This window comes from Ricinus communis, chromosome 2 (assembly GCF_019578655.1).
Source record: "Ricinus communis isolate WT05 ecotype wild-type chromosome 2, ASM1957865v1, whole genome shotgun sequence".
NCBI lineage: Eukaryota > Viridiplantae > Streptophyta > Magnoliopsida > Malpighiales > Euphorbiaceae > Ricinus > Ricinus communis.
In genome coordinates, this window is record NC_063257.1 from 7,532,097 (window position 1) to 7,674,947 (window position 142,851).

At 31.6% G+C, this 142,851-nt stretch overlaps 15 protein-coding genes and 1 long non-coding RNA gene across 20 annotated transcripts; 9 read left to right on the forward strand and 7 right to left on the reverse strand.

Moving 5' to 3' along the window:
• The first annotated feature begins 7,573 nt into the window (after positions 1–7,573).
• On the forward strand, positions 7,574–11,789 carry LOC8270975 (protein kinase STUNTED). The gene is made up of 10 exons (XM_002520259.4): positions 7,574–7,986; positions 8,131–8,228; positions 8,463–8,712; positions 8,795–9,523; positions 9,626–9,874; positions 9,950–10,113; positions 10,208–10,287; positions 10,447–10,594; positions 10,696–10,845; positions 11,134–11,789. Exons 1-10 carry the CDS (start codon positions 7,821–7,823, stop codon positions 11,374–11,376), a joined length of 2,277 nt encoding a protein of 758 aa, XP_002520305.1. The 5' UTR covers positions 7,574–7,820; the 3' UTR covers positions 11,377–11,789.
• A 2,881-nt stretch (positions 11,790–14,670) lies between these two features.
• Positions 14,671–24,621, forward strand: LOC8270973 (uncharacterized protein At1g21580). 2 transcript variants are annotated; one of them, XM_015719892.3, is made up of 10 exons: positions 14,677–19,596; positions 20,175–20,376; positions 20,480–20,630; positions 20,760–20,892; positions 21,065–21,139; positions 21,984–22,074; positions 22,226–22,496; positions 22,596–22,638; positions 22,706–22,809; positions 23,784–24,621. In XM_015719892.3, the coding sequence occupies exons 1-10, from the start codon at positions 14,946–14,948 to the stop codon at positions 24,186–24,188; spliced, it is 6,126 nt and encodes a 2,041-aa protein (XP_015575378.1). In that variant the 5' UTR covers positions 14,677–14,945; the 3' UTR covers positions 24,189–24,621. The 2 variants fall into 2 exon arrangements, with proteins under 2 accessions (XP_048226791.1, XP_015575378.1); XM_048370834.1 differs by lacking the exons at positions 21,984–22,074; positions 22,226–22,496; positions 22,596–22,638; positions 22,706–22,809; positions 23,784–24,621 and having other exon boundaries at positions 14,671–19,596; positions 20,480–20,558; positions 20,760–21,124.
• A 170-nt stretch (positions 24,622–24,791) lies between these two features.
• On the forward strand, positions 24,792–26,580 carry LOC8270972 (NAD(P)H-quinone oxidoreductase subunit M, chloroplastic). Its single transcript, XM_002520256.4, has 2 exons — positions 24,792–25,747; positions 26,155–26,580. Exons 1-2 carry the CDS (start codon positions 25,298–25,300, stop codon positions 26,332–26,334), a joined length of 630 nt encoding a protein of 209 aa, XP_002520302.1. The 5' UTR covers positions 24,792–25,297; the 3' UTR covers positions 26,335–26,580.
• On the reverse strand, positions 26,266–30,307 carry LOC8270971. The gene is made up of 5 exons (XM_015719930.3): positions 29,957–30,307; positions 27,706–29,593; positions 27,356–27,587; positions 27,041–27,123; positions 26,266–26,669 (listed from the first exon to the last, which is right to left on the reverse strand). The coding sequence occupies exons 2-5, from the start codon at positions 29,581–29,583 to the stop codon at positions 26,568–26,570; spliced, it is 2,295 nt and encodes a 764-aa protein (XP_015575416.1). The 5' UTR covers positions 29,584–29,593; positions 29,957–30,307; the 3' UTR covers positions 26,266–26,567.
• A 1,224-nt stretch (positions 30,308–31,531) lies between these two features.
• On the reverse strand, positions 31,532–33,230 carry LOC8270970 (40S ribosomal protein S26-2). Its single transcript, XM_002520254.4, has 5 exons — positions 33,098–33,230; positions 32,891–32,983; positions 32,712–32,796; positions 32,491–32,624; positions 31,532–31,771 (listed from the first exon to the last, which is right to left on the reverse strand). Exons 1-5 carry the CDS (start codon positions 33,098–33,100, stop codon positions 31,688–31,690), a joined length of 399 nt encoding a protein of 132 aa, XP_002520300.1. The 5' UTR covers positions 33,101–33,230; the 3' UTR covers positions 31,532–31,687.
• Positions 33,231–36,090: 2,860 nt separating this feature from the next.
• Positions 36,091–44,184, forward strand: LOC8270969 (UDP-sugar pyrophosphorylase). The gene is made up of 17 exons (XM_002520253.3): positions 36,091–36,383; positions 36,494–36,598; positions 37,295–37,411; positions 37,824–37,964; positions 38,894–38,993; positions 39,428–39,555; positions 39,647–39,718; positions 39,802–39,866; positions 40,288–40,348; positions 40,468–40,585; positions 41,124–41,248; positions 41,782–41,858; positions 42,014–42,119; positions 42,289–42,348; positions 42,785–42,865; positions 42,975–43,214; positions 43,632–44,184. The coding sequence occupies exons 1-17, from the start codon at positions 36,279–36,281 to the stop codon at positions 43,797–43,799; spliced, it is 1,869 nt and encodes a 622-aa protein (XP_002520299.1). The 5' UTR covers positions 36,091–36,278; the 3' UTR covers positions 43,800–44,184.
• Positions 44,185–47,585: 3,401 nt separating this feature from the next.
• On the forward strand, positions 47,586–48,501 carry LOC8270968 (probable calcium-binding protein CML44). The gene has a single exon (XM_002520252.4). It carries the CDS (start codon positions 47,666–47,668, stop codon positions 48,161–48,163), a length of 498 nt encoding a protein of 165 aa, XP_002520298.1. The 5' UTR covers positions 47,586–47,665; the 3' UTR covers positions 48,164–48,501.
• Positions 48,502–56,987: 8,486 nt separating this feature from the next.
• Positions 56,988–60,623, forward strand: LOC8270967 (probable methyltransferase PMT10). The gene is made up of 9 exons (XM_002520251.4): positions 56,988–57,812; positions 58,028–58,177; positions 58,268–58,538; positions 58,718–58,828; positions 59,061–59,220; positions 59,382–59,639; positions 59,769–59,891; positions 60,067–60,144; positions 60,239–60,623. Exons 1-9 carry the CDS (start codon positions 57,204–57,206, stop codon positions 60,444–60,446), a joined length of 1,968 nt encoding a protein of 655 aa, XP_002520297.2. The 5' UTR covers positions 56,988–57,203; the 3' UTR covers positions 60,447–60,623.
• A 734-nt stretch (positions 60,624–61,357) lies between these two features.
• LOC8270966 (BTB/POZ domain-containing protein At4g08455) lies at positions 61,358–63,094 on the reverse strand. Of its 2 annotated transcripts, XM_015719876.3 has the most exons (3): positions 62,545–63,094; positions 61,614–62,084; positions 61,358–61,494 (listed from the first exon to the last, which is right to left on the reverse strand). In XM_015719876.3, exons 1-2 carry the CDS (start codon positions 62,887–62,889, stop codon positions 61,626–61,628), a joined length of 804 nt encoding a protein of 267 aa, XP_015575362.1. In that variant the 5' UTR covers positions 62,890–63,094; the 3' UTR covers positions 61,358–61,494; positions 61,614–61,625. The 2 variants fall into 2 exon arrangements, with proteins under 2 accessions (XP_015575362.1, XP_002520296.1); XM_002520250.4 differs by having other exon boundaries at positions 61,358–62,084; positions 62,545–63,092.
• A 2,350-nt stretch (positions 63,095–65,444) lies between these two features.
• On the forward strand, positions 65,445–73,373 carry LOC8270963 (PHD finger protein EHD3). 3 transcript variants are annotated; one of them, XM_015719922.3, is made up of 7 exons: positions 65,445–65,631; positions 66,052–66,164; positions 66,255–66,373; positions 70,673–70,849; positions 70,949–71,278; positions 71,993–72,082; positions 72,257–73,373. In XM_015719922.3, exons 2-7 carry the CDS (start codon positions 66,125–66,127, stop codon positions 73,139–73,141), a joined length of 1,641 nt encoding a protein of 546 aa, XP_015575408.1. In that variant the 5' UTR covers positions 65,445–65,631; positions 66,052–66,124; the 3' UTR covers positions 73,142–73,373. The 3 variants fall into 3 exon arrangements, with proteins under 3 accessions (XP_015575408.1, XP_015575406.1, XP_015575407.1); XM_015719920.3 differs by having other exon boundaries at positions 65,446–65,631; positions 66,052–66,373; XM_015719921.3 differs by having other exon boundaries at positions 65,447–65,631; positions 66,052–66,373; positions 72,260–73,373.
• Positions 73,374–74,293: 920 nt separating this feature from the next.
• LOC125369185 lies at positions 74,294–75,692 on the forward strand. The gene is made up of 2 exons (XR_007214774.1): positions 74,294–74,413; positions 75,374–75,692. It is a non-coding gene; the product is annotated as an uncharacterized LOC125369185 (long non-coding RNA).
• Positions 75,693–75,741: 49 nt separating this feature from the next.
• On the reverse strand, positions 75,742–77,677 carry LOC8270962 (caffeic acid 3-O-methyltransferase). Its single transcript, XM_002520246.4, has 4 exons — positions 77,138–77,677; positions 76,744–77,054; positions 76,585–76,649; positions 75,742–76,224 (listed from the first exon to the last, which is right to left on the reverse strand). Exons 1-4 carry the CDS (start codon positions 77,536–77,538, stop codon positions 75,922–75,924), a joined length of 1,080 nt encoding a protein of 359 aa, XP_002520292.1. The 5' UTR covers positions 77,539–77,677; the 3' UTR covers positions 75,742–75,921.
• Positions 77,678–82,716: 5,039 nt separating this feature from the next.
• On the reverse strand, positions 82,717–84,755 carry LOC8270961 (caffeic acid 3-O-methyltransferase). Its single transcript, XM_002520245.4, has 4 exons — positions 84,107–84,755; positions 83,711–84,021; positions 83,551–83,615; positions 82,717–83,197 (listed from the first exon to the last, which is right to left on the reverse strand). Exons 1-4 carry the CDS (start codon positions 84,505–84,507, stop codon positions 82,889–82,891), a joined length of 1,086 nt encoding a protein of 361 aa, XP_002520291.1. The 5' UTR covers positions 84,508–84,755; the 3' UTR covers positions 82,717–82,888.
• A 1,066-nt stretch (positions 84,756–85,821) lies between these two features.
• LOC125369235 (caffeic acid 3-O-methyltransferase-like) lies at positions 85,822–86,536 on the reverse strand. Its single transcript, XM_048371235.1, has 2 exons — positions 86,377–86,536; positions 85,822–86,042 (listed from the first exon to the last, which is right to left on the reverse strand). Exons 1-2 carry the CDS (start codon positions 86,534–86,536, stop codon positions 85,822–85,824), a joined length of 381 nt encoding a protein of 126 aa, XP_048227192.1.
• Positions 86,537–90,592: 4,056 nt separating this feature from the next.
• LOC8270959 (chalcone synthase) lies at positions 90,593–92,064 on the forward strand. Its single transcript, XM_002520243.3, has 2 exons — positions 90,593–90,768; positions 90,880–92,064. Exons 1-2 carry the CDS (start codon positions 90,627–90,629, stop codon positions 91,845–91,847), a joined length of 1,110 nt encoding a protein of 369 aa, XP_002520289.2. The 5' UTR covers positions 90,593–90,626; the 3' UTR covers positions 91,848–92,064.
• Positions 92,065–92,689: 625 nt separating this feature from the next.
• On the reverse strand, positions 92,690–96,597 carry LOC8270958 (tetratricopeptide repeat protein 33). The gene is made up of 5 exons (XM_002520242.4): positions 96,262–96,597; positions 95,219–95,357; positions 95,056–95,087; positions 93,762–93,848; positions 92,690–93,255 (listed from the first exon to the last, which is right to left on the reverse strand). Exons 1-5 carry the CDS (start codon positions 96,556–96,558, stop codon positions 93,121–93,123), a joined length of 690 nt encoding a protein of 229 aa, XP_002520288.2. The 5' UTR covers positions 96,559–96,597; the 3' UTR covers positions 92,690–93,120.
• Between the last annotated feature and the right edge of the window lie 46,254 nt (positions 96,598–142,851).

Consider the following 142,851-nt stretch of genomic DNA (forward strand, 5'->3'; position numbering starts at 1 on the left):
AACAAATTCAACAGTTCCTTGGAATCCTGAATTATGTTCGAGAGGCCATTCCTCACCCTGTCTAGTTACACGTGCCACCTCTCAAAGATGCTCAAGAAGAACCCTCCTCCATGGGAGCGGAACAAACAACAAATTTGTCAAAAATTAAAAGAGCTCGGCCCACAATCCGCCACCTCTTACAATCCCGTCCAGGGAGAACTTATTCTCCAAACAGATGCATCCCGACTATGCATGGGGGGCCATCCTCCTAGAAAAGCTCCACGACAAAGAACAACTGTGTGGATATGCATCGGGTCAGTTTTCCTCTTGGGAAAAACATTATCACACAACCTACAAGGAAATTCGGCGGTCAAGTACGGGATAAAAAGTTTGAATTCTTCCCGATTGGACAAAGACTTCCGGTTCGGATGGACAACTCTTCCTTCCCAAGATTCTTGAATCCAACCGGAAGACCTTGCACGAGCCCCACCATCGAGATTAAAATCATGGTTCGTGGTGTATGACTTTAAGGTTGAGCATATAAAAGGGATAAGAAACCTAATCCCGGATTTCTTATCCGGACTTTCTAAGCCTCGGAATCACCCTATAGTTCTTCTCACCTCTACAATAAATCTTCCCATAATCTTTATGGCCTCCTCATCCTTCGGATCCAACTGCAACCTCCTTCACCACCGGACCTTCCCAACAACCTTACAACCAAACAAGTCACGGACTTTGCCGGAAACATGATGTTCCATTATTTGGCAACTTTTCAACAAATCTTCTCACTCCCAATCCAACCCAACTTCTTCTTTCCGGACTACCCTTGGTGTTTGATTTACCACTTATCTCCGAACATCCAAAGCATGAAAGTGAGTTATGGTTTCTATGGTGCCTATCTACACCGTCATCATGCTATAGAGGTGCCTATTATGAATCTCTTACACTTCTTTAATAATGAAGCTAACTCGGGGTCTTATCCATGGAGATTCCTTACAGTTCAAGACTCCATACCAGTGGACAGGAGATCTCCTTAAACTTATTCATGGGCACCGGTTATTCTCGGACAATAATTCCGGAGCTTGAATACCATGCTATTTTCATATTACAGGCCCTATCTCCGACTATCGGGAAGACACCTATGCAACTCAAAATATCCTCACTATTGGAGAACGCTTGATAGTCCTTTACATCTTGCTCCTCCACCAATCACGGGAAGAACTAAAACGGGCCCTGCGAATACAGGGAATGAATTAAGGACGGCTAATGTATACCGCACCATTAGTCTGCACCTTCAATGGACATCAATCAACCGAACAATCCATAGAACATTTCTGTTTCTCCGATCTTCCAACTCCTCCTGGATGACCCTACCTTAACCAGACGCGAAGAAGCCCTCATGCAAGACTCCCAACCAATGGATGATGATTCATATGATGGCGACCACATACGGCCACTATTTTATATTATTGTTTGTCCTTATTATGTAAGTGAAGTGTATTATTAGTCTCGTTGGGATGTCCACTAACCTTTGTTTGATAGTCTTTGTATTATTAGTCTCGTTGGGATGTCCACTTTGTTTGATAGTCTTTGTATTATTAGTCTTAGTGGGATATCCACTAACTTTTGTTTGATAGTCTTTGTATTATTAATCTTAGTGGGATACCCACTAACCTTTGTACATTTTCTACCGACTCTCCACTCTATATAAGGAGAAGTCTTTGATAATAATAGACAAGCAAGTTTTCCTCTAAACAAGTCTCTTTAAAACTCTCTCTACACTCTCTTATGGCTTTCTAACTTTCTCATTTCTCTTCTCTTGATCCAATGGCAATGTTCTAATAGTTGCTACGATCATTTATGGTGTAATCCAAAAGAGCTAACTCAAATTTAATTTAAAGATCCAAAGAGTAGAAAGACCCCTGGCAAGAGGCTTAACTTGAGGATCTGTCCATGCTTTGAGTTCTGACGTGAGGATTATCGCCACAATTTCTACTCCTTTGGCCACATTTAGGCCCACAAATATCTCAAATCAAAGATCTATTATTTATTTATTCTGATTTTGTGTGGTGTGTGGTAGGGACATCCGTACAAATTTAAGAGCCCCCTATAAGGCTTAGCCAAAAAAATATCCTTTGTATAATATGAGGTTGTAAGTCTATTGTTGTAACAGTTAAATTAGCTACTAAGAATATTTGTTGAGTGATGTAATTAACTAATTATTATCCAATTATAACCATTGATGCTTTATATACTTCCATGTTTGATTGATTAATCCCTCCGAATCAACACAGAAAGAGATGGATCAACACAGTTAGATGTGTAACATTAATTACTGTACGATATATAGTGCATGATTTTGATAGCTATGAAATATCACACATGATATTACCAATGAATTTTACTTTAACATTATTAAATTGCAATTACAATTATGAGATTTGCAGTTTGTATTTGATTATTAATTTAAGTTTTTTAGGCTGTTGGTAATGTAAAGGAATACAAATATTAATTTATTGCCATTTTTTAGTCCCTCAAAAAAAGAATTTATTACTATTTAAGATGATTGGACAATGTGTATTACCGCTTATAAGTAATATTAATAATAAATTATGAACTATATGGTCGGAGAGATCATTTTTTATACTCATTTAAAGATAAAAATTTATTTAATATAAAAAAATAATTAGAATGTAAATTTTTTTTTTAAAAGCAATCGGTTAAAATGTTATTACTAGGAATGTTAAAATATTCCTCTATATATATATTAACTTTTAAAATTTAAATTTTTCTTAACACGTGTGCTTATTTTTAATACATATAATTTTTATTTTGATAAATGTACTATTTTTGACATATGAAATTCAAGTTTATATATAATTTTATAATTTTTTTGTTAAGTTATTAATTAATAAGTTATATTTATAATTAAACATTAATTTTAATTTAAAAAAAATAACATTTTATTATATTTTGATATTATATTAACTAATAAATTATTTTTCAATCAAATAATGATGCTAATCTTATCCTAAAAAATAATACATTAGTTATAAATTAATTTTTTAATTAAATAATAATTTTAATTAAACAATAATTTTAATTCTAAAAAATAATATATTAAAGTATATTTTTAATATCATATTTAATAATAAAATAATTTTTAATTATATAATAGATTTTTAATCCTAAAAATAATATCAATTATAATATCAAATTATATAATACTAAAATTAATTAATAAGTAATTTAAAATAATTTTATATTATTATATTAATAAAATATAAAACATAAATAATATCTAAAAATAAATATATATTATTTTAAATATTATAAATTAATATTAAATACTAAATATTTTATTAAATTTAATTTTATATTTAAAATAATAATAAGAATCATAAAAACTCCCGCTAAATAACCAGTCACTGTTAATTTCAATTTTCCTCCTCCCCATGTATAATTGTAAGGCAATAAAATAGGATCTTTGAGCACTTTATGGCACGTGAAACAACACTGCTCAGATCCACTCCACCGACAATTATATATTACTACTTTCTGAAAAAACAATTTATTTTTTTTAAAAAAGAAAGCACTATTTTGTAAAACTCCAAAATGGCATTTGATTTTACGGGGAAGGATATATAATACAAATGGGGCCACCCATGACCTTAGCTGGGACCCATATTTCACATGGCATGCCACTGCTTATGTTTGAGAAAGAAATGGTAAATTGAGAATTTTTATTCTCATTTTCTTTCTATTATGGAGATAAAATAACTTATGGGCTCATAAATTATCTTATCCTTTTCTTTTTTTTTTGTTTCTCCATTTTCTTGTCTGAATAAGTTGAGTTGCTTTCTCCTTTTTATTTTCTTCTCACTTTTTGTTTCCCAGACAAAGTGATAAGTCCCCTCCCATTTTGTGGATTTTGCTGTTCCTTTTAATTTTGGACTTGCATGTATTTCCTCTTTTCAATAGTCTATTTTCCCCTTTCATTTTCCCCTTTCATTTTCAAGTTCAAAAGCTCCCCTTGCCATGCACTCTTCCAAGTTCAATCCTCATCTTTTATTATAGTTCTTTTAAAGTAATAATATGTCCATACACTCTTCCATAGTTTATTTTCTCACAATTCTCTCTATTAGACACTATTTATATTATAAAGATTTTTAAAACAATGTTCAGTTAAATTTTTTTAAAAAGCATACATTAATTTTAAAAATTTTATAACAAAAATTTTATCGGGTGACAAAATATATTTTATTACATAATTTATATATTAATTTAATGTATTAAACTATGTACGTAGAATTTTATATAAATAAAATGCTGATCGTTTAAGGGCCTAAAATATTTTTATTAACTCTTTTATTATTTTTCTTTAGCTTAATTTGTTATGAATCTTAGAGCAAGTGATTTAAGATAATATCACTTTACTATTTATTTTATTTATTTAAAAAATATATTATATTTATTTTATTTTTCTCCATTTTGTTTTTTTGGCGTTGGATAAGGGAAAAGGCAAGCAGCATACTTCTTCGAACATATTAAGGAAGGGGAGGCAAGTGGCAGAAATCTTGTGGAGCACGTGTAGTGGCGGTCGTTGAAGTGGGGCTCGCAAGCAGTAAAGGCATCCACGTGTATGGTGTTGATTTGAAAGACACGTGATCTATGGTTGTTTAACGTACCTATCAGCATATGGGAGCGCGGCCGAGTAAGCGGTTAATTTACTTGCTTTATTATGCTGCCGCAGTCACGAGCCCCTCTATCCCTTTCTTTAATTTAATTTAATCCAAATAATAATGTAATGTATTGTATAGTCGGTTCAATTATTCACAGCCGATTGTGTAATCTTCAATTTAATGCTACAAATTTTAATGAATTAATTAAAAGAATCAAAGGCCAAATCCATTGGCTGATATACTTTCTAAAGAAAGTGTTGAATAATTCATGACCTTTTGAAGCTATAATGAGATGCATGGTAATGGGTGGATATGGTTGATGATTAGCCATTTGAGAGTTGATGATGAACCATTCCATGTCAAATATCGTGTTAATTGAGAAATGTTAAAAGAAGAACTCTAATGGCTTTTTCTTGTACTCTATTACTATATATATGTTTATGTCATTCTTGCAAACACCATTAAATTTTTCTTTTGAAATATATTTTATATTTTAAAAAATATTAAATATCTCATCATTATTTATTTCATTTGTTGTCTATATAATATTTTTATTGAGTTGTCATTCAACTTCATAAATTTTATATATCACCGTGTCATTAGAATAAATAATGGATTATGCAGTATTATTTTTTTTAGAGTAAATTATATTTATAATTTGTAAATAAGAATTTATGTTGCCGTAAGATTTTCATCAAAAATAAAAAATATTAGTGCAATATTTAAATTATAATATGCACTTCTAAATAATCTTAATTATTATGATTTTCTCAACAAATGAAATGATTTTCAAATTAAGTCTCATGCATGTCTTGTAGAAACTAAAAATTCAGTTTTTCTTTTCACCATAATTTGAACTATTATCAACATTCATCAAGAAGATATGACTATACACTTGTGATTCTCTTTTCTTTTATTAAAGCTACTCTCTCATTTGAGTTGGCCCATTGACATTTATAAAATATGCGAAATTCAATTTAATTAAAAGGCTACATCTTTTTCCTTTATTTAAATCGACGGTGGTCCATGTTGATTTATATTATCATAATTAAATTTAGAACCACAATTATGTGTTTTCTTTTTTTGCAATGAACTAGACGCCTATATAAATATAATTAAGGGCTTCAGAATATTATTGTTTGCGCTATAAAATATTAAGTATCTAACAAGATGATAGACAATTATAATAGATCGTGCTATATATATGTGACATACTACTATTATCACGAGTTCTTAGTTTATTTACGTTTCAAAATATTTCTTTTCAGATATTTAATTTTAATTGTTAGTTTAGTAATTGTGAAAATATCTAATACTCACCTGCATAAATATTATGACATGCAATTAATTTGTATATTTTATTGATATTTTAAAATTATAAAAATTTTATATAAAAATTAGCGACATTAATTAAAAAATTTAATTTTTTATAACGGATGCATTAAGACTATAATATGGTCCGAACTTACTGAGAAAATATATATTGAAATATAATTCATATTTTAGAGGGTTTAATTGTAAATATTAGGTATAACTATTTAAAAACGATAACATTGGTAAGTAAAAACAAAAAATATACGACAAGATGAATTAGAGAAAGGCCAATTAATTAGTTATGTCCAGATATTTTTTTACCAAGTAGATAAAAAGTTAAAAAAATAAACAGTAACTATAGTATTAAATTAAATTATTATATAATAATATATGCCACTGGTTTCATGTGCTCCATGCCGCATTTAAGGACTTCTTCTTTTTCTGAGGGGACTATTAAATGACTCTTGATTGTTTACCCAATAATATCTCAGTTATTAGTTTCTTAAATAATAATAATATCTAAGTTATTAGTTTAGGTCCCATGTTTGTCTCTTCCATGCGGGTCCACCCATCAAAACATCACAACCATCAAAATTTTAAGCAATAGATCGGTTTTCTACTTATAAATAATTACATAATATTATGGTATATGATAAAATAATTTACATTAAAAATATAACAAAATTTTAATTTTTTTTAAAAAAAACACAATAAAAAATTAATTTTTTTATATAAAAAATCATTTCAAATTACTATAATTTTTCTTTACATATTATCATTTCGAGCCAATCTAATTTTTATATATTATTTATTTATATCCTTAAATATCTTTAGGGAAAAGTTTTTATGGATAATGAAGTTAGTAGGTCTTTAGATAAATGAATGAGAATATTTCTAATATTCAAACTATAATATTTTATAAAAAGACTTATTATTTTGGATATCTACCTTTTTTAGTAATTACAATTCATTTTATGAGGTTTGTTATATTACATTACTAAAAATTATTATACTAAAATATTTACATAAATATATGAAAATATTCTTAAATCTTAAACTATAATATTTTGCGATTGACTTACTACTATAAATATATTTGTATTTTTGGATAATTATGATTTTTTTCTTGAAATTTATCTTTATTTTTTTTTGAGTATTATATTATATTTCATTTAATTTGATATAATATATTAACGCTTGCTGATTTTTCATTAGAAACTATGATGAAGGGATAAGATATACCCTTTAATTGAACTGTCATTTTTTTAAAATAAGTTTATTATATCAATCTTTTTGTAGTCTATAATAAATACACTGACTTTCTCTTTTATTAGTCTTTTTTATTAAAAGACAATCTTTTATAATTTAATATTCCCATCTTCAATTGTAGTAATAATAATTTTTTTAATTTATTAACTATATTCTTAGTAACTAGTTTATATTATTAAATTAAATCATATCATCTAAGCTTATAGAGATAATTAAGAAATATAAATCTCGGTAATTACTAATAATATTCTTCCTTTTCGAAATTTTATACATCAATCTGCTACATGATCTATACTTTAAGTTGCTTCAATAGCAAAATACACATGAATGCACTCTAACATCCCCCCTCTCTGGTCTCTCCCTCCCTTTCTCTTTCTATATTCTGGTTTTTGCTACCTTCATAAGCAAACTGACCAAACTGGCGGTTAAAAATAAAAACAACAACAACTTGTCTTTCCCTCTCTAAAAGCTTGATGGTTAAGTACTGTATAAACACATCATGATCTTCAATCAAATAGGCAACACAAGGTCCTTAATCTGATTAATCGCAAGCTGAAAGTTTGAAGCTTTATAGAAATGAAAATGATACAGCATGCAGAAAAGAAGGGTGGCTCAGGTTGCCGGACTGTTATGGTGGGTGTGAAGCTTGACTCAGAGAGTAGAGAGCTATTGACTTGGGCTATGGTTAAAGTAGCACAGCCTGGTGATACTGTTATTGCTCTCCATGTTCTTGGTAACAATGGTAAGTTAATAGTTAATACTACAAGTGTTCATGCGGTGTCTTATATATATATATATATATATATATAGAGAGAGAGAGAGAGAGAGAGAACTTTTTGGGCTATTTGGATGAGTTTGGTGATTTGGTGAAATGGGTGTTTTGTAGAAATTGTAGATCGTGAAGGAAAGTCTTCACTTCTCTCACTTGTCAAAGCTTTTGACTCTGTTCTTGCTGTTTATGAAGGTTTCTGCAACCTGAAACAGGTTTGTTTATTTTGTTTTTTTCAATAAATTACCTTATCTTCTTTCTTTTACTAATTTTGGTTCCTTTTTCTTTTCTTTCTGAATCTTCACATGTTGTGATTTTATTCACACATATGATATGCTTGGTTGGTGAGAAAATGCAATTTCTCGGACTATTCAAATTTTCTTTTCTGTTTCAATCATCAAACGTAATTCTGAATTGTTCTAGATTTGGTTGGGGGTTTTTGTTTTTAGGTGGATCTCAAGTTGAAGATATGTAGAGGTTCATCAATTCGAAAAATATTAGTTAGAGAAGCAAAATCTTACTCAGCAACAAACATTATAGTTGGGGCAGCCAGAACTCACCATACAATCCGGTCACCGACATCAGTAGCCAAGTATTGCGCCAAAAAGCTATCAAAGGATTGTTTAGTTCTTGCTGTCCATAATGGGAAAGTTGTGTTTCAAAAAGAAGGTTCTACAGCTAAAACTGGTGATTCACATGGTTGGTTCTATCATCTTAATTGAGCTATTGAATAGAAATTTCTAGCTTGTAAGTACAATTAATTGGCATGTGATTGTTGCAGGAAGTGAAGATGATCAGCGGAAGGGATTCGTCAATATATTTCATAGATCAATTTCACTGAGTAAGAATTCTAAAGTAATAAGTGAAAGTGGTATTAATGAAGCCCCAAAGTATGTCGTTGGTGAGGGTAATGAGCAAACTTTCCATCAGGCCTTAGTAAAGGCCCGTCCTAATAGTCTGGGGAGTATCATGAAACAGAATTGCACAGTTTGTGGAGCAGTTGGTAATTCTCTAGATGAATCTTGTAACCAATCTGCAGAAAAGTCTTCTGGTGATAATGGTGGTGATAACAAGTCTTTAGCTCTAGTGCCGGTATCAAAGGTAGAGGGGCGGTCTAGTTCATTTCGTTCGTTAATTGCACAAGTGCCTGAACTGAAGCCTGGTTGGCCTTTACTTCGCCGCGCCATCTTACCCGGCGGACAAGCATCTGATAGGTCCTCATTGAGGCAGATCTCAGTGGTTCAGTGGGCAATGAGGTTGCCTAGCAGGCAACTCTCATCATCCATCTCCAATTTGGACCACAAACAGAACGGTGAAGGTCAGCCCAGTTTAGATGGTGAGAGTGGAGCAATTGTTGCTGTTGGTACAGACGCACTTACAATTCCACCTTCTCCTGATCATAATGCAAAGCTACCAATAGAACTGGAGGGTTTTCATGAAAAGTACTCTGCCACTTGCAGATTGTTTCAGTACCAAGAACTCCTCTCTGCTACATCTAATTTCTTGGCTGGTTTGTTTTCTATTTCAAATTAATTTTTGAAGAAATTTGCTTCAATTTCAATTTCTGCTTGCGATTATTTAATTTTTTCTTTTTCTTCTTTCTGTATATCAGAATATTTGGTTGGGAAAGGAGGCAGCAGTCAGGTTTATAAAGGTTGCCTTCCTGATGGCAAGGAACTTGCTGTGAAGATCTTAAAGCCATCTGAAGATGTTTTGAAGGAATTTGTTTTAGAAATTGAGATTATTACTACCTTAAATCACAAGAACATCATTTCTCTTTTGGGGTTTTGTTTTGAGTACAACAAACTTCTCCTAGTTTACGATTTCCTGTCAAGAGGAAGTCTGGAAGAGAACCTCCATGGTACATTTATTAACAGATGTCCTGGGTTTAAGTTTTGCTTTGGATCCTACCTCTGACATGTCTTCTCATTTTCAGGTAACAGAAAGGATCCCCTTGCATTTAATTGGTACGAAAGATACAAGGTGGCAGTAGGAGTAGCTGAGGCCTTAAATTACCTTCACACTGGCACTGCTCAACCTGTGATCCACAGGGATGTTAAATCTTCAAATATATTATTATCTGACGATTTTGAGCCACAGGTGATGCATATTCAGCCTTTTAGCTTTATTTTAGTTTCACTAGCAGTTTTATTATCTGAATCTGGAAGTGCTGAAGCTTTCCTGTTTTCGTCAGCTTTCTGATTTTGGACTTGCTAAATGGGCATCAACCTCTTCATCTCACATAATTTGTACTGATGTTGCAGGAACATTTGGGTACGCACCTTTTACTCCCAAATCACTATTTTTTTTTTTCTTGCTGCTAACGTTAAATAGTGAAAATGAATCCATGAATATGATACACTACATATCATCTTGGGGAAGTACTAACTTGTCATTTAGTATTCGGTAATAGTATGTAAATTATTGTTGCAGTTACTTGGCTCCTGAGTACTTTATGTATGGCAAAGTAAACGAGAAAATCGATGTCTATGCATTTGGTGTTGTACTCCTTGAGCTTCTTTCGGGGAGAAAGCCAATAAGCAATGATCTTCCAAAAGGCCAAGAAAGCCTAGTTATGTGGGTATGTCCTCTGTTCTGGTTGAATTCAGATCAGTACTAACTTGGCACTACTAAGTACATCTTTGATTTTATCTCTAAAAATAATTGAATTAACCTGTCCAGGCAAAGCCAATTCTAGACGACGGCAAATTTTGCCAATTGCTAGACCCAAGCTTGGGTGATGACTATGATCAAGATCAGATGGAGAGGATGGTTTTAGCTGCCACTCTCTGCGTAAAACGTTCTCCACGAGCTAGGCCTCAAATGAGCCTTGTAAGTAATCTTTTCATCACTCCATTGTAGTTCCTGCTTTTTAGTTCTTATCATCATTCTTAGGCTGTCTAATACTCTGGGAAAATTGGCACAAGGAGAGGTCCTGTAGTGATAACTTGAACAGATAGGAAGTATATCAAATGTAAACCATTTTGCATTTTCCCTACTTATCTTGCATCAGGAAGTGTCTCAATTATAAACCGTTAACTTCTCAAATATATTCTTGCTTCTTTTTGTAACAAAACCTTTAAGACTTTAACTTTAGCTTCTGTTCTTGCTAATTAAAAGGTATTGAAGCTCCTCCACGGAGATGCTGAAGTGACAAAGTGGGCAAGGCTGCAAGTCAATAAAGTAGAAGAATCTGACATGCTGGATGATGAAACATGTCCACGGTCAAATATACAGTCTCATCTAAACCTTGCATTTCTTGATGTTGAGGATGACTCACTCTCCATTAGCAGCATTGAGCAAACAGTATCACTGGAGGACTATTTGCAAGGCAGGTGCAGCCGCTCATCGAGCTTTGACTAACAGGCGAAATGCTAGTAAAACATCTAAACAATCACTCACTCGCTGTGATTCTTTTGTATATTACTTTGGGTTTTTTTGCTCTTCTTTTGCTTTACTTACGTATATGTGTTACAGATAGGTGTTGGATGAGAGGTTGTTTGTGGTGTGCCCTCCTCCTCCCCTTAATAGTAGTCACTAAAAAAGAGAAAAAAAAAAAGTGTCCCACTTGTTGGGACGTTTTTCCCTTGTTTTCCCTCAAATTTCAAGTGTCGGTGGCTGAATGAATGCAAGAGTGCAATATGTTGTAATAGACTAATAGTAGAACATGATTTCATTGTATTTGGAACATTCTGATCTGATTGAGTGGTGAGCCCCCCAGTAATCATAGCTCCAGTTGCCTAACAAAAGGCCTAATAAAGTATGATTCTTGCTTAGTATTGTTGATTTTGATGATTCTGAAGCCATTTTCTGGATCCCCCTTTTCCACTTACTAATTATAGCTCACAAAAAAATGCTTGTCCTGTTTCATTTGTTCCTTCTTCGCATGCAAAGATGCTAATGTGAATGGTCCATACGAGTCCTTGTACGTCATTCTCAACTAGTGGCGGTGCTTTCCCCTTCATGTCTTATCAGCATCGTGGAAAATTCATGCAAACAATTTCCATTAACCTCCACTTATTGACTCCTCGCTTTCCATGCCTTTGAGGTAATTTAGTAGTAATTAATCTCACCTCTATCTTCACCGACACATTTCCATGGCATGAAACACAGCCCTTGTTTGAAGGGCGAAAGATTTTATGAGAGTGAACGCATTGGGTACAAGGACCAACCAAATCTGTATCTGTACATAATCTTGAGTCAGCACCGGGGTATGAGAAAAGATGTGACAGAAACAATTAAATAATCTACTTATTTCTAAAGAAGGAAAAAGAAAAAAAAAAAGAAATCTCATCAACTCTTGTCTGTCCCTAAGCAATTAATGATAAAAATGGGAGTAAATTGGATGATAAATTTATTTTATAACACGATATATGTAAAATACTAAAAGATAAGAATAATGAATGGGAATTGCAGCAAGGATCAAAAGAGAACTTAGAAGAAGCTCAATCAATTTGGATGCTTTCACTTAGAGCAAATGTTGACATAAACCAACAGCTCAGTTTGCTTCAGAGACCAGCATAGCATATAGATTCACCATTCAGCAGAGCATTCAATAGGACTATCCTGTCTCTGAACAGAATAAAAGTTTAGAATGAGTTTAACTCTGAAAATTGAGAAACTATACTGCAGTAATCACTGAAAGATAGTACTACCTCCATTAATTAATTACAAAACTCCTCTAGTTCAGTTTGAGGACTGAATCCAGCTAAAAGAACGTAACTAGAGATATATCACACTGCTAGAAACATTAACAGATCAAATTTATTTGATGATCTGAATAGAACAAATTACATGGCATATTACATATCATCGATGGATACACCTGCCTAATAGACACTCGAGCTCCTTTACTTCTTTCACCACCACCCACTTGGCAATGGCACTTCTGCTTCTGTTTCTGCACAACGTTATGCGAAAAGTTCCATCAACAACCCCACAAGCAGGCATCGCAAACCGGCAAGAAGGACACAAATGGCTATTCTTATGCCACTTAACAATGCAAGGCATCCTCGTAATCTCTTCTCAAATTCTTTCAAACAAATAGCAAATTGCTCCACCCAATTACACGAAGAATAATCATAATGACGATCATCTCCGAAAACCACTTCATCCAATCCAAATCTTCAAAAACTTCCCTGTCTCTTTTCAAAGAAAAGAAAAAGGACTTCTCTGTTGCATCGCCAGGCAACATTCTTTCCCATGCAACAACTGCTTCACGATTATATTCCTGGACCTATATAACCCGAAAGGACACAGTAATCAGGTATTAAACCCATTATTTCTGGGTCACAAACTATTGATTTTGCTTTGAAGAAGGGAGGTTTAACTTTTTGATGGATTTAAGGTTCATAGGGGTGGTGATAAAGGAAGGTAATCTACTTCGTAATTTAGGTTAAAGTGATGGAAAAGGAAGGAACAAGAATGTCTTCTTCTTGTTTGGGCTTGTGATATTGGTACAAAGAGGTTCACAGTTCAGTACTCATGGTTTCTCAGTTGAACACACTGCTTCCATGGTTTTGGGTGTCAGAAGGAGGAACAATCTATATAATTTTTTTTAAAGAAAAATATAAACCTAAATGGTACGGATTGTAACAACACCTAATTATAAACACAAGTATAAAATTGCAAAATACAACTAATAAATATACTAATTATTATTGTTGTATAATATATGCAAACTATAACTAATAAATTAGCTTATAATTATACTAATTATAATAATAATAATTATATATAACATATTTACTTTGAGTTACAAATGAAAAAAAGAGTATCCAACTTTAAATTTTATTAAGTTCCAGATAATTATTTAACTAGTCATTTATCCAACATCGTTAAATTGATAAATATAATGTAATAAAGCTGTCAATATTTAATATTAATTTATAAAATTTTAAAAAATAATAAAAAATAATTATATTTAAATTAATTTTTTAAAATTTAAAATCTTATTCATACAATAATTTAAAAATTATTTATTAATTAATTTTAATATCATATAAATTGATATATCAATATAATTAGTCTTACTATTTTTAAGAATTAAAAATTTATTATATAATTAGAAAAATTAATTTTATATTAGATATAATATTAGAAATATAATTAAAATTATTATTTTTTAAATATTATCTATTATAAAAATAATTTATTAATTAATATAAATTTAAAATATAACTAAAATATTATTTTTGGAATAAAATTAATTATTATATAATTAATAAATTATTTATTAATAAATATAATATTAAAATATAATTAATATGTTTTTAAGATTACAGTTAATATTTAATTAAAAATATAATTTTATGAATTAATAAATTAATAGATATAAAATTATTTTTAATTTGAATTCTATTTTCAAAAGTAAATATATATATTAAAATAAAAATTTTAAATGTCTAAAATTAATATATATATATATATATATATATATATATATATATATATGTATATATAATATTATATTATATAAATTTATTTACATAATATAAGTTTAGTGAAAAATTTTATATTAATAAAAAAGTATTAAAATTTTACAAAAGAATTATTTACTTGTAAAAGAAAAAAATAGTATTGCAAAACGTTAGGCTCAATTTTTACTTTTTTTTTCAAAACATCTATTTTATGAAGAAACATATTATATTAACAGAAAAATAAAGTAACAATTCACAAAAAGAAAAAGGATTTTAGTTTAATTATTTTTAGAGAAAAAAAGTCTTAAAATTAAAAGCAAATAGTAATAGAACTGAAATTGAAAACAGTGTTGACCAAGAAACCAGCGGACGACCACGACGACTAACACCAGTAACAAATCCAACTTGCATCGCAAAGGTCAATGTGAAAAAGAAAAAGATAAAAAAGCTTAATTGTATATCACAGAAAAATCAGAAGAAGAAGAAGAAGAAGAAACAATAGTGCAATCAGCAATGGAAAATCGGTCAGGCTCATATTTTCACCAAACCAGGTATGGCCAATCTAACCATCATCATCATGTTATCCCCAATAGTTATGTCCACCACCACAACCACACCCACCACCAATCCAACTTTCAGCCTGCACCTCAACAATTCCGGCCTCCACAATCACAATTACCACCACCTCATCTTCCTCCGCATCCATTGCCACTACCACCCTACCAACAGCAACAACAGCATCCTTTTAATAATCCTCGCTTCCCTTTTAATAGCACTAGATCGCACCCTGATGCTCTTAATTTCCCCCAATCACCACCACCGTCTCGATTACCTTCCGATTTTATCGGAGGAGACTTCCAATCTAGGGCTTTGCAGCCAGGGTCATACCATCAGCATCCTCTTGATCCAGATTCTTATCGCCGTCAGTTAGATCATCATCATCATCATCATCAGCCTATGTCTCCTATTAATCCTAGGATTATTGAGGAACATAAACAGCAGCAAAGAGGAGATCTTTCATTTGGTTCGAATTCTAGGGATTTTAGAATTGCTGCATCCAATAATCAAATCAATCACACTGAAGAGGGAATTGAGAATCAGAGATGGGTACGTCGTGGTAGAGAGATTATTAGAGGTGTTCATGATTCTGTTATTAGTGATTCTGATGGAAATCGAAAACGTGAGCATTATAGGAGTAGTAGAGAATTTAATGTTGAGAGTGGTCAGGGAAGTAGTAGAGAGGGTAGTCATGAATTTAGTAGGACTACTCCAAGGAAGCAATTACCAAAAAAAAGTGCTCTTCTTAGGATTCAAAAGCCTACCATTCAAAAGTTTAGGATTAGAGATGATGATAGAGGACATCATTATTCCGCCTATTTTGATCATACTAACTACAGTTCTTCTTTTCGAGGCATTAAGGATAAGGATCAGAATCTGAGCCACCTGGATAGAGAAACTGGAGATCAAGTTAGGGAGGGTAGTACAATGGAGCTTGATGTGTCTTTTAAGTCCAATTCATTGGTTGCCAAGGCTATTGTCACGCCTTCTGCTGATGTTTCTAATTCGAATTTGCCACCTAGGAATGGAAAATTAAGGAATAAGGATAAGAATAGTTCAAGTTCATCACCAAGTAAAGCCAATGGAGCTACTATAAAATTGGACAATGTTGTTTCAGTTGCCAAAAATACTTCCAGCTCTGACAAGGACCTAAAACAGTCCAAAGAGGAAGTGAAAGTTTCTGTTTCCAGTGGGACAAAAGTCTCTATTGGAAAGAATAAAGGGGAGAGTCCTACTAAGGGTACTGTGTCAAATAAAGGTGGAGCTAATGTTGTTTCAGGCAAAGCATCTTCTTTGAAGGTTCTAAAGAAAAAACTTGTGAAGAGACCGGTGAAGAAAGCAATAAACCCAAATCTGTATTCTTCAAGTTCAAAGCTAACTAAGAAGAGTGATGGACCTATAATAAAAGATAGCTTTGTCCATGCGCAACCTGCATATTTTCAGCCTGACAAGGAAGCCGCTATAACGTCAGTTAATGTTGTTGATTCACAGCCTTGCACAAATGAAACAAATGTGATGCCTGAGAAATGCAGAGTGGAGGGATGTGCTGAGGCCATGGTATCTGAGAATGGCGCGAGTGCTGGTTTTGGGAGATTATGCTTGCCTAATATCAAGAGAAAGAGGAGCCATTCCACTTCTCCTCTGGGCTCTTCAAGTCTTGAAGAAACCAAAATCAATGAGAATATGGTAAATGATGATTCCACCAATTACTCTCATGCTATCTTAAATACTGACAAGGATTATACTAAATTGCTAAATGAAACTACTGGTTCTGACATTGGTGCCGTCGAAGATGCTGCTAAGCAGCTTTGTCAGAGTGGAGACTCCTTGTTGCTTGAGAATAATGCAGCAAATGGATCTCCTAAATATTTGCTTTCTGCCGAAGGCAATGCTGATTGTGGTTGCTCAAATTCAGTGAAAACTAAAATTCATGAGGGTCCTGCAGGTTCATCTGATATGATTTTAGGTTATGAGTCTGACAATGGCTTAATTAACTTAACAGAGAGAACTACTGTTTTTGACAATGGGATAACTGATGGTGGCTGCAAGCAGCCTTGTACAAATGAGGTCAGTCCATCGATTGAGGATGATATTGTTGATCAATTTGTAAATGGAAGCAGCCAAATCTGGCAAGGAACTTCTGGGGAAATGACAAATGGGATTGTTGCCAGAAGTGCAAGCCCATCCATCGAAGGGGTAGGTACCACTTTTGATTCTAATAATGGCAACCATGTTTCAAGGGAAATTAGTTTGTCCAGTAATGGGGCTAGTATTAGCAAGCAGCCATCTCCAGATAGGGTTGGTATATCATTTGAGAATGTTCCAGTACGAGGATCATTAAGTCGAATGGTTTCTATGGGTGGAAGGGAGGAGGATGATACACTTAACATTGACAAGAGTGATATAAAAGTCAAAAGCTCTGAATTAGATTTTTCAAAGTCAGAGGTGAATGATGTGTATGCAGAGCCTGTAAATATGGTTACCTCTGCTTGGGTGGATACAACCTTAAGATTGTCTTTCAAAGATCCTACTCCAACAGAGTTTATAGTCTCTGGTGATGAACATAGGGATGTTGATCAGCGACCCCATACAGATGGAGCCAATGTTTTAACCCAGAGAAGTTCAATGGACGTTTCAGAGGCTAACATTTCAGTTAGCAGCACTACTAGTGTTTGTCCGAATGCAGGTTTGATACAGAATCAAAAGAAAAGAAAAATCACTGGTTCTCAACTGGAAATGTACTGTCCAATGACATCTGATGTGGTTGAAGGACCTATAATTACAGGTATCTCAGTATCAACTGCAGAATTGCCCTGCAATTCTGGTTGCAGTTCTGATTTACCATCTGTGCAAAAGGAGACCACTGCATCACTTAATTGTTCTAGAGTAAGATATGATAGCACTGCGGCTCCATTTAGAGATGTCTTTGAAAAGGATGGTTTGAGGTGTATTTCTTCTTGTTCAACTGCTGAAGAACTGTCTGTCCCAAAAGTGAAATCCGTCTGTCCAACAGGTTTTGAAGGAGAAAAGATTGCAGGTACAACTCCAGTTATGGCTGGGATTAGTCATCAAAATAATTCTATTCATGCAGAAAGCGGTGAGGGAGAAAAAATGGATGTAGATGCTGTAGAAGAGCAACTTATTGTTGACAGTGGGACCAGTCAGTGCCAATGTCCTTCTGAAGTTCAGTCTCTAAACTCTGATGAAAGAATGCCTGTTGTGAATGTGGAGGATGAAAACTGTCTTGATGCGAAAAATGGTTTACCTTCTGCTTCCAACAATTTGTTTTCACTAAGAGATTGTAATGGAACTTCAACAACTGACACCAGTGGTGAAGCTATGGTGCTAGTACCTGATACATTACCCAACATGGATTATCAAGAAACACTGCCTGATGCCCCAAGCATATTGCAGAGCTCACTTTCCATCAAACAAGCTGGTGGGAATGATGAAATCCTACTTGGGATGTCTGCAACTCAAGGTGGTTCTGGCATATCTGCTGTTACTTCTGGTTCACTGATTACTGAAGATCATGCAGTAGAAAATGCTAACTCATTCGGTGGGAAGGCAACCTTGCCATCACAGGATACCAAAAGTAGTACTCAAACTCTGAATGCCATGAGTAAAGAAATATCTGGAAGGAAGAGCCATCACAATATTGCTGCTTATCCCGGTCGCTCATCTTTTGTTTTTTTGGCTTCAACAAGTACAGCCCCTTCAAACCATATCTCCAAACCCCGGACATGGCATCGAACTGATAGTTCTTTTGCTCCAGCTTTACCAGGAAACAAGGTTTTTTCAAGCACTGTTCCTACAAAATGTCAATTGCCCAAGAAGGTCACTAAGTTCCATAATACTTCTTACATTCGCAAGGGTAACAGCCTTGTCAGAAAGCCTACTTTAGTGGCTGCTCAACCCCTGGGTTCTCATGGTTTGAGCTCTTCTGCATATTGGCTCAACTCTTCTGGTAAATATGAAGTCAAGAAGAATACTGACACTAGAACTGGTGTTGCTGACCCACCAAACTTTGTGAAATCAGGAGTCGGTGCTTCTTTTGAGAGGCCCAGGACACCACCTTTGCCCAGCAGCACAAAAATATCAAATCACCCTACCAATTCTATGGGGGACTGTCTTTCTTCTCCGTTAGTGGAGCGCCTTCATATTTGTGCTGCTGAAGCTGCATCAGATCCTGTGACTTCTACTGAAAGTAATGATGTGTTAAAGTCTTCTGAAGATACAGTAAAAGTTTCAGAAAAACACATGTTCCAAACTGGCCAAATTAACAATTTGGATTGCGAAACTGAGCAAAATGATGGGAATGCAGTGTCTTCTAATGCCAAAAGTATAAAATATGTTAAGCGAAAATCAAATCAGTTGATTGCAACTTCAAATCCTTGTTCACTGTCTATGAAAAATTCCCATAGCACTGCAGCCCTACCCTCTGATGGCTATTATAAAAGGAGGAAAAATCAGCTAATTAGGACTTCAGTAGAAAATCATGAGAAGCCAACAGCCAGTATGCCTGATGAAAGTGTAAATACTGAGGGGCAAGCTCTTCATAACATTACTTCTGGCAGAAGTTTGACAAAGAGACGGTCACGCAAAGGTGTGTTGGTGAACTCATATTCAGAAGATATTATTTTTTCCTCATAAGCATAAATTGAATCAATCAACTATTATTCTGGTTTTACGTATTTTATCACCGTTAGGACTTGAACCTATAGAATTTTGATTTGTAATATGTGAACATCTCTTGTTTGGATTTTAGATGCTTGTACTGACATGTATAGTTTTCAAATTTAATTTGAAGTTCCTTATTTATGCTTGCTCAATTATCTTACTGTTTGAAGATATTATTCTAACTTTTGATGGTAGGACTTAGACTTTATAGGGTTGTCTTAACCATTAGATGGTACCTAGCAGGTTTGATGGATCAGAACAGCTAATCAAGTTTAGATTTTATCTAAGTTGACATAACGTATTATAATTTTTAATCTTTGTTTAGTTTGTCATCTTTCTGCAACAAAGGTAAACGTCTCTTTAGGCCACCAGCAGCCTCTAATGTTGAAATCATTCACTTCCATTGAATGAATCTGGAAATGTTGTTTAAATAAACTTGATTTGTTTGCTTAAGTGTAGTGGTCTTAATTGGAAAAAAATCTTAAGTGGGTTATCCATTTGCAGTTGTGGCAAAGACACGTAAACCTTCAAAATTCTCTTCGGTCTGGACACTACATAGTGCTCAGTCTTTGAAAGATGATTCTCATTCATTGCATAGCCAGAAGGTGTTGCCTCAATTGCTTCCCTGGAAAAGAGCAACATCATGGAGGAGCTTCATTCCAAGTTCAGCTGCCATTTCCATTAACGGTTCCTCATCTTTAATTAGGTACAAGTAGTGGTGGTTTCTTTTTGTCTCTATGGCTTTATTCAGTATTATCTTGTTTGTGTATCTTTGCCCCTAATGTTAACAGATTATTGTTCTTTCTCAGTAGAAAGTTGCTGCTTTTGAGAAAGAGGGATACGGTATACACAAGGTCGAAACATGGATATTCACTTCGAAAATCCAAGGTACTAAGTGTTGGTGGGTCTAGTTTAAAATGGTCAAAATCCATTGAAAGGCAATCAAAGAAAGCTAATGAGGTTAGTTAGGCTGTAATAGAAAGAGGATTGTTTTCTTCTCCCACCTGTCAACTTTAAAGTCTACGGATTTTATTTGCAATTTAAGATAGTTCTGCCAGTGTTAGTTATTTGTATTGGGCTTACATACAGGAAGCGACCCTGGCAGTTGCTGAAGCTGAAAGGAAGAAAAGAGAACGATTTGGTGCTTCACATGTGGACACTGGAACAAAGAACAGAAACAGTTCTTCCCGTAAGGCAGTTCATAGTTTAAAGCTACACCCAGGTAGTGATCGCAGTAATCCTGGTGTGCAATGTATCCACAATTATATTATCAGTTCTTTGTGCAGTTTATATTTGTTTCTTTGTATATAGACCTTAAGGTGTTCTTTCTGAGAAGGATGCTTTAGTCTTTAAAAGTAGAATATGCTGCCATCTAACTTGCTACACTTTGGCAGGAGAACGGATATTTCGCATTGGTTCAGTTCGCTATAAAATGGATTCATCAAGGCGGACTTTACAAAGGATTTCAGGTGGTCTCCTTTTTCACTGTCTATAACTTGAATATTTCTGATATTTGCCTCTTGTATGCTATCAGTAATTGCATACTCTTCCCGTCTTGCTTATATTATGCTGGAACTTTCTTTTAAAAATTTTCGTTGTTAATGAATAGCTCATTTGTTAAAGAACTAGATTCTAAGATCTATATTTAATGCAAAAGGAGATGACCTTGTAGATTCTGCTGGTAACTTTCCCTGGAACAGATAAATTATGTGTAGGTTTTGATTCAACCTGCCATTTCTGTTTCCTCATTCTCTACTAATTGTGGCTTAGCATGTAGGTTTTCATCCTTAGTTAAACTGTAAATCGGCGGATGTTGGTTTAATGATAAAATGGTTGTGAAGAAGAAGGAATTTAATTTCTTGGCAGGTCAAAGTGCTAGAGTTACTAGGCTCCACTGCTTGGATTAGCCATTTGGCTTCCTCGTAATTACGTCAGAGGTTTGAATCCTGGAAAATATTCCTTTTCTCTTGATACAAATCAAGATAAAGAGTATAAATCTACTAATACAAATGTAACGAGGATGAATATAAAATCAGTTTTACTGCAACTAATCTTTGCATCCCTTCCATGTTTTCATGGAAGCATCTACTAGAATGCACCCTCTTGATGTTAGGTGTTTGATTGGTCCTCTAATTGATTTGATGGGCAGTGAATCACAATTTTATTTAGATAAGAATTTTTGCATATTGAGTCAATTAAGGACTCAATCTGGTTGCGAATTTGCTAGGACTTGGGTTGCAGTATTGACTAAGTGTCAACAACATGTATGTGCCACTTGATTGGTCTAATGCGTGAAGCTTATGTTCCATGTAGATGACGAGTCATCACATTTGGCAGCTCTTCAAACTGAAAAGGATGCGAAGAGATATTATGTTCCAAGGAGATTAGTGATTGGAAAAGATGAGTATGTTCTTACCTTTGTAGATAGTGACTACCTTATTCTGCTACTGTATTGCAGTTTATGCTAGAGAATCTTGTAAACTGGATTTGAAGAATTCACTTTGATTACTAAGTTATTGAAGTTCTTGAGTTTAAATGAATTCCATCATTGGCAGATATGTCCGAATTGGCAATGGTAACCAACTTGTTAGAGATCCCAAGAAACGAACTCGAATTTTGGCAAGTGAGAAAGTTCGGTGGAGTTTGCACACTGCTAGATCACGACTGGCTAGAAAGCGAAAGTACTGTCAGTTCTTTACAAGATTTGGGAAATGCAACAAAGACGATGGAAAATGTCCTTACATACATGATTCCTCCAAAATTGCAGTCTGCACAAAGTTTCTAAATGGTTTATGTTTTAATCCAGTCTGCAAATTAACGCACAAGGTTTATGTGGCTAATAGATCTTGATGTTGTGTGCTCATTGAGATGGCTGACATACTCGTAATTGTTGATGTAAATTCCTTGAAAATGTTTCTTTTGCAGGTTATTCCAGAGAGGATGCCGGACTGTTCTTATTTTTTGCAAGGTTCTTTTTCTATTCTTCTGTTTAATGCATTATTTGGAGTGCAGAATTTTGACATATTTTTTAGCAGGTCTTTGCAGCAATGAAAATTGCCCATACAGGCATGTCCATGTAAATCCAAATGCATCTACTTGTGAAGGATTTTTGAGGGGATATTGCAACGATGGCAATGAGGTATGTACTTTATTAGTTAAAGACAAGTAAACTAGTCCTTGTAGTGTGAGCAAATAGTTTTTCATCAGAACAGAAAAAACAAGAACGAAAAGCCAGTAAATGAGTCATGTCAATTACCAACAACAATAAACCACACTGACAGCAAAACAGTTCAGCCCATCAGTAAAGACAATAGGCTCTATCACCCGACCCTTACTGAAATATTATAAAATTTCTCACTGCACCTATAGTTAAGGACGATGAGCTCTATCACCTGACACTAACTTAAACTCTCAAAGAGATAGATATGCCTGCATTTCTTTCTTGCTAAAGCTTTAAATTCCAGGCCTCTATTTTGGGAAAAGGAAACCTCCCTGGTCTTTCAAACCATACATGGTATTTGACAGTGTAATTTTTTGCTTCTCACCTCAATGATATGCTTCTTTCTTTCTTCCTTCAACCAGTTTATTTATGGATGGAACTGACTTAATTCTCCTGTTTATTTATTTGTTTTTTTGTCACTCTTGTGTGTGAAAACTTGGGCAGTTTACTTGATTCAGTTCACCTTTTAGGTTGTTGCATGATTTTTCTTAAAACTAAACATGCTCACTGTTCAGGCTGTTCCCTTCTTTTAAATGTGATTAAAACCTGAAACATGCTGTTTCGCTGTTGAAAATCGCGATTGTGAATAGCTTCACATTTTATTCTTGCTTATTATCAAGCTGGGATTATTCTTTTTAATTCATAGTCTTTTACTAACCAACATTGCTTGTAGCCTGTCATTTAGCTACAATTCAATTGATAGTGTGTCAGTATCACTGAATATTGCATGGCGTTTGGTACTCGCTTATTGTCTTTGTTACTTGGAGTAAGAAGTTTAATGTTCCTTAAAAATTTCTATTTAATGCTTGGCGAGTCTTCCACTCTCATCCTCCATTGCATACGACCTCACAAAAACTCTGTAGTGTATAAAATTCAGTAACTCTGCTATACAGTGTCAGAAGAAGCACAGCTATGTCTGCCCGACTTATGAAGCAACAGGATCCTGTCCTGAAGGATCCAAATGCAAGCTTCACCACCCCAAAATCAGAATCAAGGGAAGGAAAAGTAAGCAATTACGAGAGAAGAAGAATTCCCGGGGGCGGTACTTTGGTTCAATGCATGTGAACATTTCTGAACCCGGAACTGCTGTGTCTGAAAAACACTCGGTGCAAGAAAATGATAACTTTTGCTTTGAAGGAAGCATATCTGATTATATAAGCCTTGATGTTAGTGATGAAGCTGAAGAAAATAGCAATCCTGCAGACAAGCAAACATCCCTTTGTGATAGTGATGCTTTGGACTTAGAATTAGTTGACCTTGATGAGCTCATTAAACCAATTCGTATAATGAATACCTGACACCATTAGTCTATGATCTTGTCCAACTCAAGTGAGAAGCGCACAAGCTTGTGTCTTGAAGGAATTTGGTTTACTGTACATGAGGTAAGCTCAAGTTTATAAGCACATAAGGTTATGCCTCGTAGGAGGAATTTGGCTTATCATGTGTGAGGTAAACCAATTTGATCATATTTCTGTGTGGTGCTACAATTGAATGACAACAAGAATGGTATCTTGTCATTGGAATGACTTGGTGGGGATGGAATGATTTTGACGAGCTCATAACTTGTGTTTATGTATATGATACTGCTGTTCAAAATATAGGCATAGGAATACTTTTGATTTATATTTCTTTTCTAGGCTTTTACAGGAATATCTTTTCCATTGTCATCTTCGATGTATCTGAGGGTTGTAAGGATTTGCAAATTGAATGATACAATATTTTACCGTTAAAGAATTTTATTTAATTTATGAGAAACGAGTTTATTTTATTCCGATGCATTCTAATTAGTAAACGTGCTGTCCTGGCAGAACACTTTCAATGATTATGAAATGACTCGGTTGAGTATTGCTATTAGATTATACAAACGGTGTTCTGTTAGGAGGCTTAAAGCTTTGTGCTTGCCATTTATTTTTATTTTTTTCTTTTGCATTATGATCTCCGACTGGCTGGGTGTTCAACTCACTGAGTGCTTAATTTTCTTTCTATGTTTTGTATTCATGGGCTGCTCAGGCTATGAAAACTGTAAACATACTGACAAAAGAATGCTCACAATTTTCTATAAAACAAAATTTAGGAGCCACGACGGTGCGATGAATCAATGTTTCATAAGGAGCTCCTAGTCTCATAGATCAATCAATCTCGCAGTGCAGAAATATTTTGAATTTAACCGAGTCAGCAAAGCAGTTAGTCTAAAAAGTTTTCTGATTTTCTTCACCACAGTTTCCTCGGCTGCTATAAAACAAGTTTATCTTATCCACGAAATGGATGGCTCTAAAACCATTGGTCTTCATACAATTTCCTAAAGACTCGGGGACGGAAAAGACAATTCCAGAAGAGCCAACAAACCGAAAGTGGCACCATTCTGATATTCAGAATTTTGGTTACCACCATAATACTAAGCTCAGCAATGGCAGCGACATCTTCTTACATGGCTTCTACAAAATTCTCTATGTTAGGATGGCTTGGAGGAAAAGGAGAACTAGGAAAAAAAAGGGTACTCTGCATTTCAGCTCAACAGCAAGCTGAAGTTCAAGAAACACAAGAAGTCAATGCACAAGAGGAACAAGAACCAAAACAAGAGAACGTGAAGCAACCAACACAACCTAGGCCAGTAGAAAAGCAAGTGAATGTGAAGAGCAAGAACTTGACCAGAGAATATGGAGGTCAGTGGCTCAGCAGTGTCACGCGGCACGTGAGGATCTATGCTGCTTATATTGATCCTGAAACCTGGGAGTTTGATCAAACCCAGATGGATAAGCTTACCCTTCTCCTTGATCCTACAAATGAGTTCTTGTGGACAGATGAAACTTGCTATAAGGTCTACTCTTACTTCCAGGAGCTTGTGGATCATTACGAGGTATTTCTTAAAACCTTTTACTTGCTAGCCTAAAGTTGTAGCTTAAATTCTAGACCAACTTTTTAAATTCTAGACCAACTTTTTACATGAGCAATGATTTCAAAGTTTAACTTATATCAGTTTTCTATTGGTGAATGAAATGTCCTTCCATGAGCTAGTGAAACACGCCCAGATAGAAAACCTGTTTATATGATCCATTTAATGATAATGTTATTTCACCTAGAACCTAGTTTTTGTTTACTTGGTCTTCTTTTGTTGTGAAAAGAGATGCGTGCCTATTGAACTCAACTAATTCATTACGTACTTGTCCCCTCCATCCACTGATTGTCATAAAAGCGATGCTAAAATTTTATGCCGGACAGACCTTGTTTTACATTGCTGAATACTAACACTTCATCTAAAATCAGGGTGCTCCATTGACAGAGTACACGCTTCGACTGATTGGTTCAGACATAGAGCATTATATAAGAAAGCTGCTATATGATGGAGAAATCAAATATAACATGAACGCAAACGTCTTGAACTTCAGCATGGGGAAGCCACGCATTATGTTTAATAACGATGATGAGCTTCAAGATGCACAATGAGCAAGATTCAGATAACATGGCTGACAAAATATAGACAAAGATATGGTTGTGATATGATCTGGTTAGATACAGTTTCTCTAAACGGCCTCTTCCCCAACATTCAAAAAGTTGCATCATGCAGCTTCAGCAACAAAATTTAGCTCTTCTGCGGTGACACCTTTTACACCTGATGCCAATAGTTCAAACACAATCTTGTATCTGCCGGAATATTCCCTAGATTATATTTACGATCATCAGATTCTATGATGTGTATTAGATACAAAATCTCCACATGGCAAAATTTCCAAGCATGATGAGTCCATCCAAGGCTTAAACACCCCATCATGTGCCACATTCTGGATAAAAAGATGCAGCAGTTATGTGGATCAGAAAGTGCACCTAGTGTTGTTTATAATGGAGCAAAATGGATGCACAATTATTAGATATGTGACATGGTCCATACAAAGTATAAAGTCAAGTTCACTAATTTTCTTGATGAGAAGACAACAAGAAATAAGAAAATGAAGTCAGCACAACAGCCTCTATAAGGTCACGACTAGTTACTAAAGTTGACATTCTTGCAAATATTAAAGACCATCCTCTTTCTTATTACAGTGAATTAAAGGATGATCTACGTCTGTTTTATTCAACATATGAAACTATATGCAAAATGGTTCAGTCCTTGTAAATTCCAACATATGAGCTCTAAATGAAATAAGATACTTACTTGTAACCAATAGAAAAATCCCCGCAAGAGATTTAAGACTTTAGGTTTATTACATCCAGCTGATTTGATCTTTCTATCAAGATCTGCAAAAAGTCACAGCAGTCAATTTACAATTAGATTATTATACCATATACAAGTTAAAACATGCAAACAAAGCACAAAGAAAGCACAACTGTATTAGGAAACATTTATGTACTAAATACAGTAGATTGGTGAAAACATTCCTTGTGCATATTTGAATTAATCGGCCTGAAGAAGGTGCAAAGATCTGCATTTCCTAAGCAAGCCAGAAAACAATACTGATAATAACATCACCTTTATGCAAATCAATATATGATTTTCTAATTGTACTTGCTGAACATCGTCTGCTCCGTCCATTACGCAAGTCTCTATCAACTGTCACTGGTGCATGACGGTATACTTCATTCAGCAGTTTATCATACTCCTTTTGGTCATATGGATTTCTAAGGATTTTCATGACCCTCTCCCTAAACCAAGAACAATCATTTCCAGGAAAACCCTTAATCCGCTGGCTGTCCTCTTCCTCCTTGATTGGCAAAATTATGTAAATATTATACAAAGAGAATAGCTTTGACGCAATTCAGCTATCAAAAAATGCAAAAGTAGATAACTGAAAACATGTATAGTTAGAGTTGTAAACATACCAGTACATCACATACTTTTGATCTTGAAGTCACAAAAGGTGTATAACCTTTATCAGCAAATGGATCGGAGTCCATCACAATTACTTCAGAATCAGATGAACTCCCCTCGTCCTCATCATATACCACCTTTGCACCACTTTCAGGTGTAAATACCACATGCTTCCCCTCTTTCTTCAGAGACTTCAGAAAAATTTTGTAGCTATCATCCACAATATCAAATTCCATCTCATGTTTGTAATCATGCTTGCTCCAAACTGCAGCTTCTCGACTACGCCTTGTTCTATTGGGATTTTCTGCTTTAAACCTGTCATGTGATCCATCATCCGTTTCATATTTGATAATTTCAGAAATTCCATCAATCACAGGAACCTCAAGGACATATGATTTTCCTTCTTCCCTCAAGTTTTTCAGAAACATCTTATACTGAAGATCATCCAAATCATCATTGTGATCAGCATCATTGCTGGCAAATCTAGTTTCTACTGACCCTCCAGCAACAGCAGCATTCTCTGTAGACCAAATTCCACGAGTATTATTCTCAGCCGTTTGAGTAAGACCATCAAGATCAACAGAAATGTTGTCTGCAAACCAATCATAGCAAACATCACTATCACCCAATGGTCCTAAAGCAGAGCCATCAAACAACTTCTCATTATCCACATCTAGTTTGTCATCATGCGGTTTAACATTGTTGCTTTCAGGTATTTTATTATTCTGAGGATCCATATCACTTAAAGCATTAACATTATTATTGTTGATATGACCATTTGCACTCTCATTCTCTACCAATTTATCCCCACTATTACCAGTCTCTAGAGATCCATTAACAGCATTGACAGCAGCATCACCAGATGGTCCTAAAGCAGAGCCATCGATAAACTTCTCATTATCCACATCCATTTTATCATCACTAGAATTAAAAATGTTGCTTTTAGGGGCTTTCCTAGACTGAGGCTCCATATCACCTAAAGCATTGGAATTACTATTATTGTCGATATCATTTGCAGACGTGTTCTCTACCAGTTCATCCCCACTAGAAACAATCTTTACAGATCCATTAGCAGTATTGACATCACTATGATTATTGAAAAAACTATTTCTATCAACGCCACAATGAACAAATGGTTTTAAAGCAAGAAACTTCTCATAATCAGAATCCACAAATTGTTCTTTGTTTTCATCAATGTCATGTTCATGGATTGCCTCATACTGAGGATCTGCATTATCAGAAGCATCATTATTGCGAGCATTATCAGAAGCATCATTTTTATGAGCATTATCATTCACCGTCACATTCTCTACCACCCTATCACCTCCAGTGTCACCAGTATCCGCAGACACACATTTGCCAACATTCCTAGCTAATAATGCTTCTAAAACAAACCATTTCTCATAACTGGCATCCACATGATCCCCTTCCTTGTTAATATCAATTCTGACATTCTTACTTCCATACTGATGATCCGTATCATCAATAGCATCATTGTGATGAGTATCATCATTCACCACTAGAGCCAAATCACCTCCAGTGTCACCACCATTATCGACATTCCTATGGTCAACAGCATCAATATCATCAATTGCTTCTAAATCTATGCTATCCAAATACGTTCTGTAATCAGAATCCACATCAGTATCAACAACGTCGACATCAATCTTAACAGGGTTACTTTCCGGGATTCCAGTAGGAGCCTCATCACAATTAGCTTCACTTTTATTAAACCTATTTTTACCACAAGAATTAAGGTTGAAATCTTGATTAGCAATGCACCTTCTCTTCCATCTCCTAGCCAACCTCACATCATACACAAAGTCATTCGCTTCATCTTCATCATAAACTCGACCTGAACTACGGGAATTTCTCCTCTTGCCTCCCATTCTATCCAACCTTAGAGAAAAGAGACACAAACTCTATATCAGTTCACATCTTCTTTTCAGTCACAAACACGCAAATAACAAACTATTGCGTGTGGTTTGTGACTGAATAATTAAGAGAAAAAGAAACAAACTTTGGAATTCAAAAAGCAGCAACCAAACACACACAATAAAAGTAAAAATAAAAAAAGAAAGAAACAGCAATCCTCTACAAACTAATACTACCCAGAAAAACTACATTAACAAGAAACAGACGTTTGCATGTAGAAAAAGGAAAAGCAGAAACAAACAGGAGGGAAAAGGAAAAAAAAAAAGGTTACTGTTCCTGCAGTGTACTCTACAAAAATCAAAGATTGAAGAAACAGAGTGTACTCACCTAATAATTGGAGAATTTAACTGAAAAGAAAAAAGAAAAAAAAAAAAGAAAAAGGAACCCTTAAAATATTTTTAACCCTTCAATTAAAAAATCAAGTCTGAGTAATAGAACATATCAGGAAAAAGAGAATTGAAAGCAAAGTTAAAGTTCTTTGCTTGTTTGGCTCTTTGGGTCTTCGAGACTCTGACTGACACTAAACACAGCAGCACGTTGAAAATTAGCACTTAGCAATTAGCAATTGCTAATTAATATGCATTAAATATAGGCATAAAAACGCTGTCGCTCTGTATCGAGTCAGTCTTCGTGACCGGTTAATGGTCGATCATGTCATGCGTTGGGCTCGGCTAATGTTTTCTTACAACGAATATTTAATAATGAATTTTTCACTTAATATTGTTGAATAAATAATAGTCTAACAGACTTAAATTACCTTTTGAATTGGAAAAAAAAGAAGTAATTAAGACTTTTCCATTAAAAATTCTCTACTTGAAAAGGGAACTTATTAATCACCCAAAATTCTTTTAAAAATGTCTTCAGATGATATTTTGAAAGATAATTGAAGAAAGTATAAAAAGAATATATATATATATATATATAAAATGCTAAAATGTATACAATTTAAATTTCTTTAAACAAATAACAATATGTCTTTTACACCATTACCAATTTTCAGTGTATGCTAAAATGCTATTGATCGAATATAATTGTTGTAAAATCAATTTTATTGGAGAACTAGAAAGACGAATATAATACTGTTAGTTCGTCCAAAAAAAATGTATTAAATTTAAATTAAATCAAAAAAGAATTTATATAATTTTTTGCTTTTATCACGTGACCTAGGCAATCGACGATATTGCTATAAGATGAAAAACCCAAATTTGTGGTGAGTGATATAAAACTAGTATCAAATCCTATCATGGTTAAGTTGACGGTTTTAACAACCCGTAGTCTATTAACACGTGTTCAGCAGTTCATGTTCATGGCGGCACCCTTATGCCTTGATCTTATTTCCAAAACCCTTTATCGTATGAGCTTTCCTTTATCAGGTTCTGTCTTGGAATGAAAATTCCTCTATTTTCCGTTTGGGTCTGGCCAAACATAAAAACTATCAGGATAGAACTTCTAGGATTTCATGAGACTTAATCTGGTTATTAGAAGGTATAATAGAGTAGTTTTTACTTCGATCAGAGCCGAAAATGACATAGAAAAATCATACTTTTACACAAGATCATACGAAAACAAGCCTGTGTGATAACAAGGAAGCGTCAAAATGTATGTGCACGAATATTCTATGCTAAATTAGAGCAACATAACTTAATTAGCACTACTGTTTCAAACAGAATCTGAGCACATCAAGCCCTAATAATGACATCTTAGTCTACACTACAAGACTTCATTAATTGAAGAGTAAGTAGAAGAATTACCACCCGAGATTCAGATATTGGCTCAATAGGCAAGAAAGGCAAAAAAAAAAACCAATTTATTGGATAACCAGTCATTCACTATAATAATTCATCATCATCTACGCAGAAGATGCTAAAGAATTTGAACTAACCATGCCAGGGGAAAATAATGTGATTTCAAAGACCATTCTCATTAGTCAAAACCGTGCTCAATCTTAGACATGTATCTCTTAGAAGGTTTAACTTAAAAAGAGTAAAACATCAAAGCAATGCTTAGAAAATTTCTGTGCAACTTGAGACAAAACATCAAACACAATAAATTCAAGGCTTAAGCTCGAGCAGCAACACCAGCCCCAGCAGGACGAGTTCCTTGACCAGGCTGACCAGGCTGTCCAGGTTTTGGCAGGTCATCCTACGATTAAGAACCATAAAGCCGATCAATAAAATCATGACAAATTAAGATATATACAACACAAACCAAAGTAAGGGATACACTATTCACGGACCCCCAAATACCAACAAGAACAACTACTGCAAATTAATTTCTATATTTCCCAAGAACATCAAACCCAATAAAAGGAGCAGAAAGTCAAGGTAGTACATATGAATATAATCTGAAGATCAAAAACAACAATTCCACATTTATCTCTATCTTTGTCAAGATATGAAATCCAAAATAAAGGCAACGACTTATAATCTAAAGTTGAGCTTGCATATCTGACATAGCACTAGACATTAGACAACCATGCGGTTCAGCTACACACTAAAGGCAGGAAAAGAAAAAAAAAAAGACAAAAGGAAAGACGGAAACACACAGGGACAAATAAAAACAAGCTTTCAACTTTCAGAACATTAAACTTTAAAAGGCAGTTGGAATATATTTTTGAAAAATTAAGTGGCAGTAAATGTATATCCTGTTCACGTATTAGTTAGGTTGAAAAGAGCCTAATGTTCAGGTTAAATCACTTTTCAATTATGAGATACTAATTGAGAATGGAGAACATGGCCAGGCAATTAGAATACGACCAAAAAACCAGAACCCAAAATCCCCTGAAACTGTAATTTCATAGGAAACTGGTAATCGGATTAAAACAAAAAAATAAGAAGACAAAAGAAAAGAAATGAAATTACCCTGCGCCTCAGGAACCTCTTTGGGGGCTCACGGTTCCTACGTTCAGAGCGAGAGCGAACCCTGACAACTCTAGAGTGAATAGCACATGAAACACAGTACTGCATCTTCACATAGAGCTTTGGAAGAACATATCCTAAAATTGAAAACACAAAACCATCCAAATCAAACCATAAATATTCAATCCACACAGAAAAAGGACAAAAATCAATTAGATACATACCATCATAAACACATGAATCCTGAACATCTCTAACAGCAGCTTGTTCAACAATGTTTCTCACAAGAAATCTCTTAATAGCTTTGTCCTATCATTAATATTCACCAAATAATACACAAAATCACAAATTAGGGCCTGCAAACGAAATACATAACATGAAATACGTGAACGAGATTTGATACCTTAGGGCAGCATTTTCCGCAGTTTGAGCAGCGAATGAACTTCACGTGTCCACGTCCGTGCTTGTTCCGGCCGCCGTTTCTGCGCTTGAATGTCTGCAAATTGAAAACGGTAAAAGAGATTAGAACATTGTTTAGGGTTTAAATGTTTTGTGAGATTGAAATTGAACGTAGAAGATGAGATTAAAGAGATCAATTAAGAGGTCTCACCATTGTTAACAGTGTTAAGTGTTGCGAAGCTATCAAGAGCTCGACGGGCTGCTGCTGCTAGAGTTTTACGGACAATTACAATGGTTTAGGAGATTTTTATAGTGAAGGGTCAGGCTAGTATTCTTTTACAATTAGAGTCTTTTGTTTCTTTGTATTTGTAGTTATGTCCATTATTTTTATATATCTTTATTTTTGATAGAGAATAAGGTTATTTTGTCAATTACAACCTTCGATTTGCCCAGATATACTGGATTAAATTAGTAAATATGTGCATAAAGTTAAATTGTATACTAATTTTCTTAAAAATTTATACTAGTATATTTTAAGTTTTCCTCTAGTATATTAATTTCAATTAAAAATCACAAAACAATTAAATATTTGACAATTTACAAACACAATTATTATTTTTTACTGAATTCCTCTGCAATAGTACAATCATATATACATTATCTTTTAGATTAGACACGTAAATTAGACAAAATAGGATCTAAATTAATTGGCCCTAAATTTCCATGCCTCGCCCCACACACACTCACTTGGAAGGGTAAGCACCTGTTTAAATTATATCAATATTATATTCATTTATTTATTTATTTACTGAAGAAAAACTAAAATATGTTAGAACAAGCACCAATCGTCACCTTTCTCGTTATTATATTTCGAGCAATGCATCTTACCCAAGTTTAAATTTATTTAAAGAATATTTAAATCGTTTATTGGGGCAATTTAACGTATTTCTTTTATTAGATGTGATTAATCTGATTTTACTGTCTAAAAAATAATCAAATATAAATCTTAGTGTGAAAATTTTATTTACCCCAGAAAATATTTTAGTGATAATATTAAGATTTTAATTTAAATAAATATTTAGAATGAACAAATTACTGAAATTCTCAAAGGTTTATATATATATATATATATATATATATATATATATATATATATATATATATATATATATATTTGTTCTTGAATTAAAATAAATGCTGAGATTATTCGGAATTTTAATTGGTAATATATTGTGGAAACATAATTTGATGCAAAAACTATTTAAAGCAATTTTTTTTTTCTTATAAACACACTTTACACATAACTTTTTATATTATTTATACTCGTTAAAATAATTTCATAATATATGTATGTAATATTAAATAAAAATATTATTGTAAGAAAAAAATTTATAAATAAATAAAGTTTACATTAAGTTTTTTTCTCTCTTTTATAATAGTTATTCCTTATTCTAAAAAATACTGTAAATAGATTAAGTTTTAATAGCTTATCATAAATTTACTTTTAAACGGCGAATGATTTATTTTCTAATCTTATTCTAAAAGATAAATATATTTTAAATTTATTTTCTGATTTTATGTTTTTTTGAAAATTGTTGAGGTTTAAATAGTCTCACTTTAATACTATTTTTAATTGAAAAATAATTCATTATTCTAAAAGTTAATTTTTTTTAATGAGATTGCATTAGTATCATATTTTTAATATTAATCTATAAAATTTTAATTAATATATGACCAAAATAGTTTCGATTTATAAGAGATTATACATCCTTAACAGACATAGATTATTCTTTTCTAAAGAAAAGTCTTAATTTACGTTTCAAACGCGGATGATTATCTTAGACGATTCTCAATATATCATAACATTCTCTTTTTTGAAAATCCGCAAAGAGTAACGGGTTTAGTTCTGCTTATAACCTTGCTTACTTCGGGGCTAAGCCGAGTAGAAGACGAAGCAACTAGTTCAACAGAAAGCGGGTAAGCAGATCGTGTTGGGGGATTGGCTAGCTTGAGGAGATTCTACAATGTAGGTAAGCATATGCTTTATTCAGTTTAGAGGTTGCCTGAAGAAAATGAAAGAGTAGGAATTAATTTATGAAAGAAGAATAATGGTTGGCTTATAAGGTGAGATCAAATGTTATAAAGATGAAATAAACAGAACAAAAAATAAGGACAAATTCCCAACAACGTTGCTGTTGAGAAATAACAGCTTAACCAAAAATCACAGCCTTTGTCTTCCTTTAGAAGCCAAATTAAACAAGTATCTGATTAGAAAGTTAAAGAGAAATTGTGCCTTTGTTAGTATTGGAAAGTCTAGTTGGTTCTTGAAAATGAAATTCAATATTCCACCAAACGACATGTCTTTTTCTATAATTGCAATGGAATACATCCCCCTGTAAGTAAAAAATGTGATTCTATTTTACACCATTTTAATCCTCAAATTGATGGCTTTTATTTCACCAATTGTTTTTATTAAATATATATTTTTAAAAGTTACTTTTCAATTTAATTATTTAGAAACAGTTTTTTTTTTTATAAATAATTCCTTTTAAAAATGCAGTTTAAGAAAAAGCATTCCCAAATAGATTCAGACATTATTAAAACAAATATTTAATTATAAAATGATTATGAATGTAATTCTTCTCTTATTATCTATTTATATATTATTTATTTTCTTTTATTATTTATATTTTTCTTCACGAATCTCAACCTAACTTTCACTCTAAATACCCTTTATTCTTACTAATAAAGTTACAAAGGAAAAAGCAAACTAAAAGATAAAAAGAATTAGCAGTGTGTGTGGGTTGATTTAAGAGGCTACACTAAAAATAATAATAAGAAGTAATGATAAAAAGTATTTAAAAAAATGAACAAGGGATTAAAAAAAGAATTATTTGATATTTATCCTAATTATAGTAAGGATAAGTAGATATATTAAAATATATTACTATATATATTGATTTCCATTTATAATTTTGTGAAATAAACATATAATAAAAAGAGAAAAAAAGGACAATAATGAAAAAGATATGGGAATAAATTTAATTTTGAGTTTAATATATAGAAACAATTAGGAAAAGGAAAACCACACGCACAGTCTAATAGACAGGTGTAGATAGATAGATAGACACTGACAGCAGACAAAGTTGACAAGTAGGTTCCACAAAACAATAGAACTAACGTTTGGTAACAGGTAGTTCCGGTAGACAGTCAACATTGATTCTAAAACTAAAAACTAAAAAAGAAAAAAGAAAAGAAATCAAAGATCCAAAGCATCAGCCTTTTTTCACGTAACTCAAACTCTCTTCTCTTGATAAACATCAAAATCCAATTTCTATAATATAAACAACGCTGCAGTTTCTTTAAACCCAGTTATTATTATTGTTATCATCATGGATTCAGCTACGGAATCTCTGTCAAAGCTGAATATCGGTGGAGATTTTGCTTCTTCTCTGCCCAGTTTACATAAGAATCTTCACCTTCTATCTCCGGACCAGGTTTTCTTTTTTTCTTTTCCTGATTGTGTTTTACACATGAATGTGTCTTGTTTTTGTATGTTACAAGAAGGTTTTATTTGTTATTAGAATTATTGTTGATGACTTGGCAGATTAAGCTGGCGAAGATGTTAGTGGAGATGGGACAGACTCATCTGTTTCAGCATTGGTCTGAGCCTGGTGTTGATGATGAGGAAAAGGAAGCTCTTTTTCATCAGGTATTCTTATGTATATATTTTCTTAATTTTGTTTCTTCTTGTTTTTGATGTTCTTTTCAAGATTTTGTGTTACTATATGGCATTTTTTTTCTTTTTATAAAGAATTTTTAGCCTGGGTGTGGATCTGTTGAAAAAGAAAATTGAGGTTGCTTAACGATTGAAGGAGTGGTTTCTGGTGACAAAGACTTAATTCTACGGCTTGGTGTTGATTTACTAGGAAGCTATTTAGCAATACAACATGTTACAGGATTTTCATTATATCTCCAGTTTTCGTTCAACCAAAGTTAACATGAGCTGAAGACGAGTTTTTGTTTATTCTTCTTCTTTTTTATTTTTTTTCCTCCAATAAGAGTGAAGTTCAAGAGGGACATAGACTTTGTTTCTTGGTTGCTTGGTTTCTTTTTTTGTTTGGGTGGGGTTTTGGTACAATCTTACACAATTCAAATTATATATACTACTTCATTAGATTAGTGACCTAATTTTCTTCTAAGTGGCTTTATATCCTTTTTTTCATTGTATTTAGATTGTAGTAAGAAGAATTTGCTTCATTGGTTCCCAACTTTTCGTACTTAGGATGTGCATCTACCAGTTGTTTTAAGGCCTGATATATGCCAAACTACATGGCAATTTCATCTCTTCTTTTTAATGTATTTTTACTTTCTAGTAACCTTCATTTCATGTGATTGTTCCATCTAGGTGTCTCGACTCGACTCAAGCTATCCTGGAGGTTTGGCATCATATATCAAAATAGCGAGAGAACTCTTAGCTGATTCCAAAGCAGGGAAAAACCCTTTTGAGGGCTTCACACCTTCTGTAAGTATATGTAGCATTTCATGATTGAAACTTAGAAATTTTTCTTTCATATGACAATTGACGATGCAGGAGAATTAGAAGTTTTGTTTGATTTCATGCAGGGGTACTGTCTACATATAATATAGCTCTTGAATCTTGATGATGGTAAAATTATACATGATCTGACTTGTAAAACTTTGTTGATTACTTTTTGCTTGATGATGGACATGTTCTTGACGAGTTTCTTTTAGATTTGCTTATTAATTCAAGTGTTAAAGTCGAAATTTGTTTATGTAACTAGTCCCTCGAATGATGAAAACTTGAAGTTCTTAGAACACGTTTAGCAATATTATCTCTTCAAACTTAATTCAAAACAACTGGAGAAAAGAAAAAAGAAGAAAAGAAAATTGGTTGACTCGCTGTAGTTTTTCAGGTTCCAACAGGAGAAAACCTGACGTTTGCTGATGAAAACTTTGTCAAATTCGAGGAGGTGGGAGTTAGGGAAGCCCAGAATGCAGCATTTGTTCTCGTTGCAGGCGGGCTTGGGGAACGTCTTGGATACAATGGAATAAAGGTTGGGTTTATTCATTTGTGCTGACAGATTTTCGAGTATTCTACTATCATTAAGCTTCATCCGATCATTTTTCTCATTCGCTCTGTTCAGGATTAGTTCTCAATTGAAGCATAGGCAGCCTTCTTCCTCTTATGTTAGCCTTGAATCATAATATCTTTTCCTTCTCTCTTCTATTGTTTTCAATTCAAACTAGTCATATTCTTTGGCCATGACCAATAAATCCTATTTGATAGGGTCAATGGCCAACGCAAATAAACATTAATCCCAATCTAGTTGGGGTGGGATGAATGAATTGTTATTCTCCATTTCACTTGGTTTAGTGCTTTGTTTATAGAAAGGTCTACTGCCACATTATCCCTTGTTAACCACTGTTCATGCCACTGCATCTACTGGTTTACATTAAATGAGCCTTGACCATCTAAGCTTCCAGTTGCTTATCTTATCTGTAATGGGTGCTATTTCCAACTTTTTACATGTGCACTCACCTGGCAATCCACACTTATACTTACCTTGCTAATGGCAGTGCATATATCATGTTTCATTTCTATTTGTCTTGAAACTGCTACACTGCAAGCTGTCCCTCCATTATGCCAAATTAACCTCATGTAATATCTTTAGTGTTAAAATCAGGCCATCAGCAAACATGCATCAAGCCGTATCCTCTTGGTTATGCTTCGCAATTACTTATACTACAACAAGAAAAAGTGTTCAAGGTTGATGCTTGGCATAAGCCAAGGATGAGAAATTCTTTTGCATCACCCTTTTTGTCCATGGGATAGTTATTGCACAGATTTGCCCTTACTAAAAGTATGCCCATCTCTTGAATAGATTATAGTCTAGCATCTTAGAGAAAATGGACATTGAATACTTGGTAGGCTCTTTTACCTCTATGTACCAACATTGATAATGATTATTCGACACATATGCAGGTGGCTCTTCCAATGGAAACCACAACAGGGACTTGTTTCTTGCAGCATTACATCGAGTCCATTCTGGCTCTTCAAGAAGCTAGCTATAGATTGACACAAGGTATGCTGCCCACAGCTCATTATTACATTGTATTTATTGGCATTTGTGGCGGGTTATTGCCATAAATACATTACAAGAATTTCATGGTAGGGCGGGTAAAGTTGTAGCATGGAGGAAAAAGGAAAAAGAAACTAAAACTGAAGTTCTTATTATTACATCCTGAATATGAAAAGAAAATTTCTAATGAGCAGTACAAAATAAGATGTAAGTGGAAGTAAGGAGTTCTCTCAAAAATCTCTTACACCTATGAGAAGCCCTTAATTAATATGAAACTTTCTGCAGTAATTGCAGCTAATCAGCCAGCCATTTGGGAGAGGTTCCTCACTGAGGAGGCATACCATCTTGATCTCATAGCTTGCATTCTAAATCCCAATTTTCTTAACCAAGGACATCTTTTACATTTTCAATGGACCTTGTTGCTTTTATGAATATAGGCAAATGTCAAAGGGATATTCCTTTCGTTATCATGACGTCAGATGATACACATGCTCGTACATTAGAGCTTTTAGAATCAAATTCTTATTTTGGAATGAAACCATCACAAGTGAAACTTCTTAAGCAGGTATGAAAATAATTATCTATGTATTCTTGGAAAGCTTTGGGGGATTTGTATAATAGCTGCACTAAAGTGTTAACTTTCCCATTTAAAACAGGAAAAAGTTGCATGCTTAGAAGATAATGATGCCAGGCTTGCTCTAGATCCACAGAACATATACAGGATTCAGGTAGGTATAGTTAATATTACCTTATACACTAAATGTTTTTTTGCAGCATATGTGCACTCTTAACCTTTTGTCTCTGATTACAGACAAAACCTCATGGCCATGGTGATGTGCATTCACTTCTTTATTCTAGTGGCCTTCTTAGTACATGGTATGCCTCATTGCTTATCTAATTTGTCAAAGTTATTCAGGTGTACACAAGTTCAAATTATCTTTTATTTTCAGTTTTTAGAAAATTGTTGAGATTTTCATTATTTGAAAGAATCTATGTGTTCAATTTTGCACTCAGCCTTTGGGATATTGCTAGGAGTAGAATCACTTATAACCTGTAATATGCTATATGCAAGTGATTTTAAAGCCTTATGTCTCTTTTAATTTCTCTTCTTATCTAAATAATCAATTCATTGGATCTAATATAGATTAATGGCACTGAATGCACCTTTGTGCTTTTCTCCACATCTACATATGAATACGAGTTATTATGATAATGGTATTTCATATTTTGCTTTTACACGATCTTTGGTTGAGCAATCTAGTGTCCTGATCACAGTTGTCTTCACATTACTTCTCAGGCATGATGCTGGTTTAAGGTGGGTTCTATTTTTCCAAGATACAAATGGACTTCTCTTCAAGGTTTGATTGGTTAAATTCTTCATGGTTTTATGCACATGTTCAGGAGTAAATTAATTATTAGCAGAGATTTGTTTGGCTGTAAAAGTCAATAGTTTATATTCCCACTTCTACTTCTGTAGGCAATTCCAGCTTCATTGGGTGTCAGTGCCACCAAACAATACCATGTTAATTCTCTCGCAGTTCCTCGCAAAGCTAAAGAAGCTATTGGAGGAATCACTAAGCTTACTCATACTGATGGTATTGTATTCTTTTGCTCAATGTGGAATGGAGATTCTATGATATTCTTTTTTTGCCACTTGAAACAGAAATTTTTTATCATGGTTGTTTTTATATGAATAGTTATTCCCAATAGGATTTTGGCCCCCAACATATGGGAGATTTTCTGCTAGATGATTGGTTCTTCCTCTTTTAGACTGGGGTTGGGTGGAAGGGAATTGCTTAGTTGAATAGTCAATGTTTTGGGCTTGACTTAATAACTTATTTATTCTGCTGTAGCACTTTGCTATTTATTGTTTATCTGCATGCTATCTAATTATCAAAGGTGATGCTTCTTGTTGTTATGCAATATGTATAAATCTCATGTTAGATGCATTCTAAAGGCTTGCTCAATTATCTCTTGAAATTGTTTATAGCTTCTCGGTGCTATTTTTGTTAACCTTTAACCTTTCTATATGCATGCCCATGAACATCCATTCATATGCAAGCAGTGACTCCTACATATGCTTTTGTGTTCACTTATTCTATTATTCACATTGCCTGTAAAATTGATTTTCAGGGCGGTCTATGGTGATTAACGTGGAATACAATCAGCTTGATCCTCTGCTTAGAGCAACTGGGAATCCTGATGGAGATGTCAATTGCGATACAGGCTATTCTCCTTTTCCGGGAAATATAAACCAAGTCCGTTCTAAAAAATGTGTTTTTACTCATTCCATTTGCAAAAGACATGTAGTAAGAGGAGCAATTTCCTCTAATTAGTCTTCCTATTTTCTGGTAATGTTTTTATATGTGAGGTCATGATGTCAGACATTCTGCTACAGGTCAGCTGATCTCTCATTGGCTGAGGTGTGATGCGGAGATTAGCTGGCACATTAGATTCTCTCATTTTTCCCCCACTCCCCCTTCTGACTTGGTTGGAAGTTACTACTCTAGTTGTTCATTAGTCCCTCAAGCTGATTGTTGATGTTGATAAATGAAATTCTTAAGATCAACTATAGGTGTAGGATAGTTATAGACAGTAAATGAGATATCTCATATTAAGATGTCATCTCTTTCTCAAAAGAAACATGTACTTTGGTTTGTTATGATGTATATAAAGAATCAATGAAATTGATATGCTGTTGGAGTGAGTTAATTTTGTGATTGTAGTGTATATTGTAAATTTTTTAATTGTTCCATGTTCAGTCTTTTACCAAGTCTTAATTCTTTTGCAGTTGATTTTGGAACTTGGTCCTTATATTGAGGAGCTCAAGAAAACTGGAGGTGCTATTAAAGAGTTTGTTAACCCGAAGTAATCCTTCTTTCTGCTACTTGCTACTTTGATTATTTATTTGTACTAAATACAGATCTTTAGAAGATTTTCTTCCTTAACATACTACATATGGATAGTTCAGTTGCTTGATAATAATTGATGGATATTCTAGGTGATTTTTTTTTTTGCTGCAGATACAAAGATGCCACCAAAACTTCATTTAAATCTTCAACTCGACTTGAATGCATGATGCAGGATTATCCAAAAACGTTGCCCCCCACAGCAAGGGTTGGATTTACGGTAAGTATATAAGCTCATACTGAACACTGTTGTCCTGGGTATTGAAGTGTTCATGTCTCTAGATTGAGTCAGGGGATCTTTCACCATGTTGTGATAGAACCTTTATGGTGCTGTCATTACTGTTCTAACTTCTACTCATTGTCTACCCAATTTTTATCTGTGCGCTTAGGTCATGGATACATGGCTAGCTTATGCACCTGTGAAGAATAATCCAGAGGATGCTGCTAAGGTAATGCCTTCTTGGTGACCATAAATTGCTTTTTGGTTAATTTTGTAAGATTTGGTATTGACGAGGACTCAAAATGTATAAAATCTAGCAGCCTGGATATGGTTGGTCTGCAAAGTCTGTTTAGGAATAGGAATATAAACAATTATTTTTTTTCAATTGTTTTACCATATTGTTGTTTTGCCTCCAATAATTTGTAATTATGGCCCCTTTTCTTTGGGGCTGTGACATTGATGCATTTCACTTTCCTTTCGAAGTGGGTGAAAATTGATGATGAAGGGTTAACTTGGATTCTGCAGCATCTCTTTTTTTAAATTCAAAATTTCAAGGTGTTCACATTTGAATATATATCCTTCCATTAAATGGAAACTTTTCTAACTCTTGAATATAGATCGGCAGCTTTGATTTCTTATTTTTTATTTGATTCAATTTATTGAAGGTACCTAAAGGAAATCCATATCATAGTGCAACTTCTGGAGAAATGGCCATCTACTGTGCAAACAGCCTCATTCTCAGAAAGGTAGCTTTGGTATTTGTGGTGTAACTTTCAAGTTTTGGAACCTCCTTCTCTATCTCTCAATTTATTTTTCTCTCTTTATGCTGTCTCACTCTCAGCTTTTCTTCTCTAGGTTGGTGTCCAAGTGGATGAGCCAGTTCAACAGGTATTCAACGGGCAAGAGGTGGAAGTCTGGCCTCGGATCACCTGGAAGCCAAAATGGGGATTGACATTTTCAGATGTCAAAAGTAAAGTTAGTGGAAGTTGCTCAGTCTCTCAAAGGTCTACAATGGCCATCAAGGGTCGTAATATTTTTGTTGAAGATCTGTCCTTGGATGGAGCTGTTGTGATTGAATCTGTCGATGAGGCCGAGGTATGTTTAGTGACATGTTCACGGTGAAATATGATAACCCTCACATTTTTCTTTTTCCTTTTCTTTTAAATAAATAGATCTTGTTTTTATGTCCTCTCTTCTTTTTCGAGTTTGAAATTTTGATATTTTTCCACTAAGTTGACCTGGATTTTCTTGTTACTTTCTTTTTGTTATCAAAAGGGACTGACAGACATTGGTTAATTTGTTAAAAATTTTAAATTCTACATTTTCTGCAATCGAAACACACAATCAGGGAAAATCACTTGGCTGATTGTCTGTTCTACTTCATTTTCAAAATATCATTTAGCTGATACAGATTTCACTCTGTATGTTAGTTCCATATTTTGATAATGCTAGAACTGTTTTTCCTATGAAGTTCATAACTTTTACATTTCCCATTACGAATCCTTTTAACAGGTAAAAGTTGGAGGTGCAGTGCAGAACAAGGGCTGGATCCTTGAAAATGTCGACTACAAAGATACTTCAGTACCTGAGGAGATAAGGACCAGGGGCTTCAGAATCAAAAAAATTGAGCAGCTCGAGAAACATTATTGTGAGCCTGGCCAGTTCGATCCGAAGGCTTGAAGGTGAACTTACACAAGAGAACACAAGCTCTTTCCAGTTAATTTAGATGCTGATACAATGTCAAACCATAAATAACATCTCCTTCTGTGGCCTTGTAATTTACCCTGGGAGATGGTTGTTAATGGATAAAATGAGGTCATATGAGCCGCTGTCAGGTGAAAATTTAGTCTGTTTCACTATTTCCTTCAATTATTCATTTATTTTTTTAAGAGGGGAGGCGTCAATCTCCTTGATCATTTTTCTTCTCTTTTAAGAGAAGGACCGAAAATTCCTGACATACTTTACATAAAAAATTTTCCTGTAGTAAATAAGAGAGTAATTTGATGAACATATCTCTAGCTGGCAAAAGAACATAATAAAGCTAGTGAATCTTTTCTTTTTTGTATTTCAGTTGTCCATAAGTTCCATTGCCAAAGGAATTGTGCAATTATGGTTATGAAACTTGTGCTGTTACCTTTTCTGTTTCATGGGTCATCTTTCTACACTCAGAATTATGATGCAACAGAAGAAGAAAGGTGTTTTAGGCATTAGTTCTTGTGGGTTTATTTAGAGTCCTAGTGTTTGTCGTATTGGTAATTGGAAATTGTTCTTCGTTAACTTAACCACCAGAAGCAGAGCAGTAAGACATTTGTAACGGTTTTTTTAGCATATTTTAGGGTCGAAAGAAATGAGGTTCAGTTGAAACTAAATTAAATATTATATAAGGTAAAATAAAAATTAATAATTTTTGTCAACCAAACTGCAGGTACATTAAATTACGTTAAATTCAATGGATTTTATTAAAACTATAATCAAGTTAGTAAACATTGATTGTAATATATTTTTAAAGGTAGTTAAAGCAAACTTTAAATTTAAGATATACTGAGAGTTGACAAAATTTATTTGATGATATAAATTGTAAGGCCCATAAAAAAATAAAAATAAATAAATAAATAAATAATATAACACCCCCTCTCTCCACCACTTCCTTCCATTTCGGCCGCCTGCACCTCCTCCCCAGCTGCCACAAACTCCTTCTTCCCTTCCTTCGCCGGCGTCGCCTCCTTCTTCTTCCTTTTTGTTGCCGACGACGAGTTGGAAGAAGGGAAACTCCTCCCTTGCTACCATTGCAAGCACAGCCGTCTGCCGCCCTTTTTCCGCAAAACCTTACGCTGAAAACGAGCTCCCTGCCGTCAAAAACCCCTAAGCCAAGCTCCCCCGCCGTTTTTCTCCGCCGACAACAGTGTATAGCCTCACTGGAGCCAAAATTTTTCGGCCTCGATCTGGTGACTTCCAGCGAGTTTCCGGAAAAAACATTTGCATTTTCGCACTCCTTGTCACTCAAGCTTCGCATAGGGGCTTCTGGATTCGAAATTCGACAGCGTTAGCAGTATCCGCTTTTGGACTCTGGTGTTTTCAGGACGCAAATAATTTTGAATTTTTGGTTCAGTAAAATTTGAACCTTAAAAATTATTTAAAGACTTTTAGAAATTAATAACCCATTAATTTTTAGTTATAAATAACTAATTAATTTAATTTAATTAATTGATAGATTAATTATAAATATTATAAATTAATTATTATTCAATTTGTGATAATCTCAGTTGTGAATAATTAATTAGATACCATAAAATTCTTGTGAGTTGGTTGTGGAATAAAATATTAATGACGGACCGTCTGTTCTTAATTGTGATATGTGGTGTGTTACGGAGTCGAAAAAATAATACAGTTATGGGTAACTCACTTTCGAAATTGACAGTATCAATTTTAATTTTTTAAGTGACAACTAGATTTCTCGTCGTCTCTCTCTTGATAGCCCGACTTCTTTCTCCTTCGGGCCTATTGTGATTAATTTCTACTTTTTGCATTTTGAACTATTTAAATTTCTAGATTCTCCGCAGTAGTGTACGTGATATATTATGTTTGAATTTGATCTGTAACAAGTTATGAGATTTTTGCTAGTAATCCAGCTGAAAGATTAATCTAATTATGTGTAGATTTGTGAATGAAATATTTGATTGTTTTAATAGTATATATATGTATATTTGAATTGTTGATTAATTAGGATTACTACGGGTTTTAGTAGTCTTAAACCTACTCATTTCTTAATGCCAGTCACGGGCGCACCGATCGGGTCGTGACATAAATAATGAAATAAAATTTAGGTTATATAAAAATATACATGGTAGTATTATTGGCTTTAGATTTTAAGTGTTTTAGAGTTTTTTTGTGTTAATATTTTTACATTTTTGTGAATATATTATATTGGTATGAAATGATAATTAAAAAACATATAAATGCTAACATATTCAAAAAGGCACTACAGCTGAGGGACTTAAGTAACGGCTCTTGATTGCCATGAAGAGTTACAAATACTAATGCAATAGGAAGTCTTGTCTCCCTTTAACTCTCCAAAAGTAGGAACTAATGGCGAAACAAACAAACTCATAATGCACCAGCAAATAAGTTCTGTCCATAAAGGTGCAAACCTGTTAACATCTCTGACCGAACCTTTTTTTTTCACACCTGTTATATACATAATGACAAATATATAATATATATTAATAAAAAATATTTATAAATATAGACGTAAACATATATTATATTTAGATAATAATTCTATAATATATATGTTTTATTTTTTATTTTTTGAAAAATAAAAATAAATGGGTACCAGATTTATACAATTTTTATTAATTTAGTTTTGTAGTAACTAAAACCTTGAGGATAGAACCGGAGCATATTACTACTACTTGAGCTAACCGAAACTTCAGACAAAACATAGAACTATAGCTACTCAGCCATATGTATATATTTCTTGGCCTTGGGTATATGCAACAAGAGGACAGACTAATAAGGAACTAATCTAGTTTGTGAATTTTTAGGAAACTAATTAATTAGTCTAGAAAATTCCAGATTTTGTTTTGTCATAAATAATAAAATGTTCTCTCTCTCTCTCTCTCTACAACGTGTGCAACCTAACAACCAGAAATACTCGAGACTCAGAATGAGATACCTATGTACTATAACAATTCATCTTTGTGTATATGGTCCGTGGAGAGTAACACTTCAAATGAAAGGGACATAAACAGATATTTCTTTTTTTTAACTGCTGAAATTATAATATAGAAAAATATGTGAAAAATATTACACGTAATCACGGCCCGGTTTTGAACCAGGGTTTAATTTTAAATCGTATAATTAATTGGTATGATTTTGATTTGTAATTGAAGAATTTAAATTGAAATCACCAGTTTAATTATGGTTTAAACTATATTCTTTTCTTTCTTTTTAAGAGTTTCAGTCACAAAACATAATTGAGTCTGTTCGAAAATTTCTAAACTAAAATGAAATTTTGTATCTAGAGTTTGACTCTAATTTTAAGTCAATGCAAATAAAGAAATTATTATATGATCCTGATTTATTATGCTATTAAAATATTTATTTAATAAAATATAAAATATTGACATGGCAGTTCTATTTTTAAAATCAATAAAATAATTAATTTTATTTAAAATAAAAATGATATGGAAAAATAAGATGAAATATCATTTTCTCGGTGAACAATAATTTCTAGTTCCGAACTGGAGTCGTGCCTAATATTATACTTACAAAATTACATGGTGGGTCCACAAGCTATATGAATTTTAAATTACTTAAAATGAAGAAAAGAAAATTCAGATTTTGGTTCTTTCCCACGAAGTTTCTTGCAAACTTCTGCGAGCATATCATTACAAAGAGGCAAAAAATTCCGGCTGAGCAGTTTTTTTACGTTACCCGTACTCAACTCTCTTTATAAATATGGGCCTTGTATTCTAAAAATGTAGTCAATGATATAATCTTTCCTTCTTGTTCTTTGGTGGTGACTTACTTGTTCTCCCTGCACAATGTGTCCTCTTATTACCAGAGACTTGCACAGGATTTTCCAAAAGCTGGACAAGAATGGCGATGGTCTTTTAAGCATAGGGGAGCTCAATTGGCTTCTTGAAAAAATAGGAGTTCATTTTAGCCCAGAGGAGCTCGAGGGTTCGGTGGGGAAATCAAGCCTCGACTTCAACGAGTTCTTGTTGTTTTACGACTCCATAACTGAATGTTCGTATGGAGCAGGGGGGGAGGAGGAGGAGGACGAGGTGGTGGTGGAGGAAGAAGAGGAAGGCAGCAACAAGGAGCTGGAAGACCTCGCCAAGGCGTTTAACGTGTTCGATATTAATGGAGACGGCTTCATTTCTAGCGAAGAGCTTCAAAGCGTTTTGGCAAGACTTGGATTATGGGATGAGATGAGCGGCAAGGATTGTACGAGTATGATCTGTGCATTTGATACTAACTTGGATGGGGTTCTTGATTTTGAAGAATTCAAGAACATGATGCTGCAGACTAGTTCTTGAAGAGGACCAGCTTCACAGTATTAATATTTGCTAATTAATTTCTTGTAGAAAGCAGAGAGTCTTGTACACCGAGGATTTCTTTTGTTTATTTGGAGTGATTACTTAAACCGATGTTACCATGTCTTGTACTTTGCTTCATCACATATGGTCGTTAGTGTGTATATTTCGCTAGGAATTCCCTGGAAAAATCATCCATTTTGCTCCGATTTCTTATGAAGGATATTCAGTCTATTAGATAGAACGGCTTGTATTTTATACATGTATACATTCATGAAGAAGAATGAAGCTTCCTGTTCTGTTTAATGTTAATATATCTGTAATATAATATGTTTCTTCTACTTGGATGTTCACTTGATTAATAGAAGCTCCTTTAGTGTTTTTTGTAAGTCGCAACATTAAAAGAAAGGGTTGTCTACAAATCCACTTGATCAAGATTAAACAAATTGGCATCAAATCTCTGAATTGAAAAACATTTCACAAGAAAAATTGGCAATTTGAAGATGGAATGGTAGGGCCATCTTAGACAAGTCATCTGGAATTTATGATCTTGCTGCAAAGTCAATTGGAAAATAGCCCGAAAGGTGGAGATAAAGATGATAAAAATATTTTTTAATTTAATTAAAGATTAGATTATAAGTTGCATTAATTTTTTTTTAAAAATACTTTATAAGCCGCAAGAATCATTTGAAATTATTTTAAAATATTTATATCAAAATTCAATTGGAAAATTCACAGGAAAATACCATGCTACGTACACTGCCGTACTAGTCAAAATCCTTTTATTTATTTGATACAATAGTCCGAAAAGTTCAACTTCTCTAACTCCTGTTTTTTTAAAACTGTCCAATGACAATTCACCCACTCCATACTTTTTGGAATCCTGGGACCTCCAACCATGGATATACAAATATCTAAAACCTTGGGCTAATACACGTTTATCAACTTGACTCAATTTTTGCACTTTGTAAAATTGTCAAGTCACATATGGTAGCCTAGTTTAATTTGTATGGAAATGCACGTGAAATGACAACAGAACAGTCGGTCTTCATTTTTGCTTTGAAGATGATTCACACCAAAATCAAAGTGACTTTTAGAGATTAATATGCCTTAATTATTCAAAAGTTTCCTAACGTTTAACATTTCAATAACTTAACTAATTCTCTCAATTTCTTTTTCATGACAAAAGCTTAATTTGATTTCTAGAACACAATTCAGCCTCGGTTTTTAGTGTCACTGTACAAAGAAGAAGAAATAAAAAAAAAATATAAATTGTAACTCCCATAAAAGATTCTCCACTGGCCAAACATAGCTCATCATTTGGTTGTAAGATTCCATCTTTACTGTGGATTGTACCAATCTCTCTGTTTTTTTATGTGCTTTTATCCTGAGTTCAGGGAAGAACAGCAAACCTAAACCCTGAAGACCTTCAAAACCAGTGGCGTTCTCTTCCATTGCCGCTCCAAAGCTAAAAAGATCTTTCCTTTACTTTGTTTTCTATTTTGGGTAAGCAAATAATATCAAATCACCCTTGTTTTAACATCTCTTTCTTTAGGCAAGAAAGACCTTTATGAACCTAAAGATGCAAGCTTGAAAACCCATCTTTTCTTTTTCTATTTTTATGTATGAATGTACTAGCTTTTGTAACCTCCAAATCCACCATAGAACCATGTTCAAACAATGACTCTTTTAATGCACTTCTTGGCTACACACTCTGCAGATCTCAAAGTTTCTAATTGTTTTTCAAATTGATCCAATATCTCTTCTCACTGCTAACCCCATTCATATCTCTTACTGAGGTTGAAAATCACAGTCTTCCTTCATAGCTTTTTCTCAAGATCCTAATAATTTGTTCATCAATTGCTGACTCAATTTGTTTAGTTTTGGTGTCAGCTGAAGAGTATACACAGTGCAGCAAATGTATAGAATTGAAGACAGTGGACAGAATTGAGAAAGTTAATCAGTGCTTGTATTAATGAAGAAAGGCAAACCGCTCTAGTTAAGAATCCACGTTAAAAATCTTTCAAGTAAACCCCACTCTAATAGAAAAGCCACAAGCAAATAATCACGGCATAAAGAATTGTTGAAGCACCAAAATCATACCACAATTGCAAAGTTCAGCAGGCAAAGACCGACAGTAAGGACTAACAGTCTTTGACTGTTGGTCATTGGCCTCAGACATCTAGATCATCACAGGCCTAGCTAGGAAAGAAGGAGCAACACCTCTCCCCTAAGGGAAAAGGCTGCTTCTACCTCTACCTAAACAGGAAATTAACATTGGAATTTAACAAACCAGCAATAGGACCGTTGCACTCAATTTGTATATAACAGAATGCATATCCCTCTTGTAACTTAGAATTCAGAAACAATACAAACACACATCATTGATCAATAAAATCTCAGGCTTTCATATTCAAATCTTTCCACATGGTATCAGAGCAGGATTAATCATGTCATCACCTACCTAGTAAGATCAGAAAACTTCTATTTTTCATCATGTCTCACAGCGACCTCACAAAACTCACAAACATTGAGTTAAGAGGCAATCAGAACTACTTCGAATGGTCAAGGGCTGTGTACATCGGCCTTAGTGGCCGGAAGAAGCTAGGGTTCATAACAGGAACCCTAAGCAGGCTAGAAGTAAAGAACCCAAACCAGCCAACGAAGAAAGAACTGGAGGCCATCGAAGAATGGCAGGCCACTGACCATTTGGTCATGTCCTTGCTAACAAACACGATGGAGCCTCAAATTGCCAGATTGTGTATGCTTCTGGCATCATCACAGGCAGTATGGGCAAAAATGAAAAATCTATACGGTCAAGAACAGAATTTCGCACACATTTTTAATCTGAAACAAGAACTAGCCCATATCAAACAAGGAACCAAGTCCAGCTCTGTCTACGCGACCGAGGTGTTGACTCGGTGGGAGGAACTCCAGAGTTACCTCCCACCTACTGTCGACCCAGAAGAAGCGAGGAAGAGGGCAGAGCAAGATTTAGTTTACACATACCTGGGTAGTCTCAACTCCACCTATGAAGCTCTTCGGTCTCAGATCTTGCTGTCACACGATCTTCCCCGACTCGATACTGTCATCGCCCTCATACAGCAAGAAGAGACGAGACGGGTCACCATGGGAACAACATAGAACCAGGACACAGAAGGGAGAGCCTTCGCTTCGCACTCGCGCGAAACGGCTTGAGGCAGGGGGATGCCTACCTGCGTCGAGCGGTGTGACCACTGCAAAAAGTAGGCTCACACGCCCGAACGATGTTGGCATCTCCACCCTCACCTCAGGCCGAATCACAGCAGAGGCGAGCGAGGGAGACATGGCATCAAGCGGGACAAAGAAGAGAGAAAGGGAGAACGGTTTGGCGGTATAGAAGTAAACATGCGAACCCTAAAAATTTCGACATGTTTACTGGATCGGATGTAGCTAGCGGGTCGGACCTCTTTAATTCCACCCGACCCGACACAGCTGCATCCGACCGACCCGAAAACTGCAATCTGGACCAACCAGACCTCCTGCTCGGTTAAAAGACTATGTGTCCAACTCGGTATCGTACCCTATTCATCACTTTATTAGTTATAACTCTGTATCATTTTCATACAGGACCTATTTAGATACTCTCACATCACACACTGAGCCTACCTCTTTCTATGATGCCAACACCGATCCTAATTGGTGTAAGGCTATGAAAGAAGAGCCACCAAATAAAAAACCGGTCGGCTGTAAATAGGTGTATAAGGTCAAGTACAAGCATGATGGTACCATTGAAAGGTACAAAGCTAGACTGGTAGCAAAAGACTTCACCCAAACCTATAGTGTGGATTACTAGGAGACCTTTGCTCCGGTGGCTAAAATGAGCACAGTTCGTATTCTGTTATCTGTTGCTACTAACTCAGGGTGGAGCCTATCCCAAATGGATGTCAAGAATACATTTCTTCAAGGATCTCTAGCAGAAGAAGTGTACATGACCCTTCCACCAGGTTACAAATTAGCCTCTGATCCTTCCCTAGTATGTAAGTTAAGAAAGGCAATTTACGGATTGAAGCAGTCTCCAAGAGCATGGTATACCAAGCTTAGTCAGTTTCTCTTAAAAATTAGTTTCAGCAAGTGTACCTCTGATTGCTCTATGTTCGTTAAGCACACTCACACTTACACAATAATTATTCTAGTATATGTGGATGATATCATTATAACAGAAAATAGCAATGAGGAAATTGAGAAAGTAAAACAAGCTCTAAAGGAGGAATTTGATATTAAGGACCTTGGCCAGTTAACTTACTTTTTCGGAATAAAAATCGCAAAATCTCATAAAGGGCTATTTCTATCTCAAAGGAAGTATGTTCTTGATCTCCTACAAGAAACAGGAAAAATAGGAGCCAAGCCCGTAGATACACCAATGGAAATGAAAACCCGCCTCAACTTAGAGGATGGCAACCCTTTAAGTGACATAGGTCACTACCAACGCTTGGTAGGAAAATTAATCTACTTAACTGTCACCAGGCCTAATATTAGCTATGCCGTCAGTATGATTAGCCAATTTATGCATGCTCCCCGTACTCCTCACTTAGATGCAGTTGACAAGATCCTAAGTTACCTCAAGGGTACTCCAGGTCAAGGTATTTGGATGAAGAATAATAATAATGCTAACATCACATCGGTTTTTCCGATGCATTACGTGAAAGTCAACCTCTGGGTTCTGTGTGTTTATAGGAGGAAATCTGGTAACGTGGAAAAGCAAAAAACAATCCGTAACTGCAAGATCTAGTGTTGAAGCTGAGTACCGAGCCATGGCATCAACATCTAGCGAACTTATCTGGATTAAGCAGGTGCTTGCTGATATGGGAATAAAGTGCAAAGATCCGATGGAGATGCATTGTGACAACCAAGCAACCAGACACATAGCGTCAAATCCAGTCTTTCATGAAAGGACTAAACACATTGAAGTTGATTGTCACTTCATAAGGGAAAAAGTCCAATCAGGAGAAATCACAACTCCTTTTGTCATAAGCTACAAACAGTTAGCAGACATCCTCACCAAGGCTCTTGACAAAACAAGCCATCAAAGACTCCTAAGCAAGATGGGTTCTGTCAATTTATTCGCACCCACCTTGAGGGGGAATGTTGAAGCACTAAAATCATACCACAATTGCAAAGCTCAGCAGGCAAAGACCGGCAGTAAGGACTAACGGTCTTTGACTGTTAGTCATTGGCCTCAGACATCTAGATCATCACAGGCCTAGTTAGGGAAGAAGGAGCAACACCTCTCCCCTAAGGGAAAAGGCTGCTTCTACCTCTCCCTAAACAGGAAATTAACGTTGGAATTTAACAAATCAGCAATAGGACCGTTGCACTCAATTTGTATATAACAGAATGCATATCCCTCTTGTAACTTAGAATTCAGAAACAATACAAACACACATCATTGATCAATAAAATCTCAGGCTTTCATATTCAAATCTTTCCACAAGAATATTTGTGCTCGAGCCAAATCTGTTCAGAATCTAACCTGACCCAAAACTGGCTAAACTATGAGCAACTAATTTACAAGTTCGATTAGCAAAACTAAAGCTAATAGAAGAAACTAACCTGCAAAAACTCATTAGTTTCGACACAGAAACATCCAAAAGTGAAAAAACGCATCAACTTAGTTTTAGTTTACCCGATTTTGCTTCATAATATTACATGTAAAGCAAATCTTAACCAATGTAATCATGTCGACACACCTCAACGTGTACAAAAATATTCTATTGAAACATGAAAACTTATGACAGAAACATGCAAAAACCTAGTTATTAATTAATTCTGACATTTCTTAACCTAATGATTTATTCTAATTTTTGTCATCGCCGAGAATATTTCACTAGATTGCTAAGTGATAACTATACATAGAAGTCACCTAGTTCAACTAGAACGAGGAAAGCTGAGTAATAAGGAAGAATGATAGGTCAGCATCTAAGTCATAAGTAGACATTGATTCTTATTAAAATAGAAGTTCTGAGCATAATGCTCATCATAATTCTAGGATGAGCAAATTCGAGCATCATGATAGAATTCAGATACGTAACTACTTTCTTTATTTTTAGGAGGAGCGTTCTATCCGAATATAAATAGAGACCAACTTAACTCTATAAAAAGAGGTGTTGACCTCGAATTTGAGTTACGTTACATTCACTCTAATAAAAATACGTCCTACAACTTGTTCCCTAAAATCTCCGACTTTAGCATCAGAGGTGATAATGAGGAATCCATCTCTGGTGATTTCGTCGTTTACTCTTTTATATGTATTTTATCGTGGATCATCCTGCTAGGCAATCATCAAAGTCTTACTTGGTGATTTATCACTAAAAACATGATTAATTTGAGCCATGAATTTTAGGAGGTAAATTCATTTGAACATAAATTTAAGATGATCCATGTTTTATTTAATTAGTATATGTATTAGTTATTAGAATACTTGAAATTGCGAATTTCCATACCTTTTAATATTCGATATGAAAAATTCTTACATAGGTTTGGTGTATACACTAATAAATAGGAGAATCACAAGTATTATGAGTGTTTTACACTTTGGTAGTTGATGATTAACACATGCTATATTATTTAAGACTAACAAATATGTACCAATCATTTATTGATTTGATATATGAGTGAAGATATATATCATGTTTAGACAAGAATACACATTCTCACAATACACGGAGAAAAATTTAAATGAAAAATTACATAGTGCATTAAAATAGAGTCAGGTTAAAGCATCCTAATTAAATTCAGTATAATGGAAATTTTCTTTTTGTCTTTTTTGAGTCTTGGTTGTTTTTTTTAAAAAATATACTCATTTCATGATACTTTAATTGCCATTAATTCTCCATAAAATTAAACTTGCCCTTAAATTAAAATTGAATTGTTAAAGTTCTATTAAAAACAAAAAGAGGAGAGAATAGTTTCATGCTAAGAACTACATGGTCAAAAAGAACATATAAACCTAAAGAAATACTTTGCTTATAACACATAAAATAATCAGTATAGTCCAACTTACGGGGAATTTTGCAGTGTAAATGCCATCCTTTAAACCGTAGAATCTAAAATGAATTAAACAAGACAAAAAGGGTAGACAATATTTTCAAACAGTTATATTATTAAAAAATAGAACTCTTCTGGTCAACATTCCATCCATTATTAGCTTTATGAATCTTGATGGAGTTAATTTTTAGAATTCAAGAAAAATGATGTTGCATAATACGTAATGTTTCTCTATTCACTGACTATTAAGTTTATTTATAAATAGTTTATTTATAAAGACACACTCGAAGTCTAATTCACGTAGCAAGAATGTTTGTTCTCGAGAGCGAAATATATCAGTTTTACGTATTCTTTTCTTTTATATTATGTGTGTTTTTATCTTTACAGAGTGAGTGTAATTATTCATATTATATAGTCTCTGTTGTAAAAAAGAATATTATTTATGAAGATTAAGATGGCCAGCTTAATTAGCAAAAATTGGCAAATGAATCAGCAATTTATTCTGGGTATTAGTTGCCTGTGTTTCTTTAATTTATCCTGATTGCCATGGTAACTATTATCTTCTTTTTTAATTATCATGCCAAAGCAATTTATCTCTTAAAAACTTCATGATCATCGGTATAGTTACAAAGCTGTGTGTTACTTAGTTTCTAAACCCTCCAAATATTTTATAACAAATTCCCAAGTACGTAATCTTTTCACATCTTTTTGAGTTCATTTTCTGGCTTAATCAGAGGCATGCATTCATGACTTAAATATAAAAAAATTCAAAATTTTTATCATCTATAACCATGCAACAGAGAGAGAGAGAGAGAGTTCTTCCATATACAGACTTCTTTGAAGAATTAACTACTGAAGAAGATATTATTGCTTAGGTAATGTGATTCTTGATGAGAAGCTCCTTTTTATTGTTTATCATGGCATATCAAAACTAAGCAGTCTCTTATGGCTGCTTGAAGATAACCTCTGTATTTTAGTGCCTTTAGTCTATTGGTAAGGTTAAATTATTTTACAAGTGAAAAAAAAGAGAAATACTTTTATTTTATGAATTTAATAATGAATTAGATATCAAGATTTTAAGAATAAAGTTCAAAAAGCGACGGTGTGATTTTGATGTTTTTTTTACTTTAGAGTCGAAGATATTTTTTATATTAAAAGAGTATTATATATTTTTTTAATATTTTTTAGATACGTATTTTATATTTTTATATGTATTTAATATAAATTATTACTAAATTATAGTTTTGTACAAAATACAATATCTAATAATGCATCAAAAATTTTATAAATATATTAAGATTTTACAATTACATAATATCTAATTGATTGTCAAATTAATTAAAATAATTATTTCATTAAATATTTTTATTATATTAATATTATAATCTAAAAACAAAAATATATATATTTAAAAATATTTAGAAAAATATATATTAATATTTAATATAAAAATATCTGTATATTTAAAAATATATAAATATTTTTCTATTTAAAATATAAAAATATCAAATTATAAAATAAATTTTTAACGTTATTTAAATTTTAATATGAGCCAATAGGACTGGGGTGGAATAACTCTATGAAGCTCGGATAAAAGCTGAGATTCGAGCCCACTCCTCTATTTCCCTGACAAAAAATAAGATTTGGAACTCTTTTCTATAAACTACTCAGAATAATATTTTTATTATCGATCGATTATTTACAAATCCCTATACATTTTGGAGTAATTTGGAATCTACGTTCTTAATGGCCACTTTGTCTTTATCTGCCATTGACCTTTATCATCTTTCCATCTGTCAAAATAGCAAATCTCAGCAACTTGAAAAACTCAGACATTGATTTCAGAACCCAATGTACTTACAGTCACAGATCTATTAAACTCACCACCTTAAAATCCTCCAGACGGGGACCCACTTATCACCTAAAATCCTCGTTACTTGCTACATTTCAACCTGTCTATCACTTTCCACAAATTCCCTCTGCCCTCCAAAAAAGAAAAAACTACACCATCACCGCCATGACGACCGCCATGAAACCCACCATTGTCGCCGTCACCACCTCTGTGGATATTATGAAAACCCCGAGCTTTGTCAAAATGGTAGCCCTTTCGCTTGTGTCCCTTTCTGTGATCGCTTTCTTTTACCACCTCCCTTCTGTTCCTTCTCTCATTTCCACCGTCACATCATCCTCCATTGCACCACGTCCTTCAGCGCCCTCCACCACATTCCCGAAGCCACGTGTGCTTCAACCGCCACCGTGGGTGAAGGTGATGCCGAGGATGGGGATACTGGACGAGAAGGGAGCAATGACTGTGGAGTTTGAGATTGGGGATGTTGATGAAAGTTTAATGGAGGAGTTCAGGAATTTGGTTGGTGGAAGAGAGGATGGTAAGAAAGAAGAGAACCATGAGATTATTAAGTATGACAAGTTTAAGGTCTGTGAAGAGACTAAGCGTGAGTTTATACCTTGCTTGGATAATGTGCAAGAGATTGCAAGGTTGAATTTGACTACTAGTGTGAAAAAATTTGAAAGGCATTGCCCTCAGGATGGTAATGGGTTGGATTGCTTGATTCCTATGCCTGAAGGGTACCAGAGACCTATTCCATGGCCCAAGAGCAGAGATGAGGTAATGTATGAATTTGCTTCGCAAAATCTTTTGTAATGATCGGTGATTAAACAATCATTTATCTGTAGAGCCTGCTACTATTTCATAACTTTAGCTTCTTTTGACATTATTTAGTTAGCATTATTATGGTTAGATTTCACTGCTTTTACTGCTTCGAATTCAGAATCTGAGCAATGGTTCTTTTAGTCTAACAATGGCGAATTATGTTAGCACAGGTGTGGTTCAGTAATGTGCCTCACACACGTTTGGTTGAAGATAAGGGCGGTCAGAATTGGATTGCATTAGAAGGGGATAAGTTCATTTTTCCTGGTGGTGGAACACAATTTATACATGGGGCAGATCAATACTTGGACCAGATTTCACAGGTTGTTTACTTCTACAATTGTTACTAGTTTCTAGCTAGTTATTATCTGCATCATTTTGATCACTCTGTCAATTGCATTGTGTATGTGAAGATGGTTCCTGATATTGCATTTGGGGAAAACATCCGCGTTGCCTTGGACATTGGTTGTGGTGTAGCAAGTTTCGGTGCCTTTTTATTGCAGCGGAATGTGACTGCTCTATCAATAGCACCAAAAGATGTTCATGAGAACCAGATTCAATTTGCGTTGGAGCGTGGAGCTCCTGCAATGGTAGCAGTTTTTGCTTCACGCCGTTTGTTATATCCGAGCCAAGCTTTTGACATGATACATTGTTCAAGATGTAGAATTGATTGGACAAGTGGTGGTATTTTCTCTTTAACCTACTTATAAGCTTGAGTACTTTTTCCTTTGTGTACAATGGTGAGGTTATCTGAACACATTTTCAGATGCACCCACCAACCGACATTTGTAACCACATTAGACATTGTGATATTTGAAAGTTCTCTGATAATTAAACCATTTCTTTCTTTGGATGCAACGAAGATGGGATTTTTCTTCTCGAGGCAGACAGAATGCTGAGGGCAGGAGGATACTTTGTATGGGCAGCACAACCCGTGTATAAACATGAAGACAATCTGCAAGAACAATGGAGAGGTAGCCAGTTGGTGTTGTGCCTCAGTGATAGCTCTTGGTTACTCTATTCTGATCACTGCCTCCATTATAATATGCAGAAAATTTTAGCCAGTTCTTCCTAGTACCCTTTTATGTACTTCATATGTTGATTTTATACCTTGATTTGATCTATTATCTATAGATTGTTCTAGAGATGAGGGCTTCTTATCTTCTAATTGCTTGATTTTTTCGTTCTTTGTCATGTTGTAAGCAGAAATGCAGAATCTTACCAATAGCATTTGTTGGGAGCTTGTAAAGAAGGAAGGATATATTGCTATATGGCGGAAGCCTTTCAACAACAGCTGCTACCTTAACCGTGAAGCTGGAGCACAACCTCCACTATGTGACTCTAATGATGATCCAGACGATGTTTGGTATGCCCTGATCAACACCTTCAGATTCTACATTTGAATGGTACAATAGAAGCTTAAAGTGATCATCAGAGATATACATTCTGTTTCATAGCTTTGAAGGAACACTTAAAAGTAAGCACTATTTTAAACAATAATGTATAGGATTGTATGCTCTTTTGCAGGTACGTAGACTTGAGGGCATGCATAACTCGACTGCCTGAGGATGGTTATGGAGGCAATGTTACTACATGGCCTACACGCCTGCATTATCCACCAGATAGACTGCAGAGCATCAAAATGGATGCCACAATATCTAGAAAGGAACTCTTAAAGGCAGAGTCAAGATATTGGAATGACATCATAGAAAGTTATGTTAGAGCTTTCCATTGGAAAGAGAAGAATTTTCGAAATGTACTGGACATGAGAGCTGGATTTGGAGGGTACTGCTTTCTTACTATGCTCTCTGCCATTGCATTCTAATCGTACAATCTTTACAGCTTCTCTAAAATATTAATGAAGAATATCACTACAGTTCTTGTGTAAATTGTTGGTGATCTTGACTGTTGCAGATTTGCAGCAGCAATGCATGATCTTGAGGTTGATTGCTGGGTCATGAATGTTGTTCCTGTTAATGGGTTCAACACCTTGCCTGTTATATATGACCGCGGGCTTATAGGAGTAATGCATGATTGGTACGGACAATACGCATCCTACTACCCATTTTCAAACTTGAATACTTCTTTATTCTGCTTAGTCATGTCTGTTTCCCATCCTCACTCTGAGGAAGCTTGGATCACAAACTTAATTATGACTATGCAGCTGTTGAATTACTTGCCCATTTTTCATTATAAAAATTCTGTTTGCCAGGTGCGAGCCATTTGATACTTATCCGAGAACATATGACTTACTACACGCAGTAAGCTTGTTCTCTGTGGAGCAGAACAGGTATAAAGAAGATTGTTGCTTTATTTGGACAGTTAAGTTCTTTACTTTTCCATGGTTAGAGTAAATATAGTAACTGTTTCTTTTTTCCCCGTAGGCACAAATGCAATTTCTCTACTATAATGCTCGAGATGGATAGGATGCTACGACCTGGTGGAACTGTTTATATACGTGACATTGTATCTATTATGGGCGAACTTCAAGAGATAGCAAGTGCCATGGGTTGGGTGTCTGCTGTTCATGACACAGCCGAAGGTCCTCATGCAAGTCGAAGGATATTGATCTCTGAGAAACGTATGCCATGAGATTGTCCCTTCTTTCCTCTACGAAATTGTGGGGCCCTCCTCTTAGGAAGATAGTTGTTCATTTTTCTGATGCAATCATTTCTGTACATTAGTCATGAATACCTGAGAAACAGAATAGAGTACAGTCCAAGAAAAGTAGATTTTGAAATAATAAAAAATCCAACACTTTCTATAGCAGCCATCAGCTTGAAAAGCTTTTAAGGGATCCAAGCTTAAAAGCTTTCCTTTTCTTCCAACATCAGGATAGGATTTCAGAAGAAGAGAGATAGAAGAGGACAGAGATGTAAATGGCTGAGGAAAAGAAACAACACCTGAAAGCCTAACATAAGACTCGGAAAGGCGGCAGGAAATATCTTGGGAAGATTAGCTTCACGATATCCTAATTTAGACTTTTACGTTAAAACGTTTGTTTGTTGAAGCTATTCTGAGTTTAGGAGATGCAGAATCACATATCAGGATACCAATTATTACCTTGTTTTCACTCAGGTGATGCTACCAAAAATTTTTGTAATTCTGATCAGAGAGCTAAAGGAACACCTCAGCCAACCTGAAGGTCAACTCTCAATGAGTGCAATATAAGGAGAACCTCTACCTCCAAACTGACTGGTAATTCTCCATGATTGCAAAATCTTGAGATTCGAAGTACAAATTTTTTTCGTCCACCATATGTTGATATACAATCTCGTTTGTGGAGTTATGCAACATCTTGCCTCATGCAAGATATAAACTAACTACTAACTTCCCTTCTCCCTAACAACCAGTGATACGATCTGATCGTGAAAAAGAAAATTAACAAGAGAGATTTTTCGGAATTCACATAAGCCTTGATCCCACATATTTTTTGATTTAATGAGCAAAAAAATGGAGAAGTGAAAGGAAGAAGAACAGAGAAATGGATAAACTGAGATAACTTTGGACATAAAATTTTTTGTGATTATATTGATAAAATTAGATGATATCATGAACAGCAAAATCTGTCATTCCTGGTGCAGGCACGCTGTGCAAATTTCCCCTCACTCCCAGCAGTACAAATTTTCCACTAAACCCACTGCAATGTTGCCAAGTTTAAGCTACATTTTTACACCAAAGCAATGATACCTCAAAATAAAAAATGATTCTTGCTTCAGGCAGTATACCAAAAGAAAGAAAAGAAAAAAAAAACCATACTTGCGAATGGTCTCACGGAAGAATTCTTGGTGCTGCTGTATTAACCTGTTTGGAGAGATAAGCTTCATAAATCTCCACTACAAGCCGAGGATCCTTTTCAACAAGCTCCTTGTACTCCTCCCTCTTGGTAAGCTTGTCCATGTTGTCTGTGATTAATGACAGCGCAGCTTCAGTCATATGCTTAGCATTGTGCAGGTGTGCAAAGGCATAGCTTGGAACTGAATTGTTCCAATTCAATTTGGACACTAAGAACTTCTCACAATAAGCTTTGAGATGCTTAACCTGATACTTTTCAGCCAAAACTAAAAGGTCACATGCCATTTGTTCATCAAGGCATGCTTCAGCAGTGTATAAATAGTTGATAAACATGCGGAGGGCATCATATGATACATCGCTAATCTTGATTGTGCCACTATGGCTTTCTTCCATCTCATTCTCAAGCATTGCTTTAAACACTGGGGAACGGCTCACCTGATCTCATTAATGTTAAACTGTGAGTAAACTTATCCAATATGCGGAACAGAACATACCCAGCCGAGGTAAAATGCAAAATGCAGAATAACAACTTAACAGAAGCTCTAAACTAATCATGCTATATTAGTATTGGACACAAAGTAACCAAGAGTGATTATATAATAAAAGCATGCATCAATAACAAAACAAAACAGTGATCAGCTATTCATGACAGCTTTTATTCAAGTACGTTCATTATATGCTGTGGTGCTTACATGAATGCATTTTTTTGCCATTTCAGTAAGCAATGTCGAAGAAGCTAAATATGCAAAATTCACTATGACCAATCAAACATCACATATTAAAATCAAACACATTTCAACAAACTAATCACTACCCACTTCACTTAAACACAAACACAGAAACTCAATCCATCAATTAACCACTAACTACCCAATTTAATCATATGGGAACTAACCAAAACAGCTTTATGTGCAGGGACAGGAACAGGGGACCCAGTTGGCCCATCATCAGAAGAAGCAATTAAAACGACGTCGGTGAAGCAAGGCCCCGTAGACCTATTACTATGGTGGTGGTCAAGTGGAGACCAGAATCGCAAGAAAGCAACTTTAGCTTTGAGATCTTCGATTTCTCTTTTCAGCTCTTCTTCCGTTTCGCTTGCTTCCTCGTAGCACTCTTTGCACGTGCCTGCGTCTATTGTTCCGTACTCTTCCTTGCACGATATGCATCGCATCGTTTCGGTTTCGGAGTCTGTTTCGGTGTCGGTTTCTGATCGGGATCGCTCGCACCTGTGGCCTCTCATGGCGTGTGTCTTGGGGGCGTGGGAGTGACGTGAAGGGTGGTTTATGTCTTTTTCTATGTTTAGAAAATCAGACTTTACAGTTTTATCTTTACAAAAAATAACTCAATTCTTTTAAGCTCGATTAGATTTAAGTCGGATTTTACTCTTAACAATTTTTTTTTAGATAAAACAATTTTTATTTTTTTTAGTAACTTAAACATTTCCATTTTATTATTAGACTAAAGTCATATATTTTAATACTAAATGATTTTAATAATGATAATTTATATGTAAATATACATACATATTATATATATTATAAATAGTGTCTTTTAGAAAAAAAGACATGAATTTTTTAATTTAAAAAGAATAAAAGTTTAACAACATATCTTAGAATTAAAAAAGAACACATAATGTCATGTTTAAAATGATTCTTTATAAAAAAGTGTCTGAAGTTAACTTTCTATAAATTTATACTAATGAATTTAAGAAAGTAGATTTTATTTATAATCAAGTTATTAAATATTAAGTTATATACAAAAACTATAAAAATTATAAGAGATGATGATGGTCATGGCACTCACACAGCATCTACCGCGGCTGGATCCCTGGTGGAAGGTGCTAGCCTTCTCGGTTATGCAAGCGGGACAGCGCGTGGGATGGCCACGCGCGCCCGGGTGGCTGTTTATAAAGTGTGCTGGATTGGTGGCTGTTTTAGTTCTGATATATTAAAGGCGATGGATAAAGCTATTGAAGATGGTGTTAATGTCCTTTCGATGTCACTTGGTGGTGGCATGTCTGATTATTAATACAGTCATATATATATATATATAATCATTAGAAAAAACTCTAATATCTCAGATTTTATTATTTATATGATAATTAATAAAAATAATATTGAATTTGGATAAATTATATTAATCTGTTTCGATTAATAATTAACAAATTAAATTTCGGTGAAAGCTCATTCTTTAAGATTATAAAGTAAATTATTTGAAAAAAAAAAGTATAAATTAATGAAAAATTGTTTCTTCCAAAGCCAATAATGAAAATTGTTAATGAATAAAATAACTTACACAATAATATTTCAATAACCATATGAAATGAAATTTTAGATAATAACTTATATGCATAATTATATAATTCCTAGTTATGTTTCTTTATTAATTTAATAAAATTTTAATTTGGAGGTCTATTTTTAAATTAATTAAAATTTATATAAAATTGATAAAATAAGATTTGTGATTACAAATCGAAACATAAAATATATTTCATTTTAAAAAATTATAATTAATAAAGATTCAATTATTTTTATTTCCATCATCTATAATTTGTATATTCTTTTCAAAAAAATAAATTTAATAATATAGATCTAAAAGTTAACAAGTAATTTGATGACATAAATTTGATGATCAAACATTATAAATTGTTAGACTTTAAAACTACATCAGGTGAAGCAAAATTTTTTAATAATATTAATTGATTGGAATTGAAATTATTAAATTTTTATGAAATAGTTTTTTTAATAATAATTACCTTTATCAAAATTATATATTTTATTTAAAAATATCCATTTTAAAAACTATCCAAGGTGAAACCATATAATATTTTTTTACATTTATCCCTTAAATCTATCTCGTACTATGCTAATTTTATTTATTTTCCTTAACTACTCTTGCATTATCTTTTAAAGGGTGTTTAATTCAGAGGTTTAATACAGATGATATCTGTTTTTTACTGAACAGCTATATTAAAGTGTTTGATAAAAACTTAAAAAACAACAACTGATAGCTGATTTAGTCAACTACTGATTTAATCCCAATCAGCTGCTGATTTTATCAGCTCTATTTTAAATTTTTTTCATATCAGTTGATAGGTAATTTAATTTTTTATTTATTTAAATATTATTATTTTTATTAAAATTTATTAATAATAACTTACTTTAAATGACCTAATATAATTAGATTTTTATATTTTTATAATAAATAATTATTTTTTAAAATAATTATAATATTTAAAATTATGTCATTTAAAATTAAAAATTCTTATTAATAGAATTTAAATTTAAAATTTTATTTTTAAAATAATTTTTATAAATATTTTTAATAATAAATACAACTGAATTAAAAAATTAGTTATTAAATCTTTAATTATTATAGATTATTTTTATAAATTTATATTATTAAATATTAATATAATATAATAAAATATTATTTAACAAAAAATTATAACTCTAATAATAATTTAATATATTAACAGTAATTATTAATAAAATTATATTAAATAATTTTATTTATAACTATCAACCATGACCTCCAATGATTAGCTCAATCAAATACTCTAAATTTTCACTTTCAAACCAATTTCTCAGCGGGAGAATTCCAGTAGACACAGCTTAAAAGTTGGCTATACTGGACCATGTAAGGAGAAAAAAAAGGAAATAACTGCCACGTGTCAGTCGCATCACCGCCAGGTTCAAACAAAGACTCTTTTATTTCTTATTTCTTAATTAATTAAAAAAGACATTAGATAAATTAGAAATTAAAACAATAATTTGCCTAAAAAAAGAAAATCATAAAATAGCCAAAAGAACAGGGAGCTGTTCTTAAAAATTTAGAGAAATACACAAGGATAAGACCTGCAACTTGCGAGCCAAGTCCTCTCTCTCTCAAGCTAAGAAATAATACACCAGAACTCTTCTTTCTCAGATATTAGGGTTTCGATTTTTTTTTTTTTATTTTCAGGGCTCGGATATCTACTTTGGTATGTTTCTTTTACTTGTTTCTTATTTCTTTCTTTTATGTTTTCATATTAGTGTATTTCTTTCTTTAGCTGTTTTGGTAACTAACAGAATGTGTTACAAAGAAAAAGAAAACAAAGCTTTCTTAGTCCTCAATTTATAATTTTTTTGGCTATAGTACAGTAGTGTATATTACTTGAAAGTCTAATGCAAGAATTTGACTTAATTTTACTTGAGAAACATTAAAGAATCAGTAGGTCTTAGATGCAAAGTTCCTTTCGTTCTTCTGTCTTGTGTTATCTTGGCTACTAAATGGAGAAATTTCGACTATCTGAACTTCTTATTGGAAAATTATTGTTACTTTATGCTGTTTTTATTGATGTTTTATTCTGGGTATCTGATAATTTACTTGAAGTTTGACTTTTTGAATTTGGTTGTTACAGTGAAACCCTAATTTGGTGCTAAATACCTCAAAAATTAAGGGCTTATTGGGCTGTTTTTCTTTGTCGTAAAGAAATGGGTGGTGAGGAGGGAACGAGTAATGGTGACAGTGCAGGTGAGGGATTTCAGTGCTTGAAAATTGGACCATTCCGTAATGGTTTTATTGGGATTAGGATTGGGAATGATAGTAGTGATTGTGGTTTAGGCTCCAGTGAGGGTTTACGAACTTACAAGAGGCGCAAGCGAACAAGGTCGAGTTCAGAGAATAAAGGTCAAGAGGATGGGAGAGGCTCTGTCGAAGCAGCTAGTAAGTTAGCAACTGAGGTAGATTTCTATCTGTGCACGCTTAAGTAATTTATTTCTTTTATTAGACACTTGATGAAATGGTTTTGCTTTTCTTTTGCTCTATATTAGTATATGGCTAAGATGTGGTTGCTACTTTGGGCGTTTTAGGTTAAAACTTTAGCTTTTGTGTGGTGAATATGGTGAACATGATTAAGTGGCATTCAAGTTAACAGTGAATAATATATTGGATGCTTTACATATTGTGCATTGTTTGACAAAGTGTGCAAAACTTTATATTCTGGAATAAGAATAATAAGTAAAGCTTTGGGTCAAAGGGTTTTCTCCCCCCAAGATCTCTAACTGTAAAGAGCTATCACAAGTGCATCTGTATGTAGGTAGTTGACTAGCTTGAAATTCATGATTGTGAGACTAAAAAATGTTTAGTTTCTTGTTTAGAAACTGTTAAAACTACTGGTTATCCCCTCTCGGTCCTTGCTTGGAGGATGGTAAAAGAATCTTTCCTTTATTCAAGGGAATGATACAAATTTCAGTTTCAAAGAAGGCTGAGAAATGCTATCTTTTTAACTGAGCGCCTTCCATTTCTATAATCTATATATTTAGTTGCTGTTGGACATCATGGTCAATATAAACGCTGAGTATTTTCACCAAGGTAAGACTAGTATTTGCTACTTCTTTATTCTTTAGAAGCATTGGGGACAGTTAAGTGCCTAAGGTTTTGAATCCAGGCAAAAGGCGATGACATGCACCTGAGAGGAGTTAGGTGTTCATTATTAAAATGAAATATTCCACACTTTACATGAAAAATCTTAATCATAAATGATAGCAGTATAGTTAAAAGTGAAATGCGCACTCAAGGAAATGTGCCTTGCCATTGCATTGAAGCACAAAGTGCAAAGAAACCGCTCGCCTGAATGAAGGAAGGCACACAATTTCTCAAAGGATTAATAGCAATATAATATGCTAAAAGATATATACTTTTAGCAAACAAAAAATCTACTATAATAAAGCTGGTGAAAAGCCACTTCACATGGGAAAAGAAAACTCTATAAAATTTTAAAATACCAGATCTATGCAATTAATTTTAGGAATAAAGATAAAGTCTAGTGTGCCTTGGTAAAAGAATTTTATAACCTAAGTGGTCTCCTAGTTTGTTATATTTAGCAAACTAGATATAAACTGCCGACTATATTTAAATTTTGCTTTTTCAAAAAACAACCCTGATGGCCTCTTAAAAGGGGCACCACTTGATGTACCAAAGGCGATGGGATCCTTCTATGCCTTCCTTGTGCGTCTAGACTATACTGCATGTTAGGAGGAAGACTAAAAGAATATGGCCTTTATTGAGTATTGTGTTACTGGATATAGGATGAACTGCTATGTTAGGACTTCTATTATATAAATTTCTTAAAATTTCTGTCTTTTTAAGCAAAATAATCATAACTCATTACATATATAATTGAAAGATAGCACACAGCTTGATGCCCTCTACCAAAAAAAATAAAAGCAAAGAGAGATAATTGGGTAGCTGCAATAGAAACTGTGGAAGTGTGGTGCCCTGTTGATAGTTTTTCTCAATCAGAGAAGAGAAAATTGCAGAAGAAAAAGGAAAGAGGTAGTTGAAAATAGAAATAGAGAGAATAGAGATTTATGACGTAGAAGAATAAAATGTTCACAAAAAGTAAGTTGAGAGATAGTTCAGGCTGTCAAGAATGTCAGAAGGAGAAGATCGCAGAGAGAAGCTGGGATGAGAGTGAGGCATAACTGTAATGGAACTAGCCACTACTTCGTCCTCTTTTATTTTGTCATTTCTTTTAGGAAGCATGCCTTTTTGTGCCCTGAGCCCAAAAAGTGCAGCTTATGTCTTGTGCGCCTCATGTGCACCTAGATGACAGCGTTTTGCTTCAGGGCTAAAAAATGCTTGACCCTGACACATTTTGTTTTGAACGCAGATCCAATCTTAGTGAAAATACAGTAGCAGACCACAATTAGTAGAATGTGAAAATTGTCTAGATATAGATTTAGGTGAATCTGTGAGCTTCTTCTTTTTAAAGTTAAAACTTATTTATCTTTTCTTTCTTGTGCGTCAAAACCTGAAAATCACCTATTTTCTAATGAGTTTGGCACATGCATATTTTATAATCATTAGTATACATTTCAAAAGAATCAGGGTGATGTATGCCGGATGATGTTTTAAGGTGGATTGGGTGTGAATATAAGGGACTTAGGATGTTGGGTTGATCACATTGATTTTGTGACCGGAAATGAGTGCCTGTTTGGTGGCAGTGTTAGTACATTCTGGTTTCTGGGCTCTCTAGTAGTGGTGGAAGTATGTGAAACCTATTTTTTTCTCAACTTTCATTTGGCAGCGATTTACATGCTGGCAATTATGTGAAGGATCATGCATAAAGAGTAAGAACAACGAGGTGTTATTGAGCAAAATAGAAAAGAATAGGCCGAAGTTCTTTTAGGGACTTAAAGTTTTTCTTGGATGGGTAATAAAAGGGGCAGGAAAATGTTTAGGGGTTTAGAACATTGGCAGTTTATTGTTGGGATATGGTGTTAAAAGGCTTTGAGCAAGGAAATTTTAAGATGTTGAATGATAATATTTAGGACACTGGTCAGTTGGTGGAATATGGTCCGGGACTGATTAAAGGAAGGAAGGTTTTATATGGAATAGTAATTGGCTCTTAGCTGATTCTGTAAGAAGAAGAATTAGCTGAACATGACAGATGAGAAAAGTCATGGTATTGCACATTATGCATGCATGTCTACATAAGAAACTAAAACACTTCTATTAAAAGTCTTGAGAGAAAACTTTAATATATAGGTAATCAGGTATTGATAAAGGCTGTCGAAACAACTTCTTATTCCACAAGGATTAAAGCTCCTAGGAAATGATATGAAATACTAGTTTAGACTTGAATATAACAAGGTTAAGAGACATAGAAAACTCTGAACTGAATAATGATAGCAATGTATTTCTCTATTACATGCTATCCTAGGGCCACACACATGTAATTCTAAAGTGTCTGATAATGATAATTCTGAGAGCTGTTATTAAATCTCTTTCTCAGCTGAATCACATTATTGTATTGCATACAATAATTATGTATAATTGATAGGGAGTGGGACCCAACATCTTTTTTGTTTTTCTAAGTTATAATACACAGTGGATGGATGATTTTGATATACAGTGGCAATCTGCTATTTCAATTTACATCTTACACATTTAAAAGATAGAATGTATTACAGTATTAGTTCTTGGGCTTTACTCTTCTGTCTGCCAGGTACTCGTGGACTTTCGTTAAACAGTAACTTAGGATAAAGTTTTATATAATTCTGACAGCTTTGATAAAGAAAGATCAAGGAGAAAAGCATGCATGTCATTTAACTTGGAAATTTGTTCTTTTACTCATTAAATGCATGCTACATGATCAGGTGTTGCAAATTACAACCATTAATATGAAACAGATACTATATTTGAAGTTTTTGGCATGATATGCCTATTGTATGAATCTAAAACGTTTAGGTATTGTTTAGTCCCTAGGAACAAAAGACCATTAATGAGAATTGAACTTTTATTCCATTCCTTGGGTGCTTGGTTATGTGGAAAGAAAGAAATGAGATTCATAATTGATATCTCGGAAGTTGGGAATAGCACTGAGCCTTTGTTCCTATTCCTACTCTTTCATTCACAGTAACTAATTGGAACCTTTGGCCTATTTCTGAACTATCTGTTTAAAATGATGAGTAACATAGTATTGGTTGCTATTTTAGTGACAAGGCTATGATCACTTTGATAAAAAATAAAAAAAGGAAAAAAGAACCTTCGTTCATATAGCTGCTTATCTTTTGGCTGCAGGATGACTAGATGATGAGAGAAAATATAATTTGCACTTTTTTGACAGCGTAAAGTAGCTGATGCGCTAAATTCAATTTCCAATGGCAATGATGCTATCAATGGGTGTGCTGGGATTTGTTTATTGGATGCCAATGGTAACATGGTCCAATGTTATTATACCATCTGTCATAACCTTGAAGACTATGGCATTTGATATAATTATGACGATTTGGAATGGACCAAAAATGTATTTGACCATGTAATTTTAGGAAAATATATGTTATCTGCTCAAGGTGAAAAAGAAAAATTGTACCTGTATCTATATGGTTTTTAAAGCCTTTTTTTATTTTTCTTTTAACTGGTTCATCTTCTGCTGTGCTATGGTTACTCTATTATCAATTTTTTTCTTTTCTATTAAGCTATGCATTTGATTTTCTTTTTTTTCTTTTAACCTAGCTATATTTAATTTCATGTAGACTGCAAAGGAAGCTCCGTACGGTATTCCCGATAGCCATGCTTCTTTGGATGGTTCAAATGATGTTTTGCACAAAGAGAGCAGAAATTTTGTCCTCGAGAATATATATCAATCATTAACTGATAATCATGATGGTATACAGGGTTGTATCCAAGATACACATATGATGACAATAAAGGTTTGTCAAATGGCCTGTCTCCCAACAGCATTAGCTGTCTTAATGCCATTGCTCTTTATTTTCTGTCTCTTAGTTTTGTAAATTTTTGTTGTTTTATAGGACTCTGATGCTGCTGACAAAGATAGGAATACGTGGTCCTCACAATTAGGGTGGATGCCTAATGGAACTCACTATGCAGCTAGAGGGAATATAGATGTCACATTGAATAAATCATTGGATGACTCTCAACGGTCTGTCACTGAGATGTGCCAGCATGCTTTTGCTAACATCATAATATCTGAAAAGTTCAGCTTACTGTGTAAGCTACTGTCTGAAAATTTTCAAGAGATGAAGCCTGACAACTTTTTAAGCCTAAGTCGCATAAAAATAAAGATGAAAGATGGGGTTTATGAACGTTCACCTATGCTTTTCTATGAAGATATTCAACGGGTAAATTGTTCATTGATTCTTCTCTACAATGTTAGAACTTCGGTTTGTTTATTTAGTTTTTATGCTTTTGCTTCATTTATTTGCTTTATTACCATGTTGATATGTTGATGCACTAACATGTTTTCAAACTTGAAGGACACATAATGATGTTAATTTGTACCATATGTTTTCATATTGTATGAAACCAAAGACCGTTAGATGATGTATCAACAAAATGATTTATGAAACCGAAGATCGTTAGATGATGTATCAACAAAATGATTTTTTTCTCGTTTTTATCTGGATAATCTCACTTTTAAAATCTCATTTTTTATCATCTTATAGCTTTGCATAGCCGAATCAATTTAACAGGCCCTTATCTCCTGGTTACTTTCTATATGCTATTGCCACCGTCTGGTTCATTTTTTACGCATGTATATGCCCAACCAATTCATTGTCATTCTAGATACAGGAATCTCATTTTTCCCATCAATCAGTGACTTCTCATGATTCATTACAGCTTCAGTATTATAAATAGTAATATGATAATGAAATTATGTTGTGCTTTTGGTCATGGTCATAATTCATTCAATCAAACATATATACTAGCAACACTAAAATTGCTGCAAGCACATCTGGTTTTGTTTCTGCTGATGGTGAATACTTGCTATATGAAACAATATTTTTTTCTTTTAAAATTGTGGCAAGCATGTGAAACCTTAAATTCTTTTTCAGGTTTGGAAGAAACTTCAAGGAATTGGTAACGAGTTGATATCTCTTGCAAAGAGCCTCTCAGATGTGTCATCGACTTCCTATGATGAACAGGTAAGATACTGGACTTGCAGATATTCTTCAATCATGCTAGAATCTTAGGGTCCATGTGAAATAAGATTTATGTATCATTTTGACTTCTCTGTTACCTATTTTAGTTTTTTGATATCGTGTTAGAGACTGGTTTACTTGGTTCTGGAAAATAACTTGAATTTCTTGGCTTTAAAGCAGTTCCATCCCCAGGAGTCTCATTTTCATGGTAAACCAGAGCAAATAGAAGCTTGTGGTGCTTACAGTGTCTGCACTTGCAGGCGTTGTGGAGGCAAAGCAGATGGGAGGAATTGTTTAGTATGTGACTCATGCGAGGAAATGTACCATGTATCCTGTATTGAACCTGTCGTCAAAGAGATTCCCTCCAAAAGTTGGTACTGTGCTAGCTGCTCTGCAGCAGGGATGGGATCTCCTCATGAGAATTGTGCAGTGTGTGAGAGGCTGAATGCCCCCAGGAATCTATGTACTCAAGCTAGTGATGAAAAGGGTTCTCCAACAATTGAAAATGGCAGTGAGTTTGAAGAGGCTTCAAATCATATCGAGGATGGTTTTCATCAATCACCTGCAGGGGGGAAAAATGTCTGTTTCTGTAAGATGTGTGGAAGTGAGGTGGAAAATGGTGAAAAGGTGAAGATATGTGAGCATATTTTGTGTCCTTACAAGTATTACCATGTAAGGTGCCTGACAAATAACCTGTTAAAATCTTATGGTCCTCGGTGGTATTGCCCTTCTTGCCTATGTAGAACTTGCTTCGTTGATAGAGATGATGATCAGATTGTTTTATGTGATGGTTGTGACCATGCATATCACATGTATTGCATGAGTCCGCCGCGCACTTCCATACCGAGAGGGAAGTGGTTCTGCAGACAATGTGATGTGAAAATCAAAGAAATACGCAGAGCAAAGAGGGCATATGAGAAACGAGAAAAAAGATTGGAAAAGAAAGCTGAAGCAGATAAAAGAGCATGTGAGAATCTTGAGAAGAAATTGGATGAGAAATGTGAAAAGGAATCTGGTAACGGTCGATTGGACATTCTTCTTACTGCAGCTTTCAATTTATGACCAAAAAGCTGGCTTATAGGAGAAATACCCTACTCTAGATCTGTTCTTCGAAACAATTATTTTGACAGCAAAGGGCTCCACATTTTGAAAATGTACTAGATATAAGTACACAATTCTTCAAACGTGTACCTGAAGCCAATTTTTCTGATTGAAATTATGTAAAATGAAGAAACTGCGTTCATGCAGTCTGTTGTTCATAGTGAAAGTGAAAGACTACTTTCAATTCTTGCGATGTTTAAAATCTTTTACCAATCTCATTTCTTTTTTTGTAAGAACCTATAAATATCCGTACGCAATTATTATTATTAAGTTTGTGCAATTTGTTTTGTGTTACAATTTTAGCTCTGTTCAAAATTCAGGCCGAAATTGAAGCTTTTAAAGTTTAGGTCCGAGTCCTGTCGGGTCATGCAAGTCTACATTTTTTATTATGTCTTGTCCATCATAAAAAAATAGAAAAAATAATAAAATATTTATTTTTTTTATTCTTTTATAAAAAGTACGGTGTAGATTTTTTATTTATTTTAACTAAGTGAAAATATTAAAAAATATGGCTTTTAATTATTTTTTTAAAAATATAGTATTGATTGTTTTTTAATTATTTCTGGTTGTTTTTTAAAAAACCAACTAAAGAAAAATAAAAAATAATCTCACTGTATAGAATTTGATATCTGCCAATTCAGAACCTCTTCTGGAGGAGTGAGGGGTTCTATGGATCCGGAAGGAGTAATCCTTGAAGGAAGGATTTCCAATCTTTTATTCTTAGTCTTTCCTAGAGGAGGGAAGTCTTCTAGCTGGAGCATGAAACAACTTTGGATTGTATGGAGTGATTGTACTGGCGGTAAATCAGACTGAGTTTTTTAAAATAATTTTCAGGACAGGTCGAATTTTTTAAAAAATAAAATTTGTAAATCTATTTAAAAAATAATTAGAATTTCATAACCTCGAGCTTAAAGAGGTGTTCAAAGTCGAAAATTTGTGGACATAGTTGAAGGGGGCAGGACAGATATATGTTTTTATTGCGGCTGTATCAGATAATAAAACAAACTATTTTATCTCTCTTGAATTATGTTTGTATTATTAGAGTAATACAAAAAAGTTTTATAATGGAAATTATATAATGGGCAAAATCAACTAATCACCACTCCAACATTACTGAATTTCCCAAAGAAAAGAAAGCCTTTCATCGTCTATGATATTCTCTCCCAAATACACACATGGTTTGTTTCTCTCTATTTTCCCTTCTTCTTTGCTCGCTACTGTCAACTAAGAGAGGTACCTTCTTTCTATTTAAAAATATTTTGTGTTTTTCTTTATAAATAGATAGTTATAGATCTAAGATCGCAGAAAAACAATAATTTTATTCGAGTTATGATTGATGTTGTGTCGCCGCCATTGCTGGTGCCCCATTACTCTGTCTACTCTCCACTGCTACTGTTCGTCACTATCACTGATAGTTTTTATTTTTTGTTTATATATTATATGGTCCTCTTATATGTAAAAAATGTATGTATATATATATATATTTAAAACTATACACATTTTTTCCTTTATATTTTTTTATATTGCGGACACAATAATATTAAAATAAAAATCATTAATATTAATATTTTTTCAATTTTAATTTTAATATGTTTACTGGTTCATAATCGACCAAAAGAAAATTCTAATTTGATGTTTTAACATTATTTGTATGTGGTAAAGGCTATACAAGAAATAAGCCTAAATACTCGTAGCTCTTACCTTGGATGGAAATGTAAGTAGGAAAATTGCCAATCAAGGCATTAATAAAATTACTAACAGCACTTTGTTTTGGTATATATATATATATATATATAGAGAGTAATAAAATATTTTTTAAAAAATTTTAATATAACTGCATATTTAAAATTTGAATTCAATTTTAATTAAATTAAAACAAATTTTTTATTGGGTAAAAGTATATATATATAGATTAAAGTTTCCTAAGTGGGCTGCATTAAGTTCTTCATAGCTAGCCAGTGCCCCTTAGAAGGAAATTACTTTCTTTCTGGTGTAGTGGGGTCTTCAATAAAGATGGGGCTCTTGGCTAGCATTCATTTTTGGGGTACAATCTGCATGCATACGTCAAAAGCCTATCATGATTTATGGTGTTCTTGGCGCCATTATAGGTGTATTTTCTTAGCTATAATCTCAACCTTATATTGACAAATTAAATGACAGTGTTTGCCCCAATCGATCTACTTTCTTTATCAGGCCAACTTTTTTATACAATTTACAAGAAGAAGACATCTGAGGGGTTTCACCCCATTACCCTACCTGATTGCACAGCGTTGCATGCTTTTATATTATGGTTTTCTCAAGACAAATGGAACCCTGATTGTCAGCATTAACGCCATTGGATGTGCTATAATATATACAGCCACATATGCAAGTGGAGGCACAATTGTTGCAATACATTTAACGGTGCAAAGCTTTGCCAAATATTTCTTTTCCTTTTTTTTTTTTTCAACTTTCTGTAATATAGGGACTGAAATTTTCCACTTGAAATAAACATTGCAAAGATTGAGAATCAGCTTTGATCCAACAAAATATGGAAGATGAGCTTCGACCAACAAATCTCATACACAGTAGAACTGGTGCTCTTCCTTTTATTCCGACAAAAAGTTCCCTCGGGAGGAATTAACAGAAAACAGCTTAAACATATTTAATTTCTCTGGATGAGTAACACAGAGAAAAAGAGACCATAACATTAAAGCACAGCTTAACCCAACTATTGCAAGCACAACTTAATAATTCAAAGGTCATTCTCTTTTGTGAAATTCCATAACCCAGCTATTGTAAGCACAACATATGACTTGACAACATGAAAAGCCAGATCTCAGTGCCAAGACCTCAAACTCCTTCTGGGTTCTTTCTTTCCCTCCAGCAGTTTGAGCTAACATGAACAAATCTTGCTCAAAGACAATGTGTGAAGAAACAATTTTCTCCGGTGCCACAGGAAGAATTGACTCCACAACGATCACCTTACCATTATTAGGAAGTGCTTCCCAGCATTTCTTGAGAAGTTTCAAGCAATGTTCGTCGCTCCAACCGTGGAGTATCCACTGCAAGTGTCATTAAGAAATCAACTACGACAAGGTGGACCTTTGCTCACTTAAAAGAGGCTCAAGTATTTATGTTTAGGGAAGGGAGGAAAAAATAAATGGAAACTGTGCACATATATGAGAAAAAGAAAAAAGTTAAAACATATGAGATGGGCACTTCTGATTTTCTTTCCTTCCATGTTTTCTCTTCTCTCCCGAACATAACCTAAAGGCTTGGAGTTTTCATTACAACTTACTAGTCTGAACTGCTAAGTTGGGTGTAAAGTGTTACAGGAAGAGGGGAGCAATCCCCAATTGCGTAGCTCATTTAAAATTTCACTCTACCAGAAGGAGCAACAGAAATGAGAGAAAATAGCTCACCTTCATGAAAATTGCATCTCCCTTAGGGACACTAACAAACATATCTCCCCCAACATGCTCCACTCCTGTACATGACATAGCATCTTAGTAGTAACTTGTTTTTATCTAGTGTTCCCTGATTACAATGAAGGTAAAGAATTGCGTGAATACAAATAGTACCTGCATATGAAGGTGCATCAGCTAATACATGGGGCAAATCAAAATTAATCCCCTTGATTTCAGGATAATTAGAAATGATAATATTAAGAGTAACACCGACGCCACCACCAACATCAACCAACACTTTGAGGCCCTCAAACCCTTTATAAACATCAAGAATCTTCTTCATGATCAAAGTAGTATGATTTGACATAGCTTGATTAAATACCCTTTTAAACCTTTGATCAGTTCCTAGATATTCAAATCCAATCATTCCATAAGCTCTTTTAAATGGAACTCCACCTTCAATAATCGCATCATTAAAATGGTAACTATTAAAATAATACCAATACTATCATACTAATTTTATTAAAAAAGGAAAGTTGAGTTGAAGATCAAGAAAAAAAAAAGTTACCAGCTTTTCATAAAAACCTCATCATGATGCAACAAAAATAGAGGAGCAACAGACCGTTCTTGACCTTCATTAATAACAAGGAATTTGCAAATGGGCTTTGCACTATACAATCTTTCAACTTCACCATTCTCTTTAGTGACCAAAGAACAGTGTAATATATCATAGCTTGCTAAAAGGCGTAACATCCGGTCTAGTAAGATTGGTGCATCTGGGTTTTCTGTTGGAATTTTAGATGCAATCTCGGAGGGTGAGAGAGACGCGCCACCACTGCTCGTGGCTATGGAAATGATGTCAATGACGTTGAGCTCCAGAGCTGACTTTAATACCATCGGAAGAACTACAGCATTTGCTAGGCGAATTGCTAGCTTTCCAGTTTCTTCTTCTTGATTTGGATCAGACATGACTGATTTGGACTGCTGAGAAATGATCAGTTCTGGGCACTGATTGCTTATTCACTTATGTCTCATGTGTTTTGTGGAGTTAATTGCACCGCCCACTAGCATTAAACCTTCGTATGATTTTTCGAATGGAACTTATCTTTCAATTTGTTTATTTTTTATACCAATCTTATTATTTTTATATCTTTCGCCAATATCAAAGAGGAATCCGATGTAGTTGCCAAATTTTGAATTGATAACACACCACTTGCCACACCTGTTGCTGACTCAACAATTTAATTGTTAGTCAGCAATTAGAGGGAGTGTTTATGAAAATTTTATCTTTTAGAAAATATCACTCAAGCCCCATCATCTTGCACCTTCTTTCTGCCCCACTACACCTCTCCCCACCCATCTCCACCATTTCTAGCCACCCATCACTACTACCGGCCACCAAAACTTCTTCCTCCTTGTGTCCTTCACTGGCACTGCCCTTTTTCTTTTTCCTTCCTCGTCGTTCCACGTCGAGCTTGAGGAGGGAGTTGCTCATCCTCGCTACTGCTACTAGTGCAACCTCCTACCACCATTTTTTCTTTTCAAATCTGACAATGGTTTGAATAAAAACTAAGTTTCATAATTTAGAAATTTTCCTGATTTAGGGTTTTTTATTTGGGGTTTAGGGTTATAAATTGGGAATAAAAACTAAATGTTTTTAATTGCTGAGTTGGATAACTATTTATTGAGTGAGCAACAGATATAGCAAGTAGTGTGTTATCAATTCAAAATCCGACAGCCATATCAGCAAATAAGTGCCGGATTCTTCTTTGGTACTGGTGGAAGATACAGAAAAAATAGGAGTGGTATCAAAAATAAACAAATTGAAGGTTTGGTACCATTTGAAAAAAATGCGAAGGTTTGGTACCAGCAGTGCAATTAATCCGTGTTTTGTGGGCAGTTACTATCGGATCTTTTCTTATATTGTCTTCTTTTTTTTTATCGGTCAGAAATTGTAGTAAATATTTGTTAATTATTAGTTTAGTATAATTATTAAATGTTACCCTTCGTTCATTCAGACATAAAATTTTATATTTTATATTTTATATTTCAAAATCATAACTTTTATAAATGATAGAATTTTAGTTCAATATGGCTGGATATTTACCATGAAAGATATTTAACGTGAAAGTTTAAAATATATAAAAAAATTAATTAAAATAATTAATATTTAAATCTTTTTAGAATCCTAGCCATTTTTAAATCAGTGACAATTTAATCTTTTTATATTTTATATTAGTCAATTATAATAATATAAAAATTAATATATTGTTTTTAGAATTATACAGTTTTTTTTATTATAGCTTATGGAGATTATTGAGTTCTTTTCCAGCGAAAGTGATAATATAAATGTTAAATTCTCTTTTTATGAGAAAGAATAAAAGAATTAAATTTGATATTAGAACGATCGGTCTCATCAAAAGAAATATCCATTATTTTTGAAAAATAATATATATTTTTTATATAAATGCACTAACAATCAATTATATAACATATTCTTTTATCTTTATGGTGATAACATTGATTAGTTATTTATATTATAAATTTTTATAAAGTTGATTATTTATTGGATTAAGTGTGGATTTGAATAGATACATTTTAAAAGTAAGAATATATCCAAACAAGAAAGTTAATGAAGTATTATTCTATCTCATAAGATTTAGTCATCTCAATCTGTAAAAGCCAACCTTTAATATTTTTATAATCTTAACATAACATTTCAATTAGTAGCTGTGGTTATTATGGGTAGTTGGAAGAAGAAGATGCATAATGTCTTCTTAGGAATTGAATATGTAAAATGCATCGTGTTAATAGATAACGTGAATTTTACAAAGCATTTAATTTTGTACATATGATATTATGAATGCACGAACATGTTGCCATTATTTCACCAAAGTATGCATGTGATTCAATTGTAGGATATTGAAACTTTGGGACTCAGATTTGCCAAAATTGAATACTGATGTTCAAATGAAACAAAAATGTCATAATCAGACAGTTCAATGGTGATTATTTTGGCTATTGTGAATGAGACCATGTGTACATTGATTGCATATAAATGAAATATTTTGGGGCTGATCTATCTGTACAATTTCAAACTACTAATTAATGATAAAACTAGTTGCAACTGATATTATTATTTTGATATAAAATTAAATTTATAAATATAATTTAATATATAATATTAATTTAAAATATTTTAAAAAATAATAACAAACTAATTTTTTATAAATATATTTAATTTTCTTTTAAAATTTTAAATTTTTATTAATACAATAATATAAAATTATTTTAAAAATATTAATTAGTAGATTCTAATAATATATAAATTAATACTATCAATATAATTAATATTACTATTTTTTTAGAATTAGAAATTATTAAAAATTATTTTATTAATAAATATAATATTTAAAAATATTATTTTATGTAATTAAAATTATTATTTAATTAAAATTAATTTATCAATTAATAAAATATTAAAACGTAATTAAGCTATCCTTTTTTTTTCCTCTTGGGGTAGCCCCGTAGAAGATCATTAAAAGGCCTTGAAGAAGCTTTTCTCCGAAGATTCTTTTTCGTGATGGAGTGCTTCGAATAGGATCCGATCCTATATGCTGTTTTTTAAGATAATTATTATATAATTAGAAAATTAATTTATTGTTAATACGTTACTTTTTAGGATTACATTTAAGCCAAAAAAAAAATTAGATAAAAAAGAAGTATTAGTTTTTTGAAGAAGGAAAAGAAAGTATTAGTTAAACGTTGCATTTTGTATATTTAATTCCTATCAAGTCATTGTGCATCTTCTTTTCCAACAAGCCATAACAAAAGCTGTCACAAATCCCATCATTGAAGCTACAACGACCATTGCCATTGCCAAATTAAAGCTGTTTACCATCTTAAAATTTTAAATTTATTTAATTATAGGATACTACTAATAAGTTCAGTTTGATCCGGATCAACTAGCAAAATAACCACATGCATACTTTGGTGAAATAATGACGACATGTCCGTGCATTTAATTCGGATCAACTAGCAAAATTTTTGGCTCCATTACAAGATAATATATTATCGCCACAGAAAATATATAGGTTGTCGCCAAAAATTTTGTCAAAATCTCTCTTTTTTTCTATTCTAATATCCAACTATCGGCACTAAATTTTTTTTTATTTTGTTTCACATTAATCTAGGTTTAATTAATAAAAAGATCTTTGAAAACTAAAGCAAATTATTTCAATAGCTAGATAATTAATCCAATTTAATTTATAAGTTTCTGTAAAACTAGTATAACGTGAAACTTTTTTGGGTATGCTAAATAAAACCAAAATTTGTTAAAGAATTTCAATTTTTCTTCGAGTATCTCCCTCTCTTTCACTTGCTTTTTCAATAGATGCTTTGTATACTAATCGACAAAGAAATTAATTACTGAAGGAGATATTTGAATTTAATGAAGATGACAGAAATAAAAGTTTTAAAGAAATATCTCAATTCGAATTTTATCTCTAAACACAAAATAAATTAAAAAAAAAATAAAGACTCAAATAATAAAGAAAAAGTAATGAATTGTTGTATTAATTTTTTTAAAATAAACTTAGTTAATTACGTTATTTCTAAGATTTAAATATTTAATTTAAACAGTTATTATATAAATAAAAGTTTCATATGATATATTCACATCATTTCACTGAAATATATATTAGTGATTGAAATTGTAAAAATTAAAATTTAATATTAAATTTAAAATTTTTAAAAAATAAATACTAAATCTGAAAATAAATATAAAATAAAGAGGTCTTTTTCAGCAATGGAATTTATTAATTAATAAATTAATAAAAATATTATAAAAATATACATAAGCTTGAATCCTATATGTCAAAATAAATACACATATCAAAATAAAAATTCTATGTATTAAAATCTAGGTTTTAGAAATTAATATATATATATATATATATATATAATTAGGAATATAACTTATTAATTAATAAACTAATAGAAAAAATAACAAAATTATATATAAGCTTGAATTCCATGTATCAAAATAAGTATACATGTCAAAATAAAAATTCTATGTATTAAAAATTAAGCACACATATTAAAAAAATTTAAATCTCAAAAATTAATATATATATAATTAGGAATATAACTTATTAATTAATAAACTAATAGAAAAATAACAAAATTATATATAAGCTTGAATTCCATGTATCAAAATAAGTATACATGTCAAAATAAAAATTCTATGTATTAAAAATTAAGCACACATATTTAAAAAATTTAAATCTCAAAAATTAATATATATATATATATATATACTTGTGGATGAGACTAGTGAAGAAATTTGAAATGTTTTGTTGTCAAACATGTGCAAGAATTCCCCAAAGAATTCAACCGCGCTCTAATGCCAACTAGGCTTTGATACGAACTTGGCTCTGATACCAACTGTCTCGTGAGTTTTATTTTATCCCCAAACTTTGCCCACGTGCGGCCTAGCTCACTTGATTCCCCCCCTGACTGAACCCAACGACTCTCGACTCTTTCAATAGAAAGAGTCAAGGGGCAAACAAAAAAACAATGCCCCTCTAGTTAAACATGGTATTCCCAGATATGGATGAGATGTGCGCAAGGAATTATATGAATCAGATATTTTATATTAATTTAAATAAAGTAACGATAGATAGATCATCTTAATTTGTATTAATTTTTATCTATTTAATATATATATTAAAATTAATAAAGTAATTCTATCAAAATAATATATATCATATCAAGTGAAAAAAATTAGCACAAGTCAAGGGACAAAACAAGTCCAATTTTGATATTTCCAGGCCCACAACTCTATTTAAGGATCAAATTAATCCAAATTTTTTTAAAAAAGGCCTAATCAAGAATATGGTTTATGAACAAGAAATGGCATGGGCTAGAATGCGACATAAGTGTTGGCATTGTAAGCAAAACTTCCGGATGAAAATAGCTGCATCATAAAAACAAAGCTATTCTCACAAGAAATCTAGTTTTGCATCTGATCATTCAAAACCAAATTATTAGCAGTAAAGCAGGAGATGACTGATATTTTCCACTTGAAACAAACATTGAGGATCAGCTTCATCCAACAATTATGGAATGCGAGCTTCAGGCAATAAATTTCATACACAACAGAATTGGTGTTCTTCATATTATTCTGACACAGAGTTCCCTCAACAGGAATTCAGCTTAAACATTTTTCTCTGGATGAGTTGTACAGAGAAAAAGAAAAGAAAGAAACACAACATTAAAGCACAACACAGCACAGCCATTGTCAGCACAACATATTAATTCAAAGGTCATTCTCTTTGTGAAATTCCATAACCCAGCTATTGTAAGCACAACATATGACTTCATAACATGAAAAGCCAGATCTCAGTGCCAAGGCCTCAAATTCCTTCTTGGTTCTTTCTTTCCCTCCAGGATTTTGGGCTAACATGAATAGATCTTGCTCAAAGACAATATGTGAAGAGACAATATTCTCTGGTGCCACGGGAAGAATTGACTCCACAACGATCACCTTACCATTATTAGGAAGTGCTTCCCAGCAGTTCTTGAGAAGTTTCAAGCAATGTTCGTCGCTCCAATCATGGAGTATCCACTATCATTAAGAAATCAAATACGGTCACAAGGTGGATGTTGCAAACTTAAGAGGCTGAAGTGGCCCGTAGCCCCACATTAAGGCTATGTTAAAGAAGTGATGAAAATGAGGATAAAGGAAAAATTGGAAAGAAATTGAGATGTGCACTTCTCATTTTCTTTTCTTCCATGTTTTCTCTTCTCTCCTGAACATAACCTAAAGGCTTGGAGTTTCCATTAGAACTTACAAGTTTGAACTTGCTAAGTCGGGTGTAAAGTGTTACAGGAAGAGGGGAGCTATCCCCAATTGCGTAGGCATTTAGAATTTCACTCTACCAGAAGAAGGAACAACAGAAACGAGAGAAAAGAGCTCACCTTCATGAAAATTGCATCTCCCTTAGGGACACTAACAAACATATCTCCCCCAACATGCTCCACTCCTGTACATGACATAGCATCTCAGTTAGTAACTTGTTTTTAGCTAGCGTTCCCTGATTACGATGAAGGTAAGGAATTGCATGAATACAAATAGTACCTGCATATGAAGGTGCATCAGCTAATACATGGGGCAAATCAAAACTAATCCCCCTGATTTCAGGGTACTTAGAAGTGATAATATTAAGAGCAACACCGACACCACCACCAACATCAACCAACACATTGAGGCCCTCAAACCCTTTATAAACATCAAGAATCTTCTTCATGATTAAAGTAGTATGATTTGACATAGCTTGATTAAACACCCTATTAAACCTTTGATCAGTTCCTGGATATTCAAATGCGGTCATTCCATAAGCTCTATTAAATGGAATTCCACCTTCAAGAATTGCATCATTGAAATGGTACCTAATAAATTAATACCAATTCTATCATCCTAATGTTAAAAAAAAAAAAAAAAAAATTGAGTTGAAGATTAAAAAGAAAAAGTTACCAGCTTTTCATAAAAACCTCATCATGATGCAACAAAAACAGAGGAGCAACAGACCCTTCTTGACTTTGATTAATAGTAAGGAATTTGCAAATGGGCTTTGCACTATACAATCTTTCAACTTTACCATTATCTTTAGTGACCAAAGAACAGTTTAATATATCATAGCTTGCTAAAAGGCGTAACATTCGGTCTAGTAAGATTGGTGCATCTGGGTTCTCTGTTGGAATTCTAGCAGCAATCTCGGAGGGTGAGAGGGACGCGCCACCACTGCTCGTGGCTGTTGAAATGATGTCAATAACGTTGAGCTCTAGAGCTGACTTCAATACCATCGGAAGAACTACAGCATTTGCTAGGCGAATTGCTAGCTTTCCTGTTTCTTCTTCCTGATTTGGATTAGACATGACTGTGAATTGGATTGCTGAGAAATGCTCGGTTCTGAGCACTGATTGTTTATTAGTTATTTGCTTGTCGCAATTAGTACGCGATTTTCTCTATATTTCTTTTTTTCTTTCTTTCTTGTTTCTGTTTTTTTGTTTGTCAAAAGTTGCTCCCCTAATTCAGTGGCACACTTTACTGCCTCTTGAACAATTTCGTACGATGTGTTTTAAGTTTTTCTTTGGTTATATTGATCTCGCATTTCTCTCATTAAGTACAGGCAAAACCTTATTAAGTCCTTCATTTTTTTAGTTTTATTTTATTATTTAAATGCAATTATGTTTCAAATAAATTTAATTTTATTGATTGATTATAAATTTATCTTGAGTTATTAAATTACTTATATTCTAATTAAATAATAAATTTTATTGTAAAAATAGTTATTTTTTTGTATAAATAATTAAATTAGCTTGTCTAATTTTCAAAATATTTTTAAATTTTTGTTTATAATTTTTTTTTCATTTTTGGCCCACCAACTTTTAAGAGATTTTCAAGATTATTTTTCTATATCACATTTAAAATTTTCGCAATAATCATAGAATTAATTTTAATTTCTAGTCTTCAGATTTCATAAGTTTTAAACTTTTTTAAATATTTAAATTTTCTTTTGGTCCATAAAAGAAAAGGAAAATAGCCTTTTCTGTTGAAATTTTGACTCCACCCTTAGTGTGAAAGGCCAAGATTAAGATTATGGGAGAAATAGTTTTAACTCATTTTCATATTATAACACTCTAATTTTAATTGTTTAGTCACTTTAGTATTTTAATTTTTAATTTAATATAATAGATATTTTTTTATAATATATTTACACAATTTGTAACATATGGTTTTATGTATAAGTATTTTAATATTGTTATAAAATAAAATCTAAATTTTTATTAAATTAAATAAAAAATAAAAGATATTTAAAATGTCATAAAGCTAAAATTAAAAGCATTTTGACTGTGATCGGGTTAGAGTACACAGAAGAGTGAGAAAAAAGCAAGTAGGAAGGACAATTGGAAAGGAAACATTCCCCAAAGTAAAATCCACTGCAAGAAAACCTTCATTTGGCGACAGATTATAATAGTTGCTAATTATTGATGAATAAAAATATCGTAGCAATCAAATATAGTTGCTAATAATAGTTGCTTTCTTTCTTTTTTTTTTTTTACTTTAACAACAGATTTTCAATTTTTTAAATTTTTCATTTGACTTTGGCGATAATTTTTTAAATATTTTAAATTTCTACATTTTTTATTTTTCCTACTCCTTTTTATGATTTTACTCTTTTCGGAAAATCAATAACTGCAACTTGAAAAACATGAATTTATTGCTAAGGTATCAAAATTTTGCTCCAGTAAAATTTGGGTAATGAAAACTACATTCTCTGTTGTATCTGGAAGGACTGATTCAATAATGATCACCTTACCCTTGTCAGGAAGAGCTTCCCAGAAATTCTCAAGTAAATTTAAGCAATATTCATCGCTCCAACCATGGAGTATCCGTCTAGATTCAAGAACTTTTATTTCAAAATCATTTTTAATAATTAATTAAAAAAATTGATGTTATTCTTTAAGAATTATATGTACAAATAAGATATAAATATAGAAAAGTTTGTTGAAAAATTGGATTCTTTATTTTTCAAATAAGAAATTAAAAATTACATTTCATTCCTAATTTCAATGGTACAAAACAATACCTAATAAGTTTGAGCCTTGTTGAATTGGATAGAAGAGTTTCTAGGAAAAGGAGAGCTATCCCTAACTAGATAACTCATTTAATATTCCAATTAAGAAAGAAATTAAGAGATACTGAGAGGATAGAGATGAGTGATACCCTGAATGTGAGGATACTTCCAACACCACCACCCACATCAGCTAACACTTTAAGACCCTCGAACCCTTTGTAAATATCAAGAATCTTCTTCATGATTAAGGAACTCTGCTCTGACATGGCTTGATTGAATGCCTTGTTAAACCTTTGATCAGTTCCCGAGTATTCGAACGCTGTCATTCCATAGGCTCTATTGATATTGAATGTAACTCCACCTTCAAGTATTGCATCTTTAATATATTGATTATCTCAATTAGATTATGAGGTATAAACTCTTTTACGACTTATTTGGGACTAATGCAGCTAATAACTGATAAAATAAGTAAATTTTATTAACATAGTTGTTAGTATATTAGATAACTATTAAGAGTATAATTATATTTAAAATATATTTATTTTATTATAGTATTTTCAATAATATAAATTAATAAAAATAGTTTATTATTATTAAAAATGTTATAGTTAATTTTATTTGGCTCAATTGTATTATTATAAGAATATTTATAACAATTTATTTAAAAGTATGGATTAAAATTTAATTTCACTAGATTGTTATATTTTTTAATCTTTATTAATTAAATTTATATATTTAATAATTATTATATTAATAGCTATTTTATTAGTGGACTTTTTAAAAGTGATTCATTTATGTAGAGTCTATAGACTTTTAGATTTTAGTATAACTTGAATGAGTGGATACCGTTTTCTAATCCATATAAGACTTAAAGAGATTCTATTAGGTTAGTATATAAACACTCATGGATTATGGTTTACAAGTCAAATCATATGACAATTTCTATTTTCTATCCATTAGAAACAGGATGTAAGAAACTCTAAAAAATTCAGAGATTTGACTAAAAAAAGCCATACTTGATTTAGTATTCGATCATCATTTATTCTGTAAAAAGATTTAATTGTTATAATGGAGATATATATTTATAGTTAAATTTCTTTAATAATTATGACATTATAATTTTAGATATTAGGATTTGATTGTCAATATCAGTTTTGATATTTATGATTTGTACGTATTCTTACGAATTATTTATTAATTATTATTATGAATAATAAAATCTAACGTAGATAACGTGATGCGAAGCTAAGTTTCTCTCAGAAACAGTTTTGACTCATCCTGATTCCTGGGTTTAAGTAAAAACTTTCCAGGCAACGATTCTGCATGACCAAAATAACAGTATGCTCATTTGGCCAATGATTTCAAAATACATGCATCCTCTCTCATTCTTTAGAGCATCCAAAATCTTGACATTATACATGAGCATTTGACAATGCTTTTATTCAATTTTGATGTGCCTTTCAGCAGCTCTCAGCCTTGTCAGCAACCACAAAACGACTTTCATTAGCACTCAAGCCTGATGAATGAAGCTGCTTGCAATATATATGTCATCTTGAACCTCCGAAATAAATTTTCACTATGTCATGATCGGTGTAATTTATACCTAATAATTAGCAATTGAGTTAATCTTCACGAACAAATACTTTTTTATAATATAATTAAGATAACCAAAATAAACAATCATTCCCAATTGATTAAATTTATGATAATCAATTCTTTACAATACTAGGGCCGATATAATAATATATCTAACTATTATCAATTGATTCAATTTTCACGAACAAATATTTTACCATTCTCTAATCGAAGTAATGAAAAGATATAATCATTTTTATTATTAAAATTTCACTTATTATTTTTCATCATGCTATAATCAATGTAATTCATGTCTAAACATTCTCAATTGATTCAATTCTCGTGGCCAAATACTTTACCACATTGCCGTAATTATGGTAGAATAATAATTAATGAAAACTATTTAATATTTTATCATAATTAATTGCGTTTATAAACTCATTAATAAACAATACTAATATGACCACCACTATAATTAACGTTTTGATATATAATATTTTTTTAAAATAAATAAGAAATTACAAAATATTATAAAAAGGTAAAAATAATGATTATATAGAATTAAAGTTATTTTAATAGTTACATTCAAACTATTAACATACGTCAGTACTTCATGAACAAATAAATTGATGTGCATAGTATTATCAACAAGTGCTATATTTTGTATAAAAAATTATTAAAATAACATTTAATAATAGAGGCTTAATTTTCTTTTTCAAATATAGAATATGAATATACTATTTACCATATATTATTATAGATAGTATTGAACATGAATTCACATTACCGTGATACTATAGCAAAAGCTACAAATGTCTTGTTTTTTTTTTCTAGAATGAGAAATAGAAGTAACATACCACATATTTATTTGTAGGATTAATTGCAACATTTTATTTATGTTTTTATTAGTTCTATTCATATATATTTTAAAAAATATTATATTTAATTTGAAAATGTTAACATAAATTTATGTAAATAGTTAAATAGAAATTTGAATCTCATTTTATGTTTATGAATAAATTCTTAGAGATTTTTTTTAATATGTTGAATTGTTAATTAAATGAGTGCTCTTGAAATATAACATGAATGAAATAAAGTGGGAGAATGGAATATATAGTTAAATTTAAATTTTAAATCAAATATTTTAACTAAATTTAATAGAAAGCTAGTCTTTTTCTTTACTTGATCAAACATTAAATGCATACTTTTAGAATTCTAGATGGCTAGAATCTAGCCATTTAACATTGTCCCAATTTAAATTCATGAAAAAAAGTAAAATAATACACACGTATGCATCAAAATGATTTACCATTTATAATTATTAGCCATTATGGTATTTTTTAACATGGGAGTCCAATCTCTAAAAGAATTAAATCACCAAAATATCTTTGAAAGAATATAATTAAGGATAAATTTATCTGGCCTTTAACTAACACATGAGCCGAATTTCATTGAACATTCAATTTTTGACCAAAATATGCATTTTTGACAATTAGTTATAAATGCACGAGCTTCATCTCACATGTTGGCCTTATTTTCATCAAAATATGCCTTCGCCAAAATTGAAATGTGATATTCTTTCCATCCCAAGATTTTTTTAAAATTTTATTGCAATAATATAAATTAATTCTAAATATTTTTAATTTGTATATGTTTTTATAAAATTATATTTTAAAACCTTTTAGAGTTTGTTTTTCAATTAATAATAATATATATATTTAATTTCTAGACTATATATGTATATAGAATTTTTATGAATGGAAGCCTTTATCATTAAAAAAATGCTCAAGCGCTGCCGCACTGAGCCACACCAGCATACTGCTGGTTATTTGAGCAATGATTTAGAATACGTTTCGCCGTCTCTTCCCCAAAGCTCCTCTCCCACCAGCTAAACTAAGTTTTATAATATAAAAGTGTCATATTTATGATAACTTAAGAGTGGCCAAAAGTTGTTAACAACGGTATTTCAAGGTGGTCATATTTAAGAGGCTTATTGATTCGTTGAGTTTTTATTTTATTTTATTAAATGTTTATATATTTTTTATTTTATTAAAAAATATTTATTTAAATTTTATAAGATTTTTTATTTATTTTATTGAGCCTTTATTTTTATTTTTACCTATTAGGTCCTTAATAAAAATATATGAAGACTTATTAAAATAAAATAAAAATTAAAAAGCTTAATAAAATAGAACTGAAAACCAGTTTAAGATAAATTTGAGTCAAAGGGCTGTTGAGCATAAGGATAGGGATAATATAGTTGGACAGTTAGATTATTTGTATTACTAGCCATTCATCTAATTCTAATCATCATTGTCATTATATATAAAGTAAAATTTTAATATAATAATATTTTATATAGGAATAACTTCTACATAATAATAAAATAACTGTCTCAATTTGAACCAGTTATAAATAATAATAAAATTATTATTATAATAAATTATAAATTTTTTAATTTTTATTTTAAAAAGATATTTATCTATATAGTAATATTTAAATATATAACTTAAAAATAATATATGTAATGTTATGTTTTGTGTTACTGTAGTCTTGTTTTGTCTCATCAATTTTATTTGTATAACATGAAAATATATTTACATATCTTATTTTTTAGTTTCTATCATTTTTGCCAACAACATTAAGTATTAAATTCCAAAAAAAATTTAAGACTCAAATTTTCATTAGATTATAATCTCTTCGTAGTCATAAATTTTATTTGATTTTAATCGTACGATTATAAAGAAGCTTTATTATATATATATATATATATATGCGCTGCTAGATTCAGAGTAGTTATCATTTTCTCTAAATAGATCATCTTTCTTAGCTCGGGCAGCTATGGCTAATATAGCTAAAATTCTAGCTATTGGCACTGCAAATCCACCCAATTATATCTTCCAGGCCGACTATCCAGACTTCTACTTCAAAATCAGTAATAGTGAGCATATGACAGAATTAAAAAACAAGTTCAGAAATATTTGTAAGTATCAATGAAACTTTATGCTGTTCTAGTTAGTTACTATAATCATAATATATCAAATCCATAAGAAGAAAAAGGATGACTGATTGAATGTTTCCATTTTGCTAACAGGCCAAAAGTCCACAATAAAGAAACGTTACATGCACCTTACAGGAGACACTATCAAGAAGAACCCTAACATAGGGATCTACAGGACTGCATCTCTGGAGGTACCAAAGCTTGGTCAAGAGGCCGCATTGAAGGCTATAAAAGAATGGGGACAATCCATATCAAGGATAACTCACCTTATATTCTGCACATCTTCAGGAATCAGTATGCCGGGTGCAGATTTTGAGCTTACCAAGCTTCTTGGTCTCCCTCCATCCGTACAAAGATCCATTATATATCAAAGCGGTTGCTTTGCAGGGGCACAATCTCTTCGTCTCGCTAAAGATATTGCTGAAAACAATGTCGAATCGCGCATTCTTATTGTTTGCTCTGAAAGTATGACTACATGCTTCCATGTCCCATCAGATGCTCACTTGGATATCCTGGTCGGTTCTGCGATTTTCGGTGATGGTGCTGCAGCTTTAATCGTCGGTGCTAATCCTGATCCTACCACGGAACATCCATTGTTCAGTGTGGTTTCAGCATTTCAAACAACTATTCCTGACACGGAGAATGGAATAGTAGTTCAGACAAGAGAAATGGGACTATCCTATTACTTATCTAGAAGTGTACCAAAGCTTATTTCTGACAATATTCCAGAATTCTTCTCTCAAATATCGGCTCAATTTGAAATCTCGGATTGGAACTCGTTGTTTTACATTGTTCACCCTGGTGGACCGGCAATTCTTAACGGAATTGAAGAGAAACTTGGCCTGGTTAAAGAGAAGCTTAGAGCAAGTCGGCATGTGTTAACCGAGTACGGAAATATGTGGAGTCCAAGTGTATTCTTTGTCCTGGATGAGATGAGGAAAAGATCTCTACAGGAGGGGAAAATTACAACTGGAGAAGGATTGAAGATGGGTATCTTGGTTGGATTTGGCCCTGGTTTAACTATGGAGAATGTTGTCCTGCATAGCACTGCTATTGCTTGATTGAATCCACCCAGACATTTCTGTAACTGATATCGATTTGTCATGATGTATGGTGTGGTTGGTATTACGTACTCTCAGCAATAAATCAGCAAATCAAACTATTCAACAATAAATTTGCAAACAAAAAAAAATCTAATGGCAAATAGTTTATTGTTGATTTGATTAGTCATTATGAATGGAGCCCTTGATTATATATAAATTGAAATTATTCCCACTATATTTATATATTTATATATGATAAATAAATAAAATGTATATTTTAAATTTATGATTTTGACTCGAGTTGAAATATATATCCCGTGGGCATAACTCTGCTTAATTTACTCATAGTTAGTTTAATGATAAATTACTTATAAAATAATTTAATTAATATTAATATTAAATTATAAAATAATAAAAAAAGAAAAGAAAAACTCATGAGTACTTCTATACAACGAAAAGAACCGCTGCAATATGTAAATGTAAAAATCTCTAATTACAAAATATATTTTTGTATTTTTTTCCTTTCTTATAGATAGGGCTCATCCTCAGATCCGCACGTGGTGACAATGTATGTGTTTGGCTTGGGTTTATGGCAAATCGCCGACACAAAGATTTAATTTTTATTTTTTCCTCGCTACTATCATCCGTTCACCTATCTGCCAACTTTCTTTGCCAAATTCAACCCTGGAAATGATCTTTCCACTCTTAAAAATTCTTAGGTGAGTCACAATAATATTTAACATCGCCGTTTGTCCAGATATCCAACGGAAAAAATGAAAGAGAAAATGAAACAATATTTTTAAAAAGAGCAGTGGATAATTAATTTTGAGAAAACAAAAAAAAAAAATGAAAATAGCTGATGAGACTGCCTTAATTACATTTTCATTGACTTTTGAAAGGCCATTTGTAGCACAAATTACAATAACGCATTGCTCAAAAAAAATTACAAGAACGCGTTCAATCTGATGAGTCCTGGTTTCCTATAGCCTCATCCGGTCAGACCTTCAGCGTAAGCAAGCCTCTTGGACTGCTCATTTCGTTTTGGTAAACTAGACAACATTGTAGGAGGCCAAGTTTCTTCAGAAACAATTTTAGCTCATCCTGATTCCTGCGGTTAAGTAAAAACTTTCCAGGAAAAAGTTCTGCATAACCAGAATAACAGCATACTGCTCATTGGCCAATGATATTAAGATACATTTCACCTCTCTTCCCCAAAACTCCTCTCTCATTTACAATCTTCACATTATACATGAGCATTTAACCAATGCTTTAATTCAACTTTAATGTATTCTCAAGAGCTCTCAGCCTTGTCAGCAACCATAAAACGACTTTCATTAGCACTCAAGCCTGATGAATGAAGCTGCTTTCTTCTCTTGACCAGATGTAATGCAGCATGTCTATCATCTTGAGCCTCCTTCACATCAGGCTGCATATAGAAGACTAACTTCAGCCTAAAAACTATGCAACAATTAACACACAAGGGTTGACCTCTAGGAGCTAAGCACATTCCTATGATATGCATCACGCTAGATTGGGGACCCACAAAGGATACCTCCAAATATCCCGAGCGAATGAAATATTAAATGAGATCATCAAATACTTGAATCGTAGAATATTCTTCATGATTCAGCTTCTTCAAACTATTTGGTAAACAGCTATACCATGAAAGTGATCTGTACTCCGTAGACTACATGCCAACCCCCTCAACAAGAGATTCTAGGCAACGAGACAGCAAAACCAAAAAGCAAAGTCCACATGACCTAATTATGTTAATTTCTCTACCAGGTAAATATTATTTTTGATATCATGATCAGGCATATACCAGCAATCTAATACCTTTATTCATGGCACCTGATCATGGTCCAAAGGCCAGACACAAAATGGTCCTACAACAAAAGTGTAAAAAAGCCTTTTCAGAGATTACAGATTTACCTTTAAAGCTAATGCTCTGTCAAAGCTTTCAATAGCACTATCAGGCTCCCCAAAGTTTAACTGTGTTCTACCAAGAGTGATCCATGCCTGAAACATACAATTCACGAAGCAAGAAAATAGTTATGCATAAGCAGAAACAAATAGGCTTTTAAGTTCATTAGGCTTGATCTAAAATTTAATTATAATTAGTTTATGAGATAGTAATATGGAATTCCTGAGTCTTTAGCTACATCCTTTGGCTGAGACTGCCATTGAACGCCAGTAACATCTGCAGACTAGTCTGCACTCCAAGTGACTTAACAAGTTCAACTTAAGATGCAGTAAAGAAATTAGTTTAATCAATGCAACAAAAAGTCCATGAATTACCCCATTGAAAAATAGGACACAGCATAGAGCTGAAAAGAAATTGTTAAGATTCAAAAGCTTGAATACCACTTGTAAATAATCCAAGGAACATTTCAATAACTAGGGTAGCATATTGGTTCTAGGATTGTGGGTTTGATCAGCCAGAATTAGAAATGGAGACAACAATTCCTCAAAAGAGGAGTAACAGTGAAGGTATACAGTTAATAAATAAGTTAGCAGATGGGCAGTAAAAAAGATGCCGCACATAAATACATTTCCATATGTGTCTTGAAAGTACACTAAAATAGATGAGCAGCAATGAAAGAAATAATATAGAAAGGACTAAAGACAAATGGTGGTGATAATTCCAACTGAAAAAGAAAATAGTGAGGGCCCATTTACATACTTTTGCAATGCAACTGTTTAGATAGATGTGGATCAATGATAAAACATTTCTTTTCTTTTCAGGAAAATGCTGCATTCAATGAAAGGAGACAGCTGGACCAAGAATGATTTCAATCAAATTTATTACAAAAGATTTGATTTTTAAACATCTCATGCATATGGTCCAGGGAGGAAGACATCAATTTGCAGAAATCCCAACTAATTTAAGATTTTGGCTAAACTGTGTTAACTTAATTATGCTCAAGGATAAGCCAAAATGAGAAACACTATGTAAAGAGGAACAGCATGAAATATTTAGGAAGTAAGTTACTTAAATTCATATATAAAATTGATAAGTATACAGGAGTTAAATTTTGCAACTAAATGCCTCACAGTGACAAAAAGCTGAAGTTTACTGTCTAGTGGAAACTAAAGCAAAACGAATCATGCAATAAATAATCATAAAGGGAAAATTGCTTTAAAGCAAGAGAGGTATAATGCAACATTTTGATATACATATAGTATGTGGAAAATAAAAGAGCATAGAGATATAGCATTGCTGTACCTCAGCCCAAGAGGGTTCCAGTTCAGTAGCACCTATAAACAAAGGCTGAAAGTATATTAAAGTCTAAAAGCAGCCCAACAATAAGCATCTATATCTATATACAACAAAGCCTACTGAATGCAATGATAAAAGATAAAGAGATGGAATCAACAATGAAACATACGAGTTGCAGCTTTCAGTGCATTCCATGCATCTCCGATTTCAAGTAAGACTTGTGCCTTCTGTTCATGTAAAACAGTACTTCCAGGCATTAGATTAAGAGCAGCCTCCCACTTCCCAAGAGCTTCCCGGTATTTTCCATCCTTTAAAGCAAATTTCCAAAAAAAAAGAAAGAAGATTATAATAACAAGTAAATCACCACAATGACATCCTAATGCTAACTTTAGAATGGACTCATGTTTGGCAACCATTCAGAAACTTCTACTTCCAGTTTTCCCTAACACTTAAACATATAACAGGAACATGCACAGAGTTTACTCTTAAGCCATTAATAGATACGGGCATCAAAAATTATAAGTTATTATCGAGTTTAGTAGCAAAGGAAAATTGACAACCAAATTTCCAGAGCCGAGCCAATGAAAACAAAAGCAATAGCTCAATGCACTAGATGAGGATCTTTCAGTTTCAAGACTGGTTAATGGAAACAAAACTAAATGATAATTTGCAATTCCTAAAGGACAATTTGATCCTAAAGCTTTTCAAGTAGGGTTCATGCAATGTGATATCTTAGTACGCATCTATAACATGGTAATGCTAATAAATTATTATTTGTTTTGAATTTACTGGCATAGAAACAGGCCTTTTTCTTTAGAATATATGCAAAATAACACCATACAATTAACTATAGTACCCATGTTAACAAAGGAAACAAGCACTTACAAACTACAGAACAAAACATCAAAAATTGGGTATAGGAATACAAGAGTCGTTAATAACATTTACTTCCGCTCAAGCACATCTTCAATCTTCACAGCACATATTAGCAATGCCACTAAAACATAGGATCAAAAGAAAAATAAAACAATTACTGCCACTCCAAGCAAGAAAGTACCAAATTTTCCAATACCCACACACGAAAATAAAGAAGGAATTATGCTTTTCTACTAACAGTAATCAATTCACTAATTTCACATGTTTTTATGCTAAATTATGGACAAAATATGATCTTTTCGAGTGGAAACAATCTTTTGTGGTAAAATAACATACCTCAGCTAGCTTATTGCCTTGGGATTGAAAGGACTCGGCAAGCTGCTTTTCTGACTGTGAATCTAAAGGCTCATCTTGAGAAGCAAAACCTTGTTGGTTGGTAGTAATCTCGTTCAGAGATTCACGTTCTTGGTCTTCTTGATCAAAAGGAAGATTTGGGTACTTAGATAAAGTTCGTTTCTTGGTCTTGTTATCCTTCTTCCATATTACTTTCATCTTTGCGCGTGGTATTTTCCAGCTAGTTCTTTGCTTTGCCATTGAAGAAGAAGAGAGAGAAGGCCGTTTATAATAATACATTCGAGCTTTGTCGGTCAATTTGGGTTTGGTTGCTTTCCCCAGATTCTGAATTCGTCTTGTTCTTAAAATTCTAGGCCCAATGCTTGGAAATGGGTTCTCTTATATTATGTTAGGCAAAAGGACCAAAAGAAAAAGCCCTTCAATTATTCCACACAGTTAGCCCTAATACATTATTCGCCGATTGTTATATCATGAACCCAGGTCCATCTAGCATTATGGATCTGAGACCAATAACATATACGGGCCACAATTTAAAAAAAAAAAAAAAAGCAACGTCAATACCGATTTAAATGCCAACTAAAATCAAGTAATCGGAATCTGAGACCAGGATTCTTTATTACAATAAAAATCGTACTATACCACTGTCGAAAAATCAGTTTTCTTTCATAACCTTTTAGAAAAACAACAGACTATTCTTCTTATTCTTTCATATTGTTTAAAACAAAAACTTCCAAAAGCTCTAAACTTTTCTTAACTTTTTAAACAACTTTGATTTCATTTCTCATCTTTATTCATCTTATAACCACTATATATCATTGATCGTCTTCTACTCTACTGTAAGTAAAACTTTTCTTACCCATTTTCCTCCTTCTCTTTTTTACATAAACTCCTAATTGTTTTACTTTTGATTCATTTTCCCATTGTTTTACTTTCCATTTCAATGATTTTAGATTTAAAACTTTTGTAAATATCGTTATTTTATAAGAATAATCATATTTAAATGAAATCACATTCAAATAAAACAACATAATTATACTGCATCCATAAACACTGCTATAGTTTGTGTTAAATAAAAATTATACTTTTATAAACATCTTATGCATGTTTATTTTTTACTTTTTATTCTTTTTTTTTTGTCTTTATTCATTTGAAGGCATAACTCTTTGTAATCTATTTGATGAAACTCAATTCAGACGTTTAAAAATCTTTTGAATGATTCTTATGTTGTAACATGTATAAAACATTTGATAAACCTCAAATGATATTTTGAAGAACTTGAAATTTAAAGGTAATGAACCTGTTAATTATAACCTATGAATACTGAATCAGTTGTTTCAACATGTATAAAATATTTGATGAACCTCAAGTGATAATTTGATGAATCTGTGGTTTAAAGATAATGAACTTGTTTATTAAACCTATCAATAATGAATATGTTGTTTCAACATGTTAAAATATTTGATAAATCTCAAGTGATAACTTGATGAACCTGCAGTTTAAGGATAATGAACCTGGTTATTATAACCTATTAATAATAAATATGTTGTTTCAACATGTTAAAAAATTTGATGAACCTCAAGTGATAATCTAATAAGCTTGTTTATTATAACCTATGAATAATGAATCTCGAGTGATAATTTGATGAACCTGAAGTTTGAAGATAATGAACCTATTTATTATAATCTATGAATAATGGATATGTTATTTCCATATGTTAAAGATTTGATGAACCTGAAGTTTGAAGATAATGAACTTGTTTATTATAAGCTATAAATACATATTTATTTTTATACACATATAGCGTATTCATTACTTAAAACTTATAGGTTCATTTGTTAATCATATAAAGTTTATTATTAATAAAATTCATTTATTGAATTATTAGTTCTTATTTCTAATAATAATTATTTGCAAGACAAAAATGGATAGAAAAAATATCTCAAATAAGAGGACTAGAACTGAGGAATCTGATAATGTTATCAAGAGTAAAAATACTTATAGTGTTGGAAAAGAAAAGAGGCATATGCTCAACAAAAGAAATCAAAGCAAGTCGTTGGTGTTGATATGAGCAAAAATGTTGAGAAAGGAAAAGAAGTTATTACGGCTCAACAAACTTAAGAGCAGAACAAGAGATATAAATCACGCTCAATAATTAACAAAGGAAAAAAAGTGGTTGTAGAAGAATCAAATGAGGATACTGATTCTACGTCTGAAGAATGATTACAAAAAGAGATATTCAAATCACGACCTAGAAAACAGAAAGAAAATAAGGTTAGATTTGTTTTACCTACCAAAATGTCTCCATCTGGTTTATTCAACATGATCAAGAGACTATCACTAAAGCAACGTCAAGCAGTTGAAGACATTGGTTTGGCAGCCTTTTGAAACTAATGTTATGTGAATGTCATGGACAGTTAAGTAGATACACTATAGAGAATTTCGATTTCTGTAGGTGTGCTTTAGTTTTAGAGAAAGAAGAACTTAAATTGACTGAGGAGAATGTAGTTTCTATATTGGATATTCCTCGTAGTTCTAAAGTCATTATAGAAGCTAAAGGGGACAACAACAATGATAAATATAATCAGTTGCTAAAAGAATGGAGGAAAAGGTGGGCTATAAATTATGGTAGTCCTATAACAAGAAGTATGCTGATGAGATAGTGAAAAGAAGAGATCATAGTGATGAATTCAAGAGAGATTTCACTATTTTTGTTGTCTCTACTATGTTGAAGGGCCATCAGAGTAGAAAATGCATCTACGAGATTCTATTTTTTCTAATTAATGTCAATGAAATTAAAAAGTTCAATTGGTGTCATTATTCCATAAAAAGCCTGGTACAAACTGTTCAAGACTGAAAAAAGAAACCAGATGGTTTTTTTATTGGACCTCTCACATTCTTACTATTAATTGTATTCTACATATGTTTGTGGTTTCATTACTTAATAACTGTAGGTTCATTAGTTTATACATATAGGTTCATTACTTTATATATATATGTTCATTAAATTATACATATAAGTTTATAAGGTTATACATATAGGCTCATTAGATGATACATATAGGTTCATTAGATTCATTACTATTTTCTTTTTTGAATGAACAACTTTCTTATTTGGATAGTGTTTTTTTCAAAATAAAAGATAATCACAGGAGAAGATTTCCAACATTCTCTTCCTGGACTATTCAAAGTGTGAAGGAGTGAGTCAAAGGAGAACTCCAAACAGATGGTTTTTGTTGATTAAGTCTAGAGTAAATTATTTTTGTTGATTCATAATTATTTTCTTAATAAACATATTCGATTTTTATATTTTTTTATCATAATATTTTAAAAATAATCATTGAAAAATATTTTTAAAAATAAAAATTTTAAAATGATTAAAATAAAATGATTAAAAACTGAAATTAATTTCATTTTTAGTCATGTCTTTTTAAAACTCCAAGAATGAGAGAGAAGATGATATAATGATCACTATTGTTCATGCAGGTGGCAATTGGCTTTCAGATGTTGTATAGTGTGTTTTCATATTATATAGAATAGTCCTACAGTCCAAAAGGAGCCATGAACTCTGGCTAATAGTTACTATCATATGAATTTTTGGTCATCCAATTTAAGAGTTGCCAAAATCCAACCATCAGATTATATATATTATTTGAAATTCAAAAGACACATGTTAATTAATAATATATTATTTTTTAATTAATTGGCTTTAATAAGTATTCATACATAACCCTTATACAACTTATATATTTAAGGGTTAAATTAATGTGCTTTGACTCATTCATCACCTATTTAATAAATAAATAAATAAATAAATAAATAAAGACATGACACGTATTTATTTTCAACGAATGGGTAGGGATGGATAAATAAGTGGAAAATGGGCAAGTTTACCGTTAAAATTTTCAACCGATGAATTGTTATTTGGATGTGCTTAAGGCAAAGAAATGGAAACTTATTATTCAAATCTCTTTCTTCTTTTCTTTTATATAAATAAACATGTTTTGGTACGTAAATATTAAATAATAAGAATGTTAATAATCAAGATTATACTATTCAACGTTATATTTCAATCACTATCACCAAACATCTTTATCATTATCATGACAGGCAAAAGCCATAAAATTCATCCAATTTTTCTATTCTATATTCTTTGAGTAATAAATCATATTCTTTTTTATGCATATTGACACTTTGGTCCGGACAAAATCCTTTTCAATGTCCTATCATAGAGAATATGGTTGGTAAAAAAGATATAATAACTTAAGTGCCGCAATCAAAATATATATACTCAGAACTATAATAGATTGGACTCACTATACATACTTTTCAACTATTTTGTTCTTATAGAACTCGAGTCCAAAGATGCATATTAATTAGAGAACTAAATTTGAGATAATAAAGTGGGATCATATAAAAAATCTAATGGATGTTGAGTATAAAAAGTAAATCCAAGATTCTGAATTAGATAAAACACTTAGAAGCCACTCAGATTATATGTCTTTGTTAATTTTCTTTGCTAAGAAAGATCTCATTAACAAAAAAGGAAAAAGGGTTACCCGTGAATTTGTTCAAATTTTATAATGTAGTACGTACTTAACTTGGGAAGATTCCGTGCAAGTTAGGGAAGTGTTGGTGAAGAGGTAGGCTTTTAGAACTAAAATTGAGAAGTGGGTCTTGAGTATAATTATTACCAAATCTAATTACAACTTTTAATTGGAAAGCACTTTATTATAAACTGAATTGATGAAAGTGGTAAGTAAATAGCTATTATTGAGAATTGTACTTATCTAATCATTAGCTAATTACTAGAACTAATTATTCTGGTGTTTTAGTACTTAATGAATTATATGTATATATTAGTTTTCATCAAATATAAGATTTTATTTTATTAGATAGAAGAGGAATTACAATTGGTTGCAATAAGCAATAAGGACATCTAATTCGATGGGAGACAACCTTTTAAGGTTACTGTAACTACCCAATTTGCTACTCAATGTGAGATCTCTAATACAACTATTTGGACAACTAATTATGGCTTGATATAAATTGGGTGAAATTGAACCAGTGTTGTTCTGAATTAATTATTTGGATGAATAAAATAATATATTAAAGAATTAATTGATTATCTGAATTAATAATAAAAAAAGGTAAATAGATTATATAGAGCCCAGTAATTAATATGAATTCAAGTTTGAATGACTAGATTTTAGCAATTATAAGTTAGTCTATGACATTCGGTAGGGATATTTACTTTCCACAGAAGAAGTCTTCAAAAGATCTTTTCCGGTCCAATTAATTGGCATACCAATTGAGCACAGCCACAAATTATGTGCAAATAATTACAGTTTTTAGGATGGCATTGGCATACATTTTCAAATTCGAACTAGATACAGGTGGGTGGATAATATGTCCACTAATGTCTTGTTTGCTAGTGAAAACGACGAAGACAAATCCAAAAGAGCAGTAGTGCCTATAGTATAAAAATATGGAATTCTTCCATGTGCCCACAAATCTTTTCAATGGCTTTACATGAGCACAGTCACCACCAGATTCCTACATGGTCACATCACATTTTTCAGTCCCTATTTTGATGTGGATAATATTTCTATGGCATTTCCTAGGTTGGTACTATAGGATAAATACATCTAATTACTGGTTGAGCTTTACTTCATTAAAAAATATCCTTAGGTTTAAATTTTTATTATTTTTTAATTATTTCTTTGGATCTTTAATAATACTGTACTAAAATATATATATATATATATATATATATATATATATATATATATATATATATATATATATATTGACTATAAGATGATCATGTGGCCGATTGAGTTAGCCAGATCAATTAATTGGAAAATCTACTGTGAAACCAATTTAGCATTCAATTTGATTTTTTAAATATCATGTATCTAAAATGATTTAGGAAATGGAGGATATAGATAAAAAATTTTTTTACAAATTTCTCCCCTTTAATTAAATAAATTAATCTTATAGAAGATCTCGAGATAAAGCCTCATCCGTAGATAAATTTTTTTTAGAAAAATTTCACGATTTATATAAATGTAATAAGTTTTATTTGATTAGGAGGATAAAAAGCAGAATGAATTTAAATTTTAAAAAGATGTAGCTATACGAAAGCCTTATTTTCTTTAAGAATTTAATACTATAATAATAAATAACAACATGTATTTTCTTTTTCTACTAGTACGCAATAACTGTTAAAAATTTTAAGACAGTGTGCGTTCTCAAAATGAAAAAAATTCAAGTAAATACGATTTTATTCTCTCTATTTTAAATAAGTAGTCCGAGAAGTTTATGGTTTTATGGCGAGATTTTTGAAAAAAGAAATATATAACATGAGTCTATGAATAAAAAATTTCTTCATGGTAATTCTTTCAAAAGAAATAAATAAAATTATATTTAAATTACTCATATCACCATGTGACTAAATGAAAATTGTGATTGTGTGGGAAGTTGGTTTGCTTTTTTCTTCTCTCAAATTATTGTCATCTTTTTTGTTTCTTTAACTTTGTTCGGAATAGTTTTTAATCTTATTATTTCCCTTTATTATATTAAATAGTATATAGTTTTGATAATCATGGGGATGGATACTAGCTAGTGATCACATGGGACCAAAGCCATCTCGAATTTGAATTGAGTTTTTTGCATCAATATAATTGTCTCACTCAAGAGATTCGGAAAGAAAGAAAATGTTGGGGCGTGCTCTAGTTGTAAATGGTAGGGACATCATATTATACGGTCCAAATATAATTGATTTCATAGTTTTATTTTTCCTCAAACTTATGATTAGGATAACTGGTATGGTTAATTAATGCATTTAATTCAACATGATCTAGGGGCAACCACCCGGAAAGAAAAAGACCAATTGCTTATCTTGCTAATTTCAATGGCACAACTCTTATGGTAGCTTAAGGGCATTATTTTTTCCATTTTTGGATAAGACAAACCAATGTAAAGAAGACTTCTTCTCCATATGTAGCTAGCTTTTTGAAGAAAAAAAAAAAAAAAAAGGAAAATGGGGTAATAAGGGTCTACTTAGATTAAAAGTTTAGTTAGGTTTTGGTCGATAGGGCCCATATATAGTTGGCTGTCAAGCATATTAGACCGACCATGTAATTCATAAACAAACCTATATCTTCAATTCTTACTTGGTATCTATTTTTAATTTTTATCCAATGAAGTTGTGATACTTCCTACACGCCCAATTGCCGTGCCAATTTTGATCAAAACAAGCATGCCTGAACACAGCAACATGGAGGGTCCCCTGATGGAACACCAAAACTTTACAGAATTAAAAAGAGACGCATATAAAAACAAATTGATATCTTGGCTCAAAGAATCATGCATACACATGCACAAAGGGCCCATTTCTGATGAGGATACGTAGTCAGCATTTGCCAAGTGTAAATGAAGTTTTGAACTTTGAGCCAAATCCCACGTCAAACAATGTCTCAACTCCTGTGTATGATCAAGGCAGCAAATTAGCTGCCCCAAAATAGTATACGGTGTTCTTGCTCCCAATTATACCGTCCAAATCAACAGGAGGAAATGCATGCTATATGTACCTACATATGTGCCTTTCAAGGAAAGTCCTTTTAATATTGTAAAACAAACCATTTTGATCCAAAAATTAAATTATTAAGTGGGAGTCTGAAAATAGTTTTATATTTGTAAAATAGTGCTACATGCGAATGTTTACTAAATTTAAAGTTTAAAACAAGCACGTGTGGCTTTTACTAAAATATTAATATAAATGTTATTTATAAAAATACATATGAGACAATTTTGTGCAAGGGAACAAGAAGTGGAGGACTATAATTATTTCCTTTATTTAGTTTATCTAGTGAGATATTCAAAGCTCATTAAAGAAACAAGAAACATAGGAAATATAATTTAATTATAGATCCAAAAATACCATTTAATAAAAATTTTGAAGTTACGGCAATTAAACTTGTAACATTTTTTGGCAGGGCAAGGGGAAGAAAGAATCAAATTTAATAGAGGAACTTATTCTTTTAAGGGGTGACCATTGTTGCAATAGTGGCAGATAGCTTAAATCACAGCACTAAGACAAACATTTATGAATTACTTTTCCTGGTATAAGCAACCCAACCAAAAAATTAATAAGAGGTACACAATTTGTGAGCAATCTTAATCGTGGAAATTCCAGAGAAGCTTCAAAATATAGTGTACTGGAAAATTATTAATTTAAACATCTTTAGAAGAAAATGAAGTTGAAAATGTTAGATGTGGTCTGTCTAGTTGGGTGGAATAATTAAATAATTAATTAATGTCAGGATTGTGCCAAATTAAGTGAGGGTTCCCAAATCAGTCTTTAAACAAAGAAAGAATAAAGGGTCATTCTCAGTATGTTTCTATTGTGGCCATCAGCCAAAGACTTTTCTGATGGTCGATGACTTTCTATTTGTCAATTTCCTTTTCCTTTGGATTTTATCTATCTAAAGTTTTTGTCAATTAATTACTATGAGAGGTAGATTAAGAAAATAATTTAAGATTTATCTAAGACTTTTGTTGGATGGTATAAAAAAAAAAAGATTTAAGATTTTATGATTTAATCAACTTGTTTTTGTAAAAATAATCTTAAAATTTAATTAACGCCACGCCTTAATGTATTGATAAGGTGATATTAATTTTACAGTTTAAATTTCACTGTTGTTAATAAAATAATTAACTCTAAAATATAATTTAATAAATAATAATTTATCTTTACCAGCCAATCTTCATTTGTGTCATTCTTTTCTCATTTATTTACCATAATTAACTTCAACTATTAAGATAACATAAACATCAATGAATTGTAGAAGTGATCATAATATATCATTCTCTACTGTTTTATTTGAAAGATGTATCCAAAACAAAACAAAGAAATGAAGGAAAGAAAGGGTCGAACCCTAGCTAGCAAAATTGAAGAATATATTCCTTGTCTGGTGTACTTCCCATGTCATCCAACTTGCACATCAAGAAAATATAAGGAGTTCAAAAAGTAATTGTCACAAGTAAAGATCGATCTCCAAATGGGTGAAAAAGAAAGCTCTCTTTAGTTCTGCTAAAAAAGAAAAAAAGAAGAAGAAAGAAGTAGAAAAGAAAGCAAGAATCGGTAGGAAATTGTCATTTTCTACGACTCGATCCTTTTATTCTTCTTAAAGAACGTATAGTTAAAACCTGAAATTGATGGCTGAAATCTAAGTTGTTGATTCGCCGACCATTATTCAATTAGCATAATTTGTTAAAAGAACGACCCACTTTTTTTTTGTCTAAACCAATCTCAATTACTGTTTTTCTACAAAAGGGCTCACTAGTTCCCACTAACTATTGCCAGTTTTTGTAGTTCTGATATGTGATTAGTGTGTTTTAAGGGGTGAGGCTACACATTTGTTTTGTTCAATTAAGACGTGTTAATTAGTGTTTTAATATACTAGCTACCTAAGATGTAATGTTGATCATACTTGAAAGCCGCAAGCATTATTATTATTATTTCTTTTCCTTTGAAAGAAACTGTATTACAAATGAGTTGAATAATATAATTTATCAAGAAAAAGAAAAAGAAAATATAAGGATAAATAATTACGAGAGAATTCATATATTAAAGAAAAAAAAAAGGGTTTTCCAATCTTAAAAGCTCCAATTAATTTGCTTTATATCTGAGTTGAGTTGAGTTGAGTAGAGTAATTTTTCCTCCATTTGTTATCTCACAATCACAAGTCGACAGATTCGAGACATTCCCGTAACCAAAATGGACATCTCTGATTCGTCCACGTGCCACGCGGTTTAGTAATAACTCATTTCCTTTTTTCCTTTCATGTTTTTACTTATATTTAAGCACTCGGTATCTCCGGCTTCCCAGAACCCAATAGGCAACCACCATTTTAGAGTCTCATGCTCCAAATTACAGAGAGATATTAATTTAATCCATACCTTCTTCTTCTTCTTCTTCTTCTTCTTCTTCTCTTAAGAAGTGAAAACAGAGCAAGAATCAAGAAAGCAGGAAAGCAAAAACAGAGAGAAATGGAAAAGCAGCAGAATGAGCATGATGAGAAAGTGGTGGGATCATCACAGACGCATTGCTTTAAGACAAAACCAGGAAGTGTGTTCCCCAAAAAGAGGAGGTCAGTTATGAGAATGATTATGGATCGTGCAGTCTCTTCCGTTAGCTCTAAACCCCAAGAAGACAGCACCATGAAGGTAAAGAGTTCAAAAGTGTCAAACATCAATTGAGTTTCTTATTCTTCTTCTTATATTTCGTTCATAGATTTGCTGCTGGTGCGATTTATATTTTATATTCTTGTTCTTAAGGGAGGTGGCGGTGGTGTTGGTGTTGGCGGCGGCGGCGGTGTATTTCTTGAATATCAATTACTAAAAGAGTAAAAGGGAAACATAAATGCTTATTGTTATACATATGTTCCACTGTTACTTTGCAATGGACAGATGATTGTAGTAAGTTTCTTGCTTTAAATAATCATTTTTATTTTTATATTTTCTTTTCTAGTGGTGGCTTGCCTCTTTTACTTTTTGTGTTTTTGTGTTCTTCTTATGATCTAATCTTTCATGGGTTCTAATCCCATCTATTTTAATAGTCTCCAACTAGTTACATATGATCATGATCTATACTAACCTAACCTCTATTTCACCATTAAATAATGGATGAGCTTTTTGGCAGTCTTAAAATGGTGAGACAAATAAAAATATGCTCAAATGGAAATGACTAAGAAATCTAAACAGAAATAAACAGTTACTGCAAATTTTGCAGTATCTACCTAGTAATCCACTGAAAACAGACTTTTTCTTTCTTAGGAAAAGTCCCAGGGGATTGAATTGATTGGAATCTCCAGTCACTTGATGCATAGCATTTTTGATTGACCATTGAATTCAACCTCACCAAACATTGATAGGATCATGACAGCGAACCACTTGCAAGGTCCTACAAAAATCTAGGGCAAAGAAAACTTTTTGTACCCTTTTAAAGTAGCTTATGCAACAGATCTGAAATGGGTTGTTTGCAATTGTTCTTTTTTCTTTTCAACTTTTGGTACCACAATGATAATATCCTCTCTTATCTAAGGTACCAGGCTATGGGAATAATTAAAATTCAATTCACAGTTTGCCAATCAGCCCATGCACTTTTAGAAATTAAAGATTGAATGCCATCATCTTACAATTGGGGTTTAAATGTAAAAGGCAAATGATTACAGTTATTTCTATTTTCCACTTGCTATCAGCAGACCCCACGTCCAATCCAACCAGTGGAGAATTGAATGTTAGTGTGAAATATCAAGGTTTAGTTTTCTGGTTGAAGAAATTAGAAAAAGATTCTTGAACATGAATAATGAAAATAAATAATAAAATAAATAAAGCAAAAGAAACATTCTAGAAGCCCAATAGCTAATTAAAAAAATGTAAGAAAATTGACATCATCATCAAATATGCCCTTAGCATCAGCATGATTGGGCAGTTGGAATATACTTGATAATTTATGGTATTCCTAACTGTATATACAGAAAACAGAGGTCTTTTGACCATAATTAATATAGTTTTTTAAAATTTTATTTTGTCTTTAAATATTTATTGGGTTTAGTGAAGTATATATGTCTGCAGAGAAACCCACTTTAGCAATTACAAGTTGAACGTTGAAAATCTGAGCCATTTTCACATCTTTCCTTCCTTTCTTTCTTTTATTTAAAAAATTTCTGAGGATAAAAAGAAGAATCTTGACTCATTGGACCCATTATTATTGCAACGTATTCATGCATTCAACAAAGATATTTGTACTGTTTTATGATTAGTATAAAAGGAGGAACATCATCAACTTTGACTTGCCTCATTTCCAACCAAGAAAATTTATTTTAACTTAATTAAATTAAATATTTTAATTATATATGTATAATTAATTATTTAAATGTATTTAGTATATAATAATAATCAAATGTACAAAATGAGTCCTGAAAATATATGGGTGAAAAGTTAGTAACTATAATAAGTTTGCAAAAATGAATAATTAAGGAAAAGACAAGCAGTCAAGCACTAGTATTAATGGATTGGCCATACCATATTGCTTTTGTAACTAAAACATCTTGTGGCTTTATTTAATGAGTGAAATTGACATTCTAATATCATTATGTAAGTTAAATCACATTCAGATCAAGCATTTGATGCAATTTCTAACAAATCACATGATGATAAGAAAATAATTAATTCTGAATGCCAATCTAAGATGATAAGCACCCAAATAATCATTAACTTTACTTTCATTTCTTAAAAGAAAAATGATGAGAGATTAAATGGAACATAAGCTACATGAAAATAATAATTATCTCATTATATCTACTATAACAAATGAAAACACCTTAATATAAATATGTTAAACTCAAAATTTCTATCTCTTAAAAGCACTGAAATCTCAAGTAATTCTCAATCACAGATCCGTTCAAAGTTTCCAATTCAATTCTTGTTTCTTGCTCATATGATATTATACTATATTCTTGTTCTTTTTCCCATTTATTATATTATTTTGTTTTTAGCCCTTTGCTAAACCTTGCATAAAAGCAAAATCCAAATTGCCAGAATCATTAAATATAATACTTAATCTTCTGGGCATATGATTAAAGAAAAGAAAAGTTCAACATTTAAAGTCTCTTTCCATAACACATGAGAAAATTGACTGAGATTCAAGCTTTTCAAACATGGCTATAAGAGTAATTAGAACCATAAAGAGTACTTTATTATTTCCTTAAACTGCCTCTTTCTTCCATAATTAATGAAAGTTGACTCAATTAGCATTGCATCCACAACTTTTTAATTTATCTAATCAAATTACATGTTATTGGATTCTCATCATTTTCATACACTCTCTTAGGTAGTACATCTTTTTGACCATGAGACTTACTGTTGAGTTACTGGTTTGAGCTTCTTCTTCTTCTTCTTTCCATGGATCACAAGGGCTCTTCAATTCTTTCCCACTAATTATTCATTTGTTCTGTATGTATTTATTCTTTCGGTGAGCACTTGAGATTTAATTATTTATTTTTTTGACTGAGTTATCTTCAATAAGGTTCCACAACCTCCCAAATTATTAAAATCATTACTCAAATAAATTGTGATAAAATTGTATTTATACGAGGTATTATAATTCAAGTTTTATTACTGAAGGATAATTTTCAGTTTTCTTCCCCAATATATATGTTCAGTAGAAAGATTTGTTTCCGGTTTATTAAATTAATTATTCCTGTACTTTTGGAAAATATATATGACTTAAGTTTATTATTATTCTTATGAATTATTTTCACTTTGGAGATGTAAGAGATTAGTAGTGGTCTCAGAGAGAGTAATACTTTATTACTATTTTATTTGATGGAAAAGTATATATTTTTATTAGAAGGGTTCACAAATATATATATATATATATATATATATATATATATATATATATATATTTAATATTTTGATTAAAAGAAGGCAGTATTTTAAAACAATATAGGAAGTTTTAAGGGTAAGATCCAAAGGTGTTATATGACTTCCTGACTACATCTATGGCTCTAAGCTACTCTATTTCCACTTTACAATTAAGTTATCAATGTCTCTCATCACATAAGCTGAAGTCCCAATTATTATTTTATTTTTAAGACAAAATAATTAATTTGAATTAAAATATTGAACAAAGTATTTACTTACTGGCAAATTCTTTACATTTTTTTAATAATATATTAATAAATTTGCTTTTTAAGTACATGTTTACTAAAATGGTAAATTCAATGAAATACTTGAAGATTAACGTGTCAGATTGGTAAATTAATTTCAGTTACGTACATATACACCTTTCTACATAGTCAGGAAGCATTATTTATAATATGAAGCAGAGCCCAGAGAGGTTAAAATCTAGCTCCACCTCGAATTTCCACCTGAGAGATAACAGTTCCTTTAATTTCTGCTGAATATTAAGAGAGGCGGAGATGGAGGAGAAGCAGAACCCAGCTGAAGAAGAAGTTTTCCGGCCGCCCAAGAAGAAGGAAACGGAGGGCTCAGAGACCGGGGCGCCAATGTTCAAACCCAAGCGTGGAAGTGTGTTCCCAAAAAAACAGAAGTCAGTTAAAAGCATGATGTTTGATACTATTGTTTCTGTTGTTTTCAACGACACTTCCGATCCTTCTTCTTCTCAAGCTCATTATCAGAAAGACGCCACCTGCTTTGGCAGAAACAAACAGTGTTAATCCTTCAGACACGGAGTGAATGCTTTGTCGGTTTGTCGTTGCTGCTTCTTTTGTTTTTGTTGTTAGTTACAAGTGCAGCGCAATTTTTATTACTCTTTTTGAGATCCTGCCTGCAGTGTTCTATTGTACTGAAGCACTTGTACTTGCTCTTGTTCTAATTTAGTAAGTGATGGTGCAGTTTCTGTTGCATTTACCTTAATTCACTACCCAATTTTTGTCTCTTTGTTTTCTCTGTCTTTATTAATTTTTCTGAGAAATAAATAAACCATGTGGCATATGTACATCTATGGCTTGTTATTACCGGAATTCTTGGGAGATTTTCAAGAAACTTCAGCGTTTTTCCGAGAAAAGGACCAGCAATTAGGTAGGAGTGGAAAGTGAATCGTAATTTAATTCCATTTACATGACAGTTGCATTTGGAATTTAATTGGTCATATGAAATAGTAGTATTGGATTAGACATGACCTTGATCAAGATTTTCTTTTGCAACAGACAAACCCTCTTTTTCTTGAGGACCGCATTGATTTGGGAAAACAGTTTGAGCAGCAGTCATCCCTTCAAGAAACCCCCTAGAATTTAGGGTTCAATATTATTCCACCTTCATATTTGGTCTAATATATAAATTAATTTCTACATTTGTTTTACTATATCAAAATTTTTTAAATTTTAATAAAATTAACTACTAATATAATTGATAATTTAAAATTATTACTTAATTTTTAAACTTATTATCAAATATCAAATTCGTTTAAAATTAATTTTATTATAAAATTAAAATAGAATCTTATTTTTAATTCAAGTTAATTTTAACATTTAATAAAAATAATAACGCTTAAATATTTATTTTATTTAAAAATTTAAATTAAACTCATATATTAATTTAACAATTTTATTCCAAAAATAAATATTCTTTAACATGTTTAATTTTTAAAAAATTAAATTATGCTTAAAAAAATAAAAGTGAGTAAGAGAATATTAATTAATTAATTTTGTTAGGCATTAAAACTAATATTAAAACTAAAATTATTTTATTTATAAAAAATTTAATTTTGAATGGAATTAATACTTAATAATAAATTTAAATATGAAATTACAATTTTATATTACTAATTAATAGTCATTTAATTAATACAATATGAGATAATAATTAGCTTTATTAAACTCATTCTGATGATAATATAATAAAAGAATATAAAAGCTGATTTATATATTAGATCAAAATTTTATAAAATTTTGATATTTGACTCTAGAACTTATCATGCCATTGTCAAACCTTTGATAATTTTGTCCTTCAGTAATGATAATGTACAACTGAGTAACAATTGGAGTTCAATAGTTTGGATATTATTATTCTATATAGTTTTAAAAATACTAAATGAAATAATATATAGTTTCCTTGATTAAATATGATTCACGATTGCAACTCTAGAATTAAAAAAAATCAATTATTATTATTATTATTATTATAAAATAGTACGATCCACTAGAGTAATATAATAGAGTATCCCAGTTCATTAGGTGCAGGAGCAATTAAGTACTTCCGACTGTATTGTAACTTTTTAAATTAAAAGTTCTTAATGTCACCGAGGGTAGCAGCATGACTTTTTCTGTCGTTTTGTAATTTAATTGCAACTTTAACATTAAAACCGTGGGATTATTTTAGAAAATAGTATTTATTACTGTTAAAAATTCATACATTTTCTTAATTACTGGTAGAAAATAGTGCTTAATCAGATATCAAATTACTTTTAAGAAAAAAATATATTATGTGAATGAATTTTTATATAAATATTATTTACAAAATATTAGAAAAATTATTAAAAATTACTTAGGTTTATTACATCAAACAACACAAAATACCAAATTATTAAAAAGAATTACAGAATTCAAAATGAAAAGATGTAATACACCAAAAGTTTTGTTTTCTTCTTTGGGAAAATGGGATGAAAGAAATTGCGTATTCTTTTCCCTTTCCAAATCAAAAGAAGAAAAAGGAAACAAGGAAACAGAGATATATAATTATACTCAATGTTATTACTTCTCAGCTTCCAAGAAATGGGCAGAGTATAAAGACTTTCATTTGCATTGGTTGCATTTTGTTTTGTTTCTTTCCCCTTCAAATTGAAAGAAGCATAGCAGTTTCCCTTACTGATGTGAACCACTCAATGGTAGTATTTGATTTTATATAATTATGGGATATTAAATTTTAGGTTCTTAATTAATTTGGGCATTGGTTGGATAAATTACATTGACCTTTAATTTTTTGCTTTTTCTATTCATGCTTCCTAGAAAATTCATCATGTGCACTTATTTCCTTCTTTTTTTTCTCTTGAAGAGTTTCTTCTTTTTGTCCAAACTAAAATTAGGTTATTTAATTAATTAGGAGTATACAGTTAAATTATACCCTTCTTCTGGGTCATATATATAGTTTTCGCACTCATATATCTTTAATTTTTTAGGGTTATTTTTAAGCATAATATTGATACCCTCTATTCAATCAAGTTAATTCTTTCTTTTTCCAAGCAACAAGTAATGAGCTTTTTAATGTTTCTTCAAGGTCGACAAGCAATTGATTTTTCCCCCAGTGAAGAAGTAGCAATATATAGACTGACCTTTCAATTTTCCCATCAATTTTACTTCTTTTGATCTTTAATTGAATATTTAAAAGGCCTCTTCTACTTTTGTATACCTTCTTTTTCATCCCTTTCATATTTGAATATTTATATGTGTAGTTAATCTTTAATTAAAGAAATACTTTAATAAATTATTATGTATATTATTTATAAACCACTAGGAAAATTATTTATTTTGACCTAATTAATAGTCAAAGCAGAAATGTCAAAACCAACAAACAGAAAAGATTTATAATTTCATCTTGATGAAGTTTATGTAAATAATTTCTATGAATTATCATTACTCTTTATTATGTTGTAAAAGCTAAATCACCTAATCATGTAAGCTTGAAACTAGATACTCATCCATCTTTTCTCAATCATTTTTATTATAGAAACAAAAAAAAAAGGATTTTATTGACCCAATAAATGATAATTCTAGAAGAAAGGGTGTAGGTGGGTCATGTCGTTTTTTTTTTTTTCTAAAAAAGAAGAAAAGAAAAGTAAAAGATTTAAGAGTAACTCAGTAATAATTTGCTTTAATTACAAAAACAAGTCAAACACAGCACTGATCCACCGACTCTGAGAGATAATTAAATATCTTCCCAGAAATTTAAAAAAAAAAAAAAAAAAAAAACAGAAGCTAATTGAACATAGCAACATTTTATGTGTTCAAAATTTAATTTATAGCAATTCCTCTAATTTCATCATCTATGATAAGAAAATAATTAAAGAAGCGTCAAACTAAAGACAAACTGTGATTAGAGAAAGCTAACAGCCGTGTAACCCCAGCTTCCCCCTCGTCGGCTAGTGGCAACTTGTAAGCATGAATAGCTCCATTGCCACTTTGACAGACTAGTAACTTGGGCTTTGGCGGGTAATTCTGTTCTTGTTAGACAGACACGTGCCACCAATCTAGTATAAGTGTAAGTACACGTGTCATCGCTAGGGATAGCTTCGTTTCCAAGTTTTGCCATGTCGGATTTATGTGGTATTTGTTAAAAAATAAAGGAAAATAAGAAATGGAAGGAAATGAAGATCTTTGTTTCCTATTATATATAGGTTGTTAAAAGCCAGAAAAAACTACTACTTTCTACTTGTGAAAAGAGTGTGGAGGGAGAGGAACGGTAAAGATTTAAGAATCGAGAGTAACAAATGGAGATGAGGAAGAAAGAGGCATTCTTTAACAAACCCAAGAATGGAAGTGTTTTTCCGAAGAAGAGAAAGCTCGTGAAGCGCATGATTTCTGATTCTTTTGTTCAATTTCTTGCTTCTCTTTTCTCTTCTTCTCACCCGCCCAGAGACAACATTACGTGCTGCTGCTGCTGCCAGAGTATAAAGGTTTTCAGTTCAGCAAATGCTGACTGAATTTGACTTCATCTTCTTGTTTTCTTGGTGTGTTTTTTCTTTTTCATGTATTTCTTCATTTCTTTTCAGCTTTCTTTGCATCTTTTAGTTCTATTTGTTTTTTTCTTTTTCGTGTATTTCTTCATTTCTTTTTCAGCTTTCTTTCAATCTTCTAGTTCTATTTGTTTGCTTGTATTGATTTATCCATTTACATATATGTTATTCTCTATGGATTCCGCATTGTTTATTACCTTTTTCTTTTTCTTCCTCTTTCTATGATTCTGGGACCATTCGGTTGAACTTTTCCGGCAAGTGATCCCCGGCGGCCACCGGAATCCTTCACCAAAATAAATATGACTTTCTTGTCCTTAAACCAACTCTTTGATCCCTGTCGTCTAAAACAGGGGATTAAAGAACAGAAAGAGAAGATTTAACAAAAGATAAAAGAACCCATGAAACTCATTTCCAGTAACTGCTTTCCTTTTGGAGGGGATAAAGTTGGATTTTCTTTTGATTCTTGGAAGGATAGTAGCTTCTCTGTCTCTGCAGCCTAATGGCTTTTTGGACTTTTTCCTTTCTTTTTCTATCAGAAGGAAGAGGGGAAAGGGTGCCAGGCGGCCATATATAAGGGCCCACAATCTATTCGATTTAATGCTTAAACCAGCGATAAAAGTTGCAAAAATCCAACAAAAAAACTTATCCTCCCAAAATTAGGCTATAAATGTTGTAATTCTAGTAGGTCACAGAGAGGGTACTTTGTACTTCAAAATCTTAATACATGTAACCTAAGTGACAGATCCAAAACATTTTGCTTAATGATTTTGGTCACTTGAAGTTTGAAATGACGGTAGTGATTAAGAAGAATCAAATGTTCCTAAATTCCTTGTTAAGGCCATCGGATTTTACTACACATTACCATCTACCCATATTGATGATGACATAACTGGGTAGAAGAGGTAGTGATCCTTGATTACGTATAGTTTACGTGTCTATATATCAATCGGAACACAAAAATTATCTTAATTAAAATAATAATTAGTTTTTTCTTAGTTATTAATTTATTTTTTTAGGGATTAGGAAGTTATTGCTTTGCAAAAAGGTTTAATGGTGAATTAGAGCGGAAATTTTAGAGACTAAAATATGTATTATTTCGATAGAAATGTATTAAAAGTCAAAGGAAAAGATAAGGATGATTTTTATTATCGATATTAAAAATAAAGAAATTATTAATTAGAGGGAGATTTTAGTACACTATATTTATTGAGAAGAATGGACTTAAAATTGAGATCCACTCCGGGACTAACTAGTCTCCGGCCACCGTGACAAATTCTGACGGTTGAACCCATTTTCAGTTAGGGTTAAATACTATTTATCTTTTGACATTGAGTATTGAGCAGTCCATTTAAGGCATGGTACATCAAGACTGACTTGGCAGAGAATTTTAATGTAATTTAACCCTTTCATTTGTATAGGGTAATCTAGTCCCTTTCTTTTTTGTCTGAAATGTAGTCCATTAGCATAAACACGGTTCATTACTTGATGTCTTTATAAAACCGGTTTCATAATCAAATTTTAATCATTAGATTTATCTTTATAATTTTTAGCCATTTAATTTTATTTATTCCAATAACTTATAACATGCTAAAAAGATTTCAATATACTTTTAGAATATTAATAAATTAATATAAAATATTGACTTTGAAAAAATATTTATTTTTCAGATATTATAATTAATAAAATTTAATATTTATTTTTTAAAATATTATTAATTAATAAAACTAATTTAAATTAATTAAAAAACTAATGAGCAATTTCTTTCATCAACTTCATTCATTTTTTCTTTTAAAGATTGACTAGCGTATTCTTAGTATAAAAACTTTTTCTCATATCTTATGTCGCATAAAATTTATTTTTCGCTTTATCAAATACTTCAAATAAATTATTTATTATATTTTTTATGTATATTTAATAAATTGATATGATATATATTTGATAATAATTATAATATTAAAATATATTAACTATTTATTGCCTCATTATTATTAAATATATCTTTTGACTTTAAATTAATATTATTATTATAAGCATATAAATATTTTGTAAAAAATTAACAAATATATTGCTCATATGCAACCACAAATTTGGAAAAATATATTAATAATTATATTTTAAAATTTAATATGTTAAAATATAATAAAAACTATATTTTTAAAAAATTTATATTATTCGTAATCATAAATCATTAGTAAAAATTAAATTAAATAAGCTCAAATTGATAATATTAAATCAAATTATCTAAAAAATTTAAATTTAATAAAATAGATCATATTCTCTTACTTTATTCTAACTCATATTTGTGTTAGACTAGTCTTGTATTTTGAAATTAAATTTGAAAATAAATTATCTAAAATTTTGACATTTAGTAAAATAAATGATTTATTTAAAATTATATATTAACAACAGATAGATGATAAGTGATTTAGTTAAATTTATTGAAGATATTCATGTTTATATTTTTTGTTATAAGAATCTATGCACATACTAAGTTTTTGAATAGTAATAAATAATTTTTAAATAATTATTTATCTTGTAAATCTAAAAATAATTAATAAAAAATTATCAGAGTAATAATAGAACATATATAAGATTAAACTATTAATATTTAGTGTTAAAATTATATTAGATAATAATTTTAGAAAAATGATTGTTATTCATTGATGATGAGTGTGATATTAAATTTTATATAAATACTGAGATTTATTTGAAATATTACTTTTTAAGAAAAGATTAAGAAACTTTATTAGTGGTGTATCTACTAATAAAATTTAAAAATATATTAGAAAAATTAGTTTGGTAACAGAATTTTAATTACGGAATATAAATTGATAAAATTTAGTTAGATTTTTTAAATAAATTTATAATAAAATAAAAAAAATAAAAAAATAGTAAAGATTAAACAGAAATAGATAAAATTTATTATATATATAGGACTTATCTATATTTTTAATTTGAATTATATATTAATCTGTTTGATCTATTATTGAGGAATGTTTTATTATGAGACCGGTGTTACTACTACGACGCATAGAATCAATATGTTTTTTTTCTTTCGTCAAAATTATGCCACGACCAAAATCAAATATTGCATCAGCATGTCAGACTTACCCACCTGCCACCGAGCGCGTGAATCAACTGAACGTGTAAGTTCAACAATTATGTTTCATTCTATTGCCCACATAATTTTAGAGTTAATCTGTAGCTAGGCGATTTTATTAAGTTATATAAATGGTTGAGCATATTGTAGTACCTGTTACGTACGTGTGTGTGAATTGAATTTAATAAATCCAAAAAAGAAAGATTTATTAAAAGCCTAGTAACCAAATATTCACCTTAATCCTATTTACATAATACATAAATACAAACATATTAGTAAAAATGAAAGTAAAATCATTAAAAAGAAGTTCCTGCAGTGTTATTTTCTTAAAAAAAGAAAAGAAAGAAGACATGAGGTCAATCCAAATTGAGTTCCTTTCTTCAAGTGGCAAAAATGATCCAAAGAAGGTGGCCGGTGGCCGGAGTGTGAATTACACCTCCATGAAACTCTTATGCCGGAAGAAGTAAAATTAACTAAGATCAAAATCAGGGGCCACCAAGTCAGAAAGGAAATATAAAAATAATAACTTGAATTTTTAGACCTATCCCCACGTGTGCTTGCTTCTGCTTTCTCTTACATAAATGTCTAGAAGCATATCCACAGGGAGGTGGACGGTTTGGCTTTAATTAGTGCCGATTAGTTAATTTAATTAATGATTAAGAAAGTGATTTGAAATGAATAATTTTTCTGTGTGTTAAGATCCTTTTTGCTGGTGGATTGGCCAAAAGTGGTGCTGGCTGTCTTTAGAACAAACGAGGATGATTTATTACAAAGGACAAACATAGAGTCACTAATGCGCACTTTAAACCAAAAAGAGATTGCGGCTAATTTTGGTTCCTTGTTCAAAGTCTGTATTTGTCTTCAGACTACTCTGAACCTTTATAATTATTTAATATTTCTTTGTCAAAAAGATCAAACCGATGAATAATTACATAATAAAATAATAATTTATATGGTAACACCCTATTTACGTGGAGTCGAATTCGAAAACTTTCACTGTTATGTCCTTCAAAAAGTAATCTTTTATTGGAGAAATCTGAGACCCAGAAAGAGAAAAACCCAGTAAAAGTTAGTTTCCTTTTATTTCAAAAAATGAACCATTTCATTGCAAAGGCAAAGCACTAGCCCCAATGCTGCATTTAGTATGGATGGTTGTTTACTTTAAAATAAGTAAAGTTTGAAAATAAGGTGTTTAAGGATGAGATTTTTGAACCTTTTTGTGCCCAAATTCTCTATCATACATACTTTTATGTTAATTAATTGAATTCTGCCACAATCATACCTCATAAATAACGTTGTGTGTTAATGCATTGACATATAGGATTTGGATGGATCTTTAGTCATGTAAACCCAATTAAATGCTAAGTATTTTTTAAAGAAGACCCATTTTCTAATCCATTGAACTTGTCCATAATTCCATCATAAAAATTTGCACATGTTTTGAATTGATCTTTTTTTTTTCTTTGGAGAGTTTTAATTTGATTTAATTTATTGGTTAATGGAAAAGTATGCCATAAGTTATAAAATTGAAAGAGTTTTTAATGGCATTAAACAAAATTCAAACTTCTTGCTATTAATTCAATTGGCGATTAAGGTTGGAAATCCAAGTTAATCTAATGTTTCACGTTTCAAAATACTATGAGAATGTGGTTGGAAAATTCTGTATAAAAATAAAAATTGATGCCATTTATTAATCAGCGGATTGATAGAAATTGGCAAAGTTCAGCTCACTTTGGTTTCAAATTCAATTTACGTGGCAAGGGGACCATTCATTCATTATAAGAAAAGTAGCATATTCCATAAATATCATAAAAGGTTTCTCTGCATTTTCTTAACAGCAACATCGCCAGAAAGCAATACCATGGATTTGTAAAATATTGGCATCTACGGACAAGGTCAATATAAAGGCAAAGACAAGACAACACTAATATCAAATGAACAAAGTTGATCATAATAATTCTTTTTGTCTTAAAATCTATGGCTCTATTCACATTATAATGATTTTTGAAACAAATATGCAGTTGGGTCATCATGATTTATGATAATTCTTTTTTCTTAACATCATAATATATGACAGGATCATAATATAAAGTTGAATTGCAATATTCCGAGACGCAACACCGGAGAATAATAATAGAATTTTTTTTTACTTTACCTGTTTTTATGTCGTTCACGCACTGGGATAGTTTCCGTACTTACAATAACTATATGCTTAAAAATAAAATAAAATAAAATAAAAATGGAAAAATATATGAAAAGAAATATATAAATTATTTTTTATTGTCAAAGCTGTTTTATTTTTTCCAAAAGTTCTTACCACCAGCCAAGGAATATACCCAAATCAATAAAAAAATGATAAATATAATAAATATGTATTAAATATTTATCAGTTTAGTGGATATATAAAGATTACTCTCAATATTAGAAAAAAAGAATATTTTCGTTTGTTTAAATCACGTGCCAAAAATATGTTCAGATGAAGAATGCTTTCTTCTCAAGCTTACAGCCAATGATGCTCATCTTTATTTCTCCACATTTTTGCTTACTACTCTGCCACTTTGCATATAAAGGCGCAGCCCATCAGCCATTTCCGTTGGCAAAAGCTATATTGTCAGGTAGCCAGGCAAAAAGAATGGTGACGAAGAAGAAGATCAAGAAACCAAGTGAAGAAGAAGTTGAGAGCTTTGAAACGGAGCCAACATGTCTCAAGAAGAAGGCAGGGAGCGTTTTCCCTAAGAAGAAGGTGCTGGTCAAAAGAAGAATCCTTGCTTCTTTTATTTCCTCTTGTTTGCCCTCCTACCAATCCTACAAGACTGTTAAAAAGAATACTAAAGGGGACAATTCCTGATCCATCATAGGTCCATAGTCTGATTGTTCTCTTTGGGTTTAGATTTTGGTGTCTTTCTTTTTAGCTCTTTTAAAACTCTGCTGCAATGGGATGTGTTAGTGATTATTTCTATAATATACTTTTATGGATTTCAGCAATTTAGATAAACTTTTCTTTTAGCTCTTTTATTTCATTTTAAAATTCCGACTTACTTCTTGAGTTCTTTTTCTTCTTGAAAATTCAAACCCGATAAGTATTTAATAAATGGAAATCCAAATTTGGTGTTGTTATAAGTGTTGTTATTGCAATAAATAACTAAAAGAATTAGATGAGTGTCCGTCTTCTGAGGGATTAAAATATTATTAAAATAATATTTAAATAATTTTTATAATTTATTTATATAAATATTAATAAAATATAATAAAATATTAGATAACTATATATCATAAATTATCAGTTATTAAACTTCATTATAATTAGTATTCTATGTTATTAGAAATTTTAGATTTTGTTAATTTCTGTTTTAGTACTATTTTTCTTTAAATAAAATAACCAAAAAAATAAAAAAAAATCTAAAAACTCAAACTTGCATTATTAAAAATGAAGGAGATAATAATATGGATAAACCGATGAAGGTTTTAATTAAATCATGAAGAAAAAAATAATATATTAAAAAACACACAAGTTTCCTAAAGAATAAAAAATGTGTCATATAAGAAAAAAATTTATATTAGAATATATGATAAAAAAATTTAAAAAAATTATCAAAATAAATAAAAATGACTTTAAAAAATAAAAAAATATTAGGAAAAGAAAAAACGTGGCTTAAATGCTTTTTTATATAAAGAGACCATTGATTTAAATTTAACTAACCTAGTATGAAAAAAGTAAAGAAAAAAAGATAAAGATAAATTTATTTGTTCATATAAAAAAAATTCATGACAAACATAAGAATATGAAAAAATTGAGTTGAAGAAGACCGCGGTAGCTTGTGAATAAAATAAAATAAAATAAATAGTAAAAAGAGAAAAATTAATTAATGAAATAAGAGAATTAAGAGCTTTTATTTTTCTTTAGAAATAGGACAATAAGCGTTAGAAAAAACAATATCTATAAGATATATATAAAAAATGCTAAGGTCTTCCATGAGTTTCTATGTGAAAAATTTTTATGAAGCCATGTCATATTGTTTTTCAATGAGAAAATGACATATGACATATTGATAAAGACATTAAGTTATAAATATTTATAAAAGGATTAATGTAATCTTAAATAATATTAATAATGAATATGGTTATTTATTTATTTATTTAAATATAAAATTATAATATTTTTAAAATAATTATAATAAGTATAATAATTAGTAAAGGTAGTCCATATTAATAATAAATCTTATTATTTTTCTAATATAATATATATTTATATTCATATATATATATATATATATATATATATATATATATATATTAACAAAAAATTAATAAAATAGTAAAAGAATAGAAATTTATATTTGGATCATAAAAATAGTTACTAGAAATTTGTGGCATATTGAAGAATTTTTCAGAAATATCTTAAAACTAATAAAATATTTCATTTTTATTGAATTAATTTCTTCAAGAATATTTTTTTAACTTTTTTCTTTCAAATATATGATGTGTTTATTTTCAGTTATTCTTTAGTTGTTTTTCGGTTGTTGTACCTAAAAACAATTAAAAAAAAAACCAACAACAACTAAAATCATAAATTAGAAAAAGAAACAAAAAAAAAGTAAAAAAAAAAATCATAAAAACTTATAAAAAAGAGTATTTTTGTTATTTTTCCTATAAAAATCACTACCTTGAGTGCTCAGAATAGAGGTGTTGCTCACATGATAACGTACTACCTTAATTTATTAACTAAAGATATAAAATGTCTCAAGAAAGGAAAGAAAATGTAGATTAAACATTATTCTTTATGACCTTCATATTTGTATATACATGACCAAGTAAGTGACGTAATTGTGTTGTAATTTTACTATTTTCTCCCTGTGTAGAATGCTTAATCCACAAGATTTCCTCTATATATATATAACGTAGACATTGGCGAAACATGAGACCCACAACACATCATAGCATACAGTGAGCAAAGGCATAGAGAGAGAGAGAGATGGAGAAGAAGCAGAGTGAAGAGGGGTCGAAAGCAGGAACAGAGGCATGTTTCAAACCCAAGAATGGAAGTGTGTTCCCTAAAAAGAAGAAGTCAGTGAAGAGGATGATGTTTGATTGCTTGGTTCAGTCCACCACACCAAACAATGGTAATGGTTGCTTGGACCCCAACAAGACTAGTTAATATTATGAGCTATTTCTATGAACCATTGCTAATGTAGGTTCATTTTTGTGAAGAAACGTAAGTTTTAACTTTGTATAAATGCAAGTGCTCTCTCTCTCTCTCTTTATATATATACAGTTTCTGTTGCCCGTTCGTGAATCTTCTGAGGTTGTAGTGCCAGAGTGTAGTGCTCATCATCTTCCTATCCTTTCTTTTCGTTTTCTGCTTTTGACTAACATTCCTTCTGTATATGCTCAACAAATGTGACAAAGAGGAAAAGAGAAAACTAAAGCAAGTGGGGACTTGTCAATCCACTTTGGAGGACATAAAATCCAATAAAGTCGGGACATTAATTAATCCACTTGTTTTTATATGTTTCTCTGTTACACGCATATGAGTTGTCTTTGATGGAAGTAATCCAAACAACTCAATGAATGGCGAATGCTGTAAAATCTTTGTCGTCCACTGATAGGGGTTTAAGTAGGGCACTTTATATGTAGATTGCATTGTCTGCCACTGGCACAAATTTTCTTTTAGTACACATATATTAGACACTATCCCTATATTGTTCGATATATATATATATATATACCCTGATGGTCCCCTCTTCAGATAGATTTTTCTCCTGCTTTAACATTGTACAAAAGGGTAGATGTAATAGCAGGCTGCCAATGGAACAGCCTGGTGCTCTAGACATGTTTCAGCATAATACTCGGGAATTTCAGAACCAAGATTTCAAACATCAATAACCTAGCTATCGCTGTGCTTTAGAAAAAGATGAACGATGGTTTTTTTTTTTTTTTAATTTAATTTTTGGCATAAGATCCGAGTTCATTTTTACGAAAAGATTTGTGATCCCATGCATACAACATATATAAAGAAGATGCATGAAAAAGATTTGTAATTTTAGAACTGAATTAACTTAATTATGAATCACTTGATTGCACAAGGTGCATTAATATAATATTAGCAATTCCATAATACTGAGCTCACTAGCTGTAGAAACCTCAGAAAGCTCCAAAAAGCTTTAAAAAGAAAAAGGACTGCAATATTTGAGCCACTAATTGATATACAAATGCTCAATGATAAAGCAAGTCATCCCTGGGGTCCAAATCCAAATAAAGAGCATTCAGATGACTGGGATGTACTGACCCCACCAGGAAGTCATAGGCTGATGCATACAATTCAGCCTATGTCATCTGATGGTTACTGGGTCCCAACTGCAGGCTTTTCCTTTCCAATATATAATACAATTCAGGAATGCTTTGCCTTCAAGCTTTTATATCATTGGCTGATCTACAAGATTTTGAAAACCCCGAAATATTCCATTCTCATTCATTTGCTTTTCCTGATGAGCTTGCTGAATCAACACTAACAGTAATATTTTATTTTTTTGCACCTCTATGTCGTTGTATTATAATGCTTCTAATGTACATTTTCGAGGTTTGATCATAATTATTAGTAATATTGTATTTGACTGAATTAAATTCTATTCAGTTATTTATAAAAAGAATAAAAGTACAAACACTATTCATTATTATTTTATTAGCTCGACCTCGAATAGATATTCAAGTTCAACTTACTTAATATATATAGAATAAGATAGTAAAATAATAAAAACTGAATTAATTGAATATTGTAAAGTTTAAGCTTATTTCGTGAAACTATTTGAATATCTTAAGAACTCCTGAGATGTTATAATTTTATCAATTTTTGCTACTCTTTCAATTTTAAAATAATTAATTTTTTTTAATATTTTACTTGAATTAAAAAAAATATTTAATAGACTTGATTACAGAAAAGAAATTAAATAAATAGAACTAAATCGATATTGTATTAGATATAAGAAAATAACATATAATTAGAAATCCTTTTGGTTTGGAAAAACATCAATTTCTCTTGAATGGAAGGAGTACGCTACAAGGGATGCGGTTGTGCTAAGGTAGCCAAAACATTTCTTAGAACCAAAATAAGATTTTTAGTCCGGCCCAGCCCAGCCCACTAAGGGTCTGAAGCAGCGAAGGAAGAAGTAGTCATTAATTTTGGAGTGTGAACATAAATATTAGGGCTTGGGAGCTGACAGCATCCACGTTGACAACTCTACAACGACTTGAAAAGCGGTCTTCTCGTTTGTTTCACGGCTACTAAAATGTGGGACATAGATTCAGTTGTGAAAAGGGACAGTTATTTGGAAATTCTCTCCTTGTCAACATGTCGGCTCTTTTCGTGTATTTATAGTTATTTAGAGTAATTTAGTTGATTGCTTTTTATTATAAAGTTGACACTAGACTTTAATTTGTATTTTTAAAGAAAGATTTGTCCTAGTTTCATTGCTACTGATAGTAAGAGAAAATGTGGGTCTTTAACTCATGTGATTAGCACTTATAAGTGCAATTAATAATAGATTACTCATACACTTGTGTCCTTAATCTCTATAAATATATTGTAGACTTGAGTCACGAAACCTATATTTGGAATGTTTCTTAGGGAGGAAGATAAGTTTTACTCTTTTTTTATTTATTTATCTTTTTCTCTTATTTGGATGAATGAAAAATAAAAAATAAAAATTCATCCTTTACCTTTTATTCTCTTATTTTCTTTCTAAAAGAAAAAAGAAAATATAGAGATGAAAAATAATTATTATTTTTTTTTATTCTCTTATTTTACTTCAATACAGACAATGGGGAGGGAATTGCTAGCAGGAACCACATGATTAATATTTTGAACTTAAATAAGAAAATGAAAAGAAATGTGTTTTTTTAACTAAGTGGCCCAATGGACCCCACTTGTTTGGATTTGGTGGTGGCCAACGGTCACGTCTAATTCAACTCAAAAAAGAAGATCACATGTTTTGTACGGACATCATTACCAAAAAGGCCAAATAATGGCACGTCAACTATTCTTCTACTCTTCTGATATATGAAGCCTGGAATTCTGTTGTCCGCCAAACACAGTCGCAGGAGTGGCTCGTAACTTCCACGCATTCTCACCTGCCTAGGCATCGAGATTCTAACGGGTTATTGCGACTGCCATTTGCAAATCTCTGTCTAATAAATATGCTTACAAATTTCAATTTATAATTCAAAAATGACGCGTATAGCTCACCTTTCAACTATTATAAATAACAATAATAGAAGAAAATTAATATGTGATTATGGATTTAGTTTTATTTTTATAAAGAAAATTAATATGCACATGGTTTGATTTTATTTGTTTAATTAAACAATTTATTCTTTATTTTAAGGGTGTACAATATATTTTGCTTGACTAAATTAAAATTGGATCAATTTAACTCTTAAATAAAAATTATATTTATTTATTAGAAAAATAAAAAATAGACTTAATTTAATCTATTGACACAAATTCAGAGAGATATATAATCCTTTGTCTATTTTGTTTAGCTGCCTAATTTTATTTACTCGAGCTCTGTTCGTATATGTATAATTGAGAGTTTGGGCAATGATTTGTCTTAAGGCTTATTTGGTTCAGTTAATCAATGCAGTTGGTAGCTGGTAGCTGATAGCTAGTGGCTGATATAATTAGCAGCTAATTGTGACTAAATCAACTATTAACTGCTATCTCTTGAATTTTTACCAAACGCTTTAATATAATTGTTCAGTGAGAAACAGCTATCAGCTGCATCGAATATCTGAATCAAACATCTTCTTAATATTTAGATTAAAAGGACAGTAACTTGGTTACTTTTACTTTCCAACATATGAACAACACATATTATATATATATATATATATAATAAAATTATATATGTTTTAAAATTTATAATTCTTTATATATATCGTTCTTTCTATCATTAAGTATAAATTAGAAATAGTAAAAAAGATTATTCATATATCTTTAATATAAAAACAAACGACCAATACAACCCTCATACTTAGGGCTGAAACTCGGATCAAAATCAATATGATCTCAAATTTCAAAATTGATTCCATAAACCGTTGCCTTTTTTCCTTAGTAGAATTGGTTTCACTTATATTAAATTTAGGAAAATTCTATGATTAGTTTGTTTTAAAATAAAGTAATTATATTATATTTAAATAATTAATATAATTATGTCAATTAATTAATTTTATATTAAGAATTTAATTTTGATAAAAATTAAAAGTTAATTTGATAATTGGAATGAGATTTACTAAAGTAGTATAAGATAATACGCTTTTAAAATATATAAAAATAATTTTAATTTATGAAAATATATGAAGAAAAATATTATTTTTGTAATTTAGTAATAAATTTTACAATTATAAATATATTTGATGTTTTTGAAAATTTTGATATTTTTCATAAATTTTTAAATTTTGCAAAAGTAATATTATTTTTGTAAATTCATACATTTTTTTGCAAATTGAAAGATTTATAAAAAATATTTTAACTTGAGAAAAAATATAAAAAAGATTATCATTTTTTGTAATTTAGCAACAAATTTCACGATTAGAAAGAATTTAGTATTTATCATAAATTATTAAGTTTTGCAAAATAATTTGTAGGCAACGATTTCGGGCGCACATTTAAATGTCTTTAGCGACTACGATATTACAATGCTTTTCAACTTAATTAAGAACATGCTAACTAGTCATTGAGACTACCGTGGAAATGGGAGTCGCCACCCGAGTAATTCATCAGACAGTTTTATTAATGAGTTAGGTTTCTCGATTCCATAAGGAAACTTACATTAGAAATCCAGAAATTGATTTGGAAGCTGACTTCCTTATTTGTGTTTATTTATATTTAATTTTATTGTTTAACGGGCTATTTTTTATAAATACAACAGTTATATATTATACATCGAGCACTAAGCATGTGAGCTCCTTCTGAATCTAATCTATTTTATTAAAGTTCAGCTCATACTCCAAGTTATTAATCTAACTTACTAATTAATTTTATACAAAGCACATTTAGTCTAACCTAATTAAAAGTTATGCTTGATTTCCAACCTTTAAGCTTAATGGATTACTTTTAATGAAAAAGCCCAATTCAATGATCTTAAACCTAATATAGTTCAATTAATTTAATTAAAGTATATGCCAAAACCCACTAAATTTATGTAGATTTTAAATTGAGGCCTAATATACCGTCTCCTTAACTTAATAGACTATAATTTTCATGCGATGTCCAATTTTAAGGCCTAATGACTATATGTCCAGTTTTAATTAGGTAATCAAATAGCATATATTAGCATACATCTAAAATAAAGTAAAAAATAAAGTGTAGAAAAATTAAATCTAGCTATTACAACCCTCCTACAACTAAAAAATCAAAAGAAGAACGCATAAACTAAGTTATAATGTATAAAAATTGCCAAAAATCATATAAAAATCCAAAAATAGGGCCAAAACTGGTGTATAACCGATCAACTCTAGGTCTTGATAACCATTGATTTTGCATCTTTTCATCAATCTTTTCACTCCAAAGTTGATTCAATATGCACAAGAGATAAAAACATGATTAAAACTCAAAAAATGAAGCAATAATCATAACAAAATAAATCAAATTTAGCCGGATAGCATAAAAATAATACAAACCTTAGTAAATATAAAAATTGATAGAATGCAAATAAAACTTCATATGGCAGATACTAGATTTTAATCATGCAACCCTAGAAATCTAATTCAATTGCAAAACTATAAAGAAGACACAAATGCAATATTTAACCCTAATCATTTGACGAATCAAATTCAAAATCCAAAAGCAAACATATTATCAGATTCAAAATCTTATATGTTCTTATTATCATATTCAAAATCTAATAAAATCAACAACATATTAATTCATAAGAAACATAATCTAATTATGTAAAACATAAAAAACAGTAAAAAAAATATCCTAACCATGTCCTTAGAATTATAAAACCACAAGAACTAGTTGACGTGAAAAGTGATGTTGAAGATGGTGGATGTAGGGACCCCTTAGGTTGTCATTCTATTTTGCTGATCTACGAGTCTCTAGAGATGATGAGGCTATTGAATCAAGTATTGATTGAGAATCTAGTGTTGCTTAAGTTTGGGAAATCTTTTGTCCTTCTACAAAAAGGTTTCCTAATCTAGGGTTCTTTCTTAGTAACTTTGCGCTCCACTTAACAGAATAGCTCTCTACTTAATCGAACATAGGTTTTTAGTAATAGTAGCCTATAATCGATGTAGCCCTTTCTAAACCTAAGGCATCATGTTTAATTTAGAGTAGTAGGATTAGGAAACCTTTGATAACTACTTAATTATTTAAATTAAAATGAAACAATTATCTACTCATTTTATCAGATAATTAAACCTTTTAAGATTAATATCCAATAAAATCAAATTAAAACTCTTATGATTTAAATAATTATCACTAAATAGATAATTAAAATCTTAATAATTATCATAAATATTTTCTAGAAATTTATTTTTTCTAATTTTGGATTTTTAAGTCAAAAACTAGTGTAAAACATCGTTGAATTTTGAAAATCAGCCAATCGGCACTATGTAGAGCCGATTGGCTCTAAATATAGTAAGTTTATGAGAACCTTGAAATTTATTCTATGATTTTACAAAATTTATCGTTTTGACCCTTCAATTTTAGTTTTCTTAATAATTGAGTCCAAATTGATTCTAGAAAAGTAATTTTGATTCGATTATTCTCAACCCTGACTTGGATTCTCCCATCCTTAATCTCCGGAAACTCGAGAAAGATAATAACTTTTATCATAGGATTTCTCGTAATTCTCTCGATATTTATATCTGAAAAATGGTTATTGACATAATTTTTTTTTAATTTTGTAATATCCTTCATTTTTTTGTAAGTAACACTTACGAAAAATAATTTTAATTTTTTTAAAATATAAAATAGATTTTTATTTTTCATAATTTAGCAATAAATTTCGTGATTACGAAGAAACTAATGATTTTTATAAATTTATCAATTCTTTTATAAATTATTAAATTTTAAAAAATAGTCACATTCTTATAATATTATTCATTTAACACAAGTAGTAGCACTTATGGGAAATATTTTTAATTTGTGAAAAATATGAAAAAAAGGTTGTTATTTTTTCTAATTTAGTAATAAATTTTGCGATTATCAAAAAATTAATATTTTTTTATAGATTTGCCAATAATTTCATAAATCATTAAATTTTACAAAAAGTAATCATATTTTCACAATATCATTCATTTCTTTTACAAATAATAACACTTATGAAAAATTATTATTTTTCGTATATTTAATTTTACAAAAAATGAAGAAAATTATTATTTTTCGTGATTTAATAATAAATTCTGTGATTATAAAAAATATGATATTTTCATAAATTATTAATTTTTTGAAGATCATTAAATTTTTAAACATAATCATATTTTCTTAATTTCATATATTTTTATAAGTAGTAAGAATTAATAGATACCTAGTCACTTTTAGATTTAGAATTAGACGGATAAGATTTAATAAATTTATAAATTAAATTTTTTTAGATCAAATTAAAATTAATTATTTTTATTAAATTAATTATATTATTGAAGAGAAGTTCGACTGTTCAAATCCCAATTCATTTCAACTTCGAACTTCTTCCGTTCCCATTTCTTTTGAAAACAGATTTCTTACACCAAAGTCATTAATTGTGCCCATCATTAGCACTTGTCTCTTTCTCTAACTCTCCGTTAATTCAACCATGCTCATTAAACAATAAATAATTCGATTTTATTTTTTAATCCTTTTAAAAGTTGAACTAAATATTCATTTAATTATTAGTTCAGTTAATTGAAAATTAATTTTTAACCATGATTTTTTAATTGACTAAAAGATTAAAAAGGAAATAAAGAAAAGAAGAAAAAGAGAGTATATATATATCAGTTAAATCAATTAATCATTAATTTTTAAATTAAATAAAAATTGACAAGTTAACTAAAATTCTTAAAAAAAAAAAATAAGTCTAACACAGTTCAGTTAATTGATTTTTTCGGTTTGTTTTTGTTTTTTTATTTTATCTTTTGCACCTTCATTTATTGCCATTTCTTTTTTTCTATTTTATCTACTATTCATAATTAGTCTAAATAATTTGCATATTGATAGGCTGCAACTTCATACCTTGATTATCAATCTCTCACTTTTTGTGGATAATAGAAAAAGGAAAGAAGCTGACTCTTTTTCATTTTCATTCCCACATGGATTTCAGAAGATATCATTATTTATAACTGTGCTTTGCAAGTCTTCCAATATTCAACCCTTTCTTTTGTCTTTTGTCCCTCTTCCTTTTCCTCCATCTACGGTTAAGTAAGAGACAGGAATCATCCTGGAAGCTTCCCTTTCTACTCCCTACATAATAACACGTTGAAAGCTTTCCAAAGCCAAGATACTCTCCTTATTCACAGCATTGAACAATTATTAAAGGAAAACCACCAATACATTCCTCTATCATAACAAGAACAAAATGATGTATATAAGGAAGATAACGACTGATAAGGAGGAGGAGGAGTTGAGTCCTCCCATCATCGGAAACGCCACCACCAAGACTAGTAATAAGGCCATGGAGGAAGCGGCCAAAACAGAGCCACTCAGCTTATTCAGTAAGAAGAATGCAACTGTTATTCCCAAGAAGAGAAAGTCAGTGAAGACGATGATATTTGATTTTTTGTTCAAATCAATCTCTTTCTGATTGTTCAAGTAACTCTTTTCATTTATAAACCCTGTCGTTTAAAGTTTGAGTTCGTAACTTTGTTTCCTTGTGTAGAATATTTGACATATTTATATCATAAGCTCTGTGGATTTTATTTCTGCCCTTTTCCATTTTACTATATCTCTTTGCTGCAAGAGCCACCATGAGCCCTTCTAGGTTAGAGATGTCCTCAAAATGACCGGAGCTTTTAACCGTAAATGTTGCCTTTTGTCGTAAGTTCTTTCTTTTAACACTTAATTTATCATTATTTAAAAATAAAACTAATAAAACTAACGCCAATTAATTATTTTGATACAAATAAAAGTTGTACTTGATAAACTAGTTAACTACTTGGACACCACTGGATAGTGTGGAAACTTTTGACCCCGAATCATCGAATGGTATATATTTTTCTCTCTATGATCATCTACTATACATGATTTCAATTTCTATTGAGCACTTTTTTTTATAGATTTTTTATATGAGCTATAATAAATCTTAGATTCAGAATATTATAGACCACAAGCTACTATTCTAGGAACAATTAACTAGTGATATCTTTGTTTTTTTTTTTTTTTTAAGAATATCATTTTCTAAAATGTAATTTGTTTTTTGAGTATAATTATATTTAATCAAGAAGCTTATATTGTTTGCGTTTGAAAGATTATAAATCGATTGACAAGTCTAATCCCAATATCTTGATTTCGAATGGCAGTGACCCATATATATCTTGATTTCGAATGGCAGTGCATCGTAGACCCATATATATTGTCTGCTAATACACGACCAATTAATGTTTGAATAAAAATTCTTTTCAACATCATCCCATTTCAAGAGTTAATGCCCCTAAATGACCGTTTAGTAATAAAGGAGGTAGGGGTACAAAGACAGCCAAAAGGTTTGCCTAGAAGTAGCCCACCCTTAAAAGAGTGCGTAATAGCTCACTGATCGAGCGCTCTTGCGCTGAAGATGAACGGGGCTAAGCGATCTGCCGAAGCTGTAGGATGTAAAAATGCATTGGTTGGGGAGCATTCCGCCTTATTTCTTCTTCATATAGATAGATATAGGATTTATGGAGCAATTACTTAGAAATACATTTTGTACAACAACCCGTCCAATCTCATAGAAAAGGATCCCATGATCCTGAACCGATCTTACCTGGGATCGTAAATTCCAAGTTTGTCTATGAAAAGCAAATCTAATTATATTAGTGTCTATAATTGATTTATTTATTTATATATATATATATGTCCAGACAAATTAAGGGTGCTTTTTTAGATACTTATGCAGATGAATGATTTTCTATATTCCAATAGGCAGGTCCTTTTCCTTTTGAACTGACCTTTTCTTTAAGCATAATTGCATAAATAATACTTTTGAGCCTTATCCAAAGCTACAGTTTGAGACTTGTATGGAGGGATAGAGGCCATATAAGGTTAGTCCAAAACGTCCAAGAATAGCAGTTTATAACTATTTGCAAGAGCTGGGAATTGTTTGGTTAAAAATTATTTTATGGGCATTTTCAGTTCATGAAATTACTTTTGATAGGTAATTATATCAATATATTCATCTATAAACATCATAAAAGCAGCTTATACTCAGAAAAATATTAAAGACTACTGTTTTTCAAAATACGGTTTCTTTTTTCTAAAGTAACCTGTAGAGCTCTATATCTTTCCTATAGTTCATGTATTTACCAAAAACCAATCATAAATATTAGTGATTTTGGAACTAAAAACAAGTTTATCTCGAGAAAAACTGTGCCAAATGGATTGTTGGATTTTATAGGTACACAAGCTAAAGGCAGCCTTCGGCCATTTGAAAGCCTGATAGCATGGTGAATTTGCAGGTTAGGGGTAGGGATCGATATAGAGATTTAAAAAGAGCTTTTCTATCGACTTTCAACGGTGTTTCTTTTCTTCCCCCAATATCCTGAGAATTTCCTGTCTTGTTTTTATCAATGTTATTTCAGTTTTTAGTTATACTTTATTAGTTGATTACTTTTGCTTTCTTTTGTTCCTTTTGTTTCTTTCCTTGTCCCCTGCCTTTGGCTCTAATCAATAAGTGACCAATTCTCCACCCTTTTGGTAACATCTCATGGCAATTAAGAGAGCAAGTAGGCGTACAGTTATAGATTTATAGTCTTTCCTTCATTACTCATTCTATTTTTTGCTTTTCTTGTTGAGATTTTTCTTTCTCCTTCTTCCACGGCCAATTCTAAAAGTGTAAGAAAATAATTAAGATGAACCCTATTCTTCCTCCACTAGTTGGAAAAAAAGAAGGAATTAAAGGACAAATGATTTATGATTATTAAATCAATTATTTTTCTAGAGCGTTTGTAATCTTAAACTCATTTCTTTATTATTATTATTATTATTATTATTATTATTATTATTATTATTATTATTTATTTCTTTCTTCCACACATGGATAATAGTTATAAGGCTGTTAACGAAATCGGGTAATAGCTCCGCACGGTATTAACTTATATTTTTAATTAGTATTAATATTTTAATTTTTTTAATACTAAGATCTTAATTTTTATTACTAGTAACGGTGGTATTCATTTGGAATGCATTCAATTTTTGTAATAAAGTAGAAGGCGGAACTCCATATAAATATCAATTTACTGGCTATGTCACAATTGATTTTAGATAAATTTCTCCGTTAGTATAAGATTTTACTGTTCATATTCAAATAGTATCAATTTTTTAATTTCTTTCCTTTTAGTACCACATTCATCATTTCTTTTTCAATTGATGGTACCTGATGGAGACTCACCTATAAGTTAATCTCCGTGCGAGTTAAGTACTCGTCAATACTTGACAACCCACCTAGACCATTAACATACTTGATAGGTGAATCACCATTCCAGACAGCTACAAAGCACTACTCCTGATAACCGAAATTCGCATTCCTCCTAATCTTTAGGACCATGCCAGACATGGAAATAACTAACATTTCTTCTATAAATATCCACCTAAAACACCAATGAAAGGCTAATGCTAATACAACCCTCGAATACTATTTTTAAGCTCCTACTTAAAACGAATCACACTGTTATTACTTTATACTCTTGGTGACATCAATATCCATTAAGACTCTACTGATTTTTTATTGACACGGTAGTTAAAAATTCATCTAAACATGGCACTAATTAATACATCAGCAAAAAATTATCAAAATTTCAATAGATACCATCAATTGAAAGAAGTACTAAAAAGAAAAATATTAAAAAATTAATACTATTTGGCTATAGATGAAATTTTCTTAGTACTAACAGGATAATTTATTTAAAATCAAGTATAACATGGACCCTAAATGGAAATAAAATAACAAGGCTATTTGCCCTGCCGGAATGTAAATATCAATAGTTGGATAATTGTGTTTAAATTTCTGGTCTTTGATATATTAAAGTATTATTATTCATCTAAATATTTACATTTTTTTTTTCTAAGTTTTTGTAATTTGAACTCAGTTTTTTATTATCCTTTTATTTCTTATCTACATGAAGAAAAGCCTATAAGGTGACTTGCCCTTCTTTGTGAATTATAGTGACAATGCTGATACAGAAGAACAGCGTCAAGGAATCAATATTTTTCAGTAAATCCAAAATGAAAGAGTCGGGAGGTTTCAATTTCCTGTTGGGAGAAAGCGAATCAAAATGGAAAAAAAAAAAAAAAAACCTCCATTTTTTACTGTAGAAAGGTCATTTGGCTCTTACGCTCAAATGAAAATTTTTAAGAATTAAAATACAAAGTTTTTCAAAAAAGGAATTGAAATATGAAGCATTATCTTGCTTCACAATTGTATACAATTTATTATTTATTTTAATATAAATGAAACCAAAAGATAATGCACCTCTCTCTTGACTAATTGATAAATTAATTCCTTCAACTTGAGAAAAACATATACCATAAAAAGTATAATTTACACTAAATAAAATTTATGATTATGAGAAGGTTATAACTTAATAGAAATTTAAATATTAATTTTTTTTAAAAATTTAATATTTTATGTAAATTTGACCAAAATTTTATAACTTTTTTAAATAAATATATAAAAATATTGAAAAATCAATACAATTACAACAATCTAACATTTACATTGCTTTTAATTTCTTTTTTCTGTATATAAAGTGTATAAGGTGACTTGCCCTGTTTGTGAAGTGCCAATTAATATCGCTGATAATTAAACAAGAATAGAGTGAAGGAATCAATATCCTGAGTAAATCCAAAATGAAATGAAAAAGTGATGAAAGTGTCAATTTTGTGTTAAGAGCAAGGGAATGAAAAACAGTGTCCTTTTCTGACAGTAGAAAGGTTGGTTGGTCAGTTAATATACTCAATAAAACTTTCAGAAATTAGAACATAGCGAGTTATCATGCTTTACAAATTAATACAGTCTAATATTAATAACAATTAATTGTTTATTCGTACGTTGCATAGTCGTTATTATTATTTTAATTATACAATTAAGTTGATAGATAAAATTTAATAAAATTTTAAATATTTAACATTAATCTATAAAATTATAAAAAATAATAGCAAACAAACTATTTTTAAATATTTTTAACCTTAAAAAATATTAAAATATTAAAATTTTATTAATACAATAATACACAAATTATTTATTAATTAATATTAATATTATATAAATTTATATATTAATATAGTTGATATTACTATTTCTAAAATTAAAAATTTATTATATAATTTCAAAATTAATTTATTATTGAGTATAATATTTAAAAATATAATTTAAGATGTTATTTTTTAGAATTAGAATTATAATCTAATTATAAAATTAATTTATTAATGAATATAATATTAAGATATAATTAATATGTTATTTTTTAAGATAAAATTAGTATGAATATCTGATTAAGAAATTATTTATTAGTCAATATAATATTAAAATATTTTATTTTTTAAAATTAAAATTAATATTTAATTAGAAACGTAACTTATAAATCAATAAATTAATAAAAAAATAAAAATACATACAGTTTCCCTAGTACTTGTTTCTTTTCTTCTCTTTTCTTACCTTTTGGCTCTAATTAATAAGTGACCAATTCTCCACTTTTTTTTTTAAACTTCAAACGCCAATTTGAGAGGAATAGGTGTATCGTTATAAACTTAGGTTATCATTGGACTATGACGTAATAATGTAATAATATTATTATAAAGCATATTGATTTGGAACAAAAAATATAATCTAATATTATTGATAATCTTTATTTTATTATTTAATTTATTTTTCTTACAAAGTTATTTTATGGTTGGAATCCAAATTGTGGTGTCTGACAGCAAAAATTCAGTTATTTGCCTGAATTCAGCTATATGGGTTTCTCTATAATGGAGTGATATAGAGATAGAATCTAATTCTTAAACAATTGGACTCGATTAGAAACACATTGTTGCTTAATTAAGCTAATTCTACTGCTGACTGTCAATTTGTGGCTTAATAAAGCTAATTCTACTGCTGACTTCTTGGCTAAATCTGCTGTGGATCGAGGCAATGATTTTGTTGCTTGGTTGTGAGTGTTTGGTACAGCCTTGCTGCCTCTTGGTCCCTTTGCTGCTCTGCTGGTTTTTGAAGAGTTGACTTCATCTGCTGTACTCTTTGCGAGATCATAGCTTGTTAGTTGAAGGACAAGCCAAGCTTTGATAATAGTTATATGCTGTTTTCTGATCCTTTCTTTATCCCTTCGAGCAGCTCCCTGTTAGTCCTTGCAAGTGTCACACTCAGCAGCTCAGTGTCCTTTTCTTATTTTTTGTGTATTAGATTTTTTTGGGGTCTTTTTCACATGGATTTTTAAAGCTTTAGAAATTTATTTTTGGGTGGTATTTTAATTAAATGTTTTTTCTCCAAAGTTGAAAAATTAATAAGGAATTTGGATTATCAGAAAAATAAAACAGAATTTATGGCTTAATGTAACTATTGTGTGAAACCTGCTTTCCACTAATTGTAATTACAAAATGCTCTATTAACACGTTAGAAGAAATTACTTTTCGATTTATAGTTTTTTATATTAAAATGTAATTATTTATTCTCCTAAAAAAATCTAAGGAAAAAATCAGAGGAAGTGAAAAAGAACCCTAATCCTTCTTCTACTAAGAGAATAAAGAAACAAAAGGAAAAATGATGATGATTATTATCCATCTAAAAACAATTAATATTGGAATGATTTCTTTGTTATCTTTTAATTTCTTTTTTCCATGCGTAAAGGTTACAAGGTGACTTGCCCTTCTCTGTGAATTATAGTGGCAAGCTGGCAATGATGATAAAGGAGAACAGTGTCAAGGAATTAATATTATGAATAAATCCAGAATGAAATAGTCAGGAGGTTTCAATTCTTTTGTCGAGAATCATAATGGAAAAACCTGACAGTCTCCTTTGTTTACTGTAGAAAGACTGGTTGGTTCATATAATCGAATGAAATTTCCAAAACTTTAAAACTTTAAGTATTATCTTGCTTAGAGAGATGAATGAAGGTCTGACTCGTCTATGTTTGGAGGAGGAAGCGAAAGCTGCTGTTTGGAGCCTGGGGCCACATAAAGCACCTGGCCCAGATGAGTTCTCGCGAGTATTTTGTCAGAAGTATCGGCTAATAGTTAAGAATGAGGTGATGGCTATGGTGCATAATTTTTTTGATGAAGGAATTCTTCCGGCAGGCCTGAATAAGACAACAATTGCTTTGGTTCCAAAACTTAAAGATCCCAAAAGATTGGCTGACTTTAGGCCTATTAGTTGCTCCAATTTCTTGTACAAAGTGATTTCAAGGATATTGGTTAATAGAGTGAAGCTGCTTCTTCCAGAAATTGTGTCACCTATTCAAGGAGCTTTGTGGGGAATAGGTATATCCAAGATAATATAATTTTGGCCCATTTAACGACTCATGCTTTAAAGATGAAAAAGGGGGGGAAAAGGAGGGCTATGTTGGTTAAGTTGGACATGATGTAGACCTATGACAGGCTTGATTGGGACTTTTTGCAGTTGGTCATGGCTGATGTGGGATTCTCTTCTTGGTGGATTGCTTGGGTGATGACATGTGTTCGAACAATCCACTTTATGTTAATGGAAAGTCGTCTAAATATTCCTGTCCGAAAGGAGGGTTAAGGTAAAGGGATTCGATATCCTCTTACCTATTTATTCTGTGCTCAGAAGTTCTCTCAAGGATGATGGAGAAAGGAGTTCAGGAAAGACGCATTCATGGATTTAAGATAAAGCCGGACTGCCCTGTCATTTCGTCTATCCTTTTTGCAGATGACACGATGGTTATGGGAAATGCATTAGCGGAGGAAGCGCAGAAACTAAAGTCTATCCTTTTCAATTATTGTAAGGCATCTGGCCAAAGGGTTAACCTGCAGAAGTTTGAAGTGTTATACAGCCGTAATACCCGTCTCCGAGTCAAGGAGAGAATTAATAATATATTAAGGTTCAAGGAATCTGAAGCTATTAAGAAATGTCTTGGGGTTCCAAGAGATTGGGGGCGGTCCAAGGTGCAGACTTTTAATCCCGTTGGACAAAATAGGCAGTGTTCTTCAGACCTAGAAAGGAGAACTTTTATCCCACTCAAGGAAGGAGGTTTTAGTGAAGGCGGTGGCTCAAGCTCTTCCTTGCTTTATAATGTCTGTGTTTAGCCTTCCGGATTGTCTTCTTAGGAGATTTAAGCAAATGATTGCGAGATTTTGGTGGCATGGAGACATTCAGGGGGCCAGAATGCACCTTTTGAGCTGGCAGAAACTCACTAGGCATAGGGATGATGGGGGTTTGGGATTTCGACAAACGAAGATGTTTAATGAAGCATTATTAGCAAAGCAAAGCTAGATAATCCTTTCTGATCCCCACTCCTTGGTTGCTAGGGTGCTCAAAGGTGTTTATTTTCCCTCATCTGACATCATGAATGCAAGGAAGGGATATAGGCCCTCATGGATCTGGTGTAGTCTGTTAAGGGTAGAGAAGTGTTGGCTCCAAAGTTAAGATGGAATGTAAGTAATGGGAGGTCGATAAGAGTGTGGGAGGACAAGTGGTTACCTCAAGCCCAGATGGTAGAGTTAAATCTTTTAGGCCAGATGATGTGAATGTACATTTGGTTGCTGACTTAATTGATCATGATGCGGGTGAGTGGAAGGAGGACATTATTAGAAGGATATTCTCTCCGGTGGATCAGAATAGAATTAGAAGGGTTGCAGTAGGCTCTCAAAAGTTGCCGGATGAGATTGTTTGGGATGGTAGCCCATTGGGAGAGTACTCAGTTAGAAGAGGGTATAGGTGGTTGTTAGAAAGGTCGACTATTCCGTCATTGAGGTCGGGGTCTGATTCATTGGACCTAAGAATTTTTGGAGATCAATATGGAGGTTGGATGTCCCTCCTAAAATCCACTGTTTCCTGTGGCGCTGTGCTATGGAGGCTATCCCTGTCTGTGAAGTGTTATACAAGAGAAACTGTAATGTGCTTAGTATTTGTGCTATTTGTGGCGAAGAGCCGGAATCAATATGTCATATGCTTTTCCATTGTAATCATTGGAGAGCCACTTGGTTCTTATCAAATTTAAGTCTAAGATTTGACACTAATTCTATTTTTTCTTTTAGAAACTGGTGGTGGGAGATGGTTCTTTTCGCTCACTCCAATCAAAGGATTGATATTCCTCAAATTGGCGGCTCACATTTGCTGGTCTGTTTGGACGTCGCGAAATGAATTTTTGTTCAGACGCTCACATGTTGACCCAAGATTACTGGCAACTGTCTGTTGGTGTCAAACATTGTTCCCCTGTGGAGTATCCAGGGAGGGAGGGCACAGGAGATGTTCAAAAGTGGTCTCGCCTGTTGGTGGGAGTTTTAAAGTACAATTCTGACGCATCATTTTGTCGTTCTTCAAGCAAAGCAGTGATTAATTTTCTGTCAGGAACTTGGTGGGTTCTTGTGTTGATGGGAAAGTCCGAGCTCGATACTGTCTTTCTCCACTGGTGGCAGAGGCTTTTGCTCTGCGGGACGTTGTCAAACATGCTGTGCGTATGCAAGTTGACAAGGCTCAGTTTGAAGCTGACTCCTTAGTGGTTGTGGAGTGTGTGACAAACCACGAAAAGGATGTTCCGATAGAGATTCGGTCTATAATCAAAGAGATTAGACTTCTGGCGAGAAATTTGAGTGATTTCTCTTTTAGATATGTTCCTAGATGTGTAAACCGTGCAGCGGATTGGATGTCAAAGAATCTGTCCTTATTGTTGAACCCTGCTTAGATTACTGTACTGCCTAATGACTTGAGAAATATTCTCTTGCTGGATGTTAATTCTCTTTGAGTAATGAATATGTCATTCTTGAGGAAAGAAAAAGCATTATCTTGCTGTACAAATTGATTCACTTTGATTTTCTACGCTAGATTGAAACCAAAAGATAGTATAATTGCTCCACTATTTTTTTCTATATAGTGTGGGAAGAACAAATTGATTTCAGCCTTGTCTCTTTGCCACTCTGAAACAGAAAAGTGAATAAATGAAAGGCAGTTTTAATTAGTCCTCTAATATGAAAGCTTCCAAGAAGTTGTTTGCAAAGTGCAATATAAAACTTTCCTTTTCTCGTAATTGAAAGAATTATTTAAGATGATGATCATGGCTGATGAGGTAACAATCAAATTCTTTTTTCCTTCTTTTTTCATCTCAAACAAGGAATCATACATGTACGGAACCCACCTGTCTTATTATGGATATGGTAATTTCACTTTTAGCAATTAGAAGAATAATTCGAGGAATAAAAAGAATAATTTTTTTTGGATATGATCCCTTTTTTTTTAATTAAATAAATTGATTGTTTGGTCGTGTATTAAATGATTGTTGCTATTATTTGACTATAAATATTTTATGCTTATAAAAATTTGTATTTATTTGAAAAAAAAATTTATATGTACAACATTTAGCTAACATTATTAAATTTATATTAACAATTCAATAGGGAGTATAATTAATATTTTAAGAAAGGGTATATTAACAATATGTATAATTTGAAAACTTTATTACTTTATGAATTAACATATTAATTATATTTGTATAAACTAATATTAAAACTAAAATTAGTATTTTCAGAATTAAAAATCATAATTCAATTAGAAATAACTTATTTAATTTTTATAATTAGAACCATTATTTAATTAAAGTTAACATATTAGCTAATTTATTGAAATAATAATTTAAATAGAAAAATATAAAATTACTAGTTAACATAATATCTATATGTCAAAAAGAGATAAACAATTCAGATTTGTTTTTATGTGTCAATATTATTATATTTCCAGATCTTATACATTAAATATGCAAAAAAATCCATTATTAAGTATTTAAATTTATTTTTTTGGTTTTATTATACAGACCATTTAATTTTTTTATTTAATTGAGCTCTTATATTTTAATCTTTTATGGATTAAAGACGGTTTCCACATGCTTTTATAAAATTTACTAAATTTTTATAATTAGATTTTAATTAAAGTAAAAATTAAATTAAAATTTAATAAAAAAAACTAAAAAAATTTAACTGCTTGCATATACATATAGATTAATTAATTTTATGTGTAAGTATGGTTGGAAACGAACTAAATATCTTGTTAGCTACTTGAAAATGAAATAAATAAAAAGTTTGTTCGGAGTTATTTATTAAGTTAATCGAGTTAAGTTTGATCTCAGTTACGAGCTTGATAATTTTATTGAAACGAACTCGAGCTTGACAGAATTTGATTTGTTATTTCGTGAGCCTGCTTAAAAGCTCAAGTTCAAATTCGGTTCGTCTAAGAAGCTCATAAATGTTGCTCGCGATATAGCTCATGAACAAATTCGTCTATAAGCCCATTTAATGACTTGAACTAGAATTTGAATTAATTTTATTTAAATATAAAATTTATAATGTAATATAATATAAATTATCTATATTACATATATATTTATATTAATAAGAAGTGATATAATAATTACTTTATGAAAATAACAATAATAATTAATATTAAAAATACTTAACCAGTTTAAACTTATGAATATTTAAGGAGTTAAATTCAGATTTAGTTTATTAATAATAATGAATGGGTTATTTATAAGCGAGTTTAGACTATTCGCAGCTTAATAATTTTCAACAGAGTAGTGTTTGACACTGAATGTAAGAGATTGAATCCAATTCGAGGCAAACTTAAACTTTTGTCGAATTAAATAAAACCAAGCTCAAGCAAAATTCGACGCGGCTTGATTCGGGTAGAGCCTGACGTGCAAGTAAGCGTAAAATTTAAAGAAAAAGGGCCCGCCAATTAAGCAACAATGATAAACGACGTAAGTCACACGTCATAGAGTGACGCCACTTATCTTCGAGAGAGGACAGGCTCACAAGATCGGTCTGAAATTTTCAGTCACCGATCTGATAGGCTAATACCTAAACCCAATTTACCAAAATGTACAT

Coding starts and splice junctions, on each gene's coding strand:
- LOC8270969 (XM_002520253.3), top strand. CDS start 36,279: ATGGATTCAGCTACGGAATCTCTGTCAAAGCTGAATATCGGTGGAGAT. Junction 40,349..40,467: donor CAAATGGACTTCTCTTCAAG/GTTTGATTGGTT, acceptor CTACTTCTGTAG/GCAATTCCAGCTTCATTGGG. Junction 41,859..42,013: donor AAAGAGTTTGTTAACCCGAA/GTAATCCTTCTT, acceptor TTTTTGCTGCAG/ATACAAAGATGCCACCAAAA.
- LOC8270958 (XM_002520242.4), bottom strand. CDS start 96,558: ATGTATTATTATAAACGGCCTTCTCTCTCTTCTTCTTCAATGGCAAAG. Junction 95,358..96,261: donor AAGGCAATAAGCTAGCTGAG/GTATGTTATTTT, acceptor TTTGCTTTAAAG/GATGGAAAATACCGGGAAGC. Junction 95,088..95,218: donor TGCACTGAAAGCTGCAACTC/GTATGTTTCATT, acceptor CTTTGTTTATAG/GTGCTACTGAACTGGAACCC.
- LOC8270970 (XM_002520254.4), bottom strand. Junction 32,797..32,890: donor GCGGAAAATGCTGCCCTAAG/GTATCAAATCTC, acceptor TATTAATGATAG/GACAAAGCTATTAAGAGATT. Junction 32,625..32,711: donor GGATTCATGTGTTTATGATG/GTATGTATCTAA, acceptor TTTCAATTTTAG/GATATGTTCTTCCAAAGCTC.
- LOC8270967 (XM_002520251.4), top strand. CDS start 57,204: ATGACGACCGCCATGAAACCCACCATTGTCGCCGTCACCACCTCTGTG. Junction 59,640..59,768: donor ATGAGAGCTGGATTTGGAGG/GTACTGCTTTCT, acceptor TGACTGTTGCAG/ATTTGCAGCAGCAATGCATG. Junction 59,892..60,066: donor ATAGGAGTAATGCATGATTG/GTACGGACAATA, acceptor TCTGTTTGCCAG/GTGCGAGCCATTTGATACTT.
- LOC125369235 (XM_048371235.1), bottom strand. CDS start 86,536: ATGACAGCGTTCGAATACTCGGGAACTGATCAAAGGTTTAACAAGGCA. Junction 86,043..86,376: donor TGTGGGTGGTGGTGTTGGAA/GTATCCTCACAT, acceptor TTGAAATAAAAG/TTCTTGAATCTAGACGGATA.
- LOC8270966 (XM_015719876.3), bottom strand. CDS start 62,889: ATGAGAGGCCACAGGTGCGAGCGATCCCGATCAGAAACCGACACCGAA. Junction 62,085..62,544: donor CTGCACATAAAGCTGTTTTG/GTTAGTTCCCAT, acceptor TAATGAGATCAG/GTGAGCCGTTCCCCAGTGTT.
- LOC8270962 (XM_002520246.4), bottom strand. CDS start 77,538: ATGTCTGATCCAAATCAAGAAGAAGAAACTGGAAAGCTAGCAATTCGC. Junction 76,650..76,743: donor TGATGCACCTTCATATGCAG/GTACTATTTGTA, acceptor TGTCATGTACAG/GAGTGGAGCATGTTGGGGGA. Junction 76,225..76,584: donor GAGATGCAATTTTCATGAAG/GTGAGCTATTTT, acceptor TGACACTTGCAG/TGGATACTCCACGGTTGGAG.
- LOC8270959 (XM_002520243.3), top strand. CDS start 90,627: ATGGCTAATATAGCTAAAATTCTAGCTATTGGCACTGCAAATCCACCC. Junction 90,769..90,879: donor AAACAAGTTCAGAAATATTT/GTAAGTATCAAT, acceptor TTTTGCTAACAG/GCCAAAAGTCCACAATAAAG.
- LOC8270961 (XM_002520245.4), bottom strand. CDS start 84,507: ATGTCTAATCCAAATCAGGAAGAAGAAACAGGAAAGCTAGCAATTCGC. Junction 84,022..84,106: donor GAGGTTTTTATGAAAAGCTG/GTAACTTTTTCT, acceptor TTAATTTATTAG/GTACCATTTCAATGATGCAA. Junction 83,616..83,710: donor TGATGCACCTTCATATGCAG/GTACTATTTGTA, acceptor TGTCATGTACAG/GAGTGGAGCATGTTGGGGGA.
- LOC8270968 (XM_002520252.4), top strand. CDS start 47,666: ATGTGTCCTCTTATTACCAGAGACTTGCACAGGATTTTCCAAAAGCTG.
- LOC8270963 (XM_015719920.3), top strand. CDS start 66,125: ATGGGTGGTGAGGAGGGAACGAGTAATGGTGACAGTGCAGGTGAGGGA. Junction 70,850..70,948: donor CACATATGATGACAATAAAG/GTTTGTCAAATG, acceptor GTTGTTTTATAG/GACTCTGATGCTGCTGACAA. Junction 71,279..71,992: donor TCTATGAAGATATTCAACGG/GTAAATTGTTCA, acceptor ATTCTTTTTCAG/GTTTGGAAGAAACTTCAAGG.
- LOC8270972 (XM_002520256.4), top strand. CDS start 25,298: ATGGCAGCGACATCTTCTTACATGGCTTCTACAAAATTCTCTATGTTA. Junction 25,748..26,154: donor AGCTTGTGGATCATTACGAG/GTATTTCTTAAA, acceptor ATCTAAAATCAG/GGTGCTCCATTGACAGAGTA.
- LOC8270973 (XM_015719892.3), top strand. CDS start 14,946: ATGGAAAATCGGTCAGGCTCATATTTTCACCAAACCAGGTATGGCCAA. Junction 22,075..22,225: donor TTAGTGATTGGAAAAGATGA/GTATGTTCTTAC, acceptor CATCATTGGCAG/ATATGTCCGAATTGGCAATG. Junction 22,497..22,595: donor TCTGCAAATTAACGCACAAG/GTTTATGTGGCT, acceptor TTTCTTTTGCAG/GTTATTCCAGAGAGGATGCC.
- LOC8270971 (XM_015719930.3), bottom strand. CDS start 29,583: ATGGGAGGCAAGAGGAGAAATTCCCGTAGTTCAGGTCGAGTTTATGAT. Junction 27,588..27,705: donor CAAAAGTATGTGATGTACTG/GTATGTTTACAA, acceptor TTGCCAATCAAG/GAGGAAGAGGACAGCCAGCG. Junction 27,124..27,355: donor ATATATTGATTTGCATAAAG/GTGATGTTATTA, acceptor GACTTTTTGCAG/ATCTTGATAGAAAGATCAAA.
- LOC8270975 (XM_002520259.4), top strand. CDS start 7,821: ATGAAAATGATACAGCATGCAGAAAAGAAGGGTGGCTCAGGTTGCCGG. Junction 10,114..10,207: donor CTGACGATTTTGAGCCACAG/GTGATGCATATT, acceptor TGTTTTCGTCAG/CTTTCTGATTTTGGACTTGC. Junction 10,595..10,695: donor AAGAAAGCCTAGTTATGTGG/GTATGTCCTCTG, acceptor TAACCTGTCCAG/GCAAAGCCAATTCTAGACGA.